This window comes from Hyperolius riggenbachi, chromosome 10, assembly GCF_040937935.1.
Source record: "Hyperolius riggenbachi isolate aHypRig1 chromosome 10, aHypRig1.pri, whole genome shotgun sequence".
Lineage (NCBI taxonomy): Eukaryota > Metazoa > Chordata > Amphibia > Anura > Hyperoliidae > Hyperolius > Hyperolius riggenbachi.
This window is the reverse complement of record NC_090655.1, coordinates 9,007,446-9,137,203: the sequence shown is the minus strand read 5'-3', so window position 1 is coordinate 9,137,203 and position 129,758 is coordinate 9,007,446. Positions and strand designations below refer to the sequence as shown.

General features: G+C 46.8%; 1 protein-coding gene across 1 annotated transcript; it reads left to right on the top strand.

Moving 5' to 3' along the window:
* Positions 1-27,011: 27,011 nt before the first annotated feature.
* Positions 27,012-129,251, top strand: TTC31 (tetratricopeptide repeat domain 31). The gene is made up of 15 exons (XM_068255049.1): positions 27,012-27,066; positions 52,784-52,879; positions 54,024-54,101; positions 61,934-61,990; positions 68,963-69,088; positions 71,718-71,763; positions 81,808-81,898; positions 84,423-84,564; positions 91,457-91,561; positions 92,675-92,765; positions 92,854-92,914; positions 101,345-101,422; positions 105,691-105,793; positions 115,231-115,337; positions 127,773-129,251. The coding sequence occupies exons 2-15, from the start codon at positions 52,811-52,813 to the stop codon at positions 127,906-127,908; spliced, it is 1,290 nt and encodes a 429-aa protein (XP_068111150.1). The 5' UTR covers positions 27,012-27,066; positions 52,784-52,810; the 3' UTR covers positions 127,909-129,251.
* Positions 129,252-129,758: the final 507 nt, after the last annotated feature.

Here is a 129,758-nt window from a genome sequence, read left to right as displayed (position 1 = left end):
TCTCCTGTTCTCCTCTGTCCCGCAGCGATGGAGCTCCACGAACAGCGGGGATGTAAATATTAACCTTCCCGGCTCCAGGTCCGGCGCAGTTCTCCTGTTCTCCTCTGTCCCGCAGCGATGGAGCTCCACGAACAGCGGGGATGTAAATATTTACCTTCCCGGCTCCAGGTCAGGCGCAGTATCTGCTCTCCGCTCGGAAATGGTCGATCCCAGTTTAGTCTGCTATACTGCGCAGCTGCGATGTCTCCTGCGCCGTACAGTGGACCTGGCTGTGATTGGCTATTTCTGAGCGGAGATCCGCAATAGCGCCCCCCGCTGGAACAGGGAAATGTACATATTGACCAGCTTGACAAAATTGTGGGACGGGGTAAAGGGGCCCATACACCTAACTATTTTCTGGCCGAAATACGGCCGTTTCAATCACAGTGATCAAAACGGCCGTTAAAATCGCTGCGCACACCGCTGACAGAACGATGGATTTCTGTCCGAAATCCATCGTTCCCGTCGATCCATCCGTGCGGAAGATTTTTCTCGATCGGCGGGTCGGGAGTGCGTCAAAAGCGGCGTTCGAATGCCCGACGACTGACACAATACAGCGGGTATACATTACCTGCTCCGCCGGCACGAGTCACCGCTGTCGGCTGCTGGCTGGCATCTTCTCCGCATCAGCTTCCGCATCCGGCATAACTTCCTGTGTCACTGCAGTGACAGCGGAAGTACAAATGGAGGGCGCTCTATTTGAATTTCCTCTGTCACTGGAGTGACAGAAAGTTATACGCGGATGCCGGATGAGTGATGCCGAAGGTGATGGGAGAAGATGCCGGGACCAGGCGGAGAAGAAGACATCGGTGGACCAGGGGGACTCGCGCCGGTTGGAACATGTAATGTATGCGGGGGGGGGGGGGGGGCAGCTCCACAGATTGTGATTGGTTTCAGGCTGAATTCCATCAGAGAGGGATCTATCTTTTGGTCGAATCTGATGGCAAATCAACTAGTGTATGGCCACCTCAATCCTCGATGGGATCCAGAGGATTCCCCCTCCCGAGATGAGTACCGCCCCCGGGGGGGTGGGGGAAACTTATTTTTTTTTTTGTGTTTTTGTTTTTTGTTTTTTTGTTCTGTACAGAGTTTCTTTAATGTGACTCCTAGTGGCCAGCTGCTCCTTCTGCCATATTCCCACGTGGCTGCTACAAATAGCACGTGTGATGTCACGCACATGTCAGTGCTATAGACGCCATAAGACCCAAACATGCCAAAGAAGGCTCAGCTGGACACTTGTGGTGGCCGGACAGAAGTGAGTTTTTAACGCGTGGGGGGGGTGGGGGGTGGCTGGGGAGTTTGTCACTTGTCCCGATAATGCACGACGGTTTTGCCACACACCCGATCGACCACGTTGGCCTGAGAATTTCCAGATTGCTCGACAGATGCATTTGACTGATGTGGACCTGAAATTGATGGGATCACCCGGGCATGTTTGCTGCCGCACCGATTTTTCACACGATTCGATTTAATTGTCTAGTTGGATGGTCGATCAGGCCGCAAAATCGATAAGGTATGGCCACTTCTAGTATAGAGTAGAACTAAAGTTACTTCCCAGTGTAATTAGTTATTCCGATTTAATGCAGGTTCTGTGCAGTTTGGAATTAGGCCAACGAAATGCACTTCCTGCAGATCTGATTGGCCGGACTCCAGGCTGCATACAATTTGCATCACATTTCCTTGTAAATTGGAGTGGTTGTTGTCTGAAATGTCTGCTAATGAGTTTTTATCTAACTAGACTTGTGGATAATTTCTCAATAAAAGTTTGTGTGTGTGTGACTGATCTGCGGATCTGCTCGGCGTATCGGTCAAAACCAGCCTCATCCGCCTGCTGACAGACTGTACACACTGGCAAACTGTCGTCATAAAGGCCGACCAGTTGTTTGAAGAAATCCAGGCGTGTATATGTTATGGCCAGAACCCGAAGTGTGGCCACTTCGCGTTCTGGCCAGCCACTTCGGGTTCTGGCCGGCCAATTTGCGAAGTGGCCGCAGCACAGCGGCCAATGTTAGAAATGCAAAGCTACACTTATTTTACGGCCGTCTCGCTGCGGCCAAATGTATTAAAAGTTGCTTAAATTTAATTAAATATAGTCGGCGGCGATGTGATAGATGAAGCCGCCGGCTTTCGCACTGCCTCCCCCCCCCCCCCCCCCGATTCTCCACCCCCCCCCCGCCTCTCTCCTTGTCCCCGCCTTCCATACAATACGGAGCCGCCGGGAGAGTCGTTCGTCGCAGCAGGGGAAGCAGAGCGGGGAGGCTGCAGACATTGCTTCTGCCAGCGCCCGCTCTGCAGGAACGGCAGGATTCCCCTGCCACGACGAACGACTCTCGGGGGACACGCGTGTCCCCGCCCGGCTGCTCCGTATGTCGTATAGGAGGCAGGGAGAGGAGAGAGGCGGGGGGGGGGGGGGGGAGGAGGAGAGGAGGCAGTGCGAAAGCCGGCGGCTTCATCTATCACATTGCCGCCGGCTATATTTAATTAAATTAAGCAACTTTTAATACATTTGGCCGCAGCGAGACGGCTGTAAAATAAATGTAAACTTTCCATTTCTAACATTGGCCGCTGCGCTGCGGCCACTTCGCACATTGGCCGGCCAGAACCCGAAGTGGCTGGCCAGAACTAGAAGTGCCCACACTTCGGGTTCTGGCCGTAACATATACATGCCTGTGTAGTGTCTGAATTCTACCAGAAACTAGCATGCAGCTAATCTTATCAGTTCTGACAATGGCAAACACCTGATCTCCTGATCAGACAGCAGGACAGCCAGGCAACTGGGGCTGTTAAAGGGGCACTACAGCGAAAAACTGTAAAACTTAAAATATCTGCAAACATATACAAATAAGTATGTTTCTTCCAGAGTAAAATGAGCCATACATTTTCTTCTATAATGCTGTCCCTTACAGTAGGCAGTAGAAATCTGACAGAAATGACAGGTTTTGGACTAGTCCATCTCTTCATAGGGGATTCTCAGCAAGGCTTTTATTCTTTTTAAGGCTACTTTCCCAAGACGTTGCGTTTTAGGGTACGTTATGGTCGCATAACGTGCCCCTAACGCAACTGCGTGGTGGTGTTGAAGTTAGACGTCAGATTGAGCCGCGTTATGCAGCTCTCAAAGCAGCCGCTCCAGGTTAGTGATAGGAAGTCCGGATCTTTAAGTATTCGGATCATTTGAATCGGATCATTGAAAAGATCTGGATCTTTGAACCGAATCATTTGAATCCTTTTACTAGGGAAGCAGACTGGGGGTGAAATGACTAGCAGGACAGGACTTTCCCTGCACTGTACATTCTGTATGTTCCTGTTTCTTCCAGACAGACATCCACTGTGAACCGAATCTTTCATTGTGGTGATCCAGATGATTCGACTCACAAAAAAGAGAAGGATCAAATGAACGATTCGTTTATGATCCGGACAACACTACGAGTCCTACCAGGAGTCACCATTGTGCAGTGAATATTAATTAGCCATGTGGCTGGCTGTGGAGGAGGAGGGGAGACCTCCTCCTCCAACATTACTGAGCATGTGCAAACAGTATAACGTGGCTTAGCCTAGTATAACATACGGCATGCAGCACTTTGTTTAAACGTGTGGCGTTACACTGTAACGCAACGTGTGCACTGTGAACAGCCCATTGATTTTACAGTCCTGTGAGTTATGCTGCTTTACTGGCTGCTGTAACGTGGGACTTTAACATCCCCACTGTAAAACCAGCTTGAAGCTATTCCCTCAAAGGGATTTAAACAATGATGCTGGCCAGCTTCCCTGCTCCCTACAGTTTTTTCAGTTGGACAGAGCAACTGCCATTGACTAAGTGCTTTTGAAAATAAATATATCCCTGAGAATCCCTTTTTTTTTTTTTTTTTTTTGTGCATTCATATAGCGATGACACCATCTGCAGCACTGTACGCTTTTCTTGCCACTTAAAGGGACTCCGAGCACCTCTTATAGGCATGCGTTTAGGACTCTGATCAGTACTGCAAAGTACTTAGAGATGCATACCTTTCTGTAGCTTGTGCTCTCCTCTTTCATGTGATGCCATTCTACACCAAATAATTTTCGTTCCATTTCAATATAAAAATCCTGGCTGCCATCTTTTCACCCGTCTTCTCTGTTAGAGAAGTGCATCACTGAATGAAGCAGGAAGAGGAAGTGACACGCATGGCCATTGCAAGAGGCTCCTCCAGAGGGGTCATAGCACGACTTTGTTGGAAGTCGTCTGGCTTAAAGGAAACTTCCAAGCAAATAAAAAAAAAAACATCCACTTACCTGGGGCTTCCTCCAGCCGTCCTGTGCCCTCGCCACAGCTGCGGTGACTCCCGGTCTCCTGCGCTGGTAAAGCCGACCTCGCCAGGTCTGGTTCTGGGTCAGCTGCTGCTGCGTTCCACGGTACGGGTCACGTGGTCTCACTGACGTTAATAAGACAGTACTGTGCAGTAGTAGTATGACTAGTAGTAGTAGTTCTGCTTCTGCGCCTGCGCAGTACTGTCCTATTGATGTCAGTGAGACCACGTGACCCGTACCGTGGAACGCAGCAGCAGCTGACCCAGGACCTGAACTGGCGAGGTTGGCTTTGCCAGCGCAGGAGACTCTGAGCTGCGGCCAGGGCACAGGACGGCTGGAGGAAGCCCCAGGTAAGTGGATCTTTATTTTTTTTATTTTTATTTGCTTGGACCATCACTTTAAAGGCATGCCCATGAGAGGTGCTCAGAGTCCCTTTAACTGTCTCTCAGAAGGGCTCACAACTGAATCTCTCTCATGGTCTTGTCTCTGTATGTATCATACTCTAGGGGCCAATTTAATTGGGAGTGCCTGGAGGAAACCACACTGCACAGAGTTTGTATGTTCTTCCTGTGCCTGATAGTGCCCTGGCTGGTATTTGAACCTGAGGACACAGCGCTGTAAGGCGAGTGCTAACCACTACACCACCGTGCTGCCCAGGGTTTTTGTCTGGGGGCTGCACAGCGGAAGGTATGGGGTTTGTATGTCCCGTGTTGCTACATGGTATCCTTGTGAGCGATGAGGGGATGTAGTGATCGCATGGTGGCTGGCACCTGTTGCTGGGCAGAGCTGCCTGGCTGTCGCACGTCCCTACTGGCGTTTCTTCCTCTCTGGTATGCTGCTGGATATCACCGGTACCTGTTGCTGCGCAGGGCTGCCTGACTGTCGCACGTCCCTCCTGGTGTTTCCTCCTCTCAGGCTGAATATTGACACCTGTTGCAGGGCTGGCTGTTGCACGTCTCTCCTGGTGTTTCCTCCTCTCTGGCTGGATATTGGCACCTGTTGCAGGGCTGCGTGGCTGTCGCACGTCTCTCCTGGTGTTTCCTCATCTCTGGCTGGATATTGGTACCTGATGCAGGGCTGCCTGACTGTTGCACGTCTCTCCTGGTGTTTCCTCCTCTCAGGCTGAATATTGACACCTGTTGCAGGGCTGGCTGTTGCACGTCTCTCCTGGTGTTTCCTCCTCTCAGGCTGAATATTGACACCTGTTGCAGGGCTGGCTGTTGCACGTCTCTCCTGGTGTTTCCTCATCTCTGGCTGGATATTGGTACCTGATGCAGGGCTGCCTGACTGTTGCACGTCTCTCCTGGTGTTTCCTCCTCTCAGGCTGAATATTGACACCTGTTGCAGGGCTGGCTGTTGCACGTCTCTCCTGGTGTTTCCTCCTCTCAGGCTGAATATTGACACCTGTTGCAGGGCTGGCTGTTGCACGTCTCTCCTGGTGTTTCCTCCTCTCTGGCTGGATATTGGCACCTGTTGCAGGGCTGCGTGGCTGTCGCACGTCTCTCCTGGTGTTTCCTCCTCTCAGGCTGGATATTGGCACCTGTTGCAGGGCTGGCTGGCTGTTGCACGTCCCTCCTGGTGTTTCCTCCTCTCAGGCTGGATATTGGCACCTGTTGCAGGGCTGGCTGGCTGTTGCACGTCCCTCCTGGTGTTTCCTCCTCTCAGGCTGAATATTGGCACCTGTTGCAGGGCTGCCTGGCTGTTGCACGTCTCTCCTGGTGTTTCCTCCTCTCAGGCTGGATATTGGTACCTGTTGCAGGGCTGGCTGTTGCACGTCTCTCCTGGTGTTTCCTCGTCTCTGGCTGGATATTGGCACCTGTTGCAGGGCTGGCTGGCTGTTGCACGTCACTCTCCTGGTGTTTCCTCCTCTCAGGCTGGATATTGGCACCTGTTGCAGGGCTGCCTGGCTGTTGCACGTCTCTCCTGGTGTTTCCTCCTCTCAGGCTGGATATTGGCACCTGTTGCAGGGCTGCCTGGCTGTTGCACGTCTCTCCTGCTGTTTCCTCCTCTCAGGCTGAATATTGGCACCTGTTGCAGGGCTTCCTGGCTGTCGCACGTCTCTCCTGGTGTTTCCTCCTCTCAGGCTGGATATTGGCACCTGTTGCAGGGCTGCCTGGCTGTTGCACGTCTCTCCTGGTGTTTCCTCCTCTCAGGCTGAATATTGGCACCTGTTGCAGGGCTTCCTGGCTGTCGCACGTCTCTCCTGGTGTTTCCTCCTCTCAGGCTGGATATTGGCACCTGTTGTAGGGCTGGCTGTTGCACGTCTCTCCTGGTGTTTCCTTGTCTCTGGCTGGATATTGGCACCTGTTGCAGGGCTGCCTGGTTGTTGCACGTCTCTCCTGGTGTTTCCTCCTCTCAGGCTGGATATTGGCACCTGTTGCAGGGCTGCCTGACTGTTGCACGTCCCTCCTGGTGTTTCCTCCTCTCAGGCTGGATATTGGTACCTGTTGCAGGGCTGCCTGGCTGTTGCACGTCCCTCCTGGTGTTTCCTCCTCTCAGGCTGGATATTGGCACCTGTTGCAGGGCTGGCTGTTGCACGTCTCTCCTGGTGTTTCCTTGTCTCTGGCTGGATATTGGCACCTGTTGCAGGGCTGCCTGGTTGTTGCACGTCTCTCCTGGTGTTTCCTCCTCTCAGGCTGGATATTGGCACCTGTTGCAGGGCTGCCTGGCTGTTGCACGTCCCTCCTGGTGTTTCCTCCTCTCAGGCTGGATATTGGCACCTGTTGCAGGGCTGCCTGGCTGTTGCACGTCCCTCCTGGTGTTTCCTCCTCTCAGGCTGGATATTGGCACCTGTTGCAGGGCTGCCTGGCTGTTGCACGTCCCTCCTGGTGTTTCCTCCTCTCAGGCTGGATATTGGCACCTGTTGCAGGGCTGCCTGGCTGTTGCACGTCCCTCCTGGTGTTTCCTCCTCTCAGGCTGGATATTGGTACCTGTTGCAGGGCTGCCTGGCTGTTGCACGTCTCTCCTGGTGTTTCCTCTTCTCAGGCTGGATATTGGTACCTGTTGCAGGGCTGCCTGGCTGTTGCACGTCTCTCCTGGTGTTTCCTCCTCTCAGGCTGGATATTGGTACCTGTTGCAGGGCTGCCTGGCTGTTGCACGTCTCTCCTGGTGTTTCCTCCTCTCAGGCTGGATATTGGTACCTGTTGCAGGGCTGCCTGGCTGTTGCACGTCTCTCCTGGTGTTTCCTCTTCTCAGGCTGGATATTGGTACCTGTTGCAGGGCTGCCTGGCTGTTGCACGTCTCTCCTGGTGTTTCCTCCTCTCAGGCTGGATATTGGTACCTGTTGCAGGGCTGCCTGGCTGTTGCACGTCTCTCCTGGTGTTTCCTCCTCTCAGGCTGGATATTGGTACCTGTTGCAGGGCTGCCTGGCTGTTGCACGTCTCTCCTGGTGTTTCCTCCTCTCAGGCTGGATATTGGCACCTGTTGCAGGGCTGCCTGGCTGTTGCACGTCTCTCCTGGTGTTTCCTCCTCTCAGGCTGGATATTGGCACCTGTTGCAGGGCTGCCTGGCTGTTGCACGTCCCTCCTGGTGTTTCCTCCTCTCAGGCTGGATATTGGCACCTGTTGCAGGGCTGCCTGGCTGTTGCACGTCTCTCCTGGTGTTTCCTCCTCTCAGGCTGGATATTGGCACCTGTTGCAGGGCTGCCTGGCTGTTGCACGTCTCTCCTGGTGTTTCCTCCTCTCAGGCTGAATATTGGCACCTGTTGCCTGGCTGTCAGATGCCTCTCGCAGTGTTCCCTCCTCTCTGGTGTGCTGCTGGATGCTGGAGGAAAGTGCGGAGGTTTTTCAGGATGAGTCACCGGCAGTCATGAATACTTATTCCTGATATTCTTGCTAGAATCACAATGACCGCAGCTGATGGATCCGGTTATACGTCGCACGTGATTCCTCCGATCACAGCCCTGCTATGCACAGAATGTCAATGCCTGGCAGTATCTGGGCTGTTAGACAGTCTAATGATGCTTTGCTGGTAACACAACGACCGGCCTTCACAATGGGGTCTGCCCCCCCCCCCCCCCCCCAAACCAATGACCGGCCTTCACAATGGGCTCTGCTCAGTTTCTGTTCACTTTTTTACCCTCAAAAAACGGACAGAAAATGTCTCTATCATTAGGAAGGTAGTGGGAGGATTTTTTGGGCCAATAATAAAGTTCAGGCTATCCGTTTTCTTTCTTTATTTTTTTTTCCATCCGTTTTTGGTGCTATTTTGCCTGTGGAGATGTGTTTTCTGATTGCTTTTCACTACCCATTAGTGTATCCGTGGTCCATAAAAATGCAGCAATTCTGGACCTTCTGTTCAGGTTTTGAGAAAGGGTCCCTGCAAACGCAGACTGATCCGTTTTTTCTTGGGTGAGGACGGCTGCTATTTTTAACATTAGTATCAGTTTTTCATCAGGGCTGAAAAACGCAGCCACGGATACGTTTCCGGACCTAGTGTGGACTAGCCCTAAGTGCTTTTGAAAATAAAGAAAACCCTGAGAATCTCCCATGAGATGGGCTAGTCCAAAACCTGTCAGTTCTGTCATTTCTACTGCCTGCTGTAAATGACGGCAACATGGGAGATACGTAATTTATAGCACATTTTAGTCTGGGAGAAAAGTGTTTTTTTATTTTTTTGTTTGTTTTTTTTTTTTTTTCCTCGCAATTGTGATCCTTTACTGTTACATGTACAGTATGTTAAACTAATCATACCATTACTGCGTGTAGGAGTCATTAACTTTTTAATTTAAAAAAGTTGGTTTCTATTTCTGCTTTAACTACTTGGGCCTCCTGGACGTACTAGCTACGCCCAGGAGGCCATGTGCGCGCTCCCGCGGCCGATCGCGCGCGTGCACGCTTGCTCCCGGCCGTGGATCGTTAGCCCACGAATCAGTGAATCGGGCTATGGTGCCCGATCACTGATTCCTCTCCCCCGCAGAAAAAGCGACAGCTTCTCTCAGAAGCTCCGCTTTTTCTGACTGTTGCGTCCCCCTAAGCGTATGCTACGCTTAGAGTGACATCATGTAAACAAACTCATGGCCGCCATCTTGTGGCCAAAAAGTAAAACTACAACTAAAAGTAAAAAAAAATTAAACTCAACACACATTTACATTCTAAAAGTACTGTTTACATCCCACCCTCCCAAAAAAATACCCAAATAAAATGTTTAATATAAAAAAAAAAAATTACAATAATAAAAAAAATGTAAATATTTACCTAAGGGTCTTAACTTTTTAAATATCAATGTAAAGATGAAATATTATTTTTTTTTTTTTAATTCTAATCTTGTAAATAGTGATAGATGCAAAACGGAAAAAATGCACCTTTATTTCCAAATAAAATATTGTCTCCATACATTGTGATAGGGACATAATTTTAACGGTGTAATAACCGGGACATATGGACAAATACAATATGTGAGTTTTAATTATGGAGGCATGTATTATATTAAAACTATATAATGGCTGAAAACTGAGAAATAAAGAATTTTTTCCGTTTTTTTTTTTCTTCCTGTTAAAATGCATTTACAGTAAAGTGGCTCTTAGCAAAATGTACCCCCCAAAGAAAGCCTAATTGGTGGCGGAAAAAACAAGATATAGATCAGTTCATTGTGATAAGTAGTGATAAAGTTATAGGCTAATGAATGGGAGGTGAACATTGCTCGGATGCATAAAGTGAAAACGACTGAAGGCTGAAGTGGTTAAAATAATTCCACATCACCCGCATAATATTTAATGAATGTATTTCCATAATGTGCGGAAACTGCTCATTAAAACTCCCCACATTCTTACACGTGAGTAACTAGCCTGCAATAACTATCCGCCTGTGTGATTATAGGTGCACAGAACATTTGCATGCGTAATATTTGAATCTTTGAGGCTACGATAGTTGCATGGCACACAGCCTGGACTGCTGGATATAATCTGCACAAATCTCAGGCACAGAAAGTGCATGATCTGCATAAACTTGCATGCAACAGTTCCTTCGCATATACAGTTGTGTGCAATGCAACTATTGTAGCCTGAAATCTGAAACAGTCTGTATGCATGTTGGATTATTGTGGCTCTGTACAATTAACAAGCTGACAGATCATTGCAGTCCAGCGGATCTGTCTGTAGATGTGGTGATCTGTCAGGGAAAACAAAGGCTGATTTTCATATTTACCACGCACGCACACATGATCTACTTGCATAAAACATGTATTGTACTCTCTGATTTCAGTGAATTGTATATAGTAAATAAAGAGAATTCTGTTCCTAGTGGGGGCCATGTCTCTTGCCCACAATTTGAGGCTAAATCCTGAAGGCATTTCTGCCCTTTTCACCTCAGCCTTGCTTGTAAACACAAATGAGCAGAGGATCGTGTTTCAGACAGGCAGCTAGGCAGGGAAATAAATGGAAGAGGAATATATTAGATTTAACCACTTGAGGACCCAGCCTTTACCCCCCCCCCCTCCCCTTAAGGACCAGCGCTGTATTTGCTGATCTGTGCTGGGTGGGCTCTACAGCCCCCAGCACAGATCAAACACCAGGCAGAGCGACCAGATCGCCCCCCTTTTTTCCCCACTAGGGGGATGATGTGCTGGGGGGGGGGGGGGGGTCTGATCGCTCCTGCCTGCGTGTGGCTGGCGGGGGGGGGGGCACCTCAAAGCCCGCTCCACCGCACGATTCCCCCCTCCCTCTCCTCTCTCCCTTACCCGGAGATCCGAGGCTGCACAGGAACGGATCTGTCCTGTGCAGCCTCTAACAGGCGCCTGCCTGTCATGTGACAGCGATCCCCGGCCGCTGATTGGCCGGAGATCGCTGATCCAGTACAACGCGGCTACTGTTAGCAGCATTGTACAAATGTAAACAAAGCGGATTATTTCCGCTTGTGTTTACATTTAGCCTGCGAGCCGCGATCGGCGGCCCGCAGGCTATTCACGGAGCCCCCCCGCCGTGAATTGACAGGAAGCAGCCGCTTGCGCGAGCGGCTGCTTTCTGATTAATTAGCCTGCAGCCGGCGACGCAGATGTGCGTCGCTGGTCCTGCAGCTGCCACTTTGCCGACGTGCGGTATGAGTGCGCGGTCGGCTAGTGGTTTAAAAAAAAAAAAAAAAAAGCATGCATCTGTTTGGCACTGACTATTAAAGGACCAGTGCTCCTAAAGTGTGTGGTAACTACAAACCATAAGGGCTGGAACCCACAAGAGCGTTTTTTGAGCATTATGGCAGCACTGCGATACGCTAGCAGTTTGCCAAAACGCTTAGCTGATAATGGATGGGGCAACTTCCACAGGAGCGTTTGCGTTTCCCAGAAACGCAAACGCAGGACGTGCAGCATTTTGGGAGCGTTAGCGCTTCAATGTAAAGTATTGAAACGCTAGCAGAAACACTCAGCAAAACCTAAACTGAGCGGTTTTGCTAGCGTTTTGCGGTTCAGCACACTGTAACAAAATGAAAAATTATTCACAGGACCAATCAGGATAAAAACGCAAAACGCTACACAACCACTGAGCAAAAAAATACTGTTGCAAAACGCGACCGAAAACGCGCATGAATCCGCTTGCAAACCGCTCAGACAAAACGCTAGCGGTTGCGTTTGCAGATTTCAGTGGGTTCCAGGCCTAACAGCAGAAAGTTTTGAATGCAGGATTAGCATCTTTATAACTTAACCACTTCACCCCAGAGGGGTTTTTACCCAAACGAGCGTTTTTTTTTCCCCACCTTTCATTGCTCATCCCTTTCATTTGCCAATACCTTAATCACTACTAATCACAATGAAATGATCTATCTTGTTTTTTCCACCACCAATTGAGCTTCTTGGGGTTGATATTTGTTTTCGGTAATTACTTTATTTTCGATGCATTTTAAAGGGAAAAACAAGGAAAAAAATGAAAATATACACTTTCTTCAATTTCATCCCGTATAGTTTTAATATAAACACTGCTACTGTATATAGAACCCACACATTTTATCTGCCTATTGTCTGGTTGTTACAAGATTTTAATTATGTCCCTAGTACAAAGTATGGTGACAATATATTAATTGGAAATAGAGTTTTTTTTATTTTCTCTCTATGGTGGGTTTTTTCACTATTTTCACGTGCACGGTAATGCAAACGCAGGATCGCGCACGTACACAGCGGCAGCAGCACTGTCTGACTTATAAAAGCGTCCTGGAGCCATTAAGAGGCTCTAGCAGGATGTTTTTATAAGTCAACTTGTCATTTAGTGGTTAATACACTCAGACCAGTTGCTGTTAACATTTGATTTTTATGGTGACAATCCCGCTTTAACCTCCTTAGCGGTGTGACTGAGACTGTCGGGCATACCGCTCTGTGGCCCCAGGTGTCCCCATAAATGTACCAAATGGCTGTAAATCCTCTAGCTAGCACTAGTAAGAGTGTCCGGCACCCCTGGATCCCCCGCGATCCCCACCGTTTATACGTTACCCCCCCCCCTTGATCCAGCGATCACGCAGCCTCCCGGCACAGCTCCCGTCTCTCTCTGGGGAGGATCGGGTTTGCGCATGACTTCATCTGCGATCCTCCCCAGAGAGAGACCGGAGCTGTACGGGGAGGCTGCGCGATCGCTGGATCCAGGCTGGGTAGTGTATAAGCGGGGGGATCCGGGGCGGTTGGGGGGTGCCGGAGACTTCTTCTAGCTAGAGGGTTTATCGCCATTTAGCACATTTATAAAATCAGGCAAAAAGTAACACAACCTCCTGAGCGGCGTAACGCTCAGGAGGTGAAGAAGGCAAACCTCTGTTTTGCGTAACGTTTCAGTGAGGCCTGGTGCACGCCGAGCGGTTTTTGAAGCGATCAGCAAACCGCTTCCGCCTTGGAAAACGCTTGGCTAATGTATTTCGGTGGGCTGGTGCACACTGGCGTTTTTTAGCAAACCGCGAACATGGGTCCTGCAGCACTACTGCGGTTTGCAGAAGCTTTTCTGCCTCAATGTAAAGAATAGGAAAAGCTCAAACCGCTCTGAAAAACGCTAGATCAGGGCTCTTTCACATTAGGGCAGACTTTGTGCGTTAACCAAGGTAAGATGAAAGTCCATAGACTTTTATTTTACCTTTCACACCCGACGCTGCGTTTCATTGCGGTTCCGACGCACCCGGGCGCAGTTTTTCATCCAACGCACCCGCGAGCCGGCGTTTTCCGTCAGGTTTAATTACCAGCTACCGCCGCCGATTGCGTCGCACCGCAGATACCCGAAGACACGCCGCAGGCAGACAACGCGTACAGGAGAACGGCTCCTGTTCGCGTTGTCTGATGTGAAAGAGCCCTCAGAGCTGTTTTCCAGGCGTTTTTGTTACAGAAGCTGTTCAGTAACAGCTTTACTGTAACAATATTTGCTACACAAAAACACTCCAAAGGCTAGGCATGTGTAGAAAACCTCTCTAAACATGCTTAGAATCGCTCTGAAATCTGCTTCAAAAACCTCTAGTGTTTTGGTGTTCACTGGGCCTAAGAGAGCTTGTTGGCCCTTTTCAGCCACTCACACACTCCTAGGGGTTCTGGTTCACCATGAGCTTGCTGGGTAGTCTGGAGCCTCAGAGATTCAAATACAGTGAAACCCCCATTATGCGGTACCAACGGGAATTGGCTGATTCCAGATAAGTGTAGTTTCTGGTTGCTGGAGAGTCATTGTGAAGAATATGCATAGCTTAAAAAGTGCTATGCCCTACACCATAGGTCTCAAACTCAATTTACCTGGGGGACGCAAGAGGCAAAGTCAGGATGAGGCTGGGCCACATAAGGAATTTCACAATCGCGGCGCATCGCCGCCTCTGCCTGCCTGTCTCACTCTTCCTTTACAGAGAGGGGCGGGGAGAGGCGGCGATCCGTGCGGGGATTGATGTCAGGAGGGGCAGAGCTGAAGCTGAAAGCTCTGCCCCTTCCAGGAAATGCCGGCGGATTGCCCCCCGGGTGATTTGGGGGCTCTGCAGCCCTCGTTTAGCAGCGGGATGCGGCAGATTACTTGGGAGCACTGAAGCGAACTATAAGGAAGCTTTTGCCGGCGAGGGCCACAAAATATTGTATCGAGGGCCGCGAGTTTGAGACCCCTGCCCTACACTGTATACATACCATAAACTGTCTGCATTATTAAAGTACAGTATTTAATAACTAAAAGGACACACTGACTACAGGTACCACTGTCACGAAAACTAAAATTTAGAATAGAATACATGCAAACTAATACAAATAAGTGCATTTCTTCCAGAGTAAAATGAGCCATACATTACTTTTCTCCTATGTTGCTGTCACAGTAGGGAGTAGAAATCTGACAGACCCAACAGGTTTTGGACTAGCCAATCTCCTCATGGGGATTCTCAAGGTTTTTGTAATTTTTAGTGAATAGCTGTTCTGTCCCACTGCCAAAAAAGTGTAGTGAGCAGGGAGGCTGGCCAGAACACTCAAACACTCAAAATCCACAGTAGCGATTGCGATTAGCAATCACAGGACATACAGCATTTTGGGAACGTTTGCGCTTCAATGTAAAGTATTGAAGTGCTGGCAGATCGCTTATGAATCGCTACACAACGATTTGTGATTTTAAACTAATGCAAACTGTAAACCATTTTAATAAACGGCCAGGCAGAGATGAAATCGCAAATTGCAATCAATCGCTGGCAAAAAGCTTAACTTTTTAAAATCCCTTCCGAAATCATCAGAAAACGCTCAGCAATTGCGATGGCAAATTGTGATTTGTAATTGGTTCCAGGCCTCAGGGAATGTCTTTATAAATGGTAAAGGTCATGCTGAGAATCCCCCATGAAGAGATGGACTAGTCCAAAACCTGTCGCTTCTGTCAGATTTCTACTACCTACTGTAAGTGACAGCAACATGGGAGAAAAGTAATTTATGGCTCATTTTACTCTGGGAGAAATACTTGTATGTAATTTAAAATTTTACGTTTTGTTTGCTACAGTGGTCGCAGAGGTCGCAGAGGTTTGTGTAAAGAGGCGTAAAGGTAGACTCATCCATCTGCGAGATTGAAAGCATACCCGAGGAGACAAGGGGCGATAGACCTATGTACAGTGCCTAGCATGCAAATAACTAGGCTGTGCCCCCCCCCCCCTTTTTTTCCCTCTGCCTAAGAGTTAAACATCAAGTATGTTAGTGGTGGTTCCTGTCTGAGTCAGGACTGGGGCAGCCTACAGTGTGACCCTCACGGATAATAAATTCCAACTATAAAACACTTTCCTAGCAGAAAATGGCTTCTGAGAGCAGGAAAGATAAAAAGGGGCAATAGTTCATAGATTTTAGCTCTGGCATACTTCAATGAATGTGTCATTGAGCAAACACAATAACACAGTAAACTTAAGGGCTCATTTCCACTATCGCGAATTCGCATGCGTTTTTCGCATACAAATTCGCATAGCAATACAAGTGAATGGGACTGTTTCCACTTGTCAGGATTCCTTTGCGTTTTTCTGTGCAGAAAAAATACACATGGCAGAGCCATCAGAATTCGCATACCGCATACCGCTATGCGAATCGCATACAATGTATTTAATAGGAAATTCGCATGAGGTTTTTTGAAACAATGGAAAAGCACACCAGCACTGCCATGGTTAAATTCGCACACATCGTCATCCATGCGAATTCGTGTGCGAATTCGCGTGAAAATTCGCATGGACCCGCATACAAATTTCGCATCCGCATGCAAATTTTTACCGCGGCGATTCGCACCGCACAAGTGGAAATGCAGCCTCAAATGTAGATTTAAATATAAGAAACCTGTGGCATATCTTAAAGCGGTATTGTCACCATAAAAATCAAATTTCAACAGCAACCGATCTGAGTGTATTAAGTGATAAAGATGCTAATCCTGCATTCAAAACATGCAAAACTTTTTCTGCTGTTATGTTTTGGAGTTATCACATACAGGTCCTTCTCAAAAAATTAGCATATTGTGATAAAGTTCATTATTTTCTGTAATGTACTGATAAACATTAGACTTTCATATATTTAAGATTCAAATACACACAACTGAAGTAGTCCAAGCCTTTTATTGTTTTAATATTGATGATTTTGGCACACAGCTCATGAAGACCCAAATTTCCTATCTCAAAAAATTAGCATATTTCATCCGACCAATAAAAGAAAAGTGTTTTTATAACAAAAGTCAACCTTCAAATAATTATGTTCATTTACCGACTCAATACTTGGTCGGGAATCCTTTTGCAGAAATGACTGCTTCAATGCGGCGTGGCATGGAGGCAATCAGCCTGTGGCACTGCTCAGGTGTTATGGAGGCCCAGGATGCTTCGATAGCGGCCTTAAGCTCATCCAGAGTGTTGGGTCTTATGTCTCTCAACTTTCTCTTCACAATATCCCACAGATTCTCTATGGGGTTCAGGTCAGGAGAGTTGGCAGGCCAATTGAGAACAGTAATACCATGGTCAGTAAACCATTTACCAGTGGTTTTGGCACTGTGAGCAGGTGCCAGGTCGTGCTGAAAAATGTAATCTTCATCTCCATAAAGCTTTTCAGCAGATGGAAGCATGAAGTGCTCCAAAATCTCCTGATAGCTAGCTGCATTGACCCTGCCTTTGATAAAACACAGTGGACCAACACCGGCAGCTGACATGGCACCCCAGACCATCACTGACTGTGGGTACTTGACACTGGACTTTAGGCATTTTGGCATTTCCCTCTCCCCAGTCTTCTTCCAGACTCTGGCACCTTGATTTCCGAATGACCTGTAAAAGTTGCTTTCATCCGAAAAAAGTACTTTGGACCACTGAGCAACAGTCCAGTGCTGCTTCTCTGTAGCCCAGGTCAGGCGCTTCTGCCACTGTTTCTGGTTCAAAAGTGGCTTGACCTGGGGAATGTGGCACCTGTAGCCCATTTCCTGCACACGCCTGTACACGGTGGCTCTGCATGTTTCTACTCCAGACTCAGTCCACTGCTTCCGCAGGTCCCCCAAGGTCTGGAATCGGTCCTTCTCCACAATCTTCCTCCGGGTCCGGTCACCTCTTCTCGTTGTGCAGCGTTTTCTGCCACACTTTTTCCTTCCCACAGACTTCCCACTGAGGTGCCTTGATAAAGCATTCTGGGAACAGCCTATTCGTTCAGATATTTTTTTCTGTGTCTTACCCTCTTGCTTAAGGGTGTCAATGATGGCTTTCTGGACAGCAGTCAGGTCAGCAGTCTTACCCATGATTGCGGTTTTGAGTAATGAACCAGGCTGGGAGTTTTTAAAAGCTTTAGGAATCCTTTGCAGGTGTTTAGAGTTAATTAGTTGATTCAGATGATTAGGTTAATAGCTCATTTAGAGAACCTTTTCATAATATGCTAATTTTTTGAGATGGGAATTTTGGGTTTTCATGAACTGTATGCCAAAATCATCAATATTAAAACAATAAAAGGCTTGAACTACTTCAGTTGTGTGTAATACATCTAAAATATATGAAAGTCTGTTTATCAGTACATTACAGAAAATAATGAACTTTATCACAATATGCGAATTTTTTGAGAAGGACCTGTACTTCAGAAGCACTGGCCCTTTAATAGCCATTGCCATTCAGTTGCATGCTGGGGGTTCTTTTTATCTATAATATATTCCTCCTCTTCCCTTTATTTCCCTGCCTAGCTTTCTTATCAGAAACACCCTCTGATCACTTGTGTTTACAAGCAAGGCTGACGTGACTCAGTGATGGGATGTGTCTCAGTGCAGTTCCTAATATACACCTCAGTGGGAGTGTCTGAAGACTCTGGGAGGAGGGCAGCTAATGAATACACAATGAGCAAGAGAAGGGAGGGGGGGAAACAAGAGTCAGGGAGGATATGATGTCAGCATTAGCTTGGCAAGATGGCCACTGCCTAGAATAGGATTTTCTGCTTTTCCTTTATCCAAAGAAAGTAGTAATGACCATCCAGGCAGTATTATAGCTTTTTTATTGTAAAGCAATCATGGAAGATGCACAAAGCTTTTCCTTTATAAAATTCACATGAATCATTACGTGGATAGCACAATACATCTGTTATGGAAGTAGAACTAGTATTTATTTACTTGTGTTTTTATTTCTAGGTTAGCACGGGTGTCGCTTGTTTGTCATTTTTAGGAGGAGGAGGATGGATACAATTGTTAATTTTAATTAGTTTATTTTCACCTCGGGCGTCCTTTAACTCAGTGTTCCCCAAACCTGTCTGCAATGCCCAACAGTGCATGTTTTGTGGAAATCCAGAGGTAGGTAATCAGTCCTGTTGAGACACTAAGGCCCTGTTCAGACTATGTGCGTTCCTAGCCGCTTTTCCAGAACGCGTACGGGCAGACTTTGCACATAGAAACGGCTACTAACGTTTTCTAATGGTCTCGTTCACATGTGTGCGACGCATACGTTTCTCATCCGCATTGCTGCACGCAGTTCTGTACGTCACGCACAAACGGACGCAATGAAAGTCTATGTACGAGTATCAAAACTGCGTACTATTGCGTTTTTGCGCAAGTTTCTCTCTGCGTTTCCCATAATTCTTTTCTGTTTCCTGTGTGAAAAACTCAATAGAAAACGCATTTGAACGCAAGCAAACACATGCGTTTTTCAACTTGCGTTTTCTTTGCATCTCTATACGTTCTGCAAGCGCGCATAGTATGAACAGGGCCTAATTACCCCACCTGTGCATGTTTGTGGTTTCCTGCAAAATGTTGGTGGGCCTTGAGGACAGGGTTGGGGAGCTCTACTTTAACTGGATAACTTGGGTTTTTACTATAATACCGTATATTATGCGAAGGAACTTTTGCATGCAAGTTTATGCAGATCATGCTGTTTGGGATTTTGTGAATAGGATTATATCCAGCAGTCCTGATTGTGTGCAGTGCAACTAACATAGCTTTAAAGATTAAAATACTTTATTATGCATGCAAATGTTAGGTGCGCATATAATTGTACAGGTGGATAGTTTATGGCTGCTAAGTTTGTTGCAGGCTTGTTGGTACTCATGGGTTAGAATGTGCAGTGGTTTTTATTGAGCACTGCTGTTCACTTTATGAAAATGAATGCTTTTTATTCAGGTGATGTGGAAATAGTTTGACGCACAAATATAAACTTTAAAAATAAAATTAACCCGGGGTGAGAAGGACATGGAGGCTGCCATATTGGTTTCCTTTTCCTAAAGAAACTGGTTTGTCTCCCTACACCCAGTAATGTTGTTAGTTTATTGTAGTATCGCTGTGCATTGAACAGAAATGCCCTGATTTGGTAGTGTGATAAAGATGATTAACCTTAAATTAAACCAGACAAAGCACCCTCATGTATTTCACCATATATATCAGTGAGAACATTAGAGAAAACGCCTACCCTTCTCTCTGTTTCATCCTTCACTGCTCAGTCTGCTTGTTATCAGCCCTGATAAAATCCTTGACTGAGCATTCAGTCTGGCTTTGCTCAGGAATCATTATAGCTGAGTCTGTCTTCTGTATTTTCAAGCCCAAGCCTGCCCCCTTCTGGCTCTGCTTTCCTGTTCTGTATGTTTGCAGCATCACAGAGAGCAGTGATGATGAGATGGGAGGAGCTGCTAATGTAAGGGCATATTGAAAAACTTTTTTTAGCCTATATTAGTCATAAGAGGTTTTTAGAAATGGTGATTGTGTTTTGCACACATCACAAAAACATTTAGGGCTCGTTCCCACTGTTGCGACGCGATTTCGGCCGCATTCCGACGCTTGTAAAAACGCATGCGGATGCGTTTCCACATGCGTTTTTACCCGCGATTTCGCATGCGATTTCGCATGGCAGGGTGCCATGCGAAATTAACCATGACACTGCCAGGGCTAAATAAAATTGAAAAAGGTGCGAAATCTCACGCGAAATCGCGGGTAAAAACGCATGTAACAAACGCATGCGTTTTTACTATTAAATACATTAGCGGCGATTCGCACGGATTCCCGACGCAGGCGAAATCGTTGGCTCTTTTGTGCGTTTTTTCACGCTGAGAAAAACGCACCTCAACAACGCTACAGTGGAAACAGGCCCATCCACTTGTATTACATGTGCGGATCTGCATGCGTTGGACGCATGCAGATTCGCGATAGTGGAAACGAGCCCTTAGTGGGAACTGTTTGGCATGGAGCTTTAGTAAAAAACACAAACTGCACACCAGAGCGGTGATAATACCAGGTATAGTATTTATTTTGAAAAATCTATTGGGGGATGTGTTTATTTTGTGCCAAAGATTTAATCTCTGGTTTCCTTTTAATAGTGGTGCTACCGGTTTAGTGAGAAATATTCTATATTCTTTTATACATTCACTTAACCTCCCTGGTGGTACGCAGTTTATGAGGCTGCGTCCGCGGGGGGGATTTTTAGAATAAAACTTGTTGTAATAGTTGTAGCTAGCACTAGGCTAGCTCCCTGTACCACCCCCCCCCCCCGGCACCTATCTGATTTCCCCCCCCCCCCCCTCTGATCGCTGCCGCTTATATTTACCCAGCCTCGATCCCGCGAGAGCCGCAGCTTCCCATTTAGCTTCAGTCGTCGCTATGGCGACCAGACATGACGTCATGCGCAATCCCGATCCTCCCCATAGTGAAACCTGGAGCTGATTGGGATACTGCGCCATCACAGGATCCCTGGGGGGTACGCATAGCGGTGGGGATCGGTGGGAGAGCGGAGGCACTTGGAGGGCACAGATAGCTAGCCTAGTGCTAGCTGAAGAATATTGCACAAATTTTATTAAAAATAAATCCTCCCGGGGCCATGCGATCCCCTGCGGCGGCTAGCCCGATACTGTCTGGCTTACCGCCAGGGTGGTTAAAGTAACTTTAAGCCTCGTACTCATTTACTTTTGACTGGTAATGGTTACCCGAACACGGTAAATCCAGCGCTGGACACTTGGGCGCAGCCGGCGCCACCATAGGCCGTAATAGGAACTACGGCTATCACAGGCACAGGGAGTAACTTCAGCACCGTCAGAAGACGGACCTGAAGTTGCTTTTAAAACAATAATTCGGATTCCAGCGATTGCTGGAAGCCGAATTATTTCATTCCCCCACTATCCATGTCGGCCTGGAGGGGGAATAGTAATTAACACGGCCCGGACTTGTGCGGCAGCAGGATCAGCCATATACTGGCTGTGTCCTGCGCCCAAGTCTCCGGCGCCGTTCTCTCTCGTACGCATGGTTACCACCTCTGTGCAGTATGAGGGCCTGCCTACACCTTCTTCTCACAGTAGTCAAAATCTGACCTTCATACTACATGGAAGTGATTTTAAATTGGCCAATCAAAATTGGATGTATAGGTCCCCTGAAGGTGGCCAATTATCACTCTATGTATGGCCAGATCGACCATTAGATGGATACCTCTCTGAATCTGATCAGGGAGAGTTCTATTGCCGGTTCATGCTTTACACAGTGATCTCCCATGGATTTCAGCATGAACTCTGTTGGAAATTGTGCTGCCAATGCACTGCCTGCTGGGTCTCCCCCCTCAAGTGTCTATCATACCGCCTCCTTCCCCACCCTATGAATCTGACTAAAGTCTGGTGGTACACCTCCAATTTTAATTGGCTAATTTTACCACTTTTGTATCAGAGTTGTAATTCACCTTCTAAACAGATCACAATCATGTGTTGGTCCTAGGTGGCCCAGTGTTGGCCCAGGTGTTGGGCATGGGTGCTGGGTGGCCAGTGTTGGGTGCGGGTGTTGGGCATGGGTGCTGGGTGGCCAGTGTTGGGCGCGGGTGTTGGGCATGGGTGCTGTGTGGCCCAGTGTTGGCCCAGGTGTTGGGCATGGGTGCTGGGTGGCTAGTGTTGGCCCAGGTGTTGGGCATGGGTGCTGGGTGGCTAGTGTTGGCCCAGGTGTTGGGCATGGGTGCTGGGTGGCCAGTGTTGGGCGCGGGTGTTGGGCATGGGTGCTGGGTGGCCCAGTGTTGGCCCAGGTGTTGGGCATGGGTGCTGGGTGACCAGTGTTGGCCCAGGTTTCTGCAGGTTTCTGGAATTTGACAGGAAGTAGTGACACCTGCAGTCTTTGGTAAGGAGGTATGGCCAATGACTTAGTGATTCCAGCTAGCGTGCAAATGTCTCCCAGAGCATTCTGGGAGAACAGTATATTTTGTACTGGCTTCGGAATTATCAGAAACAACCCGCAGAGCTGCACCTGACAGGAGTGGAGATGTCACCACCTGTGACAAATTTCAGAATGTAAAATCTATTTATTTATTTTTTTCCTCTACAGTTCCTTTGAAGTGTTTAAAAAGCCAGCAATTTTAGCTAGGCTACCATGTTTATTTCCTTTTAAACAATACCAGTTGCCTGGCAGCCCTGCTGGTCTGTTTGGCTGCAGTAGTGTCTGAATGAAAGTAATCAGCACAGAACTAAACATGAACAATTCTCACATTGCTTACTGCCACTATACTTATAATGTCCTTAACTTGTAATAGTCACACTGCCTGTCCTTGTATTGTTTTTGTTTGTGTTTGTTAAGCAACTGCCAAGACAAATTCCTTGTAGGTGCAAACTTACTTGGTGAAAAAGAAATTGATTCTGATTACACCAGAAACAAGCATGCCGCTAATCTTGTCAGTTCTGACAATGCCAGAAACGCCTGATCTGCTGCATGCTTGTTCAGGGGCTATGGCTCAAATTATTAGAGGCAGAGGATCAGCAGGGCTGCCAGGCAACTGGTATTGCTTAAGAGGAAATAAACATGGCAGCCTCCATATACCCCTCTCTTCAGTTGGGCCTTAATGCTCAAACCACACTAGGAGTTGTGGTATTTTGCACTGGTCTGGCAGGGCTGTGGAGTCGGTACAAAATCATCGGACTCTAAGGGCCCTTTTACACTTAATCAGTTGGTACGCGTTAGTGTGCGTTAGTGCGCGTTGGTACGCGTTTTTTCCATAGCAGTGCATTGGGAAGAAGATTTCAGTTAAAACGCGTAAAGTGTGAAAGGAAAAACATGGGCATTACTTTGAAAATCAGTTTTCTTTCCATTTTAACTGAGAGCAACTGATTGAAGTGTAAAAGGGCCCTAACTCCTCAGTTCATGAAACCTCCAACTCTGCTACCCCAAATTGCTCTGACTCCACAGCTCTGCACACAGCCCTGGGGACTGTTTGCCACTGTTTTTCCATCACCGTGGTTCCACTACGCTCTGTTGGGTGAACATAATTTCCCTCAGATTTGATCAGATTTTTTTTTCTGATTGAATCGTACAGAAAACCATGCAGCATGTGGAGAATATAGATGTGAAAAGATTGTGTGGTCAATTGGAATCCAGAATTACCTGCATTATGTTGGGTATCTTATTACCTGTACTGTTGTATCTATTGTCTGTTACCTGTATTGTGCTGTCACCCCTGTTATCATTGTCTGTAATCCTATTTATTGTACAGCGCTGCGTAATATGCTGGTGCTATGGAAATCCTAATATAATAATAAATTGTGGGTCTTGTGACGAGAGGAAATGCCCCCAAATATCCTGTTTATGGGAACCGTCTCTAATTGCCTTCCAATTGTTTACGATCCTGCAAAAAATATCCAGTGAACGATTGAGGGCTTGTTTCCACTATCGTGAATCCGCATGCGTCCAACACATGCGGATTCGCACGTGGTATGCAAGTGAATGGGCCGGTTTCCACTGTTGCGTTGGTGATGTGCGTTTTTTTTGAGCGGTGAAAAAACGCACAAAAGAGCCGCAGAATTTGCCTGCGAGTGGAATGCAGGCGAATCGCATGCAATGTTTTTAATAGGGAAATCGCATGCGTTTTCCCCATGCGTTTTTTGCCGCAAATTCGCATAGGTATGATGTAAATTCACACAGGCAGTGACATGGTTAAAATCGCATATACCCTCACCTATGCGAATTCGCGGCAAAAAACGCATGGGGAATCGCATCCGGATGCGATTTCATCAGTGGTGGAATCCAGGCGATTCCGCACCGCAATAGTGGAAACGAGCCCTGAGGGAAATATTGAGCCATTAGTGGGCACTGAAAGTGTACTTAACGGTTTACGATCAATCATTATTGCCTCAACACTCAGTGGAAAATGTCCCTAGCACAGAGATGGAGCTTTTAATCTGTCCTGTATAGGAAGTGAGGTAATTCAGGCCACACCTCTTGTAGGACCTCGCTGTATATGATGTGCGTGGTAGTCCAGGCCACACCTCCAGGCGTTTCTGTGGCCCTGAGCCTTGCATACATTATGAGCAGGCATTTCTCTGGACCTTGCAGGCATTTTTCGGGCCCTGAGCCTTGCATACATTATGAGCAGGCATTTCTCTGGCCCCGAACCCTGCATATATTATGAGCAGGCATTTCTCTGGCCCTGAGCCTTACATACATTATGAGCAGGCATTTCTCTGGACCTTGCATACATTGAGGTGGCATTTCTCTGGCCCTGAGCCTTGCATACATTAGGAGCAGGCATTTCTTGGGCCCTGAGCCTTACATACATTATGAGCAGGCATTTCTCTGGACCTTGCATACATTGAGGTGGCATTTCTTGGGCCCTGAGCCTTACATACATTATGAGCAGGCATTTCTCTGGACCTTGCATACATTATGAGGTGGCATTTCTTGGGCCCTGGACCTTGCATACATTGAGGTGGCATTTCTCTGGCCCTGAGCCCTGCATACATTATGAGCAGGCATTTCTCGGGCCCTGGACCTTGCTTACATTGAGGTGGCATTTCTCTGGCCCTGAGCCCTGCATATATTCTCAGCAGGCATTTCTCGTGCCCTGAACCTTGCATACATTATGAGGTGGCATTTCTTGGGCCCTGGACCTTGCATACATTGAGGAGGCATTTCTCTGGCCCTGAGCCCTGCATACATTGAGCAGGCATTTCTCGGGCCCTGGACCTTGCTTACATTGAGGTGGCATTTCTCTGGCCCTGAGCCCTGCATATATTCTCAGCAGGCATTTCTCGTGCCCTGAACCTTGCATACCTTATGAGGTGGCATTTCTCGGGACCTGAAATGACATGAAGATGAATATTTCGCTCACAATAGCGGTTTACATAAGCAGTGTGTGGCGTGCCTCTCTCTGCACGTGTTTGTATGACAGTTCTGGTCTTAATGATATGATTGTAAAGCGTACACAGGTTACTAAGCTGACATAATCTACAGGAATGCTGCTCGGTTAGTGCTGCGCTCGAAGCCATCGGTAATGACCGATCTGGAGTGCGAGGGAATGTCTACGGGCAGATTTTTCACGCAGTCAGAATACCAAGAAATTGCATCATGGGACAATTCTATGAGAGCTTTTATGACCAGAGATTTGGTGTGGGGAACGATTAATGATTTTTCCTGTTTCCCAACAGATTTCATCACTTCTTCTATTGCCCCAACACAGCTGATCTGCAGTAGTTTTGTTTTTGACTTAAAGGACCACTATTACAAAAATTGTAACCTTTAAAGTGCTCGCAACCCTTTACCAATAAGAACATTTCTCCCACAGTAATAGGAGAAAAGTAATTTATGGCTCATGTTGCTGTGATTTACAGTAGTTAGAAATCTGACAGAACCGACAGGTTTTGGACTAGCTCATCTCCTCATGGGGGATTCTCAGGGTTTTCTTTATTTTGAAAAGCACTTGGTGAATGGCAGTTGCTCTGTCCAACTGCCAGAAAAGTGTGTAGTGAACAGGGAGGCTGGCCAGCATATTTGTTAAAATCCTTTTCAGGGAGTGTCTTTATAAAGCATAAAAGCCTTGCTGAGAATCCGCCATTAGGATATGGGCTAGGCCAAAACCTGTCGGTTCTGTCAGATTTCTGCTACCTAATCAATCTGATTATGAACAGTGTGTGGTCATATGTCCCCACCCCAGCCAGTGGCCTGATCAGCCATTCATATGACGAGACCATAAGGGCTGGAACCCACTAGCGCGACTTTGTGAGCGTTTAGGGAGCGATTCAAAGCTCTAGCGATTTTCCTAAACGCTCAGCTAATGTTAATGGATGGGCTAAATTCCACTGGAGCGATTGCGATGATCACAAACACAGGACATGCAGCATTGTTAGCGTTTCTGAAATGTAAAGTATAGAAATGCTGGTGTAATCGCTCATGAATCGCTATACAGAGCAATTTGCGAGATTTTTTAAATTACTGCACACTAAAAAAAATAAAAATAAAAGGACCAATCAGAATAAAAAATGCAAATCCCTACACAATTACTGGTGAAAAGCTTACACTTATTAAAATCACCAGAAAACGCTCAATAAAAAAACCGCTAGCGCTTGCGATAAGGATTTGCGCTTTGTAGGGGGTTCCGGGCCTGAGTCTCGTTTTCCATTATGAAAATGGCCGTTACCCGACAACAGCTTCCTGGTCAGCCCACTATTTAAACTGTAACATCGCCCACTTGAGCCAGAGGGAAACGTGGACATTACCTTGTATATCAGTTGCTGTCAGTTATAACTGACAGGATAACTGACAGCAACTGATATTTCATTTCTGACAAAATCTTGTCAGACCTGGAGGGAATGGTTGTAAGAAGAATGGTGAGCTTCTGAGAGGAACTGACGGCAAGGTAAGTATGTAATAGTCATTTGCAGCTACATCAGGTGTTTTTACATTTTACTCTGTTCAGGTTCCCCAGCAAACCCCTCTTTCTGCTTTATCGTCTGGTATAACAGGTTTTTGTTTTGCTGGCTGGCATTCTTGTTTTGCTTTTATACCAGGGTGTGGCTTTCATTTCACAAAATATGGGAGATGGCAATCATAAATTATCCGTGCGAGGAAACCGTGCGTGTTTCAGTGAGCGCGGTGTGTAGTCATGGAATGTGGAGCTGCCGTCCAGGCAGGTCTACGAGGTGACAGAAAGCAGCAGGACTGTGAGTATAAAACTTACAAAAAAAACTGTGAAAATTAGTAATCTGTTAAAATCTGTCAGAACCAATCAGTTTTGGACTAGTCCATCTCCTCATGGGGGATTCTCATGGTTTTCTTTGTTTTCAAAAGAATTTCTTGAATGGCAGTTGCTAAGTCCCAACTGTCTAAATAGTGTGTAAGGAGGCTGGCTGGTATTTTAGTATTTTGGCAGTTTAACCACTTCAGGATGAGAGCAATTTTCACATATCTGCACTGCTTCCATTCAGTTGCCAATAACTTTATTACTACCTATCTCACCTGAATGATCTATGTTGGTATTTAATTTTTTCTTTTTCTTTTTTATTTCAGGACAAATTAGGCTTTTGAGTGAAATTTTTGTTTAATTACCTTATTTTCGATGCATTTTAAAGGGAAAATAAGGGGGGACTTTTTTTTTTTTTTTAATTTAATAATCTTTAGCATTATAGCCTAAGTTGAATCGCCGCAAAACGAGTGTTTCTTCATAGAGATACAATCCCTGCAAAGTGCCTGGCCTTGCAGGGCTTTACTTCCTTGAAGAGGCAGAGCTTTGAGCTGAAGCTCTTCCTCCTCCGCAGTCAATCTCTGCCGATCGCCGCCTCTCCCAGCCCCTCTGTCTTCTTTCACTGGGAGAGGCAGAGATCCGCAGAGATTGATTGCAGAGAGGCAGAGCTACAGCTTAAAGCTCTGCCTCTCCAGGGCAGCACCATCTGCGACCTGCAAAGTCATGGAATTTTGCAGGTCGTTTTCTATAAGAAAAAACTCGTTTTGCGGCAATACAACTGAGGCTATAATGCTAAACATGATTACGCTGAAAAAAGTAAAATACTTTTTTTTTTCTTTTCTGTAAACCCACTAATTGTATTTGCTTATCCATCCTGGTTATTACAATGTTTACATTATGTTCATAGTACAATGTATATTTGGAAATAAAGGTGTGTTTTTGTTTTTTTTGTTTTTTGCTTTCTCATTGTACACTATCTATTACAAATCCTTATTTGCAAAAATAACTGTAATATTAATATATATATATATATATATATATATATATATATATATATATATATATATATATATATATATATATATATATATATATATATATATATATATATTATAATACCCTTATGGCACACGTATTTAAAAAGCCAAGTTCCTAAGGTAACAATATAGTTTATTTTCTTTTATATTGTCACTTTGTTTTTATTTTGCAAGTCTTGCTTTTGGTACAGAATATACAAAAAATTGTATTGCTTTTAATTCAGTTTGTTACTAAAAATACACAAGACATGGGCCTCAACCTTAAAATATATTCTACTACTTATCACGGTTGAAATGTTACCCCGTATGTCTTGTGTCGTTTCACTAATACTCTCCCAAGTTTGATTATAAATTTGAAAATTAATTTTTGTTTGAGTTTGTCCCTACCTATTTCCTATGTGACATGTGTCCAAGCTTTAAAACGCACCAAAATGTATTCTACAACTCGCCCCGGTTAAAATACCATATGTGCCTCTTTCAGTGCACCCCCACAACTACACGGGACATGAATACACATCCAGTTAGGCTGAAGTGATTAACTGCCGCTCAGAAAATGCTGTTAAAAACTAAGAAATCCCCTGAGAATCCCCCATAAGGAGATGGACTTGCCCAATACCTATCGGTTTGGTTAGATTTTAACTGCTCCCTTATTTGTATTTTGCTAGAGGCGTCCTGTAAATCCTTTATTTGATCAATCACTGGAGATGGTTCTCTGGGCCTTTTCACATCATTGGCTTTTTGATTTGCGTCATTTTGTCTGGTGGTTTTTGGCGTGGAAAGGGCCGCCAAGTGATCTAAGCTGAATGCGTTGTTTATCGGATATTTTATAATCTCCCGCCGCTTTCTCAAATCACTTATGCTAGGTACACACTATGCAAGTTCCCATCAAATCGACGGGTGGAAATGGTCATTCAGAATTGTCTAGATCGATTTGTAGTGATCTGAAAATTGCTTCTGTTCGGGAACAGATTGAACATGTCAATTATTTTTTTTTTTTTTTTTGACCCATTGGTCTGATGGGAAAATTGCATTGTGAGAACCTAGCATTGCAATTCAGTGCGCCCTTTGCTTTTATGAATGACAAATCGCACAATGCGAGATCAGGTGTGTGTGTGCGCAGTGCCTAATCCAACACGAGTGTGGTTCTGCCTCGCACCTGATTGGCTGTCTTGATTCACTGGCAGTTAGTGGTGGGCTTGAATTGCAATGAGGATGAAGGAATACTGTTGCAGTGTGTTAATCTACTGCAAGGATAGTCTAGCTTTAGTATTGGAAAGGAGAATAAGCAATGTTTATACCGTCTTTACTTGGAGTGCAGTACAGGTAGTTCCCGGTTAACGAACAAGATGGGGACTGTAGGTTCGTTTTTAACCTGAATCTGTTCTCAAGTTGGAACATTGTGCCATCTCTGTCCCCTGTACCTCCTCTGTACCCCCTCTGTGCCCCCAGTGTCCCCCTCTGTGTCACCTCTGCCCTCTGTGCCTCCAGTGTCCCCCTCTGTGTCACCTCTGCCCTCTGTGCCTCCAGTGTCCCCCTCTGTCACCTCTGCCCTCTGTACCTGCTTATACAAGTTTAACCTCCCTGGTGTTGCAATAAAATCGCCAGGGGGGCGGCGCAGCACTTTTTTAATTTTTTTTTACCTTTATCGTGTAGCTAGCCTAGCGCTAGCTACATGATGGCCACTGTGCATCGGCATCCCCCCACCCCTTCCGATCGCCTCCGGCAATCAGAGCAAACAGGAAATCCCGTTCAGAACGGGATTTCCTGTTTGGCTTCCCCTGTCGCCATGGCGACGATCGGGATGACGTCATCCACATCATAGCATCTGGGGGAGTTCCGATCTACCCCTTAGTGTAGCCTGGCGGTGATTGGCCAGGCTGCGCAAGGGGTCTGGGGGGGGGGGTGGCACAGTGGGTAGCGGCGAATGGGCGTGGAGCGGCAGCGATCGGGTACTACACGCAGCTAGCAAAGTGCTAGCTGCAGGTAACAAAAAGAGAAAAATTCTGCAAATCGGTCTATCTGGGCCTGATAAATCCTCCTCCGCAGCGGCTTACCGCCAAGGAGGTTAAAAGCCATTTTTTGTTTGAATTTTTTAAAATCTATTTTCTCAAGCTACAAGTCCAATTTGAAAACACTATTTTTTTTTTATTTTTTTTTGACTTGTTCCCATGGAAACACTGAATCCATGCTGTTCGCATCGGCGGGTTGTTTGTAAGTCGGACTACCTGTACTGTATTGCGGATTTATGCAAAGGGTCCAGTGTGCATGGACCCACGATGTGAGTGTTAGCTTTGATTTTTGTTCTATTGCTCAACGTGGCCAACTCTTTGCATGTGAGAATTATAGGAATGGAACGCAGAAAATTATACACCTAAGAAAAAAGCTCCTTTGATTACATAATGTCCCCCCCCCCCCCATGTTGCAATTTCAATTTAAAACGATACATATCGTGCAGACCTACCTCACATATCCCAAAAACATACAGATAGGTTAATTGGCTTCCCCTTATATTAGCCCTAGACTACAATACATGCAATACACACAATACTTCATAATAATGGTCTTCCTGCCAGTACAGCTGTACAGTCAGGCAGCGGTCGCTGCATTGTGTCAGTGATCAGCCGCTGGTTGCTGCGTCGTCCTTTCCTCTGAGCTCAGCGAGCGGAGGACAGTGTGTGGGCGAAGGAGGAAGTGACTTATTGCGCATCGCAGAAGAGGCCGCAGGAAAGCACCTGGGAGTCTGAAGTCGTTATCTTGTTTTTATATGTGTTTTTAACCTCTGTAATAATCACCCCTAAAACTCAGATTGGTACAAAAAAATGAAGACTGTATTCCAGCGAGGCTTCGCAGGCGTGCGCTGAGTGCGATTCCACTTCTTATTTAGAGTTGGTCCATAAGGTGCTTTACCTGATTTTCTTAGCTTTGTGTTCTATTTCAGGTCGCTTGTGGATAGCAAAATGCAAATAATGGAAATCTCACAGGAACGTTCACATTTTGCGATTGCATTGCAATTTTTTTTTGTTCTGATTGCAGTTGGGCATTATTATTATTATTATTATTATTATTATTATTATGGCAACTTGTATTGTTGGCCACCTTAAAGCGGAACCCAAACCAAACCTATTTTTTTTTTTTTTTTTTAATTCAAAATATTTAGTTGCACCACTCTGACACATACAAAGATAAATAAACACTCCTTCAAGCCTATAAGCATTTCAGTGCATGCTTTTCACCCTTCTCTTTTTATAACTAGCAAAAAATCTATTAACCCTTCACACTCTCTCATGCAAATGTTCAAACAAATGCATTCACAGATTCACTCATCCGGGCACAACTGTTATCCCTACAGCTAAGTTACAAGCCGGGGTTTTAGTTCACAGAAGAATGCATTCTTATGCTTAGTCACCTATACTGCGCTGAAGTACCCAGGTAAACATAGGTGTCCTAACTCTGGCCCTGTAACATGCATAGTGCAGACATGCAAACACATTCATTGCATCAAACCTATCAATGGATTAGGAGCACGCATCCTGACGTCCTCTCCTGGGACAGATAGTGCATCTTACCAATCGCACAAGGGAGCCAACGCAATGTATCCATGTGCACCATGCGCATACACCAGCATAAGCTGTGTGCATGCTGACAAACACTGTGAACTAAGACCCCGGATAATAGATTTTTGCTGTTTTCTAGCCACACCCCCTTCAGCACCTCCCCTTCCTTAATAACCTATTTAATGTCCTAACTAGATGCGATGTGCCTGGATATATGTGTTTTTTTTTCTTGTTACTGACCCCTGTGGCTAGGGTCTAATTCAATGCACTCCCTCCTTCCCCTGTATGGCCTGGTGCACACCAAAAACCGCTAGCAGATCCGCAAAATGCTAGCAAATTTTGAAATGCTTTTTCTTATTTTTCTGTAGCGTTTCAGCTAGCATTTTGCGGTTTTGGGAAGCGTTTTTGGTGTAGTAGATTTCATGTATTGTTACAGTAAAGCTGTTACTGAACAGCTACTGTAACAAAAAACGCCTGGCAAACCGCTCTGAAGTGCTGTTTTTCAGAGCGGTTTGCGTTTTTTCTATACCTAACATTGAGGCAGAAACGCATCCGCAATCCAAAATCTGCAGCAGCCCGGGAGTATGCGTTTCTGCAAAACTCCTCCCGCTCTGGTGTGCACCAGCCCATTGAAATACATTACCCTAGCGGATCCGCACACGCAAGCGGATCGCAAACCGCAGCAGGACCGCTCTGGTGTGCACTAGGCCTTAGTGTTTGTCAGCATGCGCACAGCTTATGCTGGTGTATGTGCATGGTGCGCATGGATACATGACGTTAGCTCCCTTGTGCGATTGGTAAGATGCACTGTTTGTCCCAGGAGAGGACGTCAGGATGTGTGCTTCTAATCCATTGATAGGTTTGATGCAATGAATGTGTTTGCATGTCTGCACTATGCATGTTACAGGGCCAGAGTTAGGACACCTATGTTTACCTGGGTACTTCTGCGCAGTATAGGCGACTAAGCATAAGAATGCATTCTTCTGTGAACTAAGACCCCGGCTTTTAACTTAGCTGTAGGGATAACAGTTGTGCCTGGATGAGTGAATCTGTGAGTGCATTTGTTTGAACATTTGCATTAGAGTGCGAAGGGTTAACAGATTTTTGCTGTTTTCTAGCCACACCCCCTTCAGCACCTCCCCTTCCTTAATAACCTATTTAATGTCCTAACTAGAGGCGATGTGCCTGGATATATGTATTCTTTTCATAACTAGGGTTATACAGGTGGCAGCCACTACTTTTGAGCTGCTTAGGAGGTTTTAGATCATGGGTGTGTTTGTCATCAGCTCCCCTCCCTCACAGGGGCGTCGTCTATGTGAAATCTCACACAAGCTGAGATCACCTCCCCTGTGACATCATCAGTAGCAGCCTGTGTTTTGTTTTTTATCTCCTCCACCAGTCTGCCGGATTCTGTCCCGGCAATATGAAAAGAAGGGAGGGGTTCCTCCAATAAATGTAAAATATTTTATATTTGTCATCATGCAGCTGAAAAAGCTATTTATCATTATAATTTAGAAAATAGATTTTATTTCTGAAATCTTGTATTTTTAGTTTGGGTCCACTTTAAGGCTTGATTCTTGTGGGGGATGAAGCTGACATGTTTGCTTTATCACCGCATCTAAGTGTCTGGCAGTCAGACCTGGCGCTAGGCTTGAGCAATTTTAGGAAAAATTTAAATTGAGCGATATCTGTCAAAAAATCATGATTTCGGTTTACTATTTCCTGCAAATCAAGCTTTGTTCCCCCTCTGTCTGTGCCCCCTCTCGCGCTCTCGCCCTGTGCCCCCTCTCGCGCTCTCGCCCTGTGCCCCCTCTCGCGCTCTCGCCCTGTGCCCCCTCTCGCGCTCTCGCCCTGTGCCCCCTCTCGCGCTCTCGCCCTGTGCCCCCTCTCGCGCTCTCGCCCTGTGCCCCCTCTCGCGCTCTCGCCCTGTGCCCCCTCTCGCGCTCTCGCCCTGTGCCCCCTCTCGCGCTCTCGCCCTGTGCCCCCTCTCGCGCTCTCGCCCTGTGCCCCCTCTCGCGCTCTCGCCCTGTGCCCCCTCTCGCGCTCTCGCCCTGTGCCCCCTCTCGCCCCCCCCCCCAGATGCAGCAGTGCTGGACATACCTTCCAGTGATGTCCATCTATCCACTTAGCAAGGAGGCCGCAATGGCCGCATAGGGGGCGATATACAGGCTCGGAACGCGAAAAATCACTCACGTTCCCATGCCTGTCGGCCGGTGACAGCGAACCCGGAAGTGTTCGCCGGCATGTCCTGGAGCATCGGAGCGGGGCTGCGAGGGCACCGATTGGCTGCAGGGGGCTGAGGGAAGCCCCAGGTGAGTAAAGCTCATTTTTTTTTTCCCCCTAGACTTAAGGATCACTTTAAGTGTAAAGCCCAGTGCACACCAAAACTGCTAGCAGATCCGCAATATGCTAGCGGTTTTGGGAGCTGATTTCAGAGCAATTCTAGGCATGTATAGAGAGGTTTTCTAAACATACCTAGCGGTTTTGGGTGCGTTTTTGTGTAGCAGATTACACATATTGTTACAGTAAAAGCTGTTACTGAACAGCTTCTGTAACAAAAATGCCTGGCAAACCGCTCTGAAGCAGCGTTTTTCAGAGCGGTTTGAGCTTTTCCTATACTTTACATTGAGGACGAAACTATTCTGCAAACCGCAAACGTGCAGCAGGAGGCGCGTTTGCGGCTTGGCAAAAACCTCAAACCGCCGGTGTGCACCATCCCATTGCAATACATTAGCCAAGCGTTTTTCCAGGCGGATGCGGACGGCGGATCACACCAAAAACCGCTCGGTGTGCACTGGGCGTAACTGCTAAAATGTGTAGGGAGGCTGGTTGGTATCTTACTATTTTGTCAGACTTACCAACTGCCATTCAGGAAATACTTTTGAAAACCCTGAGAATCTCCCATGAGGCGATGGGACTAGTCCAAAACCTGTCGGTTCTGTCAGATTTGAACTGCTTTCTTTTCCGCTATAGTGGTCCTTTGATGCTATCGCACCCCTCGGAAGCTCTGGTATCGGCACTGCAGAAATGCGACACAGTGTTGCGCTACTCCCTTGCAGCGCTTTGTATATAAATGATGGCGACTGTTCCGTGGTAAATCCCTCCAGATGTACAGGAACGGTCTTGTCTCGTGTTACTTATTACTTTTCGGGGGTGAATGTGTGACAAGGGACTTGTTGGCACTCTGTAATCAGGTGACCTCCTCTGTACGCTGTCACTGTATCTTCATCTCCCGGCGTACGGTTGCCTTATCTGCTGCCTCTGCTCGATTCATTGTCCTAAATCGTCTTTACACTCCGTCTGAGACCCGAGACTTCCACACAAGTCTGCAGTGTTAGCTGCGCGCGCTTTACTGTCCCTAAAGAATGCCTGTGCTCTGTGCGTTACGTTTGGGAAACTGATGCCCATTAATGTGTGTTATCGGTCATGGTAGCCGCAAGAACCAGATCACTTTATTTTCTGCACTACAGCCCAGCACACACATCCAATCCTGATTGGCCACATTTATCACTCCATGCAGTAGGAGGGCCAGCAGATTTTGCATGTAATGAACTGATTGTGTAGGTAAAACCTTTAATGACTATAACTGTACGAGATTTGTTTGCAAGCTTTCAAAACTTTACATTTCTTCTCCAGGCATGTTTCAGAGCTGGATCAGAACCGTACAAAATACTGTAACATACACTGGCTTTATATATCATTTTGTTGAGTCTCCTGCAATCTGATCTCATGTCTTCCCTTTTTTTTTTTTCTTTTTTTTTTTTCTATGTAAATTATCTCATCAAAGCTTAGATCTATTCACTCTAAAGGGACTCAGACGATTTTTTGATCGATTGATCGCAAATCAATTGATCAATTTGTAGTCTATTTCGATCGATTTCAATCGATCTGACATGTTGGAAAATTTAGGCTTCTCTCTTGAGATTGCTTATCATTTTGCATTGGACCTAATGGAAATCTGGTGGCGACAAACTGCCATCAGATTGATTTTCAATAGATTTCATACTGAAATCTGTTCCTAGTAAAACATGTTCCTAAACACATCAGATCAGAAAATCTGTCTGATCTATCTGCTGCTAATCTAATGAGTGTATGGCCACCTTGAAGGCTCTATACAATAAGTAGAAACATACACACGTTAAACCAATGCTAATGCCAGCACCTAACCACAGGCATACACAAACTCTCTAATTTAAATTAGCTGTTAAAGAACAGATGGTTAACAGGTGCTACAACAGGGCATAAAGCCCCATCTACATGCTACGATTCTTTGTGCGATTCGATTATGATTCTATTTACGATCTGAGTCCTCCATGCTGTGGGAAGATGTCTCGAAGTGCAGTCCTGCAGCGGTCTCTTTGTTTTTGTCCGCAGTCTGCACCGTGGCGCGATGAGTGTTGATGTGTTTCCATAGTGTCTGTTTCGTTTCCCCAATGTGCAATATCCTGTCTGGGCATTTCATGCACCTGATGGCGTAGACCACATTCAATGATGCGCATGTGTATACACCCCGGATGTTGTAGGCCTCAGATTTATCTGGTATTGGCAGGCTATCAGTGCACATCGCTCCCAACTGTCCCTTTTTTGGAGGGACATTCCCTCTTTGGGGACATTGGCCTCAATTCACTAAGATCATGCTGGAGATAAGGCAAGAGAAAACTTGCCTCCACACAGTGAGAGAGTAATATTATCTCTTCATTCCTTAAAGGGGAACTGAAGAGAGAGGTATATGGAGGCTGTCATGTTTATTTCCTTTTAGACAATACCAGTTGCCTGGCAGCCCTGCTGATCCTCTGCCTCTAATACTATTAGCCATAGCCCCTGAACAAGCATGCAGCAGATCAGGTGTTTCAGTGGTTCAGACTTATAAGTCTGATCTGACAAGACTAGCTGCATGCTTGTTTCTGGTTTTAATCAGATACTACTGCAGAGAAATAGACCAGCAGGGCTGCCAGGCAACTGGTATTGATTAAAAGGAAATAAACATGACAGCCTCCATATACCTCTCTCTTCAGTTCCCCTTTAAGTTACCTCCTCTGTAGTTGTTTTCACACGCAGTCAATTAACAGCCTGTCTAGAACTCTGGAGTTATTTTAAGGATTGGAGAGTTAACTTAAAGACAGAAGAGGTAACTTTAGATTTGCCTGAGGTAAAAATGTTTCCTGAATACTACATGCACCAGGGGTCCCCAAACGTTTTGGGTGGAGGGCCGGGTCAACATACTTCAGACTGCTGGGGGGCCGGAGTATACATGAAATGGTGTGGCTTGAGGACCACTGACACGCCTCATCACCATGGTGCTAACTCTAGAAACGTTATTGAAGACAGGTGATAAGCTTAGTGAATTGAGGCCATTGTCCCTCTGTCCCTCTTTCTCCATTTGTCCCTCTTTTATGACTCTTGTACAGATCTATGTAAATGTATGTTTTGTTTTTTTTTTTCTACTGAAAAAATGTGTTTAATATACTCTTAATGTTATTTATATCCTTTAAAGAGAACCTGAACTGAAAATTAAGTCAAAATAAACATACACGCGTCATACTTGCCCCCTGTGTAGTCTACTCATCAATCTTTCTTCTCTCATGCGTCCTGTTTGTCCGCTGTGATCAATGGAATTCTGTCCTCCATTTTGAAAATGGCCGTTATACCATAACCGCTTCCTGGTCAGCACACTGTTAAACTGTAATATCTCCCGCTTGAGCCATAGGGAAACATGGACATTACCTTGCACATTCAGTTGTAACTGACAGCTGCTGATCTATTTCAGTTTTTTTTTTCAAATTCTTTTATTGAAGTATTAATACAGTGTATAATAAGAAATGCAGTGACTTCCATCTACAAAAAATAAAAGCTCCTGGTATAAAGGTAAGCAGTTTAAAGGCAGATGCAATTCCTAGATATATAAATCCAACATGAAATCGGGTTTAACAGGCAAATAAAACTTCAAGGTCTTACTATAGTAAAGATTGCGTCAAGAACTGTGTCATCTAGGTATATACCCCTAACATAAGGAGCGGTATATGCTTCCGAATTTTCATGACAACATTGAGTATGTATAATACTTCTAAATTTTAAAGAATGAAAGAACATTAAACCGGCTGGGTCCAAGGTTTCCAGACTAATAATCCTTCCTTACGCAAAGTAGTTCGACACCTAGGGGGGTCAGTGGTGTGTGGGAGTGAGATTTAGACCAGCATTTGTGCAAATTCTTCCGAGTATCGGAATACTATCCAAAGGCGCCAGATTTTTTGAGAACTTTTCCTCTCTCCCCTGTATATTATAAACTGTGCGCTCTAGGTCATATATCGTATCTAGTTCTTTTACCAATTCGCGCAGTGTAGGGAGGTCTGTGGTACCCCATTTCCTCACTATTATAGTTTTGGTGGCATTAAGTATATGGCGCACCACTGAACCCTTGTAGGCCCTCATACTCCAATTATTTAAATTGAGTAAGTAGGTTTGGGGATTGAAGTCCAGAGGTCTATTGGTCATTTCCTTTATCAATTTTTCCACTGTATTCCATAATTGTGTCAAGGCTGGACAACTCCATAAAATATGGAGTAAGGAGCCAGTGTGAGCTGTACATCTCCAACAGGAGGAATCTTTCAGGGAATATTCTGGCCAGTTTGACTGGGGTGTAGTACCATCTCGCTAATATTTTGTAATTAAGTTCCTGAATTCGCGACGTGGTAGATGTTTTATGGGCGTATATGCACATTTTAGACCTCTGGGCTTCAGTGAATGTGGTGTTTAGTTCTTTTTCCCACACACCAAAATATGGTAGATTGTCCATATCTTGGGTTACGAGCATGGAGTAGATAAGTGACAGGGTTTTCTCCATGGGCTCAGTGGCTTGACATATCTGCTCAAACTCCGATAAATTACGCATATCTGAAGGGCGAACACCCAGTGAGTATAGAAGATGTCTACATTGCAGATATCCCCACCAATCAAGTCTGGGTTCTCCAACGTTAACTCTCAGAGCGGCTAAGGAGTGCCATTCTCTTGCTGTACAAAAGTCTTTTGCCCTCAGTGGTGTATTAAGCTTCCAATTCCGAAGAGGGGCATTTAAACATCCCATTGTAAATTCAGGATTGCCCAATATTGGAATTAATGGGGATGGCCATGGAGAAAAATTGGACAGTGTCCGTATTTTGGAAAACACCTTCAGGGTATTGCCTACCAACTCTGAGGTTGACCAGTGAGTTTTTGGGGCCCGAGATGACCAGGGCAGATTCGTCAAGGGGAACTGGGCAAGAGACTGCTCCACCCCAACCCATTGTTTGATATGGCTATGCCTATGCCAGTCGAGCAACCTGGTCAGAACTGCGGCTTGATAGTACCTTTGAACATCAGGGACAGCCAATCCTCCTGCAAGTTTGGGTCTGAATAGGACATTTCTATTTATCCTGGGTGGCTTCCCCTTCCAGATGTAGCTATTAAATGTCCTCTGTACCTTTCTCAAAAATGCTGTGGGTATAGAAATAGGGAGGGTTTGAAATAAATATAGTAGCCTAGGCATTACGTTCATTTTTATGATCGCTATCCTACCCATCCAGGTGAATTGTGGTCGATCCCACTTTTTCAGATCAGCAGTGAGAGCATCTAACAAGGGTGGGAAATTTTTGTTGAATTAGTCTGCTAGTCTCGGGGTGATTTTAGTGCCCAGGTACGTGATCTGATCTTTATTCCATTTAAAGGGGAAGGACATGTTCAGGGAGGTCTGAATGTCATTTGGTAAGGAAATATTAAGCGCCTCACATTTATCCAGGTTAATTTTAAAGAGTGAAAGATTACTGAAGGCATTGAATTCTGACAACAGATTGGGTAGTGTAATCACTGGATTGGAGATATAGAATAACAGATCATCTGCATAGGCAGCAATTTTGTGATTTTGACCCTTAATGGAGAAACCAGAGATGTCTCTGTTTTTACGAATTTTGCACAGAAAAGGCTCCAGGGCCAGGGCGAATATGAGCGGTGAAAAGGGGCATCCTTGCCTCGTTCCGTTTGAAATTTGTAGGGCCTCTGATAAAATCCCATTGACCCTTACCTGTGCAGTAGGGCGAGAATAAACTCCATTTATCATTTTTCCGCCAAGACCAATGTGACCCAATACTTCAAACATCCATGTCCAGTCGACCCGGTCAAACGCTTTTTCAGCGTCGGTTGATAATAGCATCAGTGGGGTGTTGCCCGACCGGGCCGACTGGACAATATCAACGTTTTTATAGTATTTCTTCCCTCTCGTTTTGGGATGAATCCCACCTGGTCCCAGTGCACTAGGTGGCCCATCCACTCCGCCAGTCTGTTGGCAAGGATTTTTGAGAAGATTTTTAAATCTAGGTTTAGCAGAGAGATGGGCCTGTAACTTGCACAAGCTGCTGGGTCTTTTCCCTGTTTGTGTATCACTGATATGTGAGATTCAAGCGTCTGAGTCGGGAAGGACTCACTCTTATCCGGGTCTAATATGTTGTTGAAGGCGGTGCACATATGGGGAATCAGAAGATGACTAAACCTCTTATAATATTCAATTGGTAGGCCGTCTGGCCCTGGAGCCTTGCCCGCTTTAATTTGAGTGATTACCTGTGCAATTTCTAGTGGGGAAATATCTTCTTCCAAAGCTTGTACCATCTCAGGTTGTAACTGAGGCATACCAGCCTCTTTTATATAGTCTCTCATAGCCTTTCCAAGAGTCACCTTACGGTTGTCTGCCTGATCTGGTAACAGGTTATATAGTTTATGATAAAACATTTTGAAGGTATTGGCAATGGATTCACTACGTATATGTTTTTGGTTGTGTGGGTCTACGACTTGGGGAATATAATTCCGTTGTTGCTGCTGTTTTAAGGCCCGGGCCAATAACTTCCCTGGCTTGTTCCCTGACATATAAAAAGCAGATTTACATCGGAAGGCTGCCTTTAGCGTTTTATCTCTCATTATAGTTCTTATCCCCTCCCTAGCCTTCTGCAGTTGTTCCAATGTCTGTGGGTCCCCAGAGCGCTTATGGCTTCGTTCCAATTCTTGGACTTCAATAGTTCAGTGAGATCTTTCTCTTTTTCTCGCTTTAATCTCGAGCCCAATTGAATTAGGAATCCCCTCAGAACACATTTGTGTGCCTCCCACACTGTGGTAGCTGGCGTCTCTTCCGTAACATTCAGCTGGAAATATGATTCAATTTCTGCCTCTATTTTACGTGCAGTATCCTTGTCAGAGAGCATTGAGGAATTAAGTCTCCAGCTGAACGGCATGTTTTATGTGCGCAGTTGAGATCCAGTACCACTGGGGCGTGGTCAGAGTAAGAGATTATACCAATGTCTGCCTTGAGAGTTTCTGATAGGAGGTTATGCGATATCAGGATAACATCTATTCTGGAGTAAGAATTGTGTACCCCAGAATAGAATGTGTAATCTTTGGTAGTTGGGTTGAGCAATCTCCAAACATCTACTAGCTGCCTTTCATGAAATGCCTTCTTAATCTTATTTATTTTGGAGAAGGACAGATATGATTTGTTCTGGGAATAATCCAGTTCAGGATTTAGCGTGACATTAAGGTCTCCCCCGATTATAACACTACCCTCAGCAAATGTGTCTAACGTGTCTAGGAAGTGCATTAAGAAGGGCGTTTGTTCAAGATTTGGGGCATAAATAGAGCATATTGTATATTTGCGCCCCAATATGAGACCTTTGATCATAACGAATCTGCCCCGGCCATCTTTCAGCACCTCTACATTTTCTAATGGTAAATTGTTGCTCAACAGGATCGCCACTCCTTTTTGTTTTTGAGTCTGGTGAATTGCTCGTGTAAATATGTGGGAAACGTTTATTAGTTAAACGTGGTGTCTTCACCTCTGAAATGTGTCTCCTGTAACAGAATTATCGTGGCCCTCTGTTTCCACACATCACTTAATAGGGCAGTCCTCTTTTCTGGTAGATTTAACCCCCTGGTGTTTATAGATAGAACCTTTATTTGTGCCATCTGATAAACCATTCAGTGGCACCTGTAACTGGAATACACTTGGACCCATAGTATAACTTTAACTCAAATTTTTGAACAAAAGTAAAAACAATGAACATGGTGTGTAAAATTTTACAAAACTTAGGTTGTAGCATAGTACTGTAAAGTGATAGAACATAAGCATTCATAGTCACAAGGACTGACCTATGTGGGAAAGAAGGAACCATTAAGGGCAAAACTCCCCTCCGAACCCTCCCTCCCCGCTCCATTAGTGTTATAAGGTTTTCATGTTCTCACCCTAACCCGGTATCCCCATCTTTTGAGTTTGCGTGGCGGTATGTTAAAGAGAGCATGAGTCTAGGGCCTTTAATCCCTCCCCCCTGATCTCACCCCTTCCCTACAGCCCATCATTTCCAGTAGTGTTCCCCTTAATGGGTTTTCCCCTTGATTGTTATCCCCTGGCGACCCATTCCTGTGCATAATGCCCCAATCCCATTGGGGTTTGCATGATATAACCTACAATGCATGTCAAGTCCTCTGCACGCTTCGGCTCATCCAAGGACAGGGGGGCGCCGGTTCCAAGTCACCAGTTGTATATTGCAGTGGAATCAATCTGGGAATTATGGCTGGGATCGGTTATAATATATCAAGCCCTTAATTGAAGAGCTTTCTGTCGCCCAACAGACAAACTAGGTATTGTAAGATTGTGAATATAGGCATAGGGAGATTACATTATAAACTCATCTTCCCGTGCCCCCATATACTCCAGACAATCAAAGCGTGCAGCGGAAGATCATTTTGTTAGCCCTATTTATATATGTATGTTCTAGTTGCATATAGACAATAGGTAGGTATAAGCTTGACAAGTAGCTAAGTTCAGCAAACTAAGAACCATTAAATTCTACCATACAAGCTAGTAGTCAAGTGTGATCAATTCAAAACAGGCACCGGTTCACAAGCTGCGCTGTGTAATAGCTGTTTGTGGCTGTTTCTGTTGTGAATACGGAGCCTGTTCGTGCTCCGCCACTTATACTGTAATAGCTACCCAGGGGCACAGTGCCATTATATGATTCCTATTGATCCTCTGCAGACCTGGGGGCATCCAGATTAGAGCTGAGGAGAGGCAGGTAATCCCTAGCCCACCCAACCTATGCTGGAGCCCTGTGTATCAGTAGGCGCGCTAAATCGTGCAGAATTTGAGCTCTAGTGCTAGCATTAATGTCTCTTTGTCGTTTTTAAATGTTCAGACGGGTAAGAGTTCTTGCGTGCGTAGATAAGCCATCTGCCCGTGCATTACACCATGCCAGGTCGGGTCACCCAGGTTCAGGCCTGTGCTGGCGCCTCTGCAAAATGTGGCTAAGGGACTGAATGTTATTCGTGTAAGTATGGGGGGGTATAAAGCCGGCAAATCTAAACCAGTATAATAAAGATAGACTTATCTGGTATCCGATGGGGATATGGGTGATCTAGAATATTTCTTACATTTCCTCGCGCGATTTTCTCCGGTTCTGCTTCTGTTTTTTCGGCCGTTGCGGAAGGCCTATAGCCAGCTGCTCGGGGATCCATTCCGGCACTTCTACTTCAGGGAGGTCTAGAGTCTGGAACAGGTCTGGCAATTCAGCTGGGCTTTTCAGGGTGAAGGACTTGTCTCCCTTTGTAATGATTACCTGGAAAGGGAATCCCCAGCGGTAGGTGGCCTCATTTTCATGCAGAAGTTTCAGAAGTGGCTGTAGGGCCCTGCGCTGGGCAAGAGTGCTTGGTGCCAGGTCTTGGAAGAAGGTAAGTGGATGCCCTTCGTGGTGTATTTCTACTCTATTTCTCGCTGCCTTCATTATACATTCTTTTACCCCGAAATAGTGTAGCCTGCAAATGACGTCTCGCGGCGGATCGCCCTCCTTCGGCATAGCTTTGAGGGAGCGGTGGATTCTGTCGATCTCCATTGCCTCCTCTGCTCTGTTTCCCAGGAGACCATTGAAGATGGCGGTAACGGTATTAAGTAGTTGTTGTGAGGTCACAGATTCAGGCAGACCCCGCAGGCGTATGTTATTGCGTCTGCTCCGGTTCTGCATATCTTCTAGTCCCACTCTCAGGTGTGTGTTCAGTGTTTGTTGCTGAGAGTGTGCTGCCTGTAGTTTCGCCAGGTCTGCTTTTACAAGCGCCATGTCTGCCTCCAGAGCCACCAACCTGGTGTCATGTGTTGTTACCTCCGCTCTGAGTATCTGCAGGTCTGCTCTCGTGGCGGCTGTGATTCTTTCGGCGAGATCCGTTAGATCGCTTTTTGTAGGTAAGCTATGCAGATAGTCCCGGATTTCATTCAGTGAGCGAGCCGTGGCTTCTTGCTGCGTAGTATCAGAGGCCTTCTCGCTTGTGGCAGCCGTAGCAGCAGCGTCGGCCATCTTTGACTGAGTCTTCTCCGTGGACCTGAGGTACTTGGTGACGGATTGCTGTACCGTAGAATCTTTTTTTGAGTCTCCTGTTTGTGTTTTTCTCCTCTTAGAAGCAGTAGCCATACTCTGGTATAGTTTCGCCGAGGTAGTCTAATGTTTTCTAGGGTGTAAAGCGTTGTAGAGCGGGGAGCTCAGCTTCAGCACGTCTTTACCCGCTCATGGCTGACTCCGCCCCCCCGATCTATTTCAGTTCTGACAAATTGTCAGAACTGAAAGGGATCCCTGTAAGAAGAAAATGGTGAGCTTCTGAGAGGATCTGACCGTGAGGTTAGTATGTCATATATTTATTTGCATCTACGTCGTGTTTATTTTCAATAATTTTACTCAGTACAGGTTCCCTTTAAATTGATAGATTTCTTATTTTCAAATGTTAATATGAAGGAAAATGAACCAGGATAGAAAGGACCAGTGTGGTTTGAATTATAAAAACTCACATTTTTCTAATGAAATCTTTATGGCATGTGATTAGGGGTGTGGCCTATATGTCACTCTTTCGGATCTCAAAATGTTGGGAGGTATGTCAGTGCATAAAATGTGGCCGCAGGTCCTGCAACTCTTTACCCCACGCGGAAATGTGCCATTTTTCTTCTGGCGGCAGTAAGGCGCTCCTGACCAGATGTTTTCTCAGGTTTGCTGGCTGTCTGTAGGCAAGAAGTGGCGGTTGAGGGAAGATTTCTTTGAGCCAGTTGTCCTTGTGAAGTAGAGGTTGTAGTTCTCTGGCTACTTTTCTCAGCATACCCAGTTGTGGGTTGTATGCAGAGCCGGGACAAGGTCCTCCAGCACCCAAGGCTGAGACACCAAAGTGTGCCCCTCCATCCCTGCCTCCCCAGCCGTCACACACTGATTGCTATTAGACTAAGAGGGCCACAGGGCCCACAACCTCCCCAACACCTTACTATCTAGTTATCTGGCTTGCAGTCACTGTCATGTATCCTCTTTTCTTATTTCTTTCTGCTTCAAACACAATTAGGAATGACCGCTGAATGAATTGTGCGCCCCCTCCTACACTGCGTCCTGAGGCTGGAGCCTCTCCAGCCTATGCCTCGGCCCGGCCCTGGTTGTATGTTATCACTAAGGGCTCTGTCTGGCTTCTGTTTTCCTCTGTACTGCAGAAGTTCTGCCCTGGGTATGCGAGTGGCTCTCCTGATTTGGTCTGCTATAGTCTGTGGTCTGTAGCCTCTGTTTAAAAAGAGGTTGAGGAGCCGGTCCCTTTCCCCTGTGTTTGAGCAAATGCGATCGCTGGAAAAAATTAATACAGAATATATAAATATACTGTGTGTATATATAATTATATTATACATTTTTTTTTTTCTCCTGTAAAGAAACTGATTGCTCTAGTGTGACATTTCATAGGATTACATTTGTCGAAGTGTTTTGAAAAACTCTATTTCGGTGAGAATCCTCCTCCTAAACGCTGTAAGATGCATCTGGAGACATTGCGTGGAAAGTCCGAAATACTAAGTGTGTGATCGTTCAGCGCTGTCATGAAAATCGTCTGCAAGCGTTCTGCACCTTTCCAGGCAGTTTATAACCTGTCCGTGTAACCGATGACTCGCCACACGGGCGCTGGTTAGACAGTGCAGTAATTGTGTGCTGTATCTCTTTCCTTGTCTGTGTATTCTGGCCGGCTGCGGTATTAGCGAGGTTGCTGGCATACAGCGCTATCTGCAAGGCTTTGTCACTTAGGTTGGCTCTGACTTGTGTGTTTGCAAATTAATTCCATATGGTTTGCATTGCAAACAGGCGGCAGCACATCCAGGCAGGCGTTTCTGCGTACGGAAGGAAGCTGCTGGGATTATCACAGCAAAATGTCACAAGACCTGTCGCCATCCTCCTCACAGCTGCTCTGATAATATACTATACAGTGTAATCAGGAGCGGCTCCTCTCCCTGTTGGGAAGCAGTGGGATTGGGAGCGGCTCCTCTCCCTGTTGGGAAGCAGTGGGATTGGGAGCAGCTCCTCTCCCTGTTGGGAAGCAGTGGGATCGGGAGCGGCACCTCTCCCTGTTGGGAAGTAGTGGGAAGGGCCCCTCTCCCTGTTCGGAAGCAGTGGGAAGGGCCCCTCTCCCTTTTGGGAAGCAGTGGGATCTGGAGCGGCACCTCTCCCTGTTGTGAAGCAGTGGGAAGGGCCCCTCTCCCTGTTGGGAAGCAGTGGGATCGGGAGCAGCACCTCTCCCTGTTGGGAAGCAGTGGGAGGGGCCCCTCTCCCTGTTGGGAAGCAGTGGGATCAGGAGCGGCTCCTCTCCCTGTTGGGAAGCAGTGGGAGCGGCTCCTCTCCCTGTTGGGAAGCAGCGGGATCGGGAGCGGCTCCTCTCCCTATTGGGAAGCAGCGGGATCGGGAGCGGCTCCTCTCCCTGTTGGGAAGCAGTGGGATCGGGAGCGGCTCCTCTCCCTGTTGGGAAGCAGCGGGATCGGGAGCGGCTCCTCTCCCTATTGGGAAGCAGCGGGATCAGGTGCAGCTCCTCTCCCTGTTGGGAAGCAGTGGGATCAGGAGCGGCTCCTCTCCCTGTTGGGAAGCAGTGGGATTGGGAGCGGCTCCTCTCCCTGTTGGGAAGCAGTGGGAGCGGGAGCGGCTCCTCTCCCTGTTGGGAAGCAGTGGGAGCGGCTCCTCTCCCTGTTGGGAAGCAGTGGGAGCGGCTCCTCTCCCTGTTGGGAAGCAGTGGGAGCGGCTCCTCTCCCTGTTGGGAAGCAGTGGGAGCGGCTCCTCTCCCTGTTGGGAAGCAGTGGGAGCGGCTCCTCTCCCTGTTGGGAAGCAGTGGGAGCGGCTCCTCTCCCTGTTGGGAAGCAGTGGGAGCGGCTCCTCTCCCTGTTGGGAAGCAGTGGGAGCGGCTCATCTCCCTGTTGGGAAGCAGTGGGAGCGGCTCCTCTCCCTGTTGGGAAGCAGTGGGAGCGGCTCCTCTCCCTTTTGGGAAGCAGTGGGATCTGGAGCGGCACCTCTCCCTGTTGTGAAGCAGTGGGAGGGGCCCCTCTCCCTGTTGGGAAGCAGTGGGATCGGGAGCAGCACCTCTCCCTGTTGGGAAGCAGTGGGAGGGGCCCCTCTCCCTGTTGGGAAGCAGTGGGATCAGGAGCGGCTCCTCTCCCTGTTGGGAAGCAGTGGGAGCGGCTCCTCTCCCTGTTGGGAAGCAGTGGGAGCGGCTCCTCTCCCTGTTGGGAAGCAGTGGGAGCGGCTCCTCTCCCTGTTGGGAAGCAGTGGGAGCGGCTCCTCTCCCTGTTGGGAAGCAGTGGGAGCGGCTCCTCTCCCTGTTGGGAAGCAGTGGGAGCGGCTCCTCTCCCTGTTGGGAAGCAGTGGGAGCGGCTCCTCTCCCTGTTGGGAAGCAGTGGGAAGGGCCCCTCTCCCTTTTGGGAAGCAGTGGGATCTGGAGCGGCACCTCTCCCTGTTGTGAAGCAGTGGGAGGGGCCCCTCTCCCTGTTGGGAAGCAGTGGGAGGGGCCCCTCTCCCTGTTGGGAAGCAGTGGGATCAGGAGCGGCTCCTCTCCCTGTTGGGAAGCAGTGGGAGCGGCTCCTCTCCCTGTTGGGAAGCAGCGGGATCGGGAGCGGCTCCTCTCCCTGTTGGGAAGCAGTGGGATCTGGAGCGGCTCCTCTCCCTGTTGGGAAGCAGTGGGAGCGGGAGCGGCTCCTCTCCCTGTTGGGAAGCAGTGGGAGCGGCTCCTCTCCCTGTTGGGAAGCAGTGGGAGCGGCTCCTCTCCCTGTTGGGAAGCAGTGGGAGCGGCTCCTCTCCCTGTTGGGAAGCAGTGGGAGCGGCTCATCTCCCTGTTGGGAAGCAGTGGGAGCGGCTCCTCTCCCTGTTGGGAAGCAGTGGGATTGGGAGCGGCTCCTCTCCCTGTTGGGAAGCAGTGGGATCGGGATCAGCTCCTCTCCCTGTTGGGAAGCAGTGGGATCAGGAGCGGCTCCTCTCCCTGTTGGGAAGCAGTGGGATCGGCTCCTCTCCCTGTTGGGAAGCAGTGGGATCGGCTCCTCTCCCTGTTGGGAAGCAGTGGGATCGGCTCCTCTCCCTGTTGGGAAGCAGTGGGAGCGGCTCATCTCCCTGTTGGGAAGCAGTGGGATCGGCTCCTCTCCCTGTTGGGAAGCAGTGGGAGCAGCTCCTCTCCCTGTTGGGAAGCAGTGGGATCAGGAGCGGCTCCTCTCCCTGTTGGGAAGCAGTGGGATCGGCTCCTCTCCCTGTTGGGAAGCAGTGGGATCGGCTCCTCTCCCTGTTGGGAAGCAGTGGGATCGGCTCCTCTCCCTGTTGGGAAGCAGTGGGATCGGCTCCTCTCCCTGTTGGGAAGCAGTGGGATCGGCTCCTCTCCCTGTTGGGAAGCAGTGGGATCGGCTCCTCTCCCTGTTGGGAAGCAGTGGGAGCAGCTCCTCTCCCTGTTGGGAAGCAGTGGGATCAGGAGCGGCTCCTCTACCTGTTGGGAAGCAGTGGGATCAGGAGCGGCTCCTCTCCCTGTTGGGAAGCAGTGGGATCAGGAGCGGCTCCTCTACCTGTTGGGAAGCAGTGGGATCAGGAGCAGAAGATGTCAGTGCTATATAAATACATAATAGTAATAATAATAATAATATGGGGGAGCTCACAATATACCTGTAATCGTACCATTGTCATAGTGTAAGCTCCCCTGAGGGCAGTCAGTGACATGACTGTATGTTTGCCTCTTGCCATGTTGGTAGGTAGAGCAGTGATGACTTTGTGCTGTTTATTGCCCTGCGGTGATCCGGTGGTGGTTGCCGGGCAGCAGACGTGCAGTAGAAGCAGTTGCCTGGAGTCGGAGCTGTGAAGTTGTTGTGATGTGTTTGAAGAATGACAGATTAGTCAAATAACATTAGCTATGCTGGAAGATAAACAGAGGACGGTGTGAGTCAGGTGCAGAGAATGGTTGTGTAACCTCCGTGGATTCTATTGCCTGTATGTCGTCGCTAACTTGCCGCGCTGTCTGTTGTCGATCACTAATGTGTGTGACGTTTCTGAGCAGTACATCTTGTTTTATGGCCGCTTCATGTTTCTCTGCGTATAAATGCTGTAAATTGCGGCTTGCTTCAGATTTATAGACTTGAACATAATCGCTCTCAGGTGAGGAGTAGCTTTTTACTGATAATTGCATACTTGCCATTTTATTTTTACACCATTCCCAAGTTTGAGGTTTGGTTTTGTTCTTTCACACATGTAGTGTCTAACTTTCTCCTGCACAATAAGACCATTTCTGCTCTTGATAAACTTTATTCCTCCTGATACAAGATATAGGCCCTGTTAACAGTGGTCGTTTGCGTTGCATAATTCTGCCAGTCAGCCCATATAATTCTATGGGCCTGTTCACAGTACTGCGCTGTAACTGATTGCGTTTAACTCTCTGCATGCAGGTTTTGTATTAGTCTATGTCCAGTCTCCATTGCAGTTCAGTCATTTTTAAAGTGTGCGTTGTGTAACTGACCAATGTGAGCCCAGCTTGAACATAGCTCTGTGCTTGGCTGTAGCTGGAGTCGGGTATACTGGGTACCAAGCATAGATTGACACAGAAGAGGCTTGATCCCTTTTACCTCTCGGACAAAATGTGCGGATTGTAGGTTAGAGGAACTCCTTAGTCTATTTATTTATTTATTTTTTTTACAAAGGCTATGGATTTGGGTCAAAAATCATCAGACTCAGACTCGGTTTATGAAAACCTCTGACTCCAGGTACCCAAAATTACTCTGACTCCACAGCCCTGAAAGGAACTGTAGTGGAAAAAGTAATAAAATTGCTTATTTAAAAAAAACAAAAAAAAAACTATAGCTTAAAGGTGCGTACACACGCACAACCAACGGCAACAACTGGTCCTCCAGACCCTCCTGTTGGGCGGTCTTTTAGCCGACAGTAGTGCGTGTGTACGCACTGGCGGTGGACTGATAAGGCTGTTTGTGAACGATTCGATCCCATGGGCAGTTGAACTGTGTGGGCAGTTGCCAGGCAGCAGTCGGCAGTTGCCAGCAGGGCTGTGGAGTTGGAGCAGTTTTGAGTACCTGGAGTTGGAGTCTGATTCGGTGGTTTTATAAACTGAGGAGTCTGAGTTGGATGATTTTTGTACTGACTCCACAGCCCTGGTTGCCAGGCAGCAGTAGGCAGTTGCCAGAGTTTGAGGCATTTTACATCTTACTGCTGCCTGGTAACTGCCCACTGAGCCACAGTTCAACTGCCCGGGGAAATGATCCGTTATTTTTACCCCAGATTTCGTGACAAATCCATTATAATCGGACTCTCTACAGTAAACGCAGGAGATGGTCGTTACATAGCAGGTCCTCCACAACCTGCGTCTGGCCTGCGATCGAACAGGCGTGTGATTTTGATAAACGTCCCCCTGTGTGTAGCTGCCTCGCAAAGTCGGCCTCTATAATGGGCCTGTGCAGAAAATCCTCTTCATCGCCCTCAGCCAGAACTCTCCACATATAGAAGAATCTAATATAATCTTATCTGAAGGGCTGCCTTCTCTGTATGCTGCTATTTAAGTGCCTTGTCCTATTGCTTTCATATTATAGATGAAATTGTAGCAGGATTATCCCTCTCATATCTTATTGCCTCCAGTCCTCATTCTGGATTTGGAGATTTTTTTTTTTATGCTTAAAGAGGAACTCCAGTGAAAATAATGTAACAAAAAGTGCTTCATTTTTAAATAATTATGTATAAATGATTTAGTCAGTGTTTGCCCATTGTAAAATCTTTCCTCTCCCTGATTTACATTCTGACATTTATCACATGGGGACATTTTTACTGCTGGCAAGTGATGTAGTTGCTGCTTGCTTTTTTTTTTTGGCAGTTGGAAACAGCTGTGAAACAGCCATTTCCCACAATGCAACGACGTTCACAGACAGGAAACTGCCAGGACCATGGTCCTCAGTTTCCTGTGGGAGGGGTTTCATCACAATATCAGCCATACAGCACCCCCTGATGGTCTGTTTGTGAAAAGGAATAGATTCCTCATGTAAAAGGGGTATCAGCTACTGATTGGGATGAGGTTCAGTTCTTGGTCAGAGTTTCTGAACCCAAGGGGGAAATTAAAGCGCTCTATCCTCCTTCTTCTAGAAATTACTTTAGGCAACTCATGTGTTTTTGTTTTGTGTATAAATATTTACAAAATAGATTTTAATGTTTCGTCTCTGCTCAGTTGTAGTGTCTGGAGTCCCAGAGCCAAAATACATGAACGATATTGACCTGATCTATCCCTTGCAGTTAGTAGCCCAGTTATCTGCTTAGGAAAGTGTTTTTTAGCTGTAATTGATCAGTGAGGGACGCTATAGCCCAACTGGGTCATGACTGGAGAAAAACCTGTTGCATGGCTGGGTATTATCTCTTTCAGGCAAGGAAAAAGTAAAGGGCGCAGCATAGGTGTCTGTGTTCTTGCCACTGTATGTCTGTCTTGACACGTCACAAGTCATCTCGGTTACACTTTACCCACTATCCGATCACTGTTTTATAATGGCCTGTTGGTCCCTCTTAACGGACCACAGTGTGTTGTGGTGTTTGGTTTTGTTTTACTGCAGAGCCGTGATTGGCGAAAGGGAAGACTTCCCTGAACCAATCAAAGTGCCCGTAAGCAAAACATCATGGCTTCAACGAGAGGCCAATGATCCTTGTCGTAAGAACTCAGAGACTGATTAGGAGAATGTCTAGTGTTTTTTTCCCCTCTTGCACAGGACAGAAGGAAGACATTGAGAAGTACACCCTGTATGTATTTAGAGTTTAGCCAGTCTAATCTCCCCCCCCCCCCCTCATCTGTGACTAATCACAAGTTGTAATTTGATCTATCCCATGTGTCAGCTGACTGCCATGGCAGATGAGCTCATTTCAAAAGCGCAGGATGTTAACCCTATGTCTGCTTCCATGAAAGCAGGAAGTAAAAACAGGGCAGATGTATTGCAGGATTTGTATCAGCTGTAGCAAAGAAATGTTTTTCTATAAAGGTTATTATGCTGTCTATCTTTTTAGAGCAGAGAGGAAGTTCAGAGTTCAGGTCCGCTTTAATAGATGCATATGGCAGCCCCCAAATCCCCTCTCACTTCAGTCTTTTTTTGTTTTGTTACTTTTATGTATGTCCTTTTAAAGGGAACCTAAACGGAGAAGGAGATGGATTTTTCCTTGTAAAATACCAGTTGCCTGACTCTCCTGCTGATCCTCTGCCTCTAATACTTACAGCCACAGCCCCTGAACAAGCATGCAGCAGATCAGGTGCTCTGACTGAAGTCACACTGGATTAGCTGCATGCTTGTTTCAGGGGTGTGATTCAGCCACTACTGCAGCCACAGAGATCAGCAGGACTGCCAGGCAACTGGTATGGTTTAAAATGAAACCTCCATATCCCTCTCAGTTAAGGTTGCCTTACAAAAGTGTGTGTGTGTGTGTGTGTGTGTGTGTGTGTGTGTGTGTGTGTGTGTGTGTGTGTGTGTGTGTAACCCCTGCTACGTATGTGTGACTGTCTCTCAGCGATGACCTTGATATTTCTGGAGTTGCTGCTGCAGATTCTGCTATACGTAGTTTGAACCTCCTGCTGACCGGTTTTCTTGCTGACGGTGTGAATGTGATCAGCGCTGCGTGTATTTAGTCATTTGCTGTGCGTAGCGGACAGATGCTGGAGTTCCAGGTAGATGGATAATTATTCATTAGATTTCTGATCCATAATGGAGGAGGGGAGAAGTTCAGTGCTGACACGTCTAACAAAAGTTTTCTTCTTTCTTTTTTGCTCTTTCTTCCCACTTAAGCGTCACCTTGAGTCCCTGAAGGATGCGATGGACTTTGAAGCTGCGGAAAGCGATTGCCGGAGCGACATAATGCACAGGAAAGATCTGAATCTGCAGGTACGGCTACACTGCGCAATGCTCGCTGCTATTAGATTCCTCAGCGCTAAAAAGACAGAATGCTACTTGCCAGGACTATGGGAATTTCTTTTAATTATAGTAACAAACTTATCTCAGCGTGCAAATGACAAAGCTTCCTATTTTGGATAAGATAAGGACACTCTGACCAGAAAGTACTTGAATTCCCCCCCCCCCCCCCCTCCCCTCCCTTTGAAGGGCTTAGATGGTGATGTAGGCCTGTTGACTAGTTGATTGTTGTGGGTGGGACAGTAAACTGTGGCAGTAGGGAGGGGAAATTAATACTGAGCTGGGTTGAAAGGGGGGGGGGGGGAAAGGGGCAGTAGTAATGGCCTTTTTGGTATCCCAGAGAAACCGTAAAGATGGAGACCAGCAGATAGGGTTTTTATTTTTCTCTCTCCTGATGTCTCTGCTATGGTTTACACTAGAAAAAATGAATGATTACATGGCCAGGCAACTGGCATGTTAATTTCCTAATTCATGTTAAGCAATACCAGTTGCCTGCCTGTCCAGCTGATCCTTTGCCTCTAATACTTTCAGACCTAGCCCCTGAACCAGCATGCAGCAGATCAGGCGTTTGATATTGTCAGATCTGACAAGATTAGCTGCATGCTTGTTTCTGGTGTGATTCAGACACTACTGCAGCCAAATATGCCAGGCAACTGTATTGTTTAAACGGAAATTAATATGGCAACCCCTGATACATGTCCTATGTGTTTAAATCAGGCGTTTCTGACATTATTCTCAGATCTGACAAATTGGCTGCAATCCTGGTGTGATTCAGACTCTACTGCAACCAAATAGATCAGCAGGGCTGCCAGGCAACTAGAATTGTTTAACAGGAAATAAAATATGACAAACTCCATATCCAATTAATTTTAATTGGATTATGGTCACGTACAATTACAAGTGTTAAGTTTTTAGAGTTGTGCCTGAGGTTTAGAAATAATGGATAGCAATCGCGGTCAGCACATCACGCTATACAGGTCCTCTTTAGCGATAATGACGGTGGGCATGATGGACAGTTTCTGGCCTGCAGCACTTCCAGAATACACAGAACTCTCGGCCTTCCTGCGGAGTGTTGGCAGCCCTGAACATGACTGTATATTTTATGTTTTGCTTGAAGGAGGAAGAAATAGACTCCGACTCATCCGATGATGGCCAGACCAGACAAAAAGCTGAGCGGCGCAGAGCTAAGAAGAAGGTAAGGCATAGGAAATGTCATAAGAACGTTCTAGGATGCGAGAGAAGTGAGACTTCTGTAGAGTTGTGTACCAGCTTGTGATTAATGAGCTGTGGTTATTTAAGACTGCTAGAAAATGGTGGGATCTCCTAGTGAGGGAGCTGCTGGTGTTACTCTCTTCAGTCTGTTCATACAAGTTATTTCTATAGGTTTATATTTAAAGGACCACTATTGTAAAATGTAAAATCATACAAATAAGTACATTTCTTCCAGAGTAAAACGAGCCATAAAATACTTTCCTCCTCGGTTGCTGTCACTTGCAGTGGGTAGTAGAAATCTGACAGAAGCGACAGGTTTTGGGCTAGTCCATATCTTCATGGGGGATTCTCAGCATGGCCTTTATTCTTTACTAGTTAACGTAAGCCCGTTTAGAAATGGACTTTAGGTCTCTTCACGCCGCCAGTCTCTGCGTGCGCACGTCTGTCCGCGGCCTTCCCCCCCCCTCGGCCGTCCCGCCCACCCTGCGTCCTGTCCCAACGGCTGTCAGTGCTTGACATGCACAGTAGCGCAAAGCACAGACACTTGCATTTTATTGTATAGGATGATAGACACTCCCTGAAAAGGATTTATACAAAGATGCTGACCAGCCTGACTGCTCAGTTTTTTTGGCAGCTAGACAGAGCACCTGCCATTCACTAACTGCTTTTGAAACTAAAGAAAACCCTTAGGCCCCGTGCACACTGCAAATCCGATTAGCGATTCTGATTTTTCCTGGATGCTATCAAAAGAAAAATGCATAAAAAAGAGCATGCAGTACCAATTCAAAAATCGGAATCGCATGTGAAAATCGATTAAAAATCGGAATGGCATGTAGTGTGCAAGAGGTCTTGAGTACCTGAACTGAAAATAAGTCACTATAACCATACACAGGTCATACTTGTCTCCTATGTAGTCTACTATTCAATCTTTCTCCTCTCCTGCGTCCCCATTGCCCACTCTGATCAATGGATTTTCCGTCCTCCATTTTGAAAATGGCCATTACCACATAACAGCTTCCTGGTCAGCACACTGTTAAACTGTAATATCATCCACTTGAGCTATAGGGAAACATGGACATTACCTTGCACATTCAGTTGTAACTGGCAGCTGCTGATATATATCTGACAGCAACTGGTATCTTTCAGTTCTGACAAAATGTCAGAACTGGAAGGGATCACTTTAAGAAGAAAATGGTGAGCTTCTGAGAGGAACTGACGGTGAGCTAAGTATGTCATATTCAGGTTCCCTTTAAAAGAGATTCTGAAGTGAATAAATGTTGCAATTTTTACCTTGTAATTCGCTTCAGGAGTCTCAGCAGGAGTAAACGCCACATCCCCGCCACAAAACGAGGGCTTTAGACCCCCCCCCACAAATCCCCGGGGGGCAATCTGCCTGGAGCTTCCTGAAAGAGGCAGAGCTTTCAGCTGCAGCTTTGCCTCTACTGATGTCAATAGCCGCCTCTCCCCGCCCCTCTCAGCCTTCCTTCACAGAGAGGGGCGGGGGGAGGCGGAGATCTGTGCAGCGATTGATGTCAGAGGCAGGGCTACAGCAGAAAGCTCTGCCTCTCAGGGCAGCGCAATCCAAGACAAAGTGGGTGATGGATTTTTGCCCCTGGATTTGAGGGGTCTAAAGCCCTCGTTTTGCGGCGGGGATGTGGCGGTTTACTCCTGCTGAGACTCCTGAAGCGAATTACAAGGTAAAAATGGCAAAATTTATTTGCTTCAGTGTCTCTTTAAAGTGGCCACATACCAGATCCAATTTTTTTTTTTTACCAATTTCATAATTTCGACTGTCCCTAAAAATCTAGAGCTTTTTCTTACGCATCACGTATCAGTAACCCGTAAACATTAGTATGTTTATGCGCATCGTGTATCACCCAGAATCAGTGACACCCGGCGTATAACACGACCCCCGACTCTTCTGTAGATTTTCAAGGGTTAAATAGTCGTCTTATACTCCAGAATATACATATTTGTATCTGGGGCTTGTTCACCTTGCTGGTGGTTCTGAGCAGCGTCCAGCAATGTGCGAAACTTTAAAAATGCTGTTGGCTGCATCTGTTTTTAGTGGCCCTGTAGTGACATGCAGTGTAATGCAGTAAATTATTCAGGATATCCACTTTTACTTATCCTGGTTTCAGAATCTGAAACGCTACTTATATCTATATATTGGTAGGTAGGTACCCCCCTCCCCACCAGTGATGTCACACCCTGGACTAATCAGCTATGCAGAATTCTCAGTAAATGTATTTATTGTACTTATAAAGCGCCAACATATTACGCAGCGCTGGACATTAGTTTAGGATACAGACAATATTTAGGGGTGACATACAGCAATATGACAATACAGGAATACAAGAAAACCAGATAACACAGCACAGTATGAGTACAAGGTAATGCTTAGTCACTGGATGGAGCATGGAGATCACACAGCACAGTATGAGTACAAGGTAATGCTTAGTCACTGGATGGAGCATGGAGATCACACAGCACAGTATGAGTACAAGGTAATGCTTAGTCACTGGATGGAGCATGGAGATCACACAGCACAGTATGAGTACCAGGTAATGCTTAGTCACTGGATGGAGCATGGAGATCACACAGCACAGTATGAGTACAAGGTAATGCTTAGTCACTGGAGGGGAGCATGGAGGTCACACAGCACAGTATGAGTACAAGGTAATGCTTAGTCACTGGATGGAGCATGGAGATCACACAGCACAGTATGAGTACAAGGTAATGCTTAGTCACTGGATGGAGCATGGAGATCACACAGCACAGTATGAGTACAAGGTAATGCTTAGTCACTGGATGGAGCATGGAGATCACACAGCACAGTATGAGTACCAGGTAATGCTTAGTCACTGGATGGAGCATGGAGATCACACAGCACAGTATGAGTACAAGGTAATGCTTAGTCACTGGAGGGGAGCATGGAGGTCACACAGCACAGTATGAGTACAAGGTAATGCTTAGTCACTGGATGGAGCATGGAGATCACACAGCACAGTATGAGTACAAGGTAATGCTTAGTCACTGGATGGAGCATGGAGATCACACAGCACAGTATGAGTACAAGGTAATGCTTAGTCACTGGATGTAGCATGGAGGTCACACAGCACAGTATGAGTACAAGGTAATGCTTAGTCACTGGATGTAGCATGGAGGTCACACAGCACAGTATGAGTACAAGGTAATGCTTAGTCACTGGATGGAGCATGGAGGTCACACAGCACAGTATGAGTACAAGGTAATGCTTAGTCACTGGATGGAGCATGGAGATCACACAGCACAGTATGAGTACAAGGTAATGCTTAGTCACTGGAGGGGAGGATGGAGGTCACACAGCACAGTATGAGTACAAGGTAATGCTTAGTCACTGGATGGAGCATGGAGATCACACAGCACAGTATGAGTACAAGGTAATGCTTAGTCACTGGATGGAGCATGGAGATCACACAGCACAGTATGAGTACAAGGTAATGCTTAGTCACTGGATGGAGCATGGAGGTCACACAGCACAGTATGAGTACAAGGTAATGCTTAGTCACTGGATGGAGCATGGAGGTCACACAGCACAGTATGAGTACAAGGTAATGCTTAGTCACTGGATGGAGCATGGAGGTCACACAGCACAGTATGAGTACAAGGTAATGCTTAGTCACTGGATGGAGCATGGAGGTCACACAGCACAGTATGAGTACAAGGTAATGCTTAGTCACTGGATGGAGCATGGAGATCACACAGCACAGTATGAGTACAAGGTAATGCTTAGTCAGTCAGTGGATGGGAGCATGGAGATCACACAGCACAGTATGAGTACAAGGTAATGCTTAGTCAGTCACTGGATGGAGCATGGAGGTCACACAGCACAGTATGCGTACAGGGTAATGCTTAGTCACTGGATGGGAGCATGGAGATCACACAGCACAGTATGAGTACAAGGTAATGCTTAGTCACTGGATGGAGCATGGAGGTCACACAGCACAGTATGAGTACAGGGTAATGCTTAGTCACTGGATGGGAGCATGGAGATCACACAGCACAGTATGAGTACAAGGTAATGCTTAGTCAGTCACTGGATGGGGCATGGAGATCACACAGCACAGTATGAGTACAAGGTAATGCTTAGTCACTGGATGGAGCATGGAGATCACACAGCACAGTACGAGTACCAGGTAATGCTTAGTCACTGGATGGAGCATGGAGATCACACAACACAGTATGAGTACAAGGTAATGCTTAGTCAGTCACTGGATGGAGCATGGAGATCACACAGCACAATATGAGTACAAGGTAATGCTTAGTCACTGGATGGAGCATGGAGATCACACAGCACAGTATGAGTACAAGGTAATGCTTAGTCACTGGAGGGGAGCATGGAGATCACACAGCACAGTACGAGTACCAGGTAATGCTTAGTCACTGGATGGAGCATGGAGATCACACAACACAGTATGAGTACAAGGTAATGCTTAGTCAGTCACTGGATGGAGCATGGAGATCACACAGCACAATATGAGTACAAGGTAATGCTTAGTCACTGGATGGAGCATGGAGATCACACAGCACAGTATGAGTACAAGGTAATGCTTAGTCACTGGATGGGAGCATGGAGATCACACAGCACAGTATGAGTACAAGGTAATGCTTAGTCACTGGATGGGAGCATGGAGATCACACAGCACAGTATGAGTACAAGGTAATGCTTAGTCACTGGATGCAGCATGGAGATCACACAGCACAGTATGAGTACAAGGTAATGCTTAGTCACTGGATGGGAGCATGGAGATCACACAGCACAGTATGAGTACAAGGTAATGCTCAGTCACTGGATGGAGCATGGAGATCACACAGCACAGTATGAGTACAAGGTAATGCTTAGTCACTGGAGGGGAGCATGGAGATCACACAGCACAGTATGAGTACCAGGTAATGCTTAGTCACTGGATGGAGCATGGAGATCACACAGCACAGTATGAGTACAAGGTAATGCTTAGTCACTGGATGGAGCATGGAGATCACACAGCACAGTATGAGTACAAGGTAATGCTTAGTCACTGGATGGAGCATGGAGATCACACAGCACAGTATGAGTACAAGGTAATGCTTAGTCACTGGATGGAGCATGGAGATCACACAGCACAGTATGAGTACAAGGTAATGCTTAGTCACTGGATGGAGCATGGAGATCACACAGCACAGTAGGAGTACAAGGTAATGCTTAGTCACTGGATGGGAGCATGGAGATCACACAGCACAGTATGAGTACAAGGTAATGCTTAGCCACTGGATGGAGCATGAAGATCACACAGCACAGTATGAGTACAAGGTAATGCTTAGTCACTGGAGGGGAGCATGGAGATCGCACAGTATGAGTACAAGGTAATGCTTAGTCACTGGATGGAGCATGGAGATCACACAGCACAGTATGAGTACAAGGTAATGCTTAGTCACTGGATGGAGCATGGAGATCACACAGCACAGTATGAGTACAAGGTAATGCTTAGCCACTGGATGGAGCATGAAGATCACACAGCACAGTATGAGTACAAGGTAATGCTTAGTCACTGGATGGAGCATGGAGATCACACAGCACAGTATGAGTACAAGGTAATGCTTAGTCACTGGAGGGGAGCATGGAGATCGCACAGTATGAGTACAAGGTAATGCTTAGTCACTGGATGGAGCATGGAGATCACACAGCACAGTATGAGTACAAGGTAATGCTTAGTCACTGGAGGGGAGCATGGAGATCACACAGCACAGTATGAGTACAAGGTAATGCTTAGTCACTGGAGGGGAGCATGGAGATCACACAGCACAGTATGAGTACAAGGTAATGCTTAGTCACTGGATGGGGCATGGAGATCACACAGCACAGTATGAGTACCAGGTAATGCTTAGTCACTGGAGGGGAGCATGGAGATCACACAGCACAGTATGAGTACAAGGTAATGCTTAGTCACTGGAGGGGAGCATGGAGATTAGGCAAGTCGCTCAAATGCATAGGATGGGTGCACAGTAATGGAGGTGCATGATCAGGTAGGAGACAGGAGGAGGGCCCTGCCCAAAGGCTTACAATCTAGAGCAGGGGTGTCTAACTCAAATAGAAAGTGGGCCGAAATTGCGCTCTGGGACCAAGTCACAGGCCAACCTCAATGTCTACTGACTAAATCTCTCCCTTATGCTGGGCATACGCGGTACGTTTTCTACCGTGTAATCAGCCGCTGGCTCGATTACGGCCCGTCCCCGCATTCACCCGGATAGTTTCCTGCTCGTCCCCGCGGGCACTTCATCTTCCGCTCGTTTCTTTTGTCCTGCCCGCCGGTGTAGAGCGCGGAATGAATCCGGCGGGGTATCAGACACGTCAAAAATTATCTATCTAGCCGTCAGCCGCTCGATTACACGGTAGAAAACCTACCGTGTATGCCCAGCATTATGCTGGGAATACACCATACAATTTTCTGTTAGATTTACCTGCCAGATACAGTTCAACATGTTGGAAATTTCTCTTTCTAATGCTGGCTACACACGGTGCGTTCCCGCACTCGATGCGCCGATCGATTCCCATCGATTCATTTATTTCCGACATATCCGATTTGCGTTTTGGTGGATCGTTGGGTCAGTTTGCCATACTTTACATGGCAATTGACCTAAAAATCATCGAAATGCGCTCAAATGCTCGGAAATAAACGAATCGACGGGAATAGAGTGGCGCGTTCGATGCGGGAACGCACCGTGTGTAGCCAGCATTACCCTCTATCTGCCGAGCAATTGGGCATTGTTCTACTCAGCAGGAGATAACCAGAAGACAATGCAGCAGAGATAATGACCGGTCTCTACAGAAAATAATCTAATTATGCATTCTAACAGAAAATTGTATGGTGTAAACCCAGCATTATACAGTTCCTTGGTGTCTAATACTGGGCATAGACGGTGCGAGAATGTGCCAGTATCGAACCAGCGGCTCAATGCTGGCGCGTGCCGCACGGATCGATTCCCGCTCGTCCCCGCCGGCGCTCTTTATCAGCCGCTCGATTCCCTGCTATTGTCGGGATCGAGCGGGGAATCTATCCGGCGGGTCATTGGACCTGTCGGATATTATCAATCGAGCCATCAGCGGCTTGATTTCATAAGGACACAAACTAACAATCTATGCCCAGCATAATAGCCCTCCCCTATCCCCTAAACAGTTCCCTGATGCTTTAGTGGTCCCTTTCCTTCCTTATACAGTTCCCTGGATTCCGTGGACCCCTTCCCTACTCTGTACAGGTCCCTGGTGTCTAGCGCTGCCCCCATATGGCTTTTCTGGTGATCTAGGGCTTACCATCCAGTATAGCTTCTCTGGTGGTCCAATTCTGATGGCTGCAAGGGCCAGAGTTTGACATGCATGATCTAGTGGGAGAGGTAGGGACACAAAAGGTTTGTGTGTGTGTAAGAGGGGGGGGGGGGGCATAGGCCAGAGTGAAAAAGGTGCACTTTGAAGGTCTTTTTGAAGATGACTGAGGGGGCGACCCTAATGGGGGGGGGGGGGGGGATTAGGGAGGTCAATAGTGTGGGAGCAGCTCTTGAGAAGTCCTGGAGTTGGGCACGGGACTGGTTGATGCAGGGGTGGTCAGGCGAAGTTCCTTGGAGGAGCACTAAACAAACATTCCGCAGAGATCACCTGACAGGATTAAAGATGTTGCATGTTAAAGTTCCCAGTGTTATTGCTGGAGGGGTCTGATGAACAGTTGTGATGCTGTAATTCTGTAGTGACTGGTGTAATTGGAACGAGCAGATAAGTCATGTAACTTCTTCTGCAATTCTCAGAGACAAAGACAGCGGAAGAAGCAGGAGAAGAAGACGCACCTGGAGGAGAATGAGCAGGTATTTGGAGAACTATTCCTGTATTTTATATATAGAGAGGAGTTCCTGCACTGACTGCAGATCTCACTAAGCCCGATCGCTGGGTTAATAGCTGTGCTTGCAGCTTAGAGGAACTATCATTTCCTGTCATTTGCTGTACAGACTGCAATTATGTGTTGCACATGGCTCTCAGGGTGTAACGGATGCTGCTTAACCTGTGGCGCACCTGAAATAGCGGCTTGATTTCCTGCTGCACCCCTGAGCTTATCCAGGTAATGGGAGGAGCCATTGATAAAAAGTGACAATACTGTGCCATCATGTGATCATGATAATGGGAGGAGCAGAGGCTAAAGAGTGACGGTATTGTGCTATCATGTAATCATAGTGATGGGAGGGGCCAAGGCTAGAGTGACGGTACTTTGCCATCATGTAGTCGTAGTTTTTTTTTTGTTGTTTTTTTCTTCTAATAAAAACGCCCACTTACCTGGGGCTTCTACCAGTCCCCTGAAGCTATGTCCCACTCCGTCCTCCTATTAACCTCGGTTCTCGCTGCCGGTCTCGGTAATATATTCGTCCAACAAGACTAATAATGCTCGCTCCCGTGCATGTCATCTGGAGCTTACTGCGCAGGTGCAGCACCAGGTTTTCTTGCACTGCACCTGCTCAGTAAGATCTCGATGACGCGCGCAGCCGCAGTGGGTCTCTGATGCCGACCAGACCGGTGCTGGCTTCGGGGAACGAGTGATCGGAGGAGGACGGCGCGGGACATTACAGCTTCAGGGGGGCTAGTAGAAGCACCAGGTAAGTGTCCGGTTTTATTTTAAAAATCCCCAAGACAACCCCCTTTATGTCTGCGTTAATATCACTAAATCTGTTATACAGTTTGACACTGAATTCCGTATGTAGTGCCTATAAAAGACCAGCTCTCTTTGAAATATTTGGGATGCATTGTTCTAGAACACTAAATTGCAGAGGAATTAAACTGCTCTTGACACTAATAATAGACTCTTCCGTTTTTGTGGTGAAAACAAGTCTCTGAGGTTTAATTTTAATTAATTACAAAGCCGTGATTGCCGTGATCAATGTGCGAACAATGCGGTCATTTCTGCTATTTTTATTTTCTTGTTCTTTCCAAAACTGCCCCAGTTCTGTCAGGTCCCAGAAGCACTGTGTATGTACAGCCTTCAGTTCCAGCCACGACCGGTTACACCTGAAGAATGGAGACCTCAAAATACTAGTTTAAGCAGGACCCCAACTGTAAAGCTAAATGCCCCAAAACAACTTACAGTGGAGCTGAACTCTTGCACAGGACAGAAGGAAAACCGAGAAAGGCACCCTGTATGGATTTAGAGCGTTTAGCCGGTCTAATTCCCCCTTCATCTGTGATTGGAGTTTGATCTCAGCCGTCAGCTCAGGAATCTCCTCTACCGTGGCAGAGCTGCTAATCTGTAAACACAGGGTGTTAACCCTATGTCTGCTTCAATGAAAGCAGGAAGTAGACACACTGCAGATGTATTGCAGGATTTGTATCAGCTGTAACAAAGATGTTTTGTTTTTTTTGTAAACATTATGCTGTTTATCTTTTAGAGCAGAGAGGAAGTTCAGACTTCAGGTCCGCTTTTGAGGAAAATCAAATTTTGCAGAACTAAAACAGGATCAGGACTGGAACCCACTAGAACGTTTTTGAGCGTTTAGGGAGCGCTTTCAATTGCTAGCGATTGTTCCCTAAAAAAGTGCCATGTGGCTGAATGAGATCTGTCTCTGCACCTCAATGTGCAATCTTTAGCCACATGGCATTTCTTTTGGTACCTGATGAAGCCGGTAACACCTGCAAAACCTGTTTGATTCCTTTTTTTTTTTTTTTTTTGCGCCACATGACTTGTCGTAAGTCTTTGGCTGTTTTGCTGTACAGGAGAGGTAAGCAAGCTGCTAATATTTTTGGAGGTGTAATGGATTCTGGTCCTTCCTCGGTTAGAGCTTGACACACCACCATTGGGGCAAAGTGCAGCTTCAATAATTTGGGGGGGGGGGGGGAATAAGAAGCTAGTTCTGAGATTATTTCCTTAGAAGAGGGGCGAGCGGTCAATGCAAATTGCATGCAGCATAAATTGGGCAAATGCTAATTGCCCATTTCATTTTACTGTCCCAATTCCAGCTACATTCCAATTATAACAAAACTAGCATCTCGTGAATCCTCTATTCCAGTAACGAGTTTTAATCCTTGTTGGATGTATGCTCGGGGTCCTCATTGTGGAGAAAGACAAATTTTGTAATGAATGCAGTAAACCTAGAGGGAAATCCTAGAAGTTGGGCTGTCTCTTATCCTCTCCGGCCTTTCTGAGCCCCTCCCCATAGCATACGGCAATACTGGCACCACCATGTTTCACAGTGGGGATGCTTTTGTCAGTAATGGCTGGTACACTCCATCCATTTTTTCACTTTTGATATAATTTTTTTTTTCTGATTGCTTGGTAATCAATAGGTTGTACAATGTTTGCCGATCTGATTTTTCTCGATCGGAAGCCGATCAGAAATGCTATAAAATATTGATAGAAATACTGGCTACTGTTCGCTTTTTTAAAATCAATTTTAGATCGATATTACATTTGAAAAATGGCCAAAAATATGATCAGAATTTGGAAAAATCCTACATCCTTTGGCTAGCTTGTTTTAGCTGATCAATGTCTGATCAGAATACGGTATATTGAGCAATCGCTGAAATAGGAGCTCAAGTAAATAAAATGCATGGTGTTCCTAGTTCTAAAAATGAGTTTCCTTATGTCTGTGTATTGTCTAGTGTATGTATCGTAGTCTAGCGACAATTTTGGGGGAAAACCATTAACTTATCTGTATGGTTTTTTTTGGGGTGTGGGAAGAAACGAGTGCCCAGAAGAAACCCACGCAGAGACTGTGAGAACATACACACTTCATGCAGATAGTGCCCTGGCTGGGATCTGGACAGGTATAATGCTGGTACCCACGATGAGATTTTGTCTATTTACTGTCAGATCGATTTACAACATGTCCGATTTGCTTTCCGATCGATTTCCGTTACCTTTAATTGGCAATCGATCAAAAAGTAAATCGGACATGTTAGAAATAATCGATCTGACAGTAAATCGACCATAAAATCTCAGTGTGTACCCAGCGTAAAAGGTTCAGCAATCTGTTATTTGCATAAAAAGATCTATTTTCCAGTCTTGCTGGATTCTATGCATCTACTAATGTACGTTCTGGTGGGAGATGCGGTTAAAAACATCTATGTTTAGCAGAGGGCCAGGCAGCCGGCTCGCTCTGTAACATGGCAATGGCAGTAATGTTTTGAAAGCCGCCCATTAACCCAGTTTTCTGCAGAATATTTGATTGGGTGACTAAGCTGTGCTCTGTACATTTTATTATTGAACAATCTCATTTTAGACTTCTTTGTAAAAACCCTCCAGATTGCGGCTGCGTTCCTCCTGCGTACTCACACCGTGACTTGTATTGAGATATTCATTTCTGCAGGCTCTCCTATGAAGAATTGAATGATTTGGAGTTATAAACCCGGGGCTACGAAACTGCTCTTATAGGCGATGGTAATGCTTTTGTATTAAACAATGTTGGAGGGTATTGGAGGAAAGTGTTAATTTGCCGATAAGACACTTATTGGTTTATAAAGCGCCAACATATTCCGTAGCGCTGTATAACGTAAACCCAACATGAGGTACATAATAATACAGACATATGGAATACACCAAATACATAATTGGTGACAAAATACAGAATTGATACAAAATACCGAATGGGTAATCACAGTGACAAACGTAACATTATAAATAAAATGTATACTGATTTCCAAGATACAAAAGGGTGAGAGCCCTGCCCTTACAACTTACAAGCTTCCAGTCTAAAGGGACAGGAGGGAAAGAAAGGGTGGGGTAGTATACAAGAAGCATACCTGGAGGCAGTGGGCCAGATTTATCAAGGCATTCGTATTTTTCCTTTTTAAACAGCACTTCTACAGATTTGAGCAGTGCAGGCTAGACGTGATTTGTGAAGGGTACCTCCCCCTGCTGATTTCCTCACTCAGAGCCTGCAGATGTATTGGTTACCTCATTAACCACAATTTCGCTCCTATACTGCACTGTCTGAGAAACCTTCGTAACTCCTCCTATTTTACAACTGTTTTAAAAGGAAACTGCACTGTCTACTTATTTTACTGATCCCTGAGACCGTTTTGCTCTGATTTCTAAACACTTACCAATAGTTTATCTCACACTCTTGATAAATGTCCCACAGTGTGTTTTTGGATATTTTGGTAGCAGTGCAACTTGACTTTAGGACAAAAGGGAAGAGGCCTAAGGTTGAGCATAGGCTTGTCGGAATAAGTGAGTTTTGAGAGAGCGTTTAAAGGTAACAAAAGTTTGGAGCGTGACAAATGTTGAGGGAAGGCATTCCAGAGGAGGGGTGAAGCGTGTGAGAAATCTAATACATGTAAATGTCAGGAGGCAAGTCTAGAGGAGGACAATAGGCCATGTGCAGATCTGAGATTGCGGTTGGGTTGGTATTAGGAAACTAGTGAGGAGATGTACAGGGGAGAGAAATTGTGGAGAGCTTTGTAGGTTAGGGGTAAGAGTTGTGTACTTTTCCTGAGAACTGGGATACAGACCTCTCATGATAGGACACCCTTATTTGCGTCAAGCAGGTACTACAACACAGAGCAGTGTGTGAAGACACAGCACATAGTACCGTAATATTATATTGATTGACCTCCAGCTTTTTGCAAAGTCTTTATATGGTCAGGTATGGAGTCAGAGTTTTGTGACCCTGAATTGGGGAATTCTGGCCCACTCATTATGCAATGATTGGAAACGTTCACCAGGGGGAGCTAGTTTCCAAAGACACCTTCATATGGTACGATTGAGAATATCTCTGATACGTTTTATGGGGTTTGATGGGCGACTGACCCCCCCCCATGGCAGCTTCTGTGTGCCAGGCAAGGCATAACTACGAGGGGGGGAGCGGCTCCTAGGACCGCAGGGAGGCCCAGAGCTTTAATGGGGCCCCAATTGCTACTCGCAACCTCTGATAAAGGGGTGGATTTGTCACATCAGGTGTCTTGTGGCTGCACATGTTACGGGTGTGACGATCATAATGGCTACACTTGTTTTATGACCCTAGTGAGATGCCCCCCCCCAGGCTGTAAGGGTCACCAGGGGTGGAAAGGGGAGGGGTGTGAGGATTGGGGGGGGGGAGGGGGGGTCAGTAATTTGTAGTTGCGCCCTTGCTGCCAGGCTGAAGAAGAGTGAACTGAAGAGTGAGCTATATGGATGTAGCCATGTTTATTTCCTTTTAAGCAATACCAGTTGCCTGGCTGTCCTGCTGATCCTCTGCCTCTAATACTTTTAGCCATAGCCCCTGAACAAGCATGCAGCAGATCAGGTGTTTCTGACTTCATTGTCAGATCTGACAAGATTAGCTGCATGCTGGTTTCTGGTGCGATTCAGACACTACTGCAAGAGATCAGCAGGGCTGCCAGGCAAGTGGTTTTGTTTTTTTTTTTTTTTTTTTTTAGCAGGAAATAAACAAATGTGGGAGCCTCCATATCACTCTCATTTCAGTTGTCCTTTAATGGCAGATGGAACTCTGTGAATGTTTTTGGAAGCAACCCAGCATAAAATATTGGCAGCACACCTTGCTTAGAGATGGCGACATATTTTGTATTGTTAATTAACAAAGGAAAAAAAATCGACAAATGTGTCTGTACCATCAACAGATAAACAGCCTGCACTGGCAGTAAACTAGCTGCAGTGTGTGCTGATCTCTGCTGCCTCCAGTATGTACAGTATAAGCTGTTACTGTGTCTGTACTGATAGTAAACTAGCTGCACTGTGTGCTGATCTCTGCTACCTCCAGTATGTATAGTATAAGCTGTTGTTCTGTGCCTGTACTGATAGTAAACTACCTGCAGTGTGTGCTGATCTCTGCTACCTCCAGTATGTACAGTATAAGCTGTTACTCTGTGCCTGTACTGATAGTAAACTAGCTGCAGCGTGTGCTGATCTCTGCTACCTCCAGTATGTACAGTATAAGCTGTCACTATGTGCCTCCTACGGCAGGGGTCTCAAACTTGTGGGCCATTTGCGGCCCTCTATGCAATATTTTGTGGCCCGCGCCAGCAAAAGCTTCCTTATAGTTCGCTTCAGTGCTCCCAAGTAATCCGCTGCATCCCCGCCGCTAAACGAGGGCTGCAGAGCCCCCAAATCGCCCGGGGGGCAATCCGCTGGCATTTCCTGGAAGGGGCAGAGCTTTCAGCTTCAGCTCTGCCACTCCTAATGTCAATCGCGGCGCATCGCCGCCTCTGCCCGCCCCTCTCACTCTTCCTTCACAGAGAGGGGCGGGGAGAGGCGGCGATGCGCTGCGATTGACGTCAGGAGGGGCAGAGCTGAAGCTGAAAGTTCTGCCCCTTCCAGGAAATGCTGGTGGATTGCCCCCCCCCCCCCCCCCCGGGCGATTTGGGGGCTCTGCAGCCCTCGTTTTGCGGCGGGGACACAGTGGATTACTTGTAATGGGTGCACTGAAGAGAAATATAAAATAGGCAAAATAGATCGCTTCAGTGTGAATTTGATTTTGAAATAAAAATCTATGCAAGGAGGGGGGGGCGTTCGGGGGAGGGAGCTGCTGATTGACTTTTTTTTGTGAAATCCCTTATGCGGTCCAGCCTCATCCTGACTTTGCCTCCTGCGGCCCCCAGGTAAATTGAGTTTGAGACCCCTGCTCTACGGACAGTAAACTAGCTGCAGTGTGTGCTGATCTGTTTCCTCCAGTATGTACAGTATAAGCTGTTACACGCTGCCTGTGGTGATGGCAGAGATCAGCACACACTGCAGCTAGTTTACTATCAATACAGGCACACCGTAACTGCTTATACTGTACCCAAATTGGGGCGGGTGCCCCTGATCGGCACGTGTTCATAGACATGCCAGCAGACTCATATCTGTTCTCCCTTGGCAGGAACCGGAGTGGGATGTAAATAGCGCATTTGTTGCCAATGCTGCCAGTCACATCAGACCAAAGAGTGGGAACAAACTTGACAAGAAGCACAACGCCAACAAAGAAAATGAAGGGAAGATGCAAGAGGTAATTCTGTGTTTTTGTGATGAGTACAGTGTTTATAAAAGTTTTGCCTTTAAACTAAAAAGTAACTCCCTGAAAGTAAATAGAGCATAGGACATAGGAAACGCCTCAAACAGAAGTCAAACAGGGAGGGATCACTTTAACACAAGTTGTAAATGCTTGAAAAGGGCACTACTCTCCCCCCCCCCCCCCAAACACCCCCTGAGACCTTTCTCCTGCCCCCACTCCCCTCCTTTCCTTCAGTTTACAGAATTCCACTGGAGGTGGGTTGGCAGAGTAGCACCTGCAGCCAGATCACATTGTCATTTATGTGTTGAGTAATTTGTTAGTGTTATGAAATTCTGCATTTCCTCTTTACTCTAAAAGATTTACAGCATAAAATCTACTACCACAAAAATAAAAAAATAGAAAAATTGTAGCAGAACAGCATTCAAACAGTTGAACACAGCACTTTGTTCTTCAGTGGGAAAACTCCTTGCTGCAGCGGGCAGCTTCTGGCCGCACCCGAAAAAGTGATAACATTATCCTTTGTCAGATACATTTGGTAAACCTTGCCAAAACTGAGCTGTCCTAAACTAAGAAGCAGAAAGAGCTGAAAAGTGATCAGTAGATAGATTTTAACATGTATAAATACAGCAGCTATGCAGTAAAAAGCAATGGCAGCTTTCAGAGCAGATGAATTGTACTTTGGGAATTTGTAGACAGACAATATTACTTGTGTACAAAAGCAAATCTAATTATATGGGTAATAAAAAGTAGGAAAACACCTCTTTATTGAATGTTAGCATTTTATCCCGCTTAAAGAGACACTGAAGCGAAAAAAAAAAAAAATGATATAGTGAATTGGTTGTGTACTATGAATAATTACTAGATTAGCAGCAAAGAAAATATTCTCATACTTTTATTTTCAGGAATATAGTGTTTTTTCTAACATTGCATCATTCTATAATATGTGCAGATTAAACAACACTCAGCATTCAAAATGATTCTTTCAGAGCAGTCTGTGAAGTAATGACCTCTCCTCTGGCAGAGAAAAAGTAAATAGTCCAGGAACAGTTGAGATAATAATAAGTCAGATAACAGCCCTCTCCACGACTAACTTAGTCGGAGAGCTTAATGGCTTGTTTGCATAGAGATAACTGGAGTTTCTTAACTCCTTCTGTACTGGAAACAATTACACTGATGTATCTGATCTTAATGTTTTATTTCTTAGCTGTGCTACACATACAAATCATAAGATCATCATTTTTTTTCCCCTTCAGTGTCTCTTTAAGTCCTCTCAAATTCCACCCTAAACGTAGCCATACATCACTCAATGTTTGGGCTGGGTTGGTTTGCCTTCTTAAAACAGAGGGAATTTACAATAATTCAGCCTTAACTGAACATCTGTGGTTACCCACAATGCACCACTACTGAATATGCAAATTATCTCTTTATGCCCCTGTAAGCCAGGCTTCCATCCAGAACCGCTGGTGGTGTATAGCAAGCCTATAGCTTTAGATATTACACAGCCATATCAACCCCGCATGCAGACAGCCTGTTTCAGGCTTTTGGCCCTCATCAGTACAGGGCAGGGATTGATAAGGCTGTATGGGATAGGGCTTGGACCAGTACAACAGAGTAACCAAGCAGCTTGGGGGGACCCAAAACCACAAGGAGAGTATGCAATGTATGGGCAGATCAACTGGGATCTGTTGCCTGCCCATACACTGCAGACCAATTCCCGACTCTATCGGTAATCAGCCCAGCTCCTCTGCCGCCTGTCTGCCTTCAGGCCGTGTGTTTCTATTCAGGTCTGCAGAATTAGAGTTCAGTCCATAAAAACTGTGATTCAGAGTTCATCATGTGATATAACCGACTCATCTGTGACTACAGGAGACACAATATTGGAGGTGATGAATTAGCTCTGCAGTGACGGCCAATTCTTGTAAATGTTTTTATAGGCTTTATTTTATGACCTGTTTACCTGGCTGGATCAATGTGTCTGCAGACCTCTATAAACATGGCCGTTATGATTCCTTTTGGCAAACTAAACACTTCAGGGGAGTGAAGAGGATATTATTGATCAATAGATGGAGAAAGCAGAGGTTCAAAACCTTTCTGAGCCTCTTTACATATTTCCTGCATCTTTATAAAAAGTTTTTGCCAAACAGGATATCCGTATTGTCCAATGTGTTGAATTGGCCAAGAAATGAAATTTTCAGTGCAAAGCAGTGCTGTAGAAACAGGGGACGCCCTTACTGCGCCTGCGTCAATCACTGCCACCTTGTCCGCGTGTGCAGGCGCTGTAAGCCGCGGACAACGTGGCAGTGATTGACAGCGGCGCTTGGCGCAGTAAGGGCGACCTTGATGTCGTCTGCACAGTGCAGAGCGCAGAGGTGACAGCGTGGGACAGTCGGCTGCAAGGGGCTGGAGGAAGCCCCAGGTGAGTAAAGCAGATTTTGTCCAGTTTGCTTGATTTCCTTTAATGACAATTTTATTAAAAAGCCAGTCTAGGAGCCTCCTCCCCTTCTAGCCTCCTCCCCTTCTAATCTCCTCCCCCCCTCAGTACCGTGAAAGCAGCTTGGCAAACCTTTTTGACAACCTGGTCAAGTAAGTGCAATAATGTCGCCACATTTTTCCCTTTTTTCAGGGTGACTGCAACAACTCTTCAGTCCAAAGAAGCCAACACTTCGCTGGTAAGTGGTGAGAGTGCGAAATGGTGAACGCTTATGGCAAATGTCCTGCTTTTCTCTTTTGCATTCACTATAGGCCTGACGTGAGCTGGCTAAATATATAAGTAGAATGACACAAATGTCTTCCCTGATGATGCAAATGTGAAAGGGAAGCTGAAAGGCAAATAAGATTATAAGAGCGGCGGAAGCGGGCATGTACAGGGAGCAGTACCCATGCCCACAGCTTCCCCCTGCACCCCCCCACTCTCCTGTGTTGCCCACTGCTTTGGCCTGCCAACCTGTAAGCCGCTTCTGCTGGCTTGTAGGAGAGAACAGAGGGGGGCAAAGGTGAATGGGGGGCAGTGGTGGGCATGAGGACTGCTCCCTGTACATGCTTGCTCCCCATTCTTATTTGCCTCAGTTACCTGTTAAGTGACATACGATACACGTGTATGTACAATGCCAGGCATACAAACATGCTATTGCTTTTATTCTTTCTCTGCCTAAAGAGTTAAGAGTTCAGCTATGCAACTGACAGTTTCTCTCCAGTCAGGACCCTGTCAGACGATATAGTGTTTCTCACAGATAAGGAATTACAGCCAAAAAACACTTTCATGGCAGAGAACTGGGCTTCTGAGCTCAGGAGATGGCGATAAAAAAATATGGTCAATAGTTCATATATTTTAGCAAAGCTCTTTTTCACACTGCAAGATCTTTTTCTAAGCACCTGTAATTTTAAAAGCTTTTGCTAATGTAATGCTATGAGTGTTCTCACTTAAGCAATGTAATTTTATAAAGAAAAATTAAATCCCACATCGCATTGCAAGAGCTCTTCAAATCATTAGCGCTAAAAAAAAAGTTCTGGCAGTGTGAACCAGGCTTCAGACAGGGGACAGACTGTTTTATTGAACGGAGACAAAACAATGAATTTTTATTTTAAACATTAAAACTGGGACATCGACGTCCTTTTTAGGAGTAGGATAGATTTGGTTTTTTATCAATAAAGTTTCCCTTTAAGTGGGATTAAACTCCCTAAACTTTACTTGCCTACATAAAAACATTTTTGAAAGCATTCCCTGTGTGTAAAAACATACAAAAAATCTGCTCTGCTAATTAGGAAATCTAATCATTGTTGGCCTCTAGAAGCTCTCTGCCTAATTACATCACTCGGCTCCCCCTTCCCTTTCGGGATATGGACTAGCCCTGTCAATAGGTCGAGAACTGTTGGTTGCATTACATTTATTTTTGGTATAGGACAAACTTGCGTGTTGTAATTATGTCATTTTTATATTGTACGTTTAGTTTCTAGTGTTCCTATAAAGTGGGTCCCGTGTTTGGCACGGTGGATTTGTCGGCATAATCCTGCAAACACAGAAAGATAACAGTGCAGCGGATACAACTACACGCCCGCATTGCTTTTGGCGACCTGCAGATAGCCGCGCTGGTGATTGGCTGGAGAAATAACCTAGCAACTATTCCTCCGACTATCATTCAGCTAATAACTGAGCACTTACAGCCGTTCACCTGAGCCCTAAAAGCCTTGCTGGGCAGAGATCAAAAAATACACTTCAATAGCTGAATAATCAAAGCGCCCAGATCTGGGCTGTGTGTAATTGGAGGCAGCATCCGCTAAAAACTCTGCTACATTTTATAATTCACAAGATGAAAAGCGGAGTTCAGTGAGGCGGCTTTGGGGAGGGGGGAATTGCTGCTATATGATATAGAGCAAATGGCAGCGCATCAAAAACCAGGATGCATCTTAAGGCCTTAAAGTGAACCTGAGGGGAAAATTTACTTCTGACGTAATCAGTTGTATTGATCCTTCTACTCAGGGGCGTAGCAATAGGGGTTGCAGAGGTAGCGACCGCATCGGGGCCCTTGGGCCAGAGGGGCCCCATGAGGCCCTTTCTAAATTAAAGGATAAGCTGTTTATTGGTCCTATGGTGGTAATAATCACTTCTATAGATGCTTTGAATGGTAGTAATCATTAACACAATGTTCCCCATCCCCTTCTTGCACCTCTAATACTGTAGATTTTGTTACGCCGTATCAAGTGTTTTGTATAGAGTGCCTTGGGGGGCCCAATGTAAAACTCGCACCGGGGCCCCGAGCTCCATAGCTACGCCACTGCTTCTACTCCTAAAAAGACTTATAAAACAAAACAATGGAATTTTTTTTTTTTATTATTTAAACATTTACAAAGTACAATTAATGTTTTGATGTCTCTGCTCAGTGGCAGCCTAATAAGTGTCCCTAATTGAAAATACATGAACTATTGACTTTTTTCCTATCTCCCCTGCTCCCAGTTTTATTCTGCCAGGAAAACTTTCATGTCTGTAATTTACTTATCAGTGATGTTACTATATTCCAGACCACAAGACAGAAGCTGTCACTTCCATGCCTAGAAATTTACTTGTTTTATATTGCTGCCTGAAAGAGTTAAACAGCCTGGTTATTGGGTTTTTGTACTGTATCTCATGTCACCTCATGTACACTTTTTAACAGCAAGATGTGTACAGAGCCTCTTAAAGGACACCCAATGTGAGGTGTATGTACAGTGTTTTTCAAGCAGAAAGAGAGAAAAAAAATAATAATCAGGTATACAAGTGAGTTTCTGTCTAGGTCTGGACCGGGTCAGATTATAAAGTATAAAGTAACCCTCACTGATAAGGAATTGCAGCCATAAAACCCTTTCCTAGCAGTAAATTGGCACGAAAACCTTTTGGTCATGCTTCCTCTTACCCTTTGTAACCCCTTACTATGCTCAGTCGACAGCTCCATCCCAGGGGAGTTCACATCCAGACTGAAAACTCCTCTTATTCATGCTGGCATCGATGACTCTGTAGCTCTTTCTCTGACAAAAGTCCACCCTACTGCAGATTGAATGTACAGCGTGTGTGAATTAGTCCTTTGGGAGAAAAGCACTTTACATATTTAGTATTTCTATAGCACCGACCTATTCAGCAGCGCTGTACAGAGGATGCCTTGTTTAAAGGAGCTCACAAATCTAATCCAGGCATGGGCAAACTTGGCCCTCCAGCTTTTAAGGAACTACAAATCCCACAATGCATTTGTCTTTGAGTCATGACTGTGGCGGTCAGACTCCTGCAATGCATTGTGGTACTTGCGGTTCCTAAACAGCTGGAGGGCCAAGTTTGCCCATGATGTCATATGTCTATGTAGTGCATGTATGGTAGTCTAGGGCCAATGTAGGGCGAATCCAGTTAACCTATCAGTTTTTGGGATGTGGGAGGAAACCGGAGCGCCCGGAGGAAACCCACACAGACACGGGGAGAACATACAAATGCCGTGCAGATACTTTACACACGTTAGTTTTGCTGACTCACGCCAGTCTCATACACACCGCAAACTAAGGCTGCTATAGGCCAAACTCTGCTTTCTATGCAGAGCAGGCCTGGTTATGACTCGGCTGAAAAGCGATTGGTTGCCATGGGAACCAGAAACCTTTTTTATTTTTCTTCTGAAGCGTTCGCGTCCAGAGACGCCGTGCAGCAACCCGTGCGTTCAGCGTTCAGGAAAATCTCGTTCCCAGGAAATATGCAGACATGCAGAATAATATTCAAGGCCTCCGGCAGCTGCTGATGTGAAGCAATCTTCTGTTATGATTTCCTCTTCACAGCAGCAAATGACACAATCTATTTCACATCTACAGATGAACTCCCCATAGCCAGGGGCGTAACAATAGACCCTGCAAGGGATGAAGCCACAGGGGGCCCCATGGGGAGAGAAGTTTCTTTTCCCTGTCCTGAGACTAACTAAGGGCACAGAGAGAAACTTTCTGCTCTCTGCACGATTGTTCTGCATCTGCTCAGCCACTGTTAAAGTAACCATGAGGTGAGAGTGATATGGAGGCTCCCATATTTTTTTCCTTTTAAACAATACTAGTTGCCTGGCAGTGCTGCTGATCTCTTTGACTGCAGTAGTGTCTTAATCACATCAGAAACAAGCTTGCAGCTGATCTTGTCAGTTTTGACAATACAGGTAGTCTTCGGTTAACGGACAAGATAGGGACTGTAGGTTCGTTCTTAAAGGGACTCCGAGCAGTGCAAAAACTATGGAAAGATGCATATCATTTTAAAGCTCTCTTTCTCCTCTTTCCAATGATATATAAACCACCACCCTACGTCATTTAGTTTTCGCTATTTTCGCGATTGAAATTGCCGCGGCCGCGATTTCGATCGCGAAAATAGAGAAAACTAAAAGGTGTAGGGCAACGATTTAGGTGTCATCAGAAAGAGGAGAAAGAGAGCTTTAAAATGATATCCATCAAGCCATAGTTATATTGTATTACACAGGACGACACTTTCCCCAGTGTCAGCAGCTCCATTCTGCTGAATGCAGCTGCTGACTTTGACAAAAAGTCGCCCTGTGTAATACAATATAACTATGGCTTGATGGATATCATTTTAAAGCTCTCTTTCTCCTCTTTCTGACGACACCTAAATCGTTGACCTACACCTTTTAGTTTTCTCTATTTTCGCGATCGGAATCGCGGCCGCGGCAATTTCAATCGCGAAAATAGCGAAAACTAAAAGGCGTAGGGTGGCAGTTTATATATCATTGGAAAGAGGAGAAAGAGAGCTTTAAAATGATGTGCATCTTTCCATAGTTTCTGCACTGCTCGGAGTCCCTTTAACCTGAATCCGTTCTTAAGTCGGGACACTGCGCCATTTCTGTCCTCTGCCTCCAGTGTCCCCCTCTGGCTCATCTCTGACCCCCGTGTCTCCTTTGTGTGTCTCCCATGTGCCTCATTTCTCCTTTGTCCTCTGTCTCCTCCTGTCTCCTTTGCCTCCATTCTTTAAGCAAAGTAGGCGCAGCGGAAGCTAGATAGGGGACATCTCGTCTGTTCCATGCCGGTGTAACGTCCCAGCGTGCTGCCAGAAGCTGCGCGGCTCGTCCTCTCTCTCCGGCCGTATTTTTTGCATATAAACTCTTCAAGTTTCTTCAGTTTTTTGCTACATATATCCTTTTTATTAGTATAAAGTCTATGTAGGTGTTGTGCAGTGTTGCCAACCTTTCACGTTCTTTTTTACTGACAAATACCTAAAAATTTACTGGCAAAAGATTTTTTTTTTGTTTACTGACAAAACCCCCTGCGCTGTGCCGGAAAAATGGGCGTGGCCACGCAACAGAATGTGGGTGTGGTCATGGGTGGGGCCAAATATACATGATTTTAATATTGCTGTAAAAGGTCTGCCAGGGAAGTTTGAGCTCTGCCATAGTGTTTCCCCCCCCTTCCCTCAAAATAGATGTAATCTTACAGCATTTCACCAAAAATCCACGTAATCTGGCAGAGGTTCTTCCAAAATACAGATAATATGGCGTCTTACGGAATTCACGGGCAGCTTAATTTGTATCAAAAATTACGGGCTGCCCGTAAATTTACGGGCGGTTGGCAACACTGGTGTTGTGGCACACCTGAAAGGATATTATCCTCACTTCTTGTTTCCCTGTATACGGAATACAGTTAGCACACAGGGCCGGATCTGACAGTTTGCTGTGTGTGGTTCACAGAGGTTCTCATTGCATTGTGGGAAATAGCAGCTTTTTCCAACTGCCAAACAAGCAGTTCCCTGTGTGCCTATACTTCAGACAGTGGTGGGGAACCAGCAAGCAGGACGCGCGTTGTGGGGATAGCGGCTGTGACCTAGCGCCCGTTTTTTTTTTTTAATGGGCAGGCCTTTTTACTAGTGAAGCTATAATGGCCACAGTTTTTTGTAGATGGCTGCAGCCTGCTTTCCCCACTGACATGACCGTGTACCGTTTCTGAGGCGATGTCAGTTTATCAGGCACTGTAAATGCTGTGAGAACCTGTTACTCGCAGCTAATAGCTGCACAAATACCTGGCATACTTTCACAAGAACTTGGATCTGTTACAGGCGGCGCTTCCAATCTGAAAACGTGGTGACATAATGTTCTCGTCCGTGGAAGGCAGCCTCTTGTAAAGGCCTATTAGATGCTATGAATACAGATGTGTGCGCTGTTTCTGCAACAGATGAGGGTCATGTCCCCGGAGTAACAGGTCGGGGTGACCCTCCTGGCCGGGCTTCATGATTTCTGTTACAATACAATTTTACAAAGTCACTCATATGGGTCTTTTTATAGAGCTATGAAAACCCACAAGAACATCCATTAATAACTTGTGTTTTTTTTTGTTTTTTATTTTTTTGGTGTGCCAATTGTACAACAATACAGGTAGACAGAAATCCAATATGAGAAACAGGCAGGCATGTATGGTGTCATGGTGCTCACCGCTTTGCCCCATTCTCCGTTCTGCCCTCTGCCGCCTCTAAATGCCCCCCAGCACCCTCTTCTGGGTGGGGCATCACTGACCCGGCCTCACGGAACACACAGCGAGCGAGCGCTCTCTGCATGACGACGTGCACGCTGTAGGATGCATGCAGCTGGGCCAGTGCAGGCGCAGTGATTCCCCCACCCAGAAGAGGGGGCAGAGGGGCAGAATGGGGGGAGCAGTGAGCAGAACCGCTCGCCATACATGCCTGCTCCCCCAGTTTCTCCTGTAAAGTCAACCTGAGATGAAATTAAACTGATGGGATAAACAATTGTATTTATCCTCCTAATGACTCTTCATCATTTTATTTTTTATTTAAACATTTACAAAGTAGAATGAATGTTTTGTTATCTCTGCTCAGTGGAAGCCTATTAAGTGTGAAAATACATGAACTATTGACCTTTTCCTATCTCCCCTGCTCTCTGTTGTATTCTGCCAGGAAAACTTTAATGACTGTAATTTGCTTATTAGTGATAGTTACTATTTTCATGACAAGGTCCCAAGACAGCTGTCATGCCTAGAAATTTACTTTCAGGTAGTAAAACAGCCTGATTACTGCTATGTTTTATACTGTACACACGTTTATCTCGTGTCGCTTCGGTACACTTTAAAATCCGGTTCTAATCTGGGCGGTAAGTAGTCATGCGCTATGCGTGTGAATAAATTCTTTACTTTCGGGGAATTTTGGAGTTGGACATACAAGCATGCAGATCAGGTGCTCTGACTGAAGTCAGACTGGATTAGCTGCATGCTTGTTTCAGGTGTGTGATTCAGCCACTACTGCAGCCAGAGAGACCAGCAGGGCTGCCAGGCAACTGGTATTGTTTAAAAGGAAATAAATATGACAGCCTCCATATCCCTCTCACTTCAGGTATAATTTAGAATGAAATGTACTGTTGGGTACTACTCTTGCCCTGCCACTGTTCACAGGACGGTTAGGCACAGTGCTTCTCTGGGATCCAAGCAGTGTCTGTACAGCGATCAGTCCTAGAGTGCCACATGAAACATACACCACCTGAGACAACTGTTTAAAAGGGAACTGAAGAGAGCGGTATATGGAGGCTGCCATGTTTATTTCCTTTTAAGCAATACTAGTTGCCTGGCAGCCCTGCTGATCCTCTGCATCTAATACTATTAGCCATAGCCCCTGAACAAGCATGCAACAGATCAGGTGTGTCAGACATTAAAGTCAGATCTGACAAGACTAGCTGCATGCTTGCTTCTGGTGTTATTCAGATACTACTGCAGAGAAATAGACCAGCAGGGCTGCCAGGCAACTGGTATTGATTAAAGGGAAATAAATATGGCAGCTTCCATATACCTCTTACTTCAGTTCCCCTTTAAACCTGTACAAGGTTGGGGGGGGGGGGGTTGTGGTCCTGTGAGTGTTAAGTGCATAACATTAAAGGGCACGGTGGCGTAGTGGTTAGCGCTCTCGCCTTGCAGCGCTGGGTCTCCAGTTTGAATACCAGCCAGGTCGACATCTGCAAGGGGTTTGTATGTTCTTTCAGTGTCTGTGAGGGTTTCCTCCGGGCACTCCCGTTTCCTCCCACATCCCAAACACATACAGATAAGTTAATTGGCTTCCCCCTAAATTGGCCCTAGACTACGATACTACACGATGCATACATAGACAAATGACTAAGGTAGGGATTAGATTGTGAGCCCCTCTGAGGGACACAAAAGTGTGGTTTGCCTTCTTAAAACAGAAGGAATTTGCGATAATTCAAATTAAAGTAAACCTATGTGGTTACCCACAATGCACTGCTACTGAATATGCAAATTATCTCTTTATGCCCCAGAAGCCAAACTTGCATCCAGAACCAGTGATGAGCTTACGGGTAGTGAGCTATTCGAATCCGTGATTAAAATGAGGTTTGATTGCCTCAGGTGTGCGGCTGGGAGACGAGGGGGTTACTTACCCATAAGTCTGCAGTCCTCTGCGTTCCAAACGTCTTGCACGCGGCCTATTGGACGCATTGCAAGACTCACTATGCGCACTTCCTTCCCCTGGCTTGTAGGAGGAAGTGTGCGTAGTGAGTCTTGCAATGCGTCCAATAGGACACGTGCAAGACGTTTGGAACGCAGAGGACTGCAGACTTATGGGTAAGTAACTCCCTCTCTCCCAGCCGCACACCTGAGGCAATAAAACCTCGTTTAAATCATGGTAGTAATGAGTAGCTCATTACTCCTGAGCTCATCACTGTCCAGATCCGATTGCGACTAGCAAGCCTAGCTTAAACTTTTAGGCCCAGTGCACACCAAAACCGCTTTTAGATCCGCAATACGCTAGCGGTTTTTGGAGCTGATTTCAGAGCATTCTAGGTATGTTTAGAGAGGTTTTCTAAACATACCTAGCGGTTTTGGGTGCGTTTTTGTGTAGCAGATTACAAATATTGTTACAGTAAAAGCTGTTACTGAACAGCTACTGTAACAAAAATGCCTGGCAAACCGCTCTGAAGTAGCGTTTTTCAGAGCGGTTTGCGTTTTTCCTATACTTTACATTGAGGACGAAACTCTTCCGAAAACCGCAAACGCGCAGCAGGAGGCTCGTTTGCGGCTTGGCAAAAACCGCAAACCGCCGGTGTGCACCATCCCATTGCAATACATTAGACAAGCGTTTTTATAGGCGGATGCGGCCGGCGGATCGCTCCAAAAACCGCTCGGTGTGCACTGGGCCTTACAGAGCCACATCAACCCAACATCCAGACAGCCGGTTTCAGACTTTTGCTCCTCTGAAGGACAGTTAGCGACAAGATAACATAAACTATGTACAGCGCTGCATAAGATGACCGCGCTGTATAAATACTAAATTGGAAAAAAGTGTATATTTTTATATCTTAAATTGGAGTAAAACCAAGAGTAAAACATCAGAATTTTCTATATTTCTATCACTTACAGTAGCTAGTTATAATTTGACAGGTATTGGACTAGTCAATGACCTCATGGGAAATTTTCAGTTACTTGTTTACAAAAGCCCTTACTAAACTGGAGTTTCTCAGTCCAACTGCCAAAATAGTGTGCGAACTGGTTGGGTAGCTGGACAACCTCTTTTGTATAGATCCTGGTGTTTTTATAAAGCATGAATACTGAGCATCCCCCATGAGGAGATGGGACTAGTCCAAAATTTCAGATCTTTCAACCTTTTACTATCTACTATAAGTGACAGCAACACAGGAGAAAAGCAATTCATGGTGCATTGTAGTCTGGGAGATGTTTTCTTTTAGTGTGATTGAACTGTATCAGATGGCAGCAATGCTTTATCAGGGCCAGTGCACACCAATAACCGCTAGTGGTCTTTGAAGCTGTTTTTCAGAGCGATTCTAGGCATGATTAGAGAGGTTTTATAAACATGCCTAGTGGTTTTGTGTAGCAGATTTTATATTTTGTTACAGAAGCTGTTCAGTTACAGCTGTACTGTGTAAAAACTGTGTAAAAAAAATTTCTCTGATATAGCGATTTTTCCACTTTCCTATAAATTTGAGGCAGAATCGCCTCAGAAAATGGCAAAAGTGCTGCAGCCCCCGAGTTTGCGTTTGTGCAAAAAACAAGCCGCTCTGGTGTGCACCATCCCATCCAGTTTTCCCCCGCAAGCGTTTAACGCTCAGAACCGCTCTTGCTGTGCAGCAGCCCTCAGTTGAGTTCGAGGGATTTTTAGGTTCACTGGAAAAATTGTTTGCCTGCATATAACAGTAGAATAATAATGTACATATAAATTGCTTGTTTTTGATTTGGAATAATTGCTGTCGTTCCAGAGAAAGGGATGCAGTGTGCGCTGGATGGGGACTACGCCAAAGCAGTGGAGATGTTCAGTAAAGCTATCCGATTAGACCCTAAAGATTACAGGTGAGCTTATTGCCCGCGTCACCTGTGTATAAGTCTGGTGGGGGGACAGTGTTCTCCCCAGAAGTTTTTTTCCAGCCGGGTGGCATGAAATAGTAGCCGGGTGGGTCGAGATGAAAAATGCAGGGCAACTCTGCTTACAGCATAGGAGGAGGTGAGAAGGTGACAGCCGGGTGGTCATTAAATCTAGCCGGGTGGAGCACCCGGCTAAAAGAGCCTGGGGAGAACACTGGGGGAGTTCGGGGGGCAGTGAGCTGTTGCCAGGCAGCAACAAGCAGTTGTGAGTTTGAGGGGCTTTTCACTGCCTATCAACTGTCTGTGGAAAAGAGTCCTAAAGGTGGCCACGCCCCATACAATTGAGATCCAATTTTACACCAATTTGATAAATAAGGTTGTCCCAGAAAATTGAAAGCTTTTTTTTTTTTTTTTTTTTTTTTTTTTTCCCTGGCTTTTTCTAATCAACCAATTTTTTTTTTTTTTTTTTTTTTTTAAGTTTACAATCTTTTATCCCGAAATTGTGGCAATCTTGAAAATACGCGCGGTACCTCGAAGATACTGATCGAAACTTTCGATCGGAATGCTTGAATCAAAATAAACAATGTATGGTGTGTGTGGCCACCTCTAGGTAGGGATGGTCGGAAATGCCAATTTCCGATTCCACGGTAAATCCGCATTCCGCCATTGCCAAATACCGATTCCGCCTTCCGCTACCAATTTCCGCATTCCAATGCGGAATTTCCGCCGGAAACCGCGGAAATTCCACCCGACTTTAACATCGATTTTCTCAAAAACTATAAGGTCTTTTTGAAAACTTTTTTTTTTTTGCATCTTGTTCAGTAGATTCTGTTTAATAAACCCTGAAAATGTGGTGTTTCTAGGCCTTACGGGGGCTTTGCTATTAACCGCTAAAGTCGGCGGATTTTTACTGTAATGGAAATGCAGAAAATGGGCAGATGCAGATTTTCTGCATTTTACATAACAGTAAAAATTCGCCGACTTTAGCGGTTAATATCAAAGCCCCCGTAAGTCCTAGAAACCAAATTTTCAGGGTTTATTAAACAGAATCTACCGAACAAGATGCAAAAAAAAGTTTTCAAAAAGACCTTATAGTTTTTGAGAAAATCGATGTTAACCACCCTGGCGTTCTATTAAGATCGCCAGGGCGGCTGCGGGAGGGTTTTTTTTTTTAAATAAAAAAAAAACTATTTCATGCAGCCAACTGAAAGTTGGCTGCATGAAAGCCCACTAGAGGGCGCTCCGGAGGCGTTCTTCTGATCGCCTACGGCGGCCAAAAGTAACACGGAAGGCCGCAATGAGCGGCCTTCCGTGTTTTGCTTACTTCGTCGCCATGGCGACGAGCGGAGTGACGTCATGGACGTCAGCCGACGTCCTGACGTCAGCCGCCTCCGATCCAGCCCTTAGCGCTAGCCGGAACTATTTGTTCCAGCTGCGCAGGGCTCAGGCGGCTGGGGGGACCCTCTTTCGCCGCTGCTCACGGCGGATCGCCGCAGAGCGGCGGCGATCAGGCAGCACACGCGGCTGGCAAAGTGCCGGCTGCGTGTGCTGCACTTTATTTCATCAAAATCGGCCCAGCAAGGCCTGAGCGGCACCCTCTGGCGGTAATGGACGAGCTGAGCTCGTCCGTACCGCTAAGGTGGTTAAAGTCGGGCGGAAATTCCGCGATTTCCGGCGGAAATCCGCCTAATGCACTTGCATTACCGATTTCCGCATTCCGATTCGGAAATGCAATTTCCGATCGGAATTTCGGAAATTGCATTTTCGCGAAATCCGAATGAGCATCCCTACCTCTAGGCTGTTACATGTATTCAGATTAAAAAGATTTAGGCCTCTCTTCCACAGGCAGCTGAACTGCTCGTTTGTCAAGTAGTTCAGACACCTGCCTGCCGGCCACAAGAGCCGTTTGGCTGCAGTTACATACAGCTGAATGCCAGTGCTCAGTAATCCGGTACATATCACAATTGACGCGTGGCAGTGTTACCTAGCGGCGAATATGTCTCATGTTGCGTGTCTCTCAAGCAACCGGCAGGCTCAAATGCAGCTACATGGGTGGGAGCGCCTGTCCACCTACTGGCCATGCTGAGCGCTAGCAAAGCGACAAACCGGTGGTTGGAAGCAGCTGACAGGCGGCGAGTTCACCACCTTTGGCTGCTCACGGAAGAGGCCATTTCTCTTTCCCACAGTAACCCACTAGGAGCGCTTTTCTGAGCACTTTGTGATTTGAGCACAGGATCAGCTTTCAGCCAAGCCTGTCACACTGCAGTGTACTCAGCCCAATCAGAGAGGAGCAGGATTGTGAAATGGGAGATGACAAGTTTCCCTCTCTCTGCCTTCTGCAGCCATGGCGAGAGAACAGAGCTTGGGTAATGGAGATAAGATAATTACAGCAGAGACCTTCCTATATAGATAGGAGAGATTTCTGGCAGCATTAAAGAGACCATGCAGTATTTTAAATGGAATTTGATTTTGTGGTTGACAATCCTGCTTCTAAACTTGTTTTTATCTCCAGGTATTTTGGTAATCGTTCGTGCTGCTATGAACAGCTGAAGTTCTACAATGAGGCCCTAATGGATGCCGACAAATGTATAGAGTTATCTGCTGCTTGTCCTAAAGGCCATTTCAGGAAAGGCCGAGCACTGAAAGGCTGTGGGGTAAGACCTCTTTTTTATCTTCGAGGCGCATTGCTAATTTGATATTGTTGATGGCTGCTCTTTCTAGTTAGTGCTAATCTTGTCAGATTTTTGTCATAAACGCCTGATCTGCTACATGCTTGTTCAGGGCCTAGGACTAAATGTATTAGAGGCAGAGGATCAGCAAGACAGCCACGCAATGTGCATTGTTTAAAAGGAGAAAGTGAAGTTTGGTCTGGTGTTAGTCGAGGAGCAGAAATGCAGATCTCAAACCAACAAGTGATGTTACGGTTCTGATCCAGTTCTGTATAATGCCTGAAGATGAAACTTTGTTTCGATAGCTTGCAATAAACCATGTGCAGTTGGTCACTGAAGATCTTACCGAAGTCAACGTTTATGGTGGCCATACACTGTACAATAAAAACGTTTCGATTATCCCGTTTATTCGATCGAAAATTTTTTCGCAACTTTCATTCGATTATTTAGATCAAGAAATTCGAACGATTATCCAGGTTTTTGGTTTTTTGTTTGTTTTTTTTTGAGAAAAATCAGATTGGACATGCTGAAAAAATCTTTATACTCGATCTAACGGAATAATCAAACTAAATGATCTAATTGAAGAAAAATGAAACCTTGTACCTTGTATGGCCATCCTTAGTTTGATGTCTCTAAGGGCTGGAACCCACAGGAGCGCTTTTGGCACGCGGCGATACGCTAGCAGTTTGCCAAAACGCTGGGCTAATGTTAATGGATGGGGCAACTTCCACAGGAGCGTTTGCGTTTCCCAGAAACGCAAACGCAGGACGTGCAGCATTTTGGGAGCGTTAGCGCTTCAATGTAAAGTATTGAAACGCTAGCAGAAACGCTCAGCAAAACCTAAACTGAGCGGTTTTGCTAGCGTTTTGCGGTTCAGCACACTGTAACAAAATTAAAAATAATTCACAGGACCAATCAGGATAAAAACGCAAAACGCTACGCACCCGCTGGGCAAAAAAATACAATGTTGCAAAACACGACCAAAAACGCGCATGAATCCGCTTGCAAACCGCTCAGACAAAACGCTAGCGGTTGCGTTTTGCGTTTGCTGATTTCAGTGGGTTCCAGGCCTGAGTCTCACTCACCTCAGGTTTTCCTTAGCGCCCATATTTAGCATGTTTCCAAATGTACTGCAACCCACCTCCTCTTACGACTTGGGTCCTTTTTCATAACCTCTTCCAGTGTTCAGGTTTGTTCTGAGCTGTAGTATTCCAAACTCCGGAAGCCTCACACAAGTGTATCCCGCTCACCCTGCTATGCATGAAATGTGGGAAGCGTGGCGCCTTCCCCTGTCAGCTGACCTTCGCCGCTAAATCACAGGCACTTTCTGTACAATAACGGAATGTCAGCTACTATAAATACATGCTGGTCTCCCTGCGCCTGGTCCTTACAGCACAAGAAAGGAACACATGGTCGGGAGGCACGGATATATATATATTCTGTACGAGCCGGGAGTACTCGTGATGAATGTCTTGTCATGCTATACATGTAGGCGCCCAGCCCTCTCTGGTCTCCACACTCTGAGCTATGTAAACTCTAGTGATCTGTTTTATTTATAAAGTGCTAACTTATTATGCAGCATTTGGCAATAAAATAAGGTGACAAACAACGAAACCGAGCACACGCATACAGGAATACACAATCTCTCATCCCTGGAGGACGTTTAGCTGCGAGGCTAGGTTCATGAAGTGATAATCAAGTACCGTATATACCGGCCTATAAGGCGACTGGGCATATAAGACGACCCCCCAACTTTCCAGTTAAAATATAGAGGTTGGGGTATACTCGCCGTATAAGACTACCCCAGTGTCAGCCGGGTGTCAGGCTGTGGTGAAATGACCTAATCGTGCAGTCTTCCACAAGGATAGAAAAGTATATTGCGCTCTGTGTTTAAAGAAAAGACTTGCTGTAATAGTTTCTTGAGAGCAGCCACTCGCGCGGGTATCAGTGCAGCTTCCGGGGTCACCTGACTGGTGACGTGTGCGCTCCACAATACAGCCCGGAAATCTCATCAGTAGAGCGCACACGTCACCAGTCAGGTGATCGAGGAAGCCGCACTGATACCCGCGTGAGCGGCTGCTCGCAAGAAACTAATACAGCAAGTCTTTTAAACACAGAGCGCAATCTACTTTTCTATTCACAGGAAGACTGCACGATTAGGTCATTTCACCACAGCCGGACACCCGGTACCCGGCACTCCAACTACTGACGCTACCTCCAGACTGATACTCGGCGTATAAGACGACCCCCCACTTTGCAGAAGATTTTTAAGGGTTAAATACGCTGGTATATACGGTAGTCCAAATCATTTAGACATTCAATGGGCTAGGTACATGATCCAAGTAGGAAACCATGGAAGACCATGCTCAAAGACTAAGGGCCCGTTCACACTTAAAACCGCAGAACTCCGGCGATTACCGCCGGCATTCTGCGGGAGTGATTTTTCCCGCGATCAGCGCGGAAAAATCACTGGACACTGCGGCGGGTTTGGAGCGATCGCGATTAGTGTGCTATGCACGCTAATCACGATTGCAAATCGCGGAACGCTCGTCGCCGGCAAACCGCTGCATGCAGCGCGGTTGCGGTTATCGCTAACCGCGGCAGTGAGAACACTGCCACTCGCTACATTGTGTAGCGGTTTGCCGTGAGCGGGAATCGTGCGATTCCCGCTCAGGTGTGAATGGGCCCTTAAGGTGCGTACACACATGCGACTATAGTCATTTGAAATGCTCGTTCCCCAATCATTTCAAATGACGATAGTTTTAAAAAAAAAAAAAAGGCAGCCAACGACCATTAAGTCTAACGACGGACGAGCTAGATCGTTAAAAACTAACGATCTAGCTTGGTGGATTTTTTTCCAACGACTATAATTTGCAAAAGTAGTACATCGTTGGGAAAACGGTCGTTCGTACTAGGCTTGACATGCGCATTTCACTATTTCTCCATGGAACTTTTCATTTTTATGCGCAGGCGCAATAGTTACTTTTACGTGATGTAACGTTCGTTCTAACGATCAGATCGTTACACACCTTTAAAAAAACCTAACTTTACTTAGGCCGTTCTTTCGTCAATTAAAAGTTTGTTCGTCGTTCACAACGAACGATTGTTGTCGTATGTACGTAGCTTTACAAACTAGTGTGTGTGCGGCACTAGGGGGAGGGTTGGGGACAGGTAATGTGTAGTTGCGCAGCAATGGGGATTGAGTCATTGAGGGTAGGGTAGGCCAACAGGAACAGGTGTACGTAGTTTTTTATTTATTTTTTATTTTAGGTGAAGGGTGCAAGGCAAGCCTTGGGGGGGGGGGGGGGGGGGGGAGGGTGATATGGAGTTCCAGAAAGTAGGGGCAGCTCTAGAAAAGTCCTAGAGTCTCACATGGGAATGGATGCACCGCCCCTCGCCTTCCCTCCCGCAGTGCCGGGAAAACTGATTCAATGTATGGGCATGGAATCATTCACGCATTCCCATTGTTTTACTACATTCCATAAACAGAACTTTTTCTGGCCCTAAACCTACCGGATACCATGTGCTAGCACAGTGGCAGCCAATAGGAACAGACCCCGGTTCACACCATGACTTCAATTTTATTTTATTGTATTTTTTTTTTTTTTTTTTTTTTTTTTTTTTTTGCAGCACACTGCATTGCTGATGGAGAACCCCCATTCCTCTGTCCTGTTTGGTTAAAAAACTGACACAAAATGGGTGAAAAACTGATAAAAATGTACTGTACAGGACTGGGACATAGCTGTACACATTTTCACTCTACAAATGTTTGCTGTAAATTGCACCTTTAGGCTGGGGTCAAAGAATCGCCCGAGCCATCAGAAATAACATTTCGTAATCTGTTTCACCAGCAACAAACCAATCTGTACTATTAAAGAGAACCAGAGACTAAGCACCCTCATGTATTTTACCATATACATCAATGGGGACATGACAGTAAACACGTACCCTGCTCTGTTTCATTCTTCTCTGCTAAATCTGCCTGTTATCAGCCCTGATAAGAATTCCCGGCTGAGCATTCAGTCTAGCTTTCACCAGAATGATTATAGCTGAGTCAGTCTTCTGTGAGGTCTTTTCAAGCCCAGGTCTGCCCCCTTGTGGCTCTGCTTTGCTGCTTCAGGAAGCAGAGCCACAAGGGGGCAGACTTGGGCCTGAAAAGACATCACAGAAGACTGACTCAGTCTAGCTTTCACAAGAATGATTATAGCTGAGTGCTCAGTCGGGGATTCTTACCAGGCCTGATAACAGGCAGATTTAGCAGAGAAGAATGAAGAAGAGAGTAGGGTAGGCGTTTACTGTCATGTTCCCACTGATCTATATGGTAAAATACATGAGGGTGCTTCGTCTCTGGTTCACTTTAAACCCAACCAAACCGTTTTTTTTCCCGATCGTCTGAACAATTCTAATGGTGATTGTTCAGCAGCAATCTGGTCTATTTGGGACATCAATGTGGTTTTTCTGCCGATCCGCTTGTATTTATCTGATAGTTTGGGAGATTCTTCCCTAAGGCTGCTTTCACAGTGGGACGTTACAGGGGCACGTTAGAGCAGCCTGTAACGCAGCCCCCACCGCTCATTAATGAAAAATTAATGGGCTGTTCACAGTGCCCATGTTGCGTTACAGTGTAACGCAGCACATCCGTTGAGAGTGCTGCATGCTGTGCGTTATGCGCGGCTGAGCCGCGTTAGACTGTTTGAACATGCTCAGTGGTGTTAGGTAGGAGTGGAGAGCGGCCAGGCACATGGCTAATATTAACTGCACTCAGTGACATGCAGTGTTTACTTCCTGGAGCGGCCGCTCTGTGCGGCGATTGGCCGGCGGGACCACGTGATGCCGCATGCGTCCAAGAGTATGCATCACGGACGCCAGAGTGAGCTGCACAACGCGGCTCACTCCGACGTCCACATCAGAGAGCACCAGGTGTTGCGTTAGGGGCACGTTATGTGCCCTATAACATCCTCTAAACGCAACGTCCTGGTGTGTAACAAGCCTCAACGTAGCCATACATCAGACTTTGCGGCCGATCAACCATCCAATTCGATTATTATAATTGAATCTGATAATCTGTGCCGCCAACTGCATGCCCGACCGACAACGCGACCAATTTCAGAACAAAATTGGTCATATAAGTCGATCGCACATGCTGCAAGATATTGGGCCAACTTGCTCGATCAGGTGTGCTGCTGTAATGGCGTGCAATTTCGGTACGATCGGCTAAACCCCCGGTGCCCACTGCAAGTTGTACATTACCTATCCGCGGCCTCCGCTGGCTTTCTGCTTTCCATACGCGCACGCCACACGTGGTTGTCTAAAGGCACGCATATGTCAGATGACTTACATGGCCACGGTACTAAGCAACCACGTGGCATGTGTGTATGGAGAACCGAGCCAGCGGAGGCTGTTGGCCGGTAATGTATCACTTGCCCTAGGCACCGGGGGGATTGGCAACATTAAACATTAGGGGGACAGCGTCAGGGCGGCAAGGCCGTGGGCATCACAAGGCCGACTCATGATCCATTTGGCATGAAATGAATCGGGAATCGGCCTGCAGTGTATGGACAGGCAAACTCTCTCTCCCACCAGACTCGCAGGTATTGGTGAATTAGGTCCACCTGGACATATGCAGCCCAATTGCTGTCGTCCTACTACATTGTTTGGGATTAGGGAGGATCAATGAGATGTAGATATTTCCAAGTTGATGCAAATGTACATTTTTTATGCAAATACATGCTGCTTGAAAATGGACCAATCAATTTAAACCTGGGTGGGACTTGATTGGTTCATTTTTTAGCTACATAGATTTGCATATATTTAATCACAATGTGGGCAATTGAACTCCATATCCCAACTAGGGATGATCAATGTTATGCAAATATATTTTATGCAAATATCTACTGTGATGGACTGTTGGGATCTGTTTTTAGAGGGGACAGACCTGTATTGTTTCAGGTCATTTACACAGTAAAAAAAAAATTGTAACTTTTTTGCATAAATGGCCATTTCTGATTGTGCAATAACACAAATTCTGATTATATTCATAATTATACAGTGTGGGCAGGGGCATTTCTGAGCAATATAGAGCCTATGGCAAACATTGAAATTGCACTGGACCATGCTGTTGATGCCCATGGCACAAGCCATGCCCCGCACCCCTCTAGGTACGCCTCTGTGGTCCCCGCCCCCTGTGCTGTAGCACCCATGGCACAAGCCATGCCTGCACCCCCTTTAGGTATGCCTCTGTGGTCCCCGCCCCCTGTGCTGTAGCACCCATGGCACAAGCCATGCCTGCACCCCTCTAGGTATGCCTCTGTGGTCCCGCCCCCTGTGCTGTAGCACCCATGGCACAAGCCATGCCTGTACCCCTCTAGGTACGCCTCTGTGGTCCCCACCCCCTGTGCTGTAGCACCCATGGCACAAGCCGTGCCTGTACCTCTCTAGGTACGCCTCTGTGGTCCCCACCCCCTGTGCTGTAGCACCCATGGCACAAGCCATGCCTGTACCCCTTTAGGTATGCCTCTGTGGTCCCTGCCCCCTGTGCTGTGGCATCCATGGCACAAGCTGTGCCTGTACCCCTCTAGGTACGCCTCTGTGGGCTCCGCCCCCTGTGCTGTAGCACCCATGGCACAAGCCATGCCTGTACCCCTCTAGGTACACCTCTGTGGTCCCCACCCCCTGTGCTGTAGCACCCATGGCACAAGCCATGCCTGTACCCCTCTAGATACGGGCCTGTGGGTTTCTGTTGTAACCATTGTAGATGTGCTTCTATTCCTCAGTAAGTCTTTAACCCTCATAGGCATAAATGAAAACTGTTTTTTAGAAATTAGAATTAATTGGAGTAATTCTGATGTTATAATGGAATTCCTTTCTCCTCTTGCAGAGGTTTACAGAGGCCGTGGAGTCCTTTCAGACTGTCCTGCAGCTGGACGAGAGCTGTGAGGAGGCTGTGAAGGAGATCCATACCTGCCAAGTATCGCAGCTGATGGTAATTGCAAAATGTCTTGTTCCTTGCCTCTGGGGGGCGCTAGGGGATTGCACAGTCTGGGGGGTCATTTATAGGGCTCTATTCTAGAAACTTCTCTCGTTATCTGTGCAAAAGAGCTTCTCTGAGCTCTCTGACCAGTTAAGTTGTCTGCAGTGAGTATCAAACGCAGCCGCGATCAGAATGCAGTGTGAACAAGGACTTACTGCAGGGGAGGTTAGAGTCATTAGCTCTGTTTCATAGTTTAAAATACAGAGTGTGGTTTGTAAATTGCAAATATGATCGAATGATGCCGTGCTATGAAAAGAGCTGTATACAGGTAGTCCCCGACTTACGAACGACCTGCCGATACAAACGGCATGGAGTCTCTGTTTCCATGGGAACAAGACCAAAAATTTTTTTTTCAAATTGGACTTGTAATTTTTGAGAAAATTGAACCCGGAGCGGGGGAGACAATTTTCCAAAATAATAGATTCCTTTCTGAAAAGGATCAATTCCTACCATACACTGCACATCAGTTTCCAATAGATTCCAGTCCGATCCATTTCCATGCTGTTCGATTTGTTATTCAAACATTGATCCATCAACCGTATCGATCAGACATTTTGGGCAATTTAGAACAATTGGGCTTTTAAAACAAAACATTTATAGATACCTGGGGTTTCCTCCAGCCCCGTCCTCCCCTGTTTTTGTTTTGAACCCGGTTTACCAAAATGAAAAGCATCAATGACTATTTTCTTCCGTAAAGATACGGAGGCTGCCATATTTATTTCCTTCTGAACAATACCAGTTGCCTGGCAGTTCTCCTGGTCTATTAGGATGCAGTAGTGTCTGAATCACACCAGGAACAAGCATGCAGATAATCCTGTCAGATCAGACAATGTCAAACGCCTCATCTGCTGCATGCTTGTTCAGGGTCTGTGGCTAAAAGTATTAGAGGCAGAGGATCAGCTGGATAGCCAGGCAACTGGTATTGCTTAAAAGGAAATGAATATGGCAGTTTCCTTACCACTCATCTCTCTTTCACTTTAATCGCCAGAGATCGAGGTGGACATCACATTGTTCTTCACATTAGGATGCTTAGTGGTTGTGTAATGTATTGACATTTCTTCCAAGGCTCACGGATTTACCCACGAGCAGAGTGTCAGCTTGCTGGAGCAGCATGGATCCGTGGAGAGTGTCATGGAACACCCAACCTCTGCCAAAGGTGACTCTCTAACCAGTGACGGCGGTAATCTTTCACGATTGGGGAGGGGGTTAAAGATCCAGCTCTAATGCTTTCTCTTTCTGTTCAGTCTTGCAAGAAAATGCGAAACTGGAGGAGATGGAAGAGGACCTGCTTTTCCAAAATGAATTGTGAGTATGACCCGTCTGACCACCAGAGGGCGCTATAAATCTGTGACAGTACCAACAGTTCATAAACTCTCTCACAAAGTACTCCACTTATGTAAATCCGCTTCCCTGTGTAACCTCTTCTTGCTGTGGGCTGAATGGTTCTTGCACACACCCACTGGACACGTGTGCTCTTTAGCAGACTTGCAACTTTTATATGCAATTTGCAGGTCACGGACAGGAAGTGAGAGGACAGACAGCGGTAGGAAATCCCACAGATTCAATCCCTTTCCATGCTATTCATAATGAATAGTTTGCTGGAATTTGGCTGTACCTATTGCTGCTGGGAGCATAGAGTAACTTAATGCAAATGTTGTTGCAATTTGTATGCAGTACGCAATGGGGAGATTGCAATGCAGTTTCTACAGATTTAGTTTTGTTCAGTTCAGTCCAGGCAAGACTACAACGTGTTGCAAGATTTAAACAAGTTGGCAGAATAAACCTCCATTTGCTTTTCATGAAAGGGGGAGCAGAGGCACACGTGTTAAAAAAAAAAAAAAAAAAAAAAGAAAAAACCCAGGGCATTGCCGCTAGTAAAATATGCTGAACTTGGCGATTTTATTCCTGCATTTTCATAATAAAATATCAGTAATATTTAGTGCCGTAACTTAAAGGCGTTGGTCACATTAGGCAACGCAGATGGCCGTCTATTCGGGACGCAAGCGTATGCGATCGCATTCCATCTGTGTTGCCATGCGTGGGTCTGCTGTCCCCATTCATTACAGTGAATGGGATCAGCGATGCGCTTTGCCGAAAATGGGTGCAGCAGTGCGATAGCGCATTGTACTGCTGCGGAGCGCACGTAGCAGTAGTAGGAACATCAGAAGTGCTGTCTATGAACTTGTGCTGTTCCTAATGATCGCACACATGGTGGTTCCTAAACCGAACCCCCTCCGGTGGTGCCTGACCCTAAATCCCCCTCCTACCCCACTCTTCCGCAAAAGCGTGATATGTGGCTATGAAGGTTAATTTCAAAAGGGTGCAATTTCCCCAGGCAGGCTTGTGGGGAAAAAAAATTGGCTTGCGCATAACTAAATTTTGGTATTGCATCCGTGCCTGATATGGGAATTGCACCCTCTTGCCGCTAATCGGAAATTTACCCTTTATAGCCGCATTTTGCAGCTATTCTAAAAGCCGTGATTTGTGGAGGTAAAATTCTGCACCCTGAGGCGCCGCCAGCGGCTGCAGCCATGCACCAAATTTTCCTTTAATCCCGCAAAATGTGTCTTTTATTATAAATTGCCTGTGGGGGGCGCTGTTTTACCGAAATGGCTTCTGCGCCCTTCCTGCTTGCGAAGCAGAGATGGGGAGTGTAGATTACACGTTGAGAGATTAGAGTTCAGTGGTGGATTTTTCTGTAAACTTTATCGAATTCAGTTGCGTGATATAAATGCAGTTCAGAAAGCCTCCCATACATTTATTGCCTCAGGTTTGTATAACTCCTGTATAATTTATCAGGCAACTTTGCAAATGTAGGTGCTTTATCCACCCTGTAAACACAAATGTCATCCAGTTTGTCGCCCCATCAGTTGGCTAGCTCAAAACACCAGGCAATATGGACAATTAGATGCTAACTTTGAGTTGATGCAAATGTAGTAGGGTTTATATGGTTTCATCTCTCATCTGACCTGCACTCAATTTGAAACCGATTCCTGCTGCATCCATCTGCTGTGTATGTTTCATCTCTCATCTGACCTGCACTCAATTTGAAACCGATTCCTGCTGCATCCATCTGCTGTGTATGTTCCATCTCTAATATATTACATGTGGCTGATTTCTGCTGTCCTGCTCTGCTTCTCATATTAGTAGCGCCTAAGTAACATATTTACTTTGTAATTTACTACTTGCTATTGAAATTCTGGCTTTTGTTTCACACTGCTGGCCTATCTGTAATTTCAAACAAAGTTGTAACACCTACAAGCTTGTTTGATTTGCAGGAGACTATAGTGGCCCTCCCCCCTGCTTAATTGTAAATTGTCTGCCAGACCATCCTGATTACTCATTTGCTCTGATGCTGTGTGTATATCAGGAGGTCTGGTAGTCGGGTCGGCCGACTTCGGGTCGTCTTCTAAGGGTGGAAATTAACCAGAATTTACCAGAATTCAACAGCAATTCAGCAGAAATCAGCTTTACACCAAGGTAACTTCCTCAATCTTTTAGCCTCACCTGCATTCCTGATCACTATCCAAACCTCACACACATTGCTTCCTCTGACCTACTCCATGCATCTTCCACCGTTCTCTACACATCTACCTCTGTCCAAACCACTGCCAGCCTCCTCTCCACACAACGTAATGTACCCCTTCCCCCCTGTCCTTTCTCTGGCTCACCCACACTTCACCCACCATATTCCTACCAAACTTTTGAAAATTGCGCAAAAGGTGGATCAGCGCAACACCAGGCCGCCTCCGAATGGCCTCCATCAGAGATGCGCTGAGCCCCCCCAGGAACTACAAACGCACCTTGAACCCAAACAGAAGCTCTGCATATACACCAAAAGCATGGCTGTTAAGTGGGAGCAGCTGACCAAAAACGAATTACATTAGTACATAGCAAGGAAATGAGCAGCGCTACTTAAAAACAGACTAGTGCCTACCTGCAAGAGAGTGCAAGCCCCACTTGTGGGGTCGAATACACACCGAGCATACACATGACCTGTCTACCACTGGAGGAGGATGTTGGTTTCCTGTAACAGCTTGCACGCAACCTATTAAGTACTCGTCCCTCCCACTGCGAAGAAGTCAATCCTCCATGGGAGGGGCCTAACACTAACTAAATCCTAACCTATGTATATGCATAGCCTGGGTGCGGCTAATCAAATAAAATCGAAAATTGCGCAAAAGGTGCATCAGCGCATCACCAGGCCGCCTCCGATTGGCCTCCATCAAACTTTTGCCACCCCTCCACCACTACCACATGCTATTCCTCCACCTGCTTCTCCAGCTGGTCCCAGTACTTTCTCCCTCCATCCTCTACCCACCCATCCCTAGACCCCCACTGGTCCCCAAACTCCCAACCACCCCCCTTCCAGCCCCTCCACACTCCTCTTGCATCCGCAGACCACACCATAATAATCTCATTCCCATCCATACAACCCCCAGGCACTCTCTCCCTCTGTTTTGTGGTCTATGGAATGCCAGATCTGTCCGCAACAAGCTCACATCCATCCATGAGCTCTTCCTCTCTAAATCCCTCACCTTCCTCGCCCTCACAGAGACATGGCTCACCCCCTCTGACTGTACCGCAGCCGCTGCTCTCTCCTATGGGGGACTGCATCTCAGTCACACCCCCAGACCTGACAATAGGTCTGGAGGAGGAGTGGGTCTGCTTCTTTCCGCATCCTGCACCTTCCGGGTCCTATCACCGCCCCCTTCCCTGCACTTCTCATCCTTTGAGGCCCATGTAATCCGCCTGTACCAACCTCTCCCAGCCATCATTGCGGTCCTATATCACCCCCATCTGCTCCAACTTCACTCTTCCTGGACAACCTGGCCTCCTGGCTCCCCCACATCCTGTCATCTGACCTCCCCACCATCATACTCGGGGATTTCAACGTACCTATCGATGAGCCTATCTCCACTGCTGCCAAGCAGCTACTCTCCCTCACCAAATCCCTTGGTCTCTCTCAGCACACAAATTCCTCCACCCACCGCGCTGGTCATACTCTTGATCTTATATTCTCAAAGTCCACCTCCCTCAGCAACCTGGACATCGCACCTTTCCCTATCTCTGACCATCACCTCCTCACCTTCACCATCTCCCCACCAACAACTTCTCTCCCCACCCCTCAGCCTGGTCGATGGCAGAGAGATCTACGTAATCTCAGCCCAAATGTCCTAGCAAGTCCCCTTCTCTCCCTCTCCTCCCACCTACTTACCCTAACATGCCCCAATGAAGCGGCTGCACAATATAACCTTGCCCTCTCATCTGCTTTAGATCAAGCTGCCCCTTCAATCTTCCGCCCTAACAAGCCCCCCAACCCTGGCACAACACCCACACATGTAACCTCAGGAAAGAAACTCGAGCAGCCGAACGGAAATGGAGGAAATCGCATCTCAATTCTGACTTCCTAGATTACAAGGCCAAACTGTTACTCTTCCACACTGCCCTCTCTGAGGCTAAACAAAGGTAATTTGCTGCACTGATTGGAACCCAAGCTTCCAACCCTCGACAGCTTTTTGCTACCTTCAATTCCCTCCTCAACCCCACTCCTCCCCCTCCCAGCTCCTCCCTCTCAGCCAACGACTTTGCCAACCACTTCACCACTAAAATTGCAACAATACGCAAAGAAATTTCCCTCCTCCATCCCTCCCTTCCCAACGCCTCTCAGGTTGTCCCCTTGCCTTCCCTCCAGCTGCTCCCCTGTCTCATCCACCCCTCACCTCTTTTACTCCTGCCACCATTGATGAAGTCAGCCTGCTGCTAGTGGCTTCCCCCCCCTCCCCCACATCCTCTCCCTGTGATCCTGTACCCACAAATACTCTTCGTTCCCACTTCCCTGACCTGGCCCCAGTCCTCACCTCCTTGTTCAATCTCTCCCTTTCCACAGGCACCTTCCCCAAAGCATTCAAACAGGCCACTGTACTTCCCCCTGCTAAAAAACCCTCACTCGACCCATCCCTACCCTCAAACTACCGCCCAATCTCCCTCCTTCCCTATGCTTCTAAACTCCTCGAACGCCTAGTCCACCAACACATTACCCAATACATCAACACCAATACCCTACTTGACCCCCTACAGTCTGGATTCCGACCTGCACACTCAACTGAAACAGCCCTCGCCAAGGTGGTCAACGACCTTACCCTTACCAGGGCCAGAGGCTGTTATTCCATCCTGCTCCTCCTTGACCTCTCTGCAGCATTTGACACTGTTGACCACTCCCTCCTCCTCCAATCACTACAGTCCATGGGCATCCATGGTCTTGCCTTGGCCTGGATCTCCTCCTACCTATCCAATCGCTCCTTCACCACTTCCTTCAATAGGTCCTCCTCAACCACTGCCCCCCTCTCAGTTGGGGTCCCCCAGGACTCTGTTCTAGGCCCCCTTCTTTTCTCCATATACACTTCCTCAATTGGCAAGCTTATCTCCTCCCTGGGCTTCAATTACCACCTCTATGCAGATGACACTCAGATTTACCTCCATACCCCCGATCTCTCATCCACCACCATAAACATGGTCTCCTCGTGTCTCTCAGCAATTTCCTCCTGGATGTCAGCTAGGTTCCTAAAGCTTTAGCTAGACAAAACTGAGCTCCTGATCTTTCCACCCCATGCTGCTGCACCCATCCCAGGTTTCCACCTCACAATCGACAACACAACCATTCTCCCTACCTCCCAGGCCCGCTGTCTGGGTGTCACCTTGGACTCTGACCTCTCCTTCATCCCACACATCCAAAACCTCACCAGAGCCTGCAATTTCCACCTCCGTAATATCTCCAAGATCCGCCCCTTCTTAACCCCGGACACGACCAAACTGCTCATCCATGCCCTCATCATCTCCCACCTTGATTATTGTAATTCCCTCCTTTCTGGCCTCCCCCTGAAACGCACTGCCCCCCTTCAATCAGTGATGAACGCGGCTGCAAGACTCATCCATTCTTCGCACCGCTCTGCATCCACATCTCCCCTTTGTGAATCCCTGCACTGGCTCCCTATCCGTTTCAGGATAAGTTTCAAGATTCTATGCCTGGCGTATAAATCTGTGCACAAAACCTGCCCTACCTACATCTCTGAGCTTGTTCACAGGTCGCCCCCTCCGTTCCTCCAACGACCTTCGCCTCACCACCCCACGCATTTCACACTCCCATGCCCGCCTGCAGGATTTCTCAAGAGCTGCCCCCATCCTCTGGAATGCCCTTCCACCACCCATCAGACTTGCTCCCTCTTTCAACACATTCAAGCAACCCCTCAAAACCCACCTCTTTATGATGGCCTACCCACCTCCCACCACACAGTAACTCCCTAAGGAATATTTAACAGCCCCACCTAGTGTTTCCACCCCTCCCTTTAGATGTAAGCCTCTGGCAGGGTCCTCCATTCCCTAGTGTAATCTACAGGATCATGTGCCCCTGTCCTATGACAGCCTGTATGTAATGATCTGCTCATCTGCCTGTGCAGGCAGGCAGCTTTTTGACCATTGTTTACGTTTGCATGCTGCAGGACTCTGGAAAGGAGAGCTTCTGTCAGTTTTGCAGCTTGTGCTTGCTGAGGAATTTGCATACGTTGTCATGCAAATTGCCTGGCCACATTCATTGGAGGCGTGTACTATAAGTACTATGTGTTTCCCACAATGCTTGGCTGGTCATAAGGATTTAGTCCTGTGTAACACTCCTGTCGGGAGTGTCAGCCTTACTCTCTGTTTGAAGATCAGCTTAGAGTAATTCCTGGAAAACTGCACTAGGCAGGTTTCCTTAGTGCAGTTAGGATTGCTTATCTGTTTGTTTGTTCTGTTGCTATTGTCCTGTCCCAGCGGTGGTTGACAGGAAATGGTTCTGATCTCTGTTCTTGGAGTATAGCTGGTGCAGCGGTTGCTACCAGCTATCTCTTCTGATCTGTCTCACTTGGATCGCGCTGGCATCTTGCGCTAGCGCTGTGGATCCTTCTGTTCTGCTACTCTGTACCTGGATCGTGCTAGTCACTTTCGCTAGTGCTGTGGATCCTTCTGTTCTGCTATTCTGTCTGCCTGGATCGCACTCTCCTAGCGCTAGTGCTGTGGATCCTTCTGTTCTGTCTTCCTGGATCGCGCTGGCCACTTTCGCTAGTGCTGTGGATCCCATCTCTCGCTTGTCCCTGTTTTCGTGTGTCTGTCTTGTCTGCTACGAACGCTTGTTGGAGGCTCGGTGAGGTAACCGTTAAGCAAGCGCTCGCGTCCTCTGTTACATGTTTGTCTGTCGATGGTTAGTTAGGCGTGCTTGTCTCTATTGTGCTTATCACGTGGAGACAACGCACGAACGCGTGCACTGTTGCGAATGAATGCAGTGTTCACGTTCAGTTAGCGTTATTTTCCTTGTTATTCTCATTGTATTATTTGCTGTGCCTTTGCTACCCTCGTATTCTGTTCTGATCTGCCTTGTGTCACGTCTGGCGATCGCACCTCTCGCGACCGCGTTCCTATTTCATATCTGCTGTTGTGTGTGCACTGTCGCGAGGTGGCGACTAGGTTGGCGCACACACATACAACCTGTCCCTTTGCTCGTTCTCATTCGCAATCGCCTCTCTTGCGATTGCGTTCTGCGCTTCGTACAATTCCTGTCTGGCACTTGTGGAGGTACAGAGGATTGGTTCCTCTGCACTCCCCAGCGCCATCTGCCGAGAGAAATTTCCCTCTACAGGTGCGTAGCACCTTTTGCTGGGTGCCTGCAAATATATGCTTGTGGAGGCTTTCCGCCGTATCAGCGCACGCGTTGTGCGCTGATCACGGAGAAAGTTCCACAATCATTACACTGTACTTGTATTACTGGGCCTACCTAACCAGCCCATATTGCATGATCATGTATTTTGTACAATTTGCATGTATAACTGTGTTCTATGTGTATAACCCTATGTATGTCATCCTTGTATCATTGTATATATTTATTGTCCAGCGCTGCATAATATGTTGGCGCTTTATAAATACAATAAATAATAATAATTGAACCAGTCTAAATCCTCAGCTATTGAATATGATCAGACCAGACATCCCCCAAAAAAGTATACAAAGTAAACAAAACTAGTATCAGCTGGCGGTGGGCGTCAGCCTCTGCGTCAGCTGGCGGTGGGCGTCAGCCTCTGCGTCAGCTGGCGGTGGGCGTCAGCCTCTGCGTCAGCTGGCGGTGGGCGTCAGCCTCTGCGTCAGCTGGCGGTGGGCGTCAGCCTCTGCGTCAGCTGGCGGTGGGCGTCAGCCTCTGCGTCAGCTGGCGGTGGGCGTCAGCCTCTGCGTCAGCTGGCGGTGGGCGTCAGCCTCTGCGTCAGCTGGCGGTGGGCGTCAGCCGGCGGTGGGCGTCAGCCTCTGCGTCAGCTGGCGGTTTTATCTAGTTTTATCATGTGAGGAGCAGATCTGTAAGGGCCTGTTTCCAAGAGACTCGTTTCTATGTGGAAACCGCACTGCATGGCAAAGAAACTGCAACAAATTCATGTCAATGGAGTAGTTTATTGACATGAATTGACCTGCGCTATCCGTCACTATGCGTCGCGGGGGAAATTATGGATACCATGCTGCAGTTTTCTGCAGTACGCATCCCATTCCACGTAACTGCTGAAGGGAAGCCGCATGACGCCATACAGTTGTACGGACAACCAGAAGTACCTGCAGGGGGGGGGACGCGAGGTGACGCAGCCATCCACAACGCTAGTGGAAACTGGCCCTCAAACTTCATTTTGTGCTTTTATATTTTTCTCCTTTTTTCCTGTTTCACAGGCCTCAGCGCTACTCCTTGTGGGTGGGGAATATTACAGAACAAATCACTGAGAAGCACCTGAAAGACTCATTTAAATGGTAAGTCCAAGTGGTCTGTTATTCATGTGACTTTACCAGCTGAATGGTCATGATCCGCACCAGAGACAGACAATGGTGGGGTGTCTTCAAACTTGCGTTTTATCAAATCCCAGTAATACACGACATGTTTCGGGGCATATCCCCTTCACCTGATGAAGGGGATATGCCCCGAAACATATCGTGTATTACTGGGATTTGATAAAACGCAAGTTTGAAGCCAATTGAGTGCCTCCTTCGTATTTACTACATTGAACCGTGTGTGGAGTGGTGACCCACAGAGGGATTGTGCACCGGCAACATAGACCTGACTAGGCCTATTCCACAGGGACTCGCTGCAGTTTGCTTCTTGTGGTTACTGGGGTGTCCGCAGTCCTCCAATCCTGGGGGGTTACTGGGGTGTCCGCAGCCCCCAATTCCTGGGGGGTACTGGGGTGTCCGCAGTCCTCCAATCCTGGGGGGTTACTGGGGTGTCCGCAGTCCTCCAATCCTGGGGGGTTACTGGGGTGTCCGCAGTCCTCCAATCCTGGGGGGTTACTGGGGTGTCCTCAGCCCCCCATTCCGGGGGGGGTACTGGGGTGTCCGCAGTCCTCCAATCCTGGGGGGTTACTGGGGTGTCTGCAGCCCCCCATTCCTGGGGGGTTACTGGGGTGTCTGCAGTCCTCCAATCCTGGGGGTTACTGGGGTGTCCGCAGCCCCCATTCCTGGGGGGTTACTGGGGTGTCCGCAGTCCTCCAATCCTGGGGGGTTACTGGGGTGTCCGCAGCCCCCCATTCCTGGGGGGGTTACTGGGGTGTCCGCAGCCCCCCATTCCTGGGGGGGTTACTGGGGTGTCTGCAGTCCTCCCCCCTATATCTGGGATTCCGGTTCCAGCACACAATCTATCAGGAGTGGCCATTGATTATTCCAGGCTCATTACGCAGATTTTACAGTTCGCCATCTATTCACAGTGGCAGAAAGAATGAACTCGCAGACTCCCAGGAGTTGCGGTTCCGTTTCATTAACTCGCCCTTTCTCCGATAATTAGTCCCGGAATGAACGCAGTTATTTGTAGGGTGATGTGATCGGCAGGACTTCACCCCAGATGGATTGTATAATACCAAATTAAACGCATACTGATGTTCAGAAAGGGATGGCTGCAGCTTTCATTAACAATGAGCCCCCCCCTGCTCCAAACAGGAACCCTGCTGCCAGCATGTCAATGTGAACCTGAGAAGTGGAGATACTTGTATTGGCTTTACATTATGCGGTGCTCCCACTCTGCACCACTAGAGGTCAGCGGTTTACTCTGGAACAAGAGGCATTGCTGTTCGCTAAGAATATACCATCTCTCCATCACTGCAGAGTATGTGTAGGACAGGGAAGCTGAATTATTTACCTTGCCTAAAAATATACAGTAGGTTTATATTTATCCTATTGCCAATATGTCAGCAGCCTTTACCAACGAAAATACATTTAAAGTACACCTAAAGCGAGAGGGATACGGAGGCTGCCATATTTATATCCTTTTCAACAATAAGTTGCCTGACAGCCCCGCTGATCTGTTTGGCTGCAGTAGTGTCTGAATCACACCAGAAACAAGCATGCAGAAAATCTTATCAGATCTGACAATGTCAGAAACACCTGATCTGCTGCATGCTTGTTCAGGGGCTATGGCTGAAAGAATTAGAGGCAGAGGATCAGCAGGACAGCCAGACGATTATTGCTTAAAAGGAAATAAACATGACAGCCTCCACATACCCCTCGCTGCAGTTGTCCTTGAAAGTACACCTGACGAGAGATGGCTATGGAGGCCATATTTATTTCATTTTAAACAATGCACATTACCTGGCTGTCCTGCTGTTGCTCTGCCTCTAATACTTCTAGCTATAGACCCTGAACAAGCATGCAGCAGATCAGGTGCTCTGACTGAAGTGTGACAGGATTAGCTGCATGCTTGTTTATGTTAATCTGACACTATTGCAGCCAAAGATCAGCAGGACTGCCAGGCAACTGGTATTGTTTAAAAGCAAATCTATATGGAAGACTACATATCACTTCAGGTTTCTCTTTTTAAATAGAAATATTTGCAGAATGGGGAATGTGAAAATAAGGTAGGAGTTTGCAAAAGTTGTGAAACCGTGACCCTCTCATCAGTATTAAAGGGAAAATCTATGTATTCCAGCCAAAATTTAGCAACGCTTGTCACTTGACTCCTTTAATTAACCTGCTTAGCGGTCTGGATGAGCTCAGCTCGTCCATTACCGCGGGAGGCTGCTGCTCAGGCCCTGCTGGGCCGATTTCTTTCAAATAAAAAGCAGCACACGCAGCCGGCACTTTGCCAGCCGCGTGTGCTACCTGATCGCCGCCGCAGCGCGGCGATTTGCCGCGTGCAGCGGCGAAAGAGGGTCCCCCCCAGCCGCCCGAGCCCAGCGCAGCCGGAACAAACAGTTCTGGATTGGAGGCGGCGGACGTCAGCTGACGTCCATGACGTCACTCCGCTTGTCGGCATAGCGACGAGGAAAGCGAAACAAGGAAGGCTGCTAATTGCGGCCTTCCTTGTTACTTCTGATCGCCAGAGGCGATCGGAAGTACGCTACAGGAGCGCCCTCTAGTGGGCTTTCATGCAGCCAACTTTAAGTTGGCTGCATGTAATAGATTTTTTTTATATATAAAAAAAACTCTCTCGCAGCCGCCCTGGCGATCTTAATAGAACGCCAGGGAGGTTAAAAAAAAAAAAAAAAGTTGCTACATATAGTAGAGTGTCATGCATTGATCGGGATGCCCAATTTTATGTTCATTATCCAGGTTTCAGCATCAGAGCAACACTTCCTATATGTATTACTCTGTATTTGTATGTAGCCCCACCCTCCCAGTGATGTCACAGCCTAGGTTCTGATGTCATGAAGCCGCCTCCTCCACAGTGCACTCTGGGGGAGACCAGGTATTTCTGCTTACTTTGGAACACTCAGTAACCCAAGATTCCAGCTGTGAACTTGTCACCATCTATCATTTAAGAATGTAAATCAGGAAAGATTTTACAATGGGCAAATACAGTATATTTCATAATATACTGTATATACTAGAGTACACGTCTAGAAATGTAGGTCTGACTCACTAAATAAAAGTATAGGGGGCGACTTATACACGAGTCACTGGGCAACACTGAGCACACTAAGCAATGTGTGTACTGATAGTGACATTCCCATGTGCAGCAATGTACGCAGTAGTAAGTGACACTTTCTTGATAAAGGAAATGCAAAGAAAACACAGGTGTGACAGTCCCGGCCACAACAATTACTAAGGAAAGGGGCGGGAAATACTGGGCTGCAGGAGGAGGAGTGAATAATTGCACCACTTGGGGGCTTGGAGGAGGTATTGGCTACACTTAGGGGGCAGGAGAGACAGGCTGCAATACTGTATGCAGTGCAGTCATTAACCCCTCCTGAGCCCCAAGTGCAGCCATTAAAGGGACACTGTAGGGGGGTCGGGGGGGAAAGAATTAAACTTACCTGGGGCTTCTAATGGTCCCCCGCAGACATCCTGTGCCAGCGCAGCCGCTCACCGATGCTTTAAAGTCTGAAAACCACTGCACCTGCGTTGCCGTGTCCTCGCTTCCCCTGATGTCACCAGGAGCGCACGGTGCAGGCACAGACCATACTGGGCCTGTGCAGTACGCTCCTGGTGACATCAGCGGGAGTGAGGACATGGCAACGCAGGCGCAGTGGTTTTCAGACTTTGGTTCACTTCTGGAATTTCAGACTTTAAAGTCTAAAAAATCACTGCGCCTGCGTTGCCGTGTCCTCACTCCCGCTGATGTCACCAGGAGTGTACTGCACAGGCTCAGTATGGTCTGTGCCTGCGCCCTGCACTCCTGGTGACATCAGGGGAAGCGAGGACACGGCAACGCAGGAGCAGTGGTTTTCCGACTTTAAAGACTGAAATTCCAGAAGTGAACCGGAGGCGGGGCCGAGCATTGGGGTGGCTGCGCGGGCGCCGGATGTCTGTGGGGGACCATTAGAAACCCCGGGTAACTTCAACTCCTTTTCCCCTGACCCCCCCTACAGTGTCCCTTTAACTTTGCTTAGTAGACTTATACTTGAGTTAATAAACATTCCAGCTTGAGAGGATCAAATATTGGAGAGTATTCGGTAAGTGATTTTACTCAGGTTACATCCAGTAAAATTCCTCTCCCTTTCTCTCGAGTTCCAGTCCCTCCCTCCCCCCCCCCCCCCCCCCCCCATACTTATCCAGAAGTCTAGTGATGTATAATACTGTGTTTTTCTGTCTAGCTACGGAGAGCTGCACAGCGTCCGAATCCTCAGTGAACGATTCTGTGCGTTTGTTAACTTCAAGTGTCCTATCGCTGCTGCCAAAGCACTGGAGGGATTGCAGGTATGTGCCGCCAGGCTCCGCCTCCTTACAGATCCGCACAGGGCAGCCACCCGGGGGGGGGGGGGGTGGTTGGCAACTTACACTGCAGTGAGGGGCCCAGGGCTTCTGGGGGCCCCAGGCCCCCCCAATGCGCTGGAAGATCTGTATGTGCTGGCTGCGGGCCTGTGGCTCACTAACCAGCACACTGCGTTCCAGCACTGAGAGAAGAGTGACATCAGCGCTTGTACATGGGGAGCAGATGAGTGAGCCCGCTACAGCGGACTTTATATACTGGGCCCTTACCTATATCTGGCTACAGGCTACCTATACTGGGGCACCACCTTTACCTGGCTACCTATACTGGGGCACCACCTGTACCTGGCTACCTATACTGGGGCACCACCTATACCTGGCTACCTATACTGGGGCACCACCTGTACCTGGCTACCTATACTGGGGCACCACCTGTACCTGGCTACCTATACTGGGGCACCACCTATACCTGGCTACCTATACTGGGGCACCACCTATACCTGGCTACCTATACTGGGCCACCACCTGTACCTGGCTACCTATACTGGGGCACCACCTGTACCTGGCTACCTATACTGGGGCACCACCTATACCTGGCTACCTATACTGGGGCACCACCTATACCTGGCTACCTATACTGGGGCACCACCTGTACCTGGCTACCTATACTGGGGCATCACCTATACCTGGCTACCTATACTGGGGCACCACCTGTACCTGGCTACCTATACTGGGGCACCACCTGTACCTGGCTACCTATACTGGGGCACCACCTATGCCTGGCTACCAGTACTGGGGCACCACCTATAACTGGCTGCCTATACTGGGGACACCTATATCTGGCTACAGGCTACCTATACTGGGCCACCACCTATACCTGGCTACCTATACTGGGCCACCACCTATACCTGGCTACCTATACTGGGCCACCACCTATACCTGGCTACCTATACTGGGGCTGGAACCACCTATACCTAGCTACCTATACTGGGGCCACCACCTATACCTGGCTACCTATACTGGGGCTGGAACCATCTATACCTGGCTACCTATACTGGGACACCACCTGTACCTGGCTACCTATACTGGGACACCACCTGTACCTGGCTACCTATACTGGGACACCACCTGTACCTGGCTACCTATACTGGGACACCACCTATACCTGGCTACCTATACTGGGGCACCACCTATACCTGGCTACCTATACTGGGGCTGGAACCATCTATACCTGGCTACCTATACTGGGGCACCACCTATACCTAGCTACCTATACTGGGGCTGGAACTACCTATACCTGGCTACCTATACTGGGGCTGGAATCACCTATACCTAGCTACCTATACTGGGGCTGGAATCACCTATACCTAGCTACCTATACTGGGACACCACCTATACCTGGCTACCTATACTGGGACACCACCTATACCTGGCTACCTATACTGGGACACCACCTATACCTGGCTACCTATACTGGGACACCACCTATACCTGGCTACCTATACTGGGACACCACCTATACCTGGCTACCTATACTGGGACACCACCTATAACTGGCTACCTATACTGGGACACCACCTATACCTGGCTACCTATACTGGGACACCACCTATACCTGGCTACCTATACTGTGGTACCTATACCTGGCTACCTATACTGGGGCACCACCTATACTTGGATACCTATACTGGGGCTGGAACCACCTATACCTAGCTACCTATACTGTGGCATCACCTATACCTGGCTACCTAATCTGGGGAACCACCTATACCTGGCTACCTATACTGGGGCACCACCTATACCTGGCTACCTATACTGGGGCACCACCTATACCTGGCTACCTATACTGGGGCACCACCTATACCTGGCTACCTATACTGGGGCACCACCTATACCTGGCTACCTATACTGGGGCACCACCTATACCTGGCTACCTGTACTGGGGCACCACCTATACCTGGCTACCTTTACTGGGGGCACCACCTATACCTGGCTATCTTTACTGGGGGCACCACCTATACCTGGCTACCTTTACTGGGGGCACCACCTATACCTGGCTACCTTTACTGGGGGCACTACCTATACCTGGCTACCTTTTTACTGGGGGCACCACCTATACCTGTCTACCTTTTTTTTACTGGGGGCACCACCTATACCTGTCTACCTTTTTTTTTACTGGGGGCACCACCTATACCTGGCTACCTTTTTACTGGGGGCACCACCTGTACCTGGCTACCTATACTGGGACACCACCTATACTTGGCTACTTATACTGTGATGCCTATAGCTTGCTACCTATACTGGGAGCACATGTACCTGGCTAACCTATACTGGGAGCACATGTACCTGGCTAACCTATACTGGTGCACCACCCATACCAGGCTACCTATACTGGGGGCACCCATGCCTGGATACCTATACTGGGGGCACCTATACCTGGCTAGGGCAGGGGGACGAGCTAAGACAGAAGGGGACAAGAGGTAACACAGGCGGACAAAAGGGGCACAGGGAGAAAAGAGATGAGACGGGAACATGAGGTCACACAGAGGGACACAAAAGAGGCACAAACTGAGGTGAGACAGAGGGGAACAAAAGAGGCGCAGGAAGAAAAGAGAACACATACGAACAGACCTACAAGTCCCTATCTCACTTGTAGTCACCAGGGACTACCTGTATTTTGCTAGTATTTGGCTCCACCCACATGTCATGTTCACGCCCACTTTTTGCTACATGCGGCTTTCTTCAGTGTCGAAACCATGCACGTTTTTTCGGTGCAGCACACTTTGAGCACTGACACGGGGTGGGGTGGCTAGTGGGCGGGCACAGCAACCAGTGGGTGGGCCCAGGCCTGATGACGTGTGAGGGGCCCCAAAGTTTCTGATTGCGGCCCTGGATCCGCAAATCGCTTGTTTATAAAGGGAGAGTTGTGTTTTCCATACCTTGTTCAGCAGGAGAACTTCCAGTATTTTTTTTTTTTTTATGTGGAGATTAGGTTTTTTTTAAATGATTTAGTCACTTAACCTGTAAAGTTGCTCATTAATTGTACAATCTCCTGAACAATCGACTGTATGATCGATTGAACTATTGATGGTTTTGTCAAACAGCAATCTAGCCAGTCAATCTGAGTTGTGTTGCTCATCAATTTCTCTATATTGGTGAATGATCTGATTGCACTGGCAGCCTTAGAGTACGCAGGGCCCGGGGTGAGTGTCATATGCGGGGCCTAGAGCCAGAGTATAGTTGCTCCCCAGTATAGGTAGCCAGCTATAGGTGCCCCAGTATAGGCCACGAGCTACAGGTGCCACAGGAGGAGGATGTCTGGTCGCCCTCCCCCCTCAGCAGGATTTAGCAGTGGGCACACAGCGCTCGGCACGGGGCCTCCCGTCAGCGTGCGACCTGGGGTGATTGCCCCACCCAAAGGCCGCCACTTTCGGATTGGATGGTATATGGAGGTGGCCATATTTATTTATTTTTAAACAATGCAGATTGCCTGGCTGCCCTGCTGATCCTCTGCCAATAATACATTTCAAAATGTTTAGATTAGAATTAGTACATAATTTGCATCTGTTTTGCATTCAAGGCATGTATTTAGCCCCAGTGGGGCTCTGCATTGCCTCTGTTGGTTTACACTTCAAGTGCAGCCTTGAGCGCTGTCATTTGTCTGTCTGTTTGATGTAATGTGTATACCATTTATGGTTAGCAGCACGAGGAATATTATGTTTTTATTGCTAGACTAGTGTTAGGCCTTCCCCGAGGGGGTCCGTCACCACCGTGGGGAAGTCTATTAGGTAATATTCTGTGCATACATTTCCTGAAGCTAACATCCCCCTTTGCCTGTAGTGAGTGCTAGGTGTGTAATATAGTCCAGTTATTGGAGCTCTGCACATCCGTGCAAATAGCTCATTCATGTATAACCTTTGTTTGAAAGCGCTGCCATGTCTCCTGCTGTACAATACCTTTAGCCATAGCCCCTGAACAAGCATGCAGCAGATCATGTGCTCTGAAGTGACTATTAGCTGCATGCTTGTTCCTGGTGTGATTCAGACACTACTGCTGCCAAATGGATCAGCAGGGCAGCCAGGCAACTGATATTGTTTAACAGAAAATATGGCAGCCCTCTCTCCAGGTGTCCTTAGTCAATAGGGCAGTTTTACACATAGATTATACCGAAAATTATTGACTGGCCCGTGTTTGGTCACCTTCACATACTGTTAGTGATCCAGTAACCCCTAAACATACAATGTAATTTTTTGATTGTAGGGCGGCTGTGCCCATGCTGGGGGGGGGGGGGGGGGGGGAGAGCCACTCGCTCCAGCACAGTACAGCACAAAGCCATACAACTCTTCACAGGCCCAGCAGCACAATCCATTCATGATCAATTTGCCTGTAGTTGGATACGCTGCGTTATTGATCAGGATTTTGTCATTGCAGAGTGGAATTGCTTTGTCTTTTTCAAGCCTTCTCATGTAAAGTCTTCCGTTCATTGCAGCTCTGTATACGGCTAGATGTGTAGGTTTAGGTTTACTGTATAGGTAAAGGGGACCTGAAAATGGGGAAGAGGATAAAGAAATGCAATTTTATTTATTTATTTTTTTGGGATGTTCATGGATAAATAAACTATTTGTAAACACAAGATCCTCTAAGCCAGGGGTGCCCACACTTTTTCGGCTCGCGAGCTACTTTAAAATTTGCCGAGGCCAGGAGATCTACCAACGTCCCAAATGCTAAGCACGCGTCCCCCCCCCCCCCCCGCGTTAGCCAGGTATATGTGCCTGCAGCATAGGTTACATGCCCTCAGTATAGGTTAGCCTGGTATTTGGGCCCTCAGTGTAGGTTAGCCAGGTATATGGGCCATCAGTGTAGGTTAGCCAGGTATACGGGCCCTCAGTGTAGGTCAGCCAGGTATACAGGCCCTCAGTGTAGGTTAGCCAGGTAAACAGGCCCTCAGTGTAGGTTAGCCTGGTATATGGGCCCTCAGTGTAGGTTAGCCGGGTATATGGGCCCCCAGTGTAGGTTAGCCTGGTATATGGGCCCTCAGTGTAGATTAGCCAGGCATATGGGCCCCCAGTGTAGCTTAGCCAGGCATATGGGCCCCCAGTGTAGCTTAGCCAGGTATATGGGCCCCCAGTGTAGGTTAGCCAGGTATTGGTGCCCCCAGTGTAGCTTAGCCAGGTATTGGTGCCCCCAGTGTAGCTTAGCCAGGTATTGGTGCCCCCAGTGTAGCTTAGCCAGGTATTGGTGCCCTCAGTGTAGCTTAGCCAGGCATATGGGCCCCCAGTGTAGCTTAGCCAGGTATATGGGCCCCCAGTGTAGGTTAGCCAGGTATTGGTGCCCCCAGTGTAGCTTAGCCAGGTAATGGTGCCCCCAGTGTAACTTAGCCAGGTATTGGTGCCCCCAGTGTAGCTTAGCCAGGTATTGGTGCCCCCAGTGTAGCTTAGCCAGGCATATGGGCCCCCAGTGTAGCTTAGCCAGGTATATGGGCCCCCAGTGTAGGTTAGCCAGGTATTGGTGCCCCCAGTGTAGCTTAGCCAGGTATTGGTGCCCCCAGTGTAGCTTAGCCAGGTATTGGTGCCCCCAGTGTAGCTTAGCCAGGCATATGGGCCCCCAGTGTAGCTTAGCCAGGCATATGGGCCCCCAGTGTAGCTTAGCCAGGCATATGGGCCCCCAGTGTAGCTTAGCCAGGTATATGGGCCCCCAGTGTAGGTTAGCCAGGTATTGGTGCCCCCAGTGTAGCTTAGCCAGGTATTGGTGCCCCCAGTGTAGCTTAGCCAGGTATTGGTGCCCCCAGTTTAGCTTAGCCAGGTATTGGTGCCCTCAGTGTAGCTTAGCCAGGTATAGGTACCTGTAGCGTAGGTTAGCCAGGGTCCTCTGGACTCCTGGAACCTCCGGCAGGCAGGCCGCTGGCCAATATGAATGGCGGGGAGAAGACGCGGCGAGGAGAGAGGCGGCGCGGCCGCTACGTCATGGCTGGGGGCAGCGCCGGGCATGTTACCAGCACGCACGTTGCAGGCTGCCCGGCGCCGCCCCCAGCCATGACGTAGCGGCCGCGCCGCCTCTCTCCTCCCTCTCTGCTCGCCGCGTCTTCTCTCCCCGTCTCCCGTGCATTCTTATTGGCCAGCAGCTAAACATGATGAGCTGCTGGCCGCAAAATTTAATGAGACGCGGCCAAGAGGCCGCGATCTACCGAGGAGGCGGTCGCGATCTACCGGTAGATCGCGATCGACCTATTGGGCAGCCCTGCTCTAAGCAGAAGAGCATTCCTAGGAATTGGATCACAATGGCATCTCTCTAAAGCCCTGAACCAAGCATGAATGAATATATAGCGTAATCCGTGTATATAGATAGCAGTGCAGGTTTATGGTACAGCCTGTGATGTAGATGGCTGTAATAGCGAGATGATTGCTGGGAATTGTATTGCAGCAGCAGCTACCCCGCCCCTGAACCAGCATGCATGAATGCATAGTGTTACCAGTGTATAGGTAGCACCAGGGCTGTGGAGTCGGAGTCGTGGAGTCGGGCAATTTTGGGTGCCTGGAGTCGGCGTCGGGGAAAAATGCACCGACTCCGACTCCTAATGAATTTGTAACTGTAATTAAAATAGAAAATATGATAAAATGTTCTATTTCTCAGGTAAAAGTCATTAAAAATAATGTGTATATATATATATATATATATATATATATATATATATGTGTGTATATATATATATGTGTATATATATATATGTGTATATATATATATATATGTGTGTATATATATATATATATGTGTATATATATATATATATGTGTATATATATATATATATGTGTATATATATATATATATATGTATATGTATATATATATATATATATATGTATATATATATATATATATATATATATATATATATATATATATATATATATATATATACAGTAATAGCTGTGCTTAGTCTACAAAAATGAAATAAACCAATCAGTTAGTTACTTGTGCTGCTTCAATAAAGCAGTCCCCGTATTTTTAAAGTCAGATATACATATCTGATTGTGACTGTATAGATGTGTACACAGGAATCTCTTATATATACTAAATAACATCTATGCTGTAAGAATAAAGCCTGATGTGTAGCTGTGTCACTAATAGAGATGGTCAATGAGATGGAAATAATTCTGCATTGATGCTGATTTATGCAAATGTATGCACTCCCTTTGCTGATGAAATCAAATAATTTGATATGTTATTAAAATTTGGTTTGGTGACTACAAATTAAAGGGAAACTGAGACGGATGAAAAGTAAAGTTTTATACATACCTGGGGCTTCCTCCAGCCCCCTTCAGGCTAATCAGTCCCTCACTGTCTTCCACCACCCGGATCTTCTGCTATGAGTCCTGGTAATTCAGCCAGTCAGCGCTGTCCGGCCGCATGCCGCTCCCACAGCCAGGAACATTCTGCACCTGCGCAATAGTGCTGCACAGGTGTAGTATGCTCCTGGCGGCGGAGTGTGTGCATGCGCACTACGCCCGACTGGCTCAAGTACCTGGACTCATAGCAGAAGATCCAGGTGGTGGAGGAGGACAACGAGGGACTGATTATCCTGAAGGCGGCTGGAGGAAGCCCCAGGTATGTATAAAACTTTAATTTCATCTGTCTCAGGTTTACTTTGTTACACAGTAGTACTATACTCTACATATGCACTCCCCACAGAGCTGCAGGGAATCCACTGAGAATGCTGTGCACATTGAACACAGAGGTGTTGTCTGTTTACAATCTCCTCGTTCCCCTGCAGAGTACCTGCACATCATTCTTACATGTACCCACACTTACATTGCCTAGGGCCTGATAGATGTTCTTTGTTCCGGTTTGTACCTTTTACAAGTACTCTTACCAAGGACTAGTTTTAGTCTAAAGGGAATAAATATAGTAGTCTACATATCCTTCTCACTTCAGTTGTCTTGTAAAATTCCTAAGCGTTGGCAGTTAAGAGACGAATTTCATGTTACATACTTTTAATCAACAAAATTGTAATATGCAAATTAGAGGAGTCGGAGTCGGAATCCTAAACTGAGGAGTCGGAGTCGGTGGATTTTTGGACCGACTCCACAGCCCTGGGTAGCACAGCGTTGAATGTTATGGTATAGTCTGTGATTTAGATGGATCTTGTAGCGAGATGATTGCAGGGAATTGGCAGCCTGCTGTTACTGCCTCTCCGTATAGCTCAGCTTCACTTACTTACCCGGCGTCCTGCTGCGGCCGCATCACCAGCTAATACACAGCTTACCAACGCTTCTCTGTTATATCATCGTGTCTTCTGTATCCTGCTTTATAATACACAACAGAAAAGGCCACAGCAGAATCATCCACCTGTAAGTGCCGGCGGAGATGTGGATTTAACTTGTCGTCTTCAGCTATACGTTAAATGTATAGTTTATATTCGTTGTTTTGTGGTTGTCAGATGCTAGAGTCAGTGTTTGGCAACCATGTCATAGCGGCCAAGATGCAGTAAATCTGAGAATTAATTTGTAATAGACAAAAAAGGTGCGCTGGACTTAATGGATACAAGATTATAATATAATATTATTAATACATATGGTGCAGATCAGTTTTCAATTATTTCATGCTCTATCTCATGCTTGTGTACACAATCATACATACATCCACACAAGGAGCGTGCTGGTTCCCCTTTAAAATTGTATGGTTAATCCATAAAAAATGGGCGCAAACAATTTAACTAAAAAAAATCCCTGTTGGGAAGTAAAAAACGTATGAACTGCATGACTCTTAGAAGAGTATTAGTTCCTCAATGCTAAGAACAAACAAGGGTTGCGAACAACATGGATTCCTAAATGTGACGCGCAGTGCCGCTCCAGCGGTTAGCTGCTCTTTTCCGGGCGTTTACTGCGCAATCGGCTTGGATAGGCGACTTCCGGCTCCTCGTCCTCAGAGCGTGGCGTCACTTCCTAGTGCGCCTCAGCTCAATGCCACAATGACTTCCTTGCGTTCCACCGTTCTAAATTCTTCTTCGTAGGTCACAATTGATAAATGACTGGTGATCAAGGCAAAGGGTCACTCTGTACTTATGTGGGGCGCCCCTACAAGATTACAATACGCAGCTGCTTAGATATAATCTTGTATCCATTAAGTCAAACGCACCTTTTTATTCTATTGCAAATTTTGTCTCATTAGAGGTGTGAGTAGGGGGAAACCGCACCTTGAAGGGTTGCAGCAGGAGGAAGTCTTATTTCCAGGAGTATTAATAGATCCAAATAAATTTAGGGCAGCGCCCTCCAGTGTATTCATACATTTAAATCTGAGAATTAGCCAGGGGAAAGCAATTGGCCAATCTAAACCTAAGTGTTTGGTGCGTTTTTCACTACAGCTGTCTTGCAGTGTGGTCTTCTGGTGCTTTTTACCCATCTAAAGTTTTTTTGTATTTTGCCTGCAGGGGAAGGAATTGGTGAACACAAGAATAGTGGTTCGCTACCCAGACAAGCCTTACCGACCCGCAACTGTGAGCACTTCTGAAGCACAAAGCAAGGCAGCTACAGTCATGTAAGTACACTGAGCCTGTTAGTGAGTGTTAGACTATGCACAGCCAGGTATGTCCCTGTAAACTAAAGCATCTCTGGCTCCCCAGATATTAACCTCCTTAGCGGCAATCACGAGTACAGCTCTGGTGGAAAAACCTGCCAGGAGCGGTGTCCCCGAGCTGAAGTCGTGGTAGCCCCCCGGGAGGTCTATGCAGAACAATGCGCGCAGCTGGCGTTTATCACTGACCTCCCGGGGGAGCCTGACGTTGGCCGCCATTCTTCTTCCTCTCCTCCGAGGCACTACTTCCCACTGGTGAGATCGCCATCTGTCGTCATGACAGCCGGCAATCTCACTAGGGTTACAGCTCCACCTAGAGGACGGAGGGAAAACTGCAGCGCTGGATCCCAGGGAGGTGAGAGCTGAGCTGCTGAAGAACTCCCTGGCAGCATGATATTGTATTTTTTCCCCCGGATTTAGGATCTAAAAGCATGAAAAAAAAGCAGTTTTTTTGGCCCTAAAATCCGGAAAGAATCAGAACGCTAAGGGAGGTTAAGAATCACCTCCTCGCATTCACTTATACAAGATTTCTCATGCTTCACCCCTCCTCTGAAATCCCTTTCCCTAACACATCTGCCACTCTCCACCCTGAGTTTTCAGGGAGCGTTGAAAGATTTCACTTTCTGACAAACATACACTGTACCTTTGTGCCATTCCCTCTCTTGCACTCCTACTAGAGAACCTTAAACGCCCACTGCCTCTAGGTATGTTTATTATATACTACCCCCCCACCTTCTGTGTCCCCCCCCCCCCCCCCCCCCTCCTATTCCTTTCTCTTGTAAGCTCACAGAGGCAGGGCTCTCTTACACTTTTGTAACTTGGAATTTGTTCTACATTTTATTAATCTTTTGTCACTGTGGTATCAAATTCTGTCATTTGTATATTTGGTGTATATACCATTATCTGTATTATGTACCCCATGTTTCTTACTTTGCATAAGCACTAAAGCATATATAGGGGATGTATAAATATAGCGTTCCCTGGCTCCCCAGGTATGTGATCAGTAGCTGCAGTGTAATGGTTACAGGGACACAGGTATAGCCTCCCTGGCTCCCCAGGTATGTGATCAGTAGCTGCAGTGTAATAGTTACAGGGACACAGGTATAGCCTCCCTGGCTCCCCAGGTATGTGATCAGTAGCTGCAGTGTAATAGTTACAGGGACACAGGTATAGCCTCCCTGGCTCCCCAGGTATGTGATCAGTAGCTGCAGTGTAATAGTTACAGGGACACAGGTATAGCCTCCCTGGCTCCCCAGGTATGTGATCAGTAGCTGCAGTGTAATAGTTACAGGGACACAGGTATAGCGTTCCCTGGCTCCCCAGGTATGTGATCAGTAGCTGCAGTGTAATAGTTACAGGGACACAGGTATAGCGTTCCCTGGCTCCCCAGGTATGTGATCAGTAGCTGCAGTGTAATAGTTACAGGGACACAGGTATAGCGTTCCCTGGCTCCCCAGGTATGTGATCAGTAGCTGCAGTGTAATAGTTACAGGGACACAGGTATGTGATCAGTAGCTGCAGTGTAATAGTTACAGGGACACAGGTATAGCGTTCCCTGGCTCCCCAGGTATGTGATCAGTAGCTGCAGTGTAATAGTTACAGGGACACAGGTATAGCGTCCCCTGGCTCCCCAGGTATGTGATCAGTAGCTGCAGTGTAATAGTTACAGGGACACACAGGTATAGCGTTCCCTGGCTCCCCAGGTATGTGATCAGTAGCTGCAGTGTAATAGTTACAGGGACACACAGGTATAGCGTTCCCTGGCTCCCCAGGTATGTGATCAGTAGCTGCAGTGTAATAGTTACAGGGACACAGGTATAGCGTCCCCTGGCTCCCCAGGTATGTGATCAGTAGCTGCAGTGTAATAGTTACAGGGACACAGGTATAGCGTCCCCTGGCTCCCCAGGTATGTGATCAGTAGCTGCAGTGTAATAGTTACAGGGACACAGGTATAGCGTCCCCTGGCTCCCCAGGTATGTGATCAGTAGCTGCAGTGTAATAGTTACAGGGACACAGGTATAGCGTTCCCTGGCTCCCCAGGTATGTGATCAGTAGCTGCAGTGTAATAGTTACAGGGACACACAGGTATAGCGTTCCCTGGCTCCCCAGGTATGTGATCAGTAGCTGCAGTGTAATAGTTACAGGGACACACAGGTATAGCGTTCCCTGGCTCCCCAGGTATGTGATCAGTAGCTGCAGTGTAATAGTTACAGGGACACAGGTATAGTGTTCCCTGGCTCCCCAGGTATGTGATCAGTAGCTGCAGTGTAATAGTTACAGGGACACAGGTATAGCGTTCCCTGGCTCCCCAGGTATGTGATCAGTAGCTGCAGTGTAATAGTTACAGGGACACAGGTATAGCGTTCCCTGGCTCCCCAGGTATGTGATCAGTAGCTGCAGTGTAATAGTTACAGGGACACAGGTATAGCGTCCCCTGGCTCCCCAGGTATGTGATCAGTAGCTGCAGTGTAATAGTTACAGGGACACAGGTATAGCGTTCCCTGGCTCCCCAGGTATGTGATCAGTAGCTGCAGTGTAATAGTTACAGGGACACAGGTATAGCGTCCCCTGGCTCCCCAGGTATGTGATCAGTAGCTGCAGTGTAATAGTTACAGGGACACAGGTATAGCGTTCCCTTGCTCCCCAGGTATGTGATCAGTAGCTGCAGTGTAATAGTTACAGGGACACAGGTATAGCGTTCCCTGGCTCCCCAGGTATGTGATCAGTAGCTGCAGTGTAATAGTTACAGGGACACAGGTATAGCGTTCCCTGGCTCCCCAGGTATGTGATCAGTAGCTGCAGTGTAATAGTTACAGGGACACAGGTATAGCGTTCCCTGGCTCCCCAGGTATGTGATCAGTAGCTGCAGTGTAATAGTTACAGGGACACCAGGTATAGCGTTCCCTGGCTCCCCAGGTATGTGATCAGTAGCTGCAGTGTAATAGTTACAGGGACACAGGTATAGCGTCCCCTAGCTCCCCAGGTATGTGATCAGTAGCTGCAGTGTAATAGTTACAGGGACACAGGTATAGCGTTCCCTGGCTCCCCAGGTATGTCTCTGCAAATGGGTGGGTGTGTGTGTGTGTGTGTGTGTGTGTGTGTGTGTGTGTGTGTGTGTGTGTGTGTGTGTGTGTGTGTGTGTGTGTGTGTGTGTGTGTGTGTGTGTGTGTGTGTGTGTGTGTGTGTGTGTGTGTGTGTGTGTGTGTGTGTGTGTGTGTGTGTGTGTGTGTGTGTGTGTGTGTGTGTGTGTGTGTGTGTGTAAGCAGTGCCTATCGTGGGGCTGATCTGCGTCTGGATGCCACATTCCAGTTTTCTCCCCCTCTCTCCCTGTGTTCTGCACAGATTTGTGTTGGTTTATTTGCTGCTCTTGGAAAGCAAGAGGAACCTGTGAACTTTCTTGTGTAATGTGTGAAGACTGTGATTACTATTGATTTAAGGCTTATGGTGTTGTCGCCCTCTGTGGCACTCTACTCTGTATACGGCATAAATGTGTCAGACGGTATCTCACACAACCTGTAGCAATTACCTGAAGCAACAAGTAGAAAACTGTCCTGTCAGAATGTAAGCTCTTCAGCTCAGAGGTAGACAGGGGTTTTAGCACCAGAAGTAACTGTATGTAAGGTGAGTAGGAGTTCTGGTGCGTAATTCTGCAGGTAGGTCTCCCCTCCATCGATCGAGCGTTGGGATCCCCTGATCTTCATCCACAAGGGCCTGTCACGTGTTGCGCGCAGCCTTGCTGCTGTCCGTACAGGCGCGCGGCCGCCCAGGTACAAGATGCTGCGCAGTAGCATGGAGTCGCTCAGGCTCTGCGGTTTACTCCCGGGCGACGCCATGCTACTGCACAGGCTCTGGGCGTCTCTTAAGACACCCGAGGCGAAAATAAACTAATGAACTATTGTATCTATCTTCCTTCTCCTAAAAATGACTTTAAGATATTCCAGTTTTTTGTTTAAATCTACCTGTTACGTTTTAACTGTTTTGATTTTGCTCACTTCCGGATACCGGGTGGTTTTGCTGATCGGTGCTGCGTGGGCTCTCCAGCCCGCAGCACCGATCAGCTAGCAGCCAGGCCGATCAGACTTCCCCCCCCCCCCCCCCTTTTTTCCCCACTAGGAGGATGTCCTGCTGGGGGGGTCTGATCGCCGCCGGCTGCTTGCGCTTGCGGGGGGGGCTCTCTTCAAAGCCCCCCTCCGCAGCGCTTCCTGGCCGCCTTCCCCTTCCCTCCCTCTACCTCCCCCTGTGAGCGGCGCAGGACGGAATTCCGTCCTGCGCCTGATGTGATAGGCTTCAGCCTATCAGGTGCCGGCGGTCCCCGGCCAATCAGAGGCCGGGGATCGCCGATCTCCGCCACGGCGCTGCTGCGCAGCAGCGCCGTATACATGTAAACACCGGGGAAGATCTTCCCCGTGTGTTTACATTTACCCTGCGAGCCACGATCGGCGGCTCGCAGGGTGTTCACGGAGACACCCTCCGTGAACTGACATGGAACGGCCGCTCATACGACCGGCCGTTTCCATGCAATCCACTTCAGGATTCAGGGGCGTAGTTAAGCGTACGCCGAATCCTGAAGTGGTTAATCATTCATTGAAGTATGCCAGAGCTAAAACCTATGAATTATCAACCCTTTTGAATCTTTCCTGCTCTCAGAAGCAATTTTCTGCTAGGAAAGTGTTTTATAGTTGGAATTTCTTATCAGTGAGGGTCACACTGTAGTCACTTCCTGTCTGATCAGGACTGAGTCAGCCACTTACATACCTGATATTTAACTTTCAGGCAGAGAAAGAAAAAAAGGACCACAACGTAGTTATTTGTGTGCTTGGCACTGTACATACCCATGTCTATCATCATGTCACATGTCACTTCGGGTATCCTTTAAGACAAACTTTAAGGGGACCTCTACTCACTCGTGTGAAGCCAGTGTATGAACAACGGCTTACTCTTCAGTATTTGTTGGTGCTGCTTATTCCCAGGAGTGCAGGCTAAGTACCTCAGCTACAGCAAGGCCAATCCCATTGAGGGGTCCCTACACGAACTGTGTGGCGGCAACTGCATCTGAACCATACCAATGAGCGTTTGGAGTTCTTCGAAATGAGCCACTAGCAGATGCCTATGTGAACCGAGCCTTAGTGAATGAGACCCTCTGTTCCTCCCGTCACTATAGAGTCAGGACAATGACCACTATTCCTCAGTGGTTGTACTTTGTTCATCCAATCTCTGCCGATAAAACGTGCTGCTGCTAATGTTTGTACAGAATGAAATAACCCCTCGGTTTAATGACTCCACTCTGTGCTGACATTTTTCTTATTAGTCATTAGACCTTGAGATGCGGCGTTTGGACTCGGGCCACGTCAGTCTGGCCTCTGCGATTGATTAGTAATTGTCTGTTTCCTGCTTCTGTTAATGATCATTCCGGAGGTGCAAATGCTTCCTCGCCGTAATGCTGAAGAGCCTGAGCCTTCTGCTTCAGAAACAGCCACCCGTCCTTTGAATAACGTCCGACGGACTGCCCATCCTCTGAATGTCTGCCACGAGCCTGAGCGTTGTGCTTAACCCATTCAGGTTCCGGCGTTTTCACTTGAGAAATGTTCACCTCCCATTCATTAGCCTATAACTTTATCACTACTTATCACAATGCACTGATCTATATCTTGTTTTTTCCGCCACCAATTAGGCTTTCTTTGGGGGGTACATTTTGTTAAGAGCCACTTTACTGTAAATGCATTTTAACAGGAAGAATAAGAAAAAAATGGAAAAATTCATTATTTCCCAGTTTTCAGCCATTATAGTTTTAAAATAATACATGCCTCCATAATTCAAACTCACGTATTGTATTTGCCCATATGTCCCGGTTATTACACCGTTAAAATTATGTCCCTATCACAATGTATGGTGACAATATTTTATTTGGAAATAAAGGTGCATTTTTTCCATTTTGCATCTATCACTATTAACAAGTTTAAAATAAAAAAATATAGAAATATTTCATCTTTACATTGATATTTAAAAAGTTTAGACCCTTAGGTAAATATTTACATGATTTTTTTTTTTTTATTGTAATGTTTTTTTTTTTGTTTTTTTTTTATATATATTAAACATTTTATTTGGGTATTTTTGGGAGGGTGGGATGTAAAGTATAGTTTTATAATGTAATTGTGTGTTATGTTTAACTTTTTTTTTTTAATTTTAGTTGTAGTTTTACTTTTTGGCCACAAGATGGCGGCCATGAGTTTGTTTACATGACGTCACTCTAAGCGTAACACACGCTTAGAGTGACTCATCGGGGAGGGAACGGCCAGAAAAGGCGCAGCTTCCGAGAGAAGCTGTCGCTTTTTCAGCGGGGGAGAGGAATCAGTGATCGGGCACCATAGCCCGATACATTGATTCCTTGGCTACCGAATCCGTGGCCAGGAGTGCGCGGTAGCGCGCATGGTTCCTGGACGTAGTTTCTACTTCCAGGAACCAAAATAGGTTAAAGAGAATCCGTAACCAAGAATTGAACTTAATCCCAATCAGTAGCTGATTCCCCCTTTCCCATGAGAAATCTATTCCTTTTCTCAAATTCCTCATCAGGGGGGTTCTGTATGGCTATTGTGGTGAAACCCCTCCCACAGTGTGATGTCAGGACCATGGTGCTGACATCAGTGTGGGAGCCTTGTTGCATTATGGGAAATAACAGCTGTTTCCAACTGCCAAAAAAAGCAAGCAATATCTCCTCCTTCCAGTGACACCACCTGCCAGCAGTAAAAATGTCACCATGTGATGAATGAAAATCAGGGAGAGGAAAGCTTTAACAATGGGCAAACACTGACTATAGTGGTTTGCAAGTGTATTCGGCCCCCTTGAAGTTTTCCACATTTTGTCATATTACTGCCACAAACCTTAATCAATTTTATTGGAATTTCACATGAAAGACCAATACAAAGTGGTGTACATGTGAGAAGTGGAACGGAAATCATACATTATTCCAAACATTTTTACAAATAAATAACTGCAAAGTGGGGCGTGCATAATTATTCGGCCCCCTTTGGTCTGAGTGCAGTCAGTTGCCCATAGACATTGCCTGATGAGTGCTAATGACTCAATAGAGTGCACCTGTGTGTAATCTAATGTCAGTACAAATACAGCTGCTCTGTGACGGCCTCAGAGGTTGTCTAAGAGAATATTGGGAGCAACACAACCATGAAGTCCAAAGAACACTCCAGACAGGTCAGGGATTATTATTATTATTATTATTATTATTATTATTATTTATTGTATTTATAAAGCGCCAACATATTACGCAGCGCTGAACATTAATTTAGGTTACAGACAATATTTAGGGGTGACATACAGCAATATGACAATACAGGAATACAAGAAAACCAGATCACACACCATAGTATGAGTACCAGGTAATGCTTAGTCAGTCACTGGCTGGAGCATGGAGATTAGGCAAGTTAGGTTCACTCAGATGCATAGCATGGGTGCACAGTAATGGAGGTGCAAGATCAGGTAGGACACAAAGGGAGGAGGAACCTGCCCAAAGGCTTACAATCTAGAGGGAGAGGTAAGGACACGAATGGTAGGGGACCAGAGTTCAGCTGTAGGTTTAGAGCACTTGTGAGGGGTGGTAGGCCAGAGTGAAAAGGTGAGTTTTGAGGGCTTTCTTGAAGATGTTGGAGGGGGCTGTCCTAATGGGTGGAGGTAGGGAGTTCCATAGTGTTGGAGCAGCTCTTGAGAAGTCCTGGAGGCGTGCATGGGACTGGGTGATTCGGGGGGCGGTTAGGCGAAGTTCATTGGAAGAGCGGAGTGAGCGGCTAGGTGTGTACCTCTGAGTAAGATCGGAAATGTAAGTTGGACAGGTTTTGTGGACAGATTTGTAGGTCAGACACAGTATCTTGAATCTGATTCTGGACTGGATAGGAAGCCAGTGGAGGGATTCTAGGAGGGGATCCGCCGTGGTGGAGCGATGGGAGCAGTGGATAATTCTGGCTGCCGCATTCATGATGGACTGCAGTGGGGCTGTTCGATGACCCATAGGGAGACCAGACAGCAGGGCATTGCAGTAGTCAAGGCGGGAAATTATGAGGGCATGGATGAGGAGTTTGGTGGTGGCAGAGGTCAGGAAAGGGCAAATCTTACAGATGTTACGAAGGTGGAAGTTGCAGGACTTTGTGAGGTTTTGGATGTGGGAAGTGAAGGAGAGTGCGGAGTCCAGGGTGACACCCAGACAGCGGGCTTGAGAGGTAGGGCGAATGGTCGTGTGGTTAACAGTGACATGCACATCTGGGAGGTTCGTGGATGGCCGGGGTGGGAAGATCATAAATTCCGTTTTTGTCTAGATTTAGTTTCAGGAACCTAGCGGACATCCAGGAGGAGATGGCTGATAGGCAGGAGGAGACCTTGTCCATGGTAGTGGTGGATATGTCAGGGGTGTGGAGGTAGATCTGGGTGTCATCTGCATACAGATGATAGTTAAAACCCATGGAGGAGATAACCTTGCCAATGGAGGATGTGTATAGGGTGAACAGTAGGGGGCCAAGGACCGAACCTTGGGGGACTCCCACCGAGAGGTGGTTGGGGGTGGACGAGGACTTATTGAAGGCAGTCGTGAAGGAGCGGTTGGAGAGGTAGGATGAAAGCCAGGACAGGGCGAGATCGTGAATGCCCAAGGACTGGAGGGACTGGAGGAGTAGGGGATGATCTACTGTGTCAAAAGTTGCTGACAGGTCAAGGAGGAGGAGAATGGAGTATTTACCTTCAGCTTTAGCTAAGGCAAGGTCGTTGACCACTTTGGTGAGAGCAGTTTCGGTTGAGTGGGCAGGCCGAAATCCAGATTGGAGTGGGTCTAGCAGTGAGTTGGCATTGAGGTACTGGGTCAGGCGTTTGTGAACCAGGTGCTCAAGAAGTTTTGAGGCAAAGGGGAGGAGGGAGATAGGACGGTAGTTGGAGGGTAGCGAAGGGTCGAGGGAGGGTTTCTTGAGCAGGGGTAGTACAGTGGCCTGCTTGAAGTCTGAGGGGAAGGTGCCTGTGGATAGGGAGAGGTTGAACAGGGTAGTGAGGACTGGGGCCAATTCCGTGAAGTGAGGCTGGAGTAAATCGGAAGGGATGGGGTCAAGGGGGGAAGTAGTGGTATGGGAAGTCTGCAGTAGGTGGGTGACTTCCTTGGTCGTAGTAGGAGGGAAGGATGTGAGGGGAGGATAGGGTGGAGGAGGAGCTGGGTGGGAGGGGGTTGGAGGTGAAGATTGGAGATTGGATATTTCCTGCCGGATGGAGACAATTTTGTTGGTGAAGTGGGTGGCTAAATCTGTGGCAGAGAGGGAGGAAACAGAGGGTGGGGGGGGGGTGGGTTTAAGCAGGGAGTTGAAAGTGGCAAAAAGACGCCAGGGGTTGGAAGCTTGTGCTCCGATGAGCTTGCTAAAGTATTCCTGCTTCGCATGAGCAAGGGCAGTGTGGAACTGCAGCAGGTTGGTCTTGTACTGTAGGAAATCCTGGTTAAGTCTAGTTTTTCTCCATTTCCGTTCAGCGGCGCGTGTTTTCCTCTGGAGGTTGCGAGTATGGGTAGTGCGCCAGGGCTGGGGGTTAGGGGGTCGGTTGCGGCGAAATATTGGTGGAGCAGCTTTCTCTAGGGCTGATGAGAGAGTTTGGCGATAAAGTTATTGAGAAATTTAAAGCAGGCTTAGGCTACAGAAAGATTTCCAAAGCCTTGAACATCCCACGGAGCACTGTTCAAACGATCATTCAGAAATGGAAGGAATATGGCACAACTGTAAACCTACCAAGACAAGGCCGTCCACCTAAACTCACAGAAATGCAGTCAAGAGGCCCATGGTGACTATGGACGAGCTGAAGAGATCTACAGCTCAGGTGGGGGAATCTGTCCATAGGACAACTATTAGTCATGCACTGTACAAAGTTGGCCTTTATGAAAGAGTGGCAAGAAAAATGCCATTGTTAACAGAAAAGCATAAGAAGTTCCATTTACAGTTTGCCACAAGCCATGTGGGGGATGCAGCAAATATGTAGAAGAAGGTGCTCTGGTCAGATGAGACCAAAATTGAACTTTTGGGCCAAAATGCAAAACTCTATTGTCACAAGCCCCCTAGTGGCCGGACCGCACCATGCCTTCCAATTGGTTTCAGCACACAGACCATGCAATCTGTGGTCGCAATCGGTGCGCAGAAACCGCTTGGAATTTGGCCGCAGACGGACTAGAATGGAGCCTGTGAGTTATGGTAATGCAATTTACACACTATTTCAGGGTATAACTGCCACCACCTCTGTTCTAATGGGACAGAGGAACCCACTGACTGACTGGCTGATTCTAGACCTGCAAATAAACTGTGAAACACGCTATTTTATCTAGCAATCAACAATTGTAGCGACTCTTCATAAGCCCAGGGTTCAGTTTTGTGTTACTGAATAATAGGTGTAGCCGAACAAATAAATGACGTTCGCGTTGTTTATTAAAAATGCAATATAAACAATTAATAGATACAGAAAATCATTAAAATGAACAATTATAGAAACATTAGTAACTAGTTTGAAAATAACGGAGAAAATACTTAAGTTCGTGGAAATGTGTCCTTCTGAGAAAAGAAATGCAAAGTCCTTGGTTTCAGAATCATAGGCCTTTAGGCATATTTTGTAATCCAAGCAGATGTTACAGTTCCAAGATGGCTGCTGGGTGGTCCTCTGCCCAGCAGCAAGTCTAGTTGTAATCCAGATAAGATGGAGAACTGAAGTCCGCCTGCTGGCCATGTGCTTTTGATGAAGCTGGTTTGGGGGTGTGGCAATGCCTGCCCCCTCTGAATTACCCACCAATGACAGCCCACCTCCTCCTAGGAGGATGTTGAGCTTAAATGGTAAAACACTAACTCCTAAACGATAAATACCATTTCATGACATCTTGCATGAGTGCGTTAGGCTGTCCTGACCCCGAGAAGGGTCGTACACCAATAACCGGACGGGTTATTGTTATGAATTTTATATCAGCACATTGGGCAGATTTTAACGAATAAGACTATATCAATTTCGTAGCTGTGTTGTACGCTGTTTTCATTTAACAGACCAAAATCATAAACCACATGTATTGAAATCTGTTCCTCAGCGGTGCCAATGTCTGAGTTCGTCAGGAGGGGATTCTTATCAGAGGGGGATAACAGGCAGATTAAACAGAGAACAATGAAACAAAGAGCAGATTAGGTGTTTACTGTCATGTTCCCACTGATTTTTAAGGTAAAATACAAGAGGGTGCTTCATCTCTGGTTCTCTTTAAACTGCCGCCAGTCCTCTGAATAACGTCCACGAAGAGCCTTCTGTGTAAAATGGCGGCTGTTATTTGAATAACGTCCATGACAAGCCGCCTGCTTAATTGTCTGAAGTCCGTCCACATCACGCCTGTCATTAATATGCTGCAGAGGAACATCTGCAGAACCTGCTGACCTACAACTTCCTTCCTCGTCTCCCCGACCCGTATCATCCAAGTATCCTCCTCCCCGGTGACCACCGGCTGCCAGGAGGAGCTGCTGCTGCCACCAAGGTCCAGACTCCAAATATCTATATTTAATAAACTGTGAACTATGCAGACCTGCAACTCTACACTCTGAAAAATAAAACCTTTCACCTGGCTAAGCTCACAAGCTTGAATTACCACGCGTAGAATAACTGGAAAAGTCCTGCGTGTTCTTAATCGGTGGTCTCAGAGCATCTGCACATGCATGCCTAGCAACAGTGGCATACCTGGGGTATTTGACACTCGGTGTGACCCCCCCCCCTCCTCATCATCTTTGAGGGAGAGTTTAGAGGTTGGTCTGCTAGTTGTACCCATGTGACATCCCCAGTGGTCTAGTGGTAGCCCCCCCACCCCACCCCTAGGTGGCCTAGTGGGAACCCTCCATTTTCATATAGCTTGTCTAATGGCCTACTGGTACCCTACAGGGAGGGGGTCAGAGATCCTTCCTCCCACCTATCTAAATGCATCCTATAGCATAAAATGCCATACAATAAATCTAGATTGTGGCTCAGCCAATCGCAAGGAATATTCTATATCAAATTTGTTGTCCCTTCAAACTCTGTGTTCATTTTTGACAGTAAAACTATACAATGGACAAACATTGATTAAATGGTTTAAAGTCTTCACTTTGATTTAAATTATTCAATTTATCGCAGGTGGCGACCTCTTTAGACCTGTCAGGTGCAGCACTGCGGAATGTTAGCGAGTTCCCAGAGTCCTCTGGGGCAGAAGGCTGTGACATCACTGGGAGGCAGGGTTGCATAAAATAGAAACACTTTCTATATGTATATGATGCAAAAACCAGGATAATTGACATAAAATTGGGTAGCCTGAATAATGTATTACATTCTGTTATAATGCCTCTTTTTTTTTTTTTTTTTTAATGCAATATTTTTCTGTCTTAGTCTTAAGAAGAAAGTGCCACATAAAAACAATGAATGTTACTACTGGAGATCCGACGGCTGTGGTTATGGAGATAAATGCCGCTATCGACACATCCCAGAGAACAAAGGCGTGGACAAGAAGCCCAAGAAATCCTGATCCCGCCCCCGAGGAACGCCTTCTGAGACCTTTCCTTTTCAAGAATGCCGACGCATTGCACATAACTGGGATTCAAGTGCACTTTTTTTTTTAATGGAACCTTTTTTTTTTTTAGGTAACTGGCTCCATTCCCTTTAAAGTATCCTAAGGGACAAGCTACAGAAAGATGGCCTCCTCGCTCAAGATCTACTTGTGGGAGGTGCCAGTTCTGTAACCTGCTCCTCTCAATGGACCAGACCAAACAGACCCGCCAGCTGTTACAATCCAATGTGTAGATTAATTCTTGACATGTGCGGACATCTCTATGCCTATGGACTACACAGTGAGACCGATACGATTGCGGTTGGCCTTTCGTCATGTCGGCTTCAAGCAAATGTTGCTTTTTGTCATTTTGTGCAGCGTGGACTTTTTTTTTTTTAGCAATTTTATTTTTCCAATTTTTTTTTTTAATGTTTTAATTGCTGGCTGGCATTCAGTGTGTGAAAACTTTCTATTAAGGACCAAATTTTGATGCCTGCCATTATTTTTCAATGGCCGGGGAAGACGTTTGACTGTCCTAGTTGACGTGCCTTATTTTTTTACTGTTTTTTCTTTTTTCTACTTTTAACACTTGGAATATGTGCACTGTATTATGAAACAAGAGTGTTTACGTTGCTTTGCAACTATTTAATAGCGGTGGCTCCAGGAATATCGATTCCGAAGTTCACTCGCGCATTTTCAGTTCCCTTTTTTTAACCTGATTGTTGGAAAAAGCGAAGTATTTTATTTTATCGTATCTGCGAACTCTAAAGAAAGTTGTTTAATTTTTATTTAGGATAGGTTGTTGGATAACCGACAACTTGGTAGTCTTTATTTCCTCTTTGTGGGGCTGAGTAAGGCCAATTACTTTCCCATAAGCTGATAAAACTACGCTGTATGACATTTACGCTGAGTTTTTAGTTTAGGCTTGTAGTGAAGATGAAAAAGGAAAAATCTGATGCAATCGAGGAATCGAAAGCCACAGAAACTCATTTCATGAGTATTGTGGTAAGTCGAACTTTAAGCAAAACCCAGGAAAAAGGCAATGGTTGGCTGGCCGGTACATTTTATGCTTACATTTCCAGGACTCTATTATAGCATTAGAAACCATCTATTCACTTGTGTTATGCTGAACTAATGCCAGTTATTATACAAAACCCTTTAAAGTGTACCTGAGACTAGAATAGTTTCAGGTTATATACTTACCTGGAGCTTCCTTAAAGCGGAATATAACCCAGCATTTCAACTTTGCGCTAAAACATTATTTACAGCATATTATATGCAACAAGCATTTTTTTTACTAGACCAGCACTGGAAGAGCTTTAAAGTTCAGTGGAGAGAACTGCTCCCTGCAGCGGAAGTTTAGATAGATACATTTAAGTAAACAGAATGTAACAAGTGTGGAATGTGACACACACTCTCTGACTGTGCAGGAGCTGGAGGACAGCCAGAGCGTGTAACATTCACCACTTGTTGCATTCTGTTTACTTAAATGTATCTATCTAAACTTCAGCTGCGGGCAGCATGTCTGTCCATGGAACTTTAAAGCTCTGTGTGTAACCCTTCCAATACTGGTCTAGTAAAAAAAAAAAATGCTGGTTGCATATAATATGCTGTAAATGTTTTAGAGCAAAGTTGAAATGCAGGGTTATATTCTGCTTTAAGCCCCCTTGAGGCTTAACCCCCTTGTCCCTCGCCATCGCCCCGGGTAGCTCCTGTTACTTGCAATTGAGCCAGACGAGCTTGGTGGAGTCGCGCTTGGTTGTGCAAGCGTGGCCATGCATGCAGCCAGGCTTTCGGCCCAAATAGCAGGTGACAGGAGCCATCCAGGA

What these genes read in the sequence shown, in the direction of transcription:
- TTC31 (XM_068255049.1), top strand. Translation starts at nt 52,811, where the DNA reads ATGGACTTTGAAGCTGCGGAAAGCGATTGCCGGAGCGACATAATGCAC. An exon ending in GGAAAGATCTGAATCTGCAG is followed by an intron (nt 52,880 to 54,023) that starts GTACGGCTACAC and finishes TTTTGCTTGAAG; the next exon opens with GAGGAAGAAATAGACTCCGA. An exon ending in ACCTGGAGGAGAATGAGCAG is followed by an intron (nt 61,991 to 68,962) that starts GTATTTGGAGAA and finishes CTCCCTTGGCAG; the next exon opens with GAACCGGAGTGGGATGTAAA.